The sequence below is a fragment of the Clupea harengus genome, chromosome 19 (genome assembly GCF_900700415.2).
Source record: "Clupea harengus chromosome 19, Ch_v2.0.2, whole genome shotgun sequence".
Lineage (NCBI taxonomy): Eukaryota > Metazoa > Chordata > Actinopteri > Clupeiformes > Clupeidae > Clupea > Clupea harengus.
In genome coordinates, this window is record NC_045170.1 from 26,154,094 (window position 1) to 26,266,593 (window position 112,500).

At 42.1% G+C, this 112,500-nt stretch overlaps 10 protein-coding genes across 15 annotated transcripts; 8 read left to right on the top strand and 2 right to left on the bottom strand.

Annotated features, from left to right (window-relative positions):
• The first annotated feature begins 4,492 nt into the window (after window positions 1–4,492).
• pard6gb (par-6 family cell polarity regulator gamma b) lies at window positions 4,493–33,965 on the top strand. The gene is made up of 3 exons (XM_012838975.3): window positions 4,493–4,846; window positions 9,090–9,312; window positions 29,982–33,965. Exons 1-3 carry the CDS (start codon window positions 4,772–4,774, stop codon window positions 31,034–31,036), a joined length of 1,353 nt encoding a protein of 450 aa, XP_012694429.1. The 5' UTR covers window positions 4,493–4,771; the 3' UTR covers window positions 31,037–33,965.
• Window positions 33,966–34,891: 926 nt separating this feature from the next.
• On the top strand, window positions 34,892–38,886 carry bloc1s4 (biogenesis of lysosomal organelles complex-1, subunit 4, cappuccino). Its single transcript, XM_012838976.3, has 5 exons — window positions 34,892–35,259; window positions 37,235–37,306; window positions 37,590–37,691; window positions 37,785–37,919; window positions 38,196–38,886. Exons 1-5 carry the CDS (start codon window positions 34,966–34,968, stop codon window positions 38,301–38,303), a joined length of 711 nt encoding a protein of 236 aa, XP_012694430.1. The 5' UTR covers window positions 34,892–34,965; the 3' UTR covers window positions 38,304–38,886.
• An 803-nt stretch (window positions 38,887–39,689) lies between these two features.
• Window positions 39,690–42,085, top strand: nutf2l (nuclear transport factor 2, like). Of its 4 annotated transcripts, none has more exons than XM_012838982.3 (5): window positions 39,690–39,844; window positions 40,797–40,912; window positions 41,000–41,071; window positions 41,359–41,457; window positions 41,712–42,085. In XM_012838982.3, the coding sequence occupies exons 2-5, from the start codon at window positions 40,814–40,816 to the stop codon at window positions 41,823–41,825; spliced, it is 384 nt and encodes a 127-aa protein (XP_012694436.1). In that variant the 5' UTR covers window positions 39,690–39,844; window positions 40,797–40,813; the 3' UTR covers window positions 41,826–42,085. The 4 variants fall into 4 exon arrangements, with proteins under 4 accessions (XP_012694436.1, XP_012694437.2, XP_031441826.1 ...); XM_012838983.3 differs by lacking the exon at window positions 39,690–39,844 and adding an exon at window positions 40,183–40,241; XM_031585966.2 differs by lacking the exon at window positions 39,690–39,844 and having other exon boundaries at window positions 40,384–40,912; window positions 41,359–41,471; window positions 41,712–41,854.
• A 120-nt stretch (window positions 42,086–42,205) lies between these two features.
• LOC105910265 (choline transporter-like protein 4) lies at window positions 42,206–57,871 on the top strand. 2 transcript variants are annotated; one of them, XM_031585963.2, is made up of 23 exons: window positions 42,206–45,690; window positions 46,217–46,286; window positions 46,679–46,727; window positions 46,812–46,885; window positions 46,988–47,066; window positions 47,216–47,315; window positions 48,019–48,150; window positions 48,812–48,872; window positions 48,977–49,088; window positions 49,264–49,347; window positions 49,660–49,772; window positions 50,016–50,138; window positions 50,270–50,369; window positions 50,571–50,663; window positions 50,803–50,902; window positions 51,536–51,783; window positions 52,123–52,217; window positions 52,334–52,428; window positions 52,826–52,899; window positions 53,194–53,264; window positions 53,430–53,527; window positions 55,058–55,142; window positions 55,720–57,871. In XM_031585963.2, the coding sequence occupies exons 2-23, from the start codon at window positions 46,250–46,252 to the stop codon at window positions 55,818–55,820; spliced, it is 2,124 nt and encodes a 707-aa protein (XP_031441823.1). In that variant the 5' UTR covers window positions 42,206–45,690; window positions 46,217–46,249; the 3' UTR covers window positions 55,821–57,871. The 2 variants fall into 2 exon arrangements, with proteins under 2 accessions (XP_031441823.1, XP_012694424.2); XM_012838970.3 differs by having other exon boundaries at window positions 42,206–46,286.
• A 6,375-nt stretch (window positions 57,872–64,246) lies between these two features.
• Window positions 64,247–81,508, top strand: adnp2b (ADNP homeobox 2b). The gene is made up of 4 exons (XM_012838981.3): window positions 64,247–64,513; window positions 73,370–73,486; window positions 75,788–75,880; window positions 78,103–81,508. The coding sequence occupies exons 2-4, from the start codon at window positions 73,379–73,381 to the stop codon at window positions 80,881–80,883; spliced, it is 2,982 nt and encodes a 993-aa protein (XP_012694435.2). The 5' UTR covers window positions 64,247–64,513; window positions 73,370–73,378; the 3' UTR covers window positions 80,884–81,508.
• A 3,196-nt stretch (window positions 81,509–84,704) lies between these two features.
• Window positions 84,705–92,559, top strand: txnl4a (thioredoxin-like 4A). The gene is made up of 5 exons (XM_012838978.2): window positions 84,705–84,777; window positions 85,296–85,470; window positions 86,069–86,172; window positions 86,282–86,686; window positions 92,436–92,559. The coding sequence occupies exons 2-4, from the start codon at window positions 85,318–85,320 to the stop codon at window positions 86,451–86,453; spliced, it is 429 nt and encodes a 142-aa protein (XP_012694432.1). The 5' UTR covers window positions 84,705–84,777; window positions 85,296–85,317; the 3' UTR covers window positions 86,454–86,686; window positions 92,436–92,559.
• LOC105910273 (thioredoxin-like protein 4A) lies at window positions 90,378–92,559 on the top strand. Its single transcript, XM_031585773.2, has 4 exons — window positions 90,378–90,484; window positions 91,045–91,219; window positions 91,818–91,921; window positions 92,031–92,559. Exons 2-4 carry the CDS (start codon window positions 91,067–91,069, stop codon window positions 92,200–92,202), a joined length of 429 nt encoding a protein of 142 aa, XP_031441633.1. The 5' UTR covers window positions 90,378–90,484; window positions 91,045–91,066; the 3' UTR covers window positions 92,203–92,559.
• On the bottom strand, window positions 92,501–96,021 carry LOC105910274 (heat shock factor-binding protein 1-like). The gene is made up of 5 exons (XM_012838980.3): window positions 95,940–96,021; window positions 94,948–95,054; window positions 94,797–94,863; window positions 94,442–94,548; window positions 92,501–92,667 (listed from the first exon to the last, which is right to left on the bottom strand). Exons 2-5 carry the CDS (start codon window positions 94,990–94,992, stop codon window positions 92,659–92,661), a joined length of 228 nt encoding a protein of 75 aa, XP_012694434.1. The 5' UTR covers window positions 94,993–95,054; window positions 95,940–96,021; the 3' UTR covers window positions 92,501–92,658.
• A 17-nt stretch (window positions 96,022–96,038) lies between these two features.
• On the top strand, window positions 96,039–103,305 carry neu1 (neuraminidase 1). The gene is made up of 6 exons (XM_012838977.3): window positions 96,039–96,275; window positions 96,452–96,644; window positions 96,831–97,093; window positions 97,278–97,460; window positions 101,315–101,534; window positions 101,754–103,305. The coding sequence occupies exons 1-6, from the start codon at window positions 96,183–96,185 to the stop codon at window positions 101,972–101,974; spliced, it is 1,173 nt and encodes a 390-aa protein (XP_012694431.2). The 5' UTR covers window positions 96,039–96,182; the 3' UTR covers window positions 101,975–103,305.
• Window positions 103,306–107,143: 3,838 nt separating this feature from the next.
• On the bottom strand, window positions 107,144–111,602 carry zbtb8b (zinc finger and BTB domain containing 8B). 2 transcript variants are annotated; one of them, XM_031586386.2, is made up of 4 exons: window positions 111,464–111,602; window positions 109,443–110,468; window positions 108,852–109,030; window positions 107,144–108,049 (listed from the first exon to the last, which is right to left on the bottom strand). In XM_031586386.2, exons 1-4 carry the CDS (start codon window positions 111,558–111,560, stop codon window positions 108,005–108,007), a joined length of 1,347 nt encoding a protein of 448 aa, XP_031442246.1. In that variant the 5' UTR covers window positions 111,561–111,602; the 3' UTR covers window positions 107,144–108,004. The 2 variants fall into 2 exon arrangements, with proteins under 2 accessions (XP_031442246.1, XP_012694423.1); XM_012838969.2 differs by lacking the exon at window positions 111,464–111,602 and adding an exon at window positions 111,136–111,238.
• Window positions 111,603–112,500: the final 898 nt, after the last annotated feature.

Genomic DNA, 112,500 nt, shown 5'->3' on the forward strand with positions numbered 1-112,500 from the left:
AGGTGCACAGGCTCTCACACACAATTACAAAGACAGTCATACACATATACGTACATTTATGCAATGTCAGGATATTCATAGACTGAATAATCACCAGAGAGGATGAGGGATTATAGAGCATAAAACATACTGAGGAATGCACATAAACTTCATTTGAATTCTTATGAATTAGCTTCACTTCTTCTCAGCAAGATGAGACTTGCTGGATTGGAAGCGTGACTCTTCAGATTAAGTCTGAAATGGGATTGAGAGTTTGGTGTTAACAGTTTTGTTCTTGTCTCAGATTAGAAGTGAGAACACAATAAAATCAAGTTTACACTCTTGGTGAATGTTTGTGTTCATGAGTATCTGTGTAGTAGCTTTGTGCATTCTAGTGTGTGCACCCAGATGTGTTGGGTGAATGAATGTGAATGTGAATGCGTGTGTGTTTGTAGGAGTGTGAATGCGTGTCTGTGTGTAAAAGTGTGAATGCGTCTGTGTGTAAGAGTGTGAATGCGTGTGTGTGTAACAGTGTGAATGCATGTGTGTAAGAGTGTGAATGCGTGTGTGTGTGTAAGAGTGTGAATGCGTGTGTGTGTGTGTGTGTGTGTGTGTGTGTGTGTGTAAGGGGCCATGCAGGAGGATCAGCATTTTTACTCTCAGTAATGGTGTTAAATCCTCTATTGTGGTGGCATGGCAGCCAAGCAGGGTTTCCTTTGATTGTCAGCTTGGCAAGAGAGTACATGTGCATTTGTGCAGGAAACGCTACCTCTGAGGGGACGTGCTAACATGCTGGAAACATGCTGGAGACCCTAGAGAAATGGCTCAAACCACAGAAGGTCAACATGTTCATTTTGGTTTATTTAGATTATGTACAAATCTGCTCTGCTTAACAAAGCCTAAAAAGCAACTAAGATGTAAAGTAGTTATAGCATTCAATGTTAATACATGGGTTTTGGACTTGGACAAGTTGTTGTGCGGTTCGGGCTCTTATTGTCATTTTTTTGGGAATGAAATCGTTAATCCCAATTCTTTGTATGGAAATGAATCTCATGATTAGGATGACGAGTCTTGGGACACACTAAGGCATATACACACAAGAGTCATACACAGTGGGGCTGGACATGCAACCTGACACCTTCATCTGTTGTCTGGGATGGTCTGCAAGCCATTCTTGTGGTTCCAGTGTGTTCAGGATGTCATGGTCAGTGTAATGGCATGATAGGATAGCGAGGTGCTGGGCAGCCTAAGAGAGGAAGACGGATGGGTGCCAGGAGGCGTCATTCCCTCTGCAAGGAAAGGACTGGGATGTGACCGATGTGGCTCTTAGCCAATCACCATGATATCATAGTTTTGATTAGATGATATGATCTAATGCCGCATACCAGACAACTCAGAAAATTGCAAATTAAACATCACTTAAAGTCGGAGCTCAGGAATTCTGAGAAAAAAAATGATCCCTGACTTCAGTGAGGTGCATCTTTTTAATATGGTGAAGAACATGCCTAGCAGAGAGCATGGTTATATCAAAGAAAAAAATCCTTTTTTCACTGCACGACTAGATTAATGAAAAGGCAGTATAATCTGTTTCAACAAGCCTATTTGCTTTATGTGTCACTGCTGGGAAACTGTTCTATCCAATGGGGTCTTTGTGCTCTCTACTGGCAAACTGAGATAGAACATGAATTATTTTTTGTTACAAAAAAAATCACCTATTGTTTTGTTATTGAAATATATCATTTTGTCTTTCCTGTGACTTCAATGATGGGAACAGACTGGATCTGTTTGCTGTGTCCACATATGACTCAACGTGGACAGACAAGAGATCCACTCTCTTCTCCAATGTAGTACTAAAGTAGCTAACATTCATACACATGCTGGTGCTGGATGTTAGTTTCTTGAGCTCTAAAGGAAGCATGACTGTTACAGTAGATGTTTTACACTATGATAACAAGAATGTGGAATAAAAGAAAAGTCCCAGTTTCAGCTCAGAGCAACGTGCAGTGTTACATCAGTATAACACATGTGCATCCATTTAGAAGCAGTGCAGATCATACCTTTTGTTCTTGAAGATACCCACACCCCTTTCAGAGCCAGAAGTGATTAGCTCCCTAATAAGGAGACGGCCATGCAACTCACACAGTGAAGCTAATGTTTATTAGTGACAACGCAGGCGCATGGCCTAATTGGTACTTCACCTTTGTTGTACATTGGGGGAGGCCGGGGCATTTTCTTGAGGAGAAATCAGGAGCCTGGTCTAAGTTTGGTGAACAAAGGGGGGATGCAGTGGTTTTGCTTAACCTATTCACTATACCAGGTTACCAGTTGATATTTTGCAGTGCTACCTTGATGTTTGTAAATGAATGTATTTTGTAGAGATTTTGTACTCATTGAACCTGGTCCTTTCTCCTCTGGTCTCTTCTGATTCTGGTCTGGTTTGATAGATTCCACCAGCGCCCCAGGGCCTATGGGGCCCCATCCAGGCCAGCAGGAGGCCTGATCCAGACACAGGAATGTGGGTTGAAGGTTTTTTCTTTCATTTCTTCCCCTTGCATCTGTTTCCCATCGTCTCAACATACCCAGACCTGAGAGGAGACGAGAGAGAGGCAGTGTGTGTGTGTGTGGGGGGGGGGATGTCACCGTACAGACCTGAGGAGACGAGAGAGAGGGAGTGGCCTAGTGGACTAGAGGGGGGGGGGTCACCCGGCTGGGAACGCTGAGGTGAGAGGGGTTGGGCTGTGATGCAGAGTTGGTCAGGCTAGGTGGGGACCCCCTAAAGGGCCCTCTAATCCCCTCATCACTTCTCTCTCTCACATACACACATAGAAACACAGCAAGAAGGCCTCCATCCAGTTAACACTAAAAAGACTACGGAAACAAGAACTCAAATAAAGAGTTTGTGCCACAACACCAACATCAACATGGGAGGAAACAGAAGTATCCCAATGTAATAATGATCATAAATGATTTTTGGCCAACAAACAACAATAAAAACATACTCTCTCTCTCTCTCTCTCTCTCTCTCTCCCCCCCCCCCCCCCCCCCCTCAAACACACACACAATTCTGTTATTTCTGCCTGTATAACCTTCACCCGTAAAATCTATTTCCTCTACTAAAATGCTTATTGGTGCATCTCTGTTTAACATTGGAGACTTTGTGATGAATGATGGCACGGTGTTACACTGCCATCTAGTGGTCAGGGAGAACGATGCCTGGTGTAGCCTATATCGAGGGCCTACAATTTGCTCGTGTGGGGGCACCACACCACATGACGGCAGCAGAGGTCTAATTATCTACGGAGTTTGAGCACTCTTTTTACATAAAATCGTGACGTTTTTAACTGCTCAATTAATTCTAAAAAGTTAGAGAAGCCTGGTCTAGGCCTATCATTTGTATTGATAATACAGCTAAGGGTACTTTGTGCAAGTTGGCAAACCTTTGCATTGCATTGTAATTATCACATGACGTCTTGCCCTTTAATAGATTCTGTACTATACACTGGCCTGTAGGCCTATTCATTTAAGCATAATGTTATGCTGCATTAATATTGTCTTGATATACAAATAATTTAATATAGAAAATCTTATATGCCTTATATGTGACAGGAATGCACCTAATAGGCTATTTATTGTGGTGAGGGAGTGGTTTGGGCTGCCCGAACTGACCATAACAGCAGGACGAAGCGGCTGCGGCTGCGGCTGTCCGCCTTGGCGCCACTAGGCTGCCAGATCGCAGTAAACCCGGGGCACGTTCAATCCGAAAATGGTCTGCACTGTTTTGCTACGGTTTCCGGATTGAACGACACGTTTCCTCGAAACAATGTGCAACGGGCTTTAAGGTGCGTTTTCTCTCGTTTGGTGGGTGTGTCAGAGGTGTTACCCAATCAGCAGCGACATGTAGATAAACCCCACCGTATTTAAAAGGTGGTCCGCATAATGGATGCAAGTCCATTACAAATGCAAGATAAGAATACAAAGTTAAAAAAGCACGTATTTCAACCGATTTCATTAGACTCCTCCATTAGACTCCCCCCCCCCCCCCCGAAAAGAACGCAAAAAATGGCCTTTGCAGCTGCTTGCTTAAGACAACAGGGTGTCCAACACATCACTGTTTTGATTTGCTAGTTTTTGTCGGGGCTGAACACAGCCTTGGAGACACCCAGGTGACCCGATCGTGTAACAGAATTTAGAATGGCATCTCTCAGCTAACCCATGCCTCGCGATTAGTAGGCTGCGTCATAGGCTGTAGCCCATGTTAAGGATTTCTTACCCTCATATACCCAGCTAGATTTTTATTTGATTTAAAAAATGTAACAAGAACTCTGAGGCTATAGGTTGATTTGACAAATAATGAAATGTATCTTACAGTTTATCCAAACAAAAGATTAGGTATATGTAGTCTAACACAATCAAAATTGTTATGCAGGCTGCTTGGGGGGGGGGGGAGTAGCTAAATAGCACATGTAAAAGCGCGTCCTCTGGTGTGTGGGAGTATAACCGCTCATGGTTTTCTTGACCATATTGTAGGAGGGCTGGTGCTTGTGGGGCGCAGCGATGATGTCATTTTAAAAGTTAACCCACTCCCCCAGTCCGAATAGCTGATTTCTTCATAACATTTAATTTTTCTGCTGAAGTTTCACTAACAGCCGAACGGATTCTACCACTCGTAGGTGGAATATAGGCGTCCAACACCTGCAGAGGGAAAACTTTTCCATTTACACGACGCGGGATTTTAACCGAGTAGCCCCGTGAAGCGGGCAAAAGTGTTGACTTTTAAAAAGAGAAATCAAAAATGAGTCGGATTATCGCTAACAAATCGCCGTCTTTACGACAATTGGACTGCAACGCCGTTGAAGTCAAAAGCAAGGTAGGTTAAGATTATTTTGCCACACGATAGACTGTAGAGAAACTATTTATCAGGGAAATTCTATCCGAAAGTGCAACACGAACTCACCGATGTCCACGACTGAAGGTGGAAAAGCTTTAATCGTTTTGATTTTTACAAATACGGTCTGTGAAACACTTATAGTACCATGCAACCAAGTTTTGAATAGTGGCGTTGGTGAAATAAGTTTGTTCCTTCTAGAATTCTTTGTTGCAAATCTGGAATGTCTGGTTAGATATGTTTGCCTAGCCCATGTGATGTGATGCTCCTGTTTTCCCTCAAAAACTCTCTTTGGCAATACTCCGCTACACTATTGTATAAAATTCGGATGCTTTAGATGGTGTAGTGAGCGTCATGTTTTCAGCTCCCCAATCTATCATGAAATGCTGGATTGTAATACGCTATATCAGATGGCCTCCTAATTTTTGAGTTTCTGGATATAAACGGGATCTGACGTGCTCGGTCCTAAAACATGTTCCCAGGAGTTTGCCCTGACATTTTATCACCCATTAAATGCCACCGAAATTGACAAGACCGAAACTTTTTCTTCCATGTAGACTACCCAAGGCTACTATGTTACCATTCCTAGCTGTGTCTGTCGGAATGGCCTCAAATACCTCGAGTTGATGACCCGGGCTTAGCGTTGCACGACGTTGTGTTATTGCTATGGAGAATAACTGGTCTGGTAACTAAATGAATGGCCTAACACGCGAACTCTTTGAAGGGCTTTTAGTTAGTGTACTTCGGTTACATCGTTTACCAAATCTGAACTAAAACTGACTTAAGACTGATACATTGCAGTGGGTCTTTAAGTTCCACCCGAACAGGACCATACCGGCCTCCCTTCTGCCTACAACCATGGGCAGATAATGACATCCCATCTTGATGTAAAGGAATCGCTCAATATCTGTCACAGAGATAAAGTGCTGCTGCTCTGCTTGTCTGGTGAATAAGTTCAGGCGTGATTCAGGGGTGACGCGGTGTCTTGGGATAGTGAAAAACACTTGAGCAACAGTGCAAGTACGACCTGTGACTTGGGCTACGTATGTCAGCTACATTTTAATTTTCACTTTATGTCCGTGATTTCTTATTTTTATTTAGTAGGCTAAATACGATACACCAGGACCTTCAGAGTCTTCAACTTCTTGAGCCTGGCCTTGGTACACAGCCTAGCTTTACCATGAGATCATGGTACAGGTGGTGATGTTGTACAAACCAGGTTTAGGATTGTAATTTGGTTTGGACAGGGTTCATAACAATGTGCCATGTCTGTGAAGGCCTTCATCAGAAGAGTGCCTGCCCTGGGCATAGTGCCCACCTCCTTGTCTATCTTTTGTTTGAGGCAGCCAGAGCTTCAGCAATCATTTGATTCATAGCAGGGACTGGAATGTTAGGTTCCCATCATCTATGAAAGGAGGCCTCTGAAGACCCCACAAAACCCCCAGCACACACACACACACACACACACACACACCCCTCTCTCCAATCTGGGGTTAGACTGCTCCCCTAAACTAGACAGATCCTCCAGTCTGAAAGAAGGGGAATGAGATGCAGATTGAGCCACTTTCTCACAGTCTGTAAGAACACAGGACGGGCACGAGAGTTCTTGGCCTGCGCTATGAAAAGAAGTTATCACAAAAGAACACTGTGAAAAAGCCTGATGGGTATTCAGAGCCAACCCACTCAACCTGTGATGGGAGTGCTGGTCAGTTGTACTAGGCTGAAGAGTAAGAGGGTATCAGGCCAGCCTTTATGTAGAAGGCCTCCTCATAATGTGTCATCACCTGTGTTCTATTCATTCTGGGTTGAGCAATACACACGGAGAAGAACTGGCACCCAACCAATATGACTTGAGAAGAGAAGAGCACCATGACTCACTAATCTTTTCACCCACATGACACAAGGAGTCTTTTTTCCACAGCTTTTCCTGGAAACTGACTGGAGTTTACCGCCGTGAGGTTGCGGGGGTCTTTGTTGTCATGGAGCTCATGTCCTCCGCTGGGCCAGGCGCTGATAGTGTTGTACAACAGGTGGCCCCGGAAAGATTAGCGGAGCTGGGACAGTCTGCTGTTTTTGTTTTTATTATCCCTCCTTATCAAGAAGGGGAGGCTCCCGTGTCTTAAGATGTATCTGCTGTTTGACGTCCAGCAGCGTAAGCCCGCCTCTCGGCCTCTGCTGGGTTGGCCTTAACACGTTCTCCTGCTTTTTTTGGAATGACACAATTTGGAACCTCCAAAACACAAGCTAATATGAGCGTAGCATACCTGAATGTAGCTGAGAAGGGTTAATCCCGTTTGTCATGAGGCCTGGAGTGTGTGTGTGTGTCAGACCTCAGTGGTGTGCGTGTTCCTGCCTGAACACGTAAGAGTTCTCTGAGGAGTGGAATAGACCGTTCTGTCATTGTTACTGATGTGTGGATCCGTTTCTGGAGAGTTCCATTCCGTGTCTGAGCATGCTCAGCGACAGCAGGAGGCCTAGGGGGAGAGCATGAAGCACATTTAGCAAACGGCTCGATCACATTAATCCCATTACAACATGGATGTTTTCTGAAGCTGTTACATATTTAGCCTTCAGTAGAAAACCAGATCTAATCCAACAACTCGCTCGCAGTATTGACCCCAGAATTAGTTCTATAGAATTCAGAGCCGTTCCTGACTGCAATGCATCTCTTGCGTAAATATTAGTCTTTGGGCCTCGGGCAGAATCCTATGACAGTGCTACCTCATACTCGTCCCCAGGGTGCAATGTGTTCTAATGTCTATTCATTATCTAACAAGTTAGTCCCCATCTCTGAAGAGTGGCTGCTAAACATAGCACTGTAGCTTTGCTAACTTCTATCTTGGCAAGAGAAGGATCTACATTCTCAAATATATGTGGAGTCTCTGTGAGGGAGAGAAACTGAGACTCTGTCTCTCTCTCTCTCCATAAATATATATATTCTGTGTGTGCACATGTGAGAGAGACGATGTGTGTGTCTGTTCTTTGGAACTTTGACTTGAGCACCTGCTCCTCAGCCCAAACCTCCAGCTCCTGCTCCCGCCCTGCTCCCCCTCTAGTCTGATGTTCACGTGATGATGTGCTGCTTTAATGGTTGCCTCCGTTTCTGAGTGCATAATTATACTTCTGCAGCACACTCACTCATTACTGCTGTGATGAAACAGAACGGCTACAGGGAGCGACTAAGCCCAGCCTGTGTGTATGATCCCAGCCTGTGTGTTTCTGTGTCTGTGCATACATCCACAAGTCATACAAGCCTTTGTATTCGTGTGTGTTTGTGTGTCATGCTGTCTGCGTGCGCGTGTGTGTGTGTGTGTGTGTGTGCGCGAGAGAGGGAGATGGCGCAGAAAGTGCTTAGTCGTGACAACTATTACCTCTGTTGTTCACTATTTCATTCTATGTTGCCTGGACGAGGCTCTATCCATGCACTCCCTCTCATTGACTCACACACACTCACACACACTCTCTCACACACACACACACACACACACACACACACACACACACACACACACATTGTTCTATTGTCAACAAGCCTATCCTCTTTTCACAACACTGAATCATAGGTTACCAAAAATTCACAAATAAAGCAAGATCTGTATTGATGGGCAAATTATTAGCAATAAGGCTATTCTCAGTCAAGCTTTCCATCACTCAAGTCTTAGCAGTTAGCACCCTAGATGGGAAGAGCGTTTCAAATGTTGCGTGACCGGCTGTGATTAAGAGTTGAATGTAGAATGAGTGTAATAATGTGGGTTTGAGTGCCAGGAGCTGGTGTGTCTGTGTCTGTGTCTGTGTGTGTCTGTGTGTGTCTGTGTGTGTGTGTGTGTGTGTGTGTGTGTGTGTGTGTGGCTGTGCCTGTTTAACCCCCCCAGTGTTGAGACGGCTCTCCTGAGGGCCCTAGAGTGAATCTGATAAATGAGCCTTGGCGCTTCTTAACACAGCAGTGTTCACATGATGAGCAGCCAAATCCAATGTCCTGCTGGTGTGGGTGTGTGTGTGTGTGTGTGCGCACGTGCAAGTATGGGCAAGTTTATACACGTGGGTGTGTTTGCATTTGTCTGCACGATGGGTTCAATAAATCATTTGTTCAAGTTTATTTAAATGTGTGTCATTTGATCATGTCATCTCATTCACTGCATAAGTTCGAGAAATGCTGTTTAGCTAATTGTGTGTGTGTGTGTGTGTCTGTGTGTGTCTGTGTCTGTGTGTCTGTAATTATGTGCAGTATGGAGCTGAGTTCCGCAGGTTCTCTGTGGACCGTGTGAAGCCAGGCAAGTTTGAGGAGTTTTACCATCTGATCATGCACATCCACCGCATTGCCAACATGGAGGTCATGATCGGCTACGCAGACGTGCACGGAGACCTGCTGCCCATCAACAATGACGACAACTTCTGCAAGGCTGTCACCTCTGCCCATCCCCTTCTCAGGGTCTTCATCCAGAGACAAGGTATGGTGCTGTGTCTCTGTGTCTCTCTCTCTCTCTCTCTCTCCATGTCTGTCTGTCTCTCTCTCTCTCTGTCTCTCCATGTCTCTCTCTCTCTCTCTCTGTCTATATATGTCTGTCTGTCTCCTGCTCCCATGCCCTCTGAACAGGTCTCATTTCCTGTCTTTTCTTTCTGTCTTATTCCTAAGCCCAGGACAGCGTTGGTCCTCCCCTTTTAAAGTGGTACAGAAAGGCTTCATTTTCACCACTAAACTAAAAACATTGACAGTCTCCTGGACGTTTGGTCTAAAGAGTTGAGTGTTGGCTGTTGTGAGGGAGTTTATGGGGCACTACTGTCCCCAGACTTGGGTTTTCTTTCTGCAGGAAGAGCTGCTACTGCTGATGGCAGCATTCACTGAACCACACTTCCTGTGGGAATGCTCTGCTGTGGCACATTATCATCGGAGACTCGCACTCTCTCACTCTCTCACTCATTCTGTCACACATGCACACACATCTGTAGTTTCACACTGATCTTCCTGTGGCTCATATTAATCAAGACATGTTCCAGACATAAGGTTTTGTTTTTCTAGTGGTTCCACAATATTAATTTCTAACAGATTTTTGATTAAAGACCCGGTCATGGGCAGCCTGCTGTTTTGTTTACCTCTTGGCAGGAGGAGCAGGTCAGCTCTGGTCTTAGGCCTGTGTCTGAGTATGTGTGTCTGTGTCTGATGGATAAGTCCTATCTGTTGTCAAAAGGAAAAGCCCCTGGTCTGTTGAAAGTAGGTCAGAGTTGGGGGTGGGGGGGTATGTCCACTGGCATACTGGTGCATTCACCACTAGAACAAAAGACATGTAGAGAGAGAAAAAAAAGAGAGAAAGAATGACAGCGACCAAGAGTAATACTTGCATCTGAGTCATTTGGTCTCATCCAAGCCCCTTCCCACCCAATCATGTTCAGCTAACCTCATTCTTCTGCATGCCTGAGCACACTGAGGCCCTGGCCTGGGGGCCATTTTGGAACCCCCCCTACACATCCGTTGGTGTGGTGACAAGTGAACATGACGGCAGTATGAAACCTGTGGAATACGCTAGAATAGTCAGCAGACAGCAGCCTGGCATCTCACACATATATACAGTAACTCTTTAACAGGCTTCTGTTTAGCCTAGGTTGTCAGCATGAAGTAGGCTACGGGTTTAATGCCTCTTTGATGTGCTCAGGAATGAGAGGGAAATACACAATATTGTAATGAACTAAAGCGCTGGTGTTTAGTTTTAGATTATGTGAGACCTGTTTAGTTTACCCGGTACCTGGACACGCTTTGGGTTTGGTGTTGTTGCACCGTTAGAGGAGGGCTTATCAGCTGTGCAGGAACAGTCCTTTTTGTCTTAGTCACAATAGACACTGTTATGGTCTGGATGGTCAGCAGTTTCTGTGTGTTTGGGAGTCAGACCTCAATCTTTTATTCTTTCTTTGTCTCTCTCTCTTTCTTTCTCCATTCACACACACTCTCGCTCACAGACACACAGACATGGGGTCAAAAGGTCAGCGTACACCAAGCCCATTACGTGTTCTGAGTCCCATATCCAGTGTCTCCCTCAGTGATGGCCTCCTCTCAAGACTGTTAAGCAAGAGAGGGAGAGAGGGCGAGGGAGAGAGGGCGAGATCAGGGGACTGCTCCTCTCGTGAACTCTTTGAAGGCCGGTTATGTGTACTGCATGGCGGGTCGTTTCCCCCAGGTTCTTCCTGTGGCTGTTCCCCCATAGCTGTGGAAGTCCGAGACAAGCAGCGCTTAAGAAATCAATAGAGTTCCATTCATTTATATAGCACCATGAAGAATTCCCATTGTTTGCTTTCTAGAGCCCAAGGCCATACTGTGTGTGTGTGTGTGTGTGTGTGTGTGTGTGTGTGTGTGTGTGTGTGTGTGTGTGTGTGTGTGTGTGTGTGTGTGTGTGTGTGTGTGTGTGTGTGTGTGTGTGTGTGTGTGTGTGTGTGTGTGTGTGTGTGGTGGCACACACAAGTGAATATTTGAGCCTAATGTGAGCTGAGGTTTCTGCTGATCAATATTCAGGGCAATGACTCTTTACCAGGCCTGTCTGGTGGCTTAGGACAGGAACATGTCCACACTCACACATCCACATCCACACTCACACATCAACTCTTACACATCCACTATGTGTAGTGTTTGACTGTATTGGCAGTGGTACAATCAGCAGCATAGCAGCTGGTTCTCTCACACGGTTCACAGACTATTGGAATATACAGTTTGCCTGGGTTTGGATGTGGAATATTCCATACTTTAAAGTAGAGGTGTAGATGGTATATAGAAATGTCTTCTCTAGTTTGAGCCCTGCTTTAGCGACTCTGTGTTGTTGATTCTGAGGTGACCCTATTATACCGTCCTCTGTCCTCCCCATACATGGGGCTTTCCAACTGGAAACCACAGAGAAAAAGTTCCCTTATAATTCCTGCAATTGTAAGACTTCATTAAAACTGCAATTCTGTTTGACAGACACAAATTCTGAGAGCCTAATGCATGAAAAGCCATACAAATCCAGCTAATGTGCTGTGTTAAAAAGGACAGGTGCATTTACAGTGACATAGATTACAGTGGTGAGCACAGACTGTCCTGGGCCCCCTGTGTTTAAGCAGGCTTAATGAATGCCAGCCCCCTGCCCACCCTCCATGGGAGAAAGCAACATTGTTATCAGGTTTAGACCATACACACAACCCCTTCAAAATAAACACACGTTTGGTTGGAGTAGAATTTAGGTCAAGGCTATATTGACATTGCCACCAGGGGTGGGTGTGTGTGTGTGTGTGTGCGTGTGCGTGTGTGTGTGTTTGTGTGTGTGTGTGTGTGTGTGTGTGTGTGTGTGTGTGTGTGTGTGTGTGTGTGTGTGTGTGTGTGTGTGTGTGTGTGTGTGTGTGTGTGTGTGTGTGTGTGTGTGTGTGTGTGTGTCCTTACACCATTAGTGTCCAACCTAAGCTAGAATCATTTGTACTGCTGCTTTGCGGTGTTGTGTTTTGGTGATGTTGCTACATTTGTGTTCAAGACCATGAGAGCGTGGAGGTGGATGGGTTTAGTTGGGAGTTCCAGGTGTTGAACTGATCTGTGTGAGTGGGGCAGTCTACACTTTCTCTACGCTCATTCCAACATCCTGCTTTTTCCACTTCTCATTTCTCTGTCATTATCTGCTTCTTAAAACTGTTATTGAGGGTCAAACGGCTGGCACAGACTGAATATAAAAGTGTCATTCCTTCACTCCGCACATTTAAAGTAGCTTTCTTCCTGGGCAGCTTCCTCTCAACTCAAAAGATTATTAAGTATGCTGTGTGTGTGTGTGTGTGTGTGTGTGTGTGTGTGTTGTAATTCTGTTATTTCTAAAGATGTGAACGGAGCTTTGGAACTCCAGCCAGAATGCTTCTCCCTGCGTGTGTTTCCACTTTGATCGCAGCATTGAGTTGTAAATGTGTTTTCAAAGCTCCAGTACACTCAAATTGGCCTTTCATTGTGCCAGGCTTCAGAGAATAGTGTGTCAGGCATTCCCTGGCAGCATTAGCCCCGACGACCGCCTCTACTCTTGGCTCTATTCTAGTCAATGGTCAAACATTCCTTCAAGTAGAAAAACACCCTTCTCTCTGTTTCTTCAGTGTAATTCCTCCTCACCACTGACGAACTGCTCCCGAGGCTCAATGTGACAGCAGGCCGGACTGGCTGGAGTCTGTGTTCCCAGAATGCATTTCAACTCTGCATGCTTGACGTTCCTCTGCCCTCTTTCTCTACGAGGCCCATTTGAAATGAAATGCGTAGGGTAGGAGATGGAGAAAGATTTGGGGGTGGGGGTTGCCTCTCAGCCTGTCTGTTGAAGAGGGGATGTATAGTCAAACTTTACGTTAGCGAGAGGCATACCCAGGTCAAGTGGTGAGTTGAGAAGTGGAGTCAAATTATCCGGTCCGACTTTTCATACTAAAAAAAATCAACACCGGTTTAACCCTGGTCGAATGCCAGTATGAAACATGTATTCATCACCCCCCACATGCACCTATTAGACCCAACTCTATGAAGAGCTCGTCTAAGACATGACACCCTTAGGAATGCTGCCCAAGAGGACTCGTGCAGTAGTGGTGTTTGTCCATTTGAAGCTTCAGAGTTTGAACAGACTGCAGGTGTAGCATCTGTCAACAAGCGTATTTGCCTAGTCTGTTCAAACATCCCTGTTTGTGCCCTGTTCCCCCCATCACCATGTGTAGAATGTGCTATGGGTACAGACCACAGGTTTAGGAGATTTAGGAGATTAGCTTGTTGACTCTCTTGTTGACTCTTTATGTGTATAAAGAGTGTACTGTATGTGTACTGTCTTCTTCTGAGACCCTATGGAGATAGGTGTTTTCTCACCGTAGTTGAAATTGGCCTTCAAACAATTAGCCTTGAACATGTTTCATACTCGCCACCTTCTATGTGACAATATTCCCATTGTTTCTCTCTCTCTCTCTCTCTCTCTCTCTCTCTCTGTGTGTGTGTGTGTGTGTGTGTGTGTGTGTGTGTGTGTGTGTGTGTGTGTGTGTGTGTGTGTGTGTGTGTGTGTTGGAGGAGTGCAATGGGATTTGGCCGACCATAACCTTGTCCTGTTTCTTTGGTCAGACATGTGCCTGAGTTATCTCGGGAGCCGTTTTTACTGCAGCAATGCTATTCTCCACCTTTCCCTGAACTCCTCAATAACATCTGACCAGTGATCTCCAGTGTTTTGATTCACATACACATAATGCATTAACACACAGCTCAGGACATGCGTCACACACAGAGAAACACACACATGCACTAGTGTTCGGCATGTGTAATGTGCACGTGCTTGTACACACATTCCTTGCTCTGCTTGCTATAGTTGTCAACTGTAGAGATGTGTCTGCACACATGTACACACACACACAGAAAGACGACAGTCTGCACACACACACACACACACACACACACACACAAAGACACAAAGAAAGACGACAGTCTGTACACACACACACACACACACAGAAAGACAGCAGTCTGCAAACATGCACACACACACGGCAGTCTGCACAGATGTACACACACACACACACACACACAGAAAGACAGCAGTCTGCACACATACACACACACACACACACACACGGCAGTCTGCACATCTGGTAGGTTGAGTCCAGAGCCCTGCGGCTTTTGGGGTCTTTGTAGCAGGAGAATGGCTTCCTGAACGCATGCAATCTGTCTCTCTCTGTCCCAATCCTGTCTCTCTCTCTCTGTCTGTCACAAAGAGACACACACACAAACACTGTCCAGTCCACACACCCATATAATCAATTGTACACTCACACACACATTGCAGATTAGCCGAGCAGATCGGATCTATTTGGTCGTTCAGAGATGCCCTCTTCCCATAGAGCCCTCTCTATGACATAAGCACCTCTCCTCTATGACATAGAGCCCTCTCCTCTATGACATAAGCACCTCTCCTCTATGACATAGAGCCCTCTCCTCTATGACATAAGCACCTCTCCTCTATGACATAGCCCTCTCCTCTATGACATAAGCACCTCACAGCTTTCAGGGCTCATGCTCGTCACGTGCCCCCATAGATCTTTACGATGTTTGACCATCATTTTTCTTGTCTGTTCTGTTGTGTTTCCTCCATCCATGCTCTTTAAAAAACTGGAGCTGCTCTTGTAGTCTTTTATTTGCCATTACGCCAACAGCCCTTTCCCTCTTTTCTTTCTTTCTTTCTTTCTTTCTTTCTTTCTTTCTTTCTTTCTTTCTCTTTCATTTATTTCATTCTCTCTCTCTCTCTCTCTCTCTGCTCCAGGCTTGGTGATGAAAGCACCATCTCTGAAAGCATGCATGTAACTTTACAGTGTGTTATTTATAGACCAGCCTTTCTTCATTTTTGTGAAGACAAGAAGGGTGAAGAAACAGCTGTCCACTACTTGAGGTTTCCTCTCTCTCTCTGTGTGTGTGTGTGTGTGTGTGTGTGTGTGTGTGTGTGTGTGTGTGTGTGTGTTTTCCTGCACTTGCATTTCATATTTCTTTGCATTGACTGTCCCTTGATGTTGTGAAGTGCAGTATCTGTGGAGAGCTGATGGGTGGGTGCTTGTTGTGAGCTCCTCTCTCCCACCTCCCCACTACGGCTGGCTGCTGGCTCTCCTCCACTGGAAGTAAGAGTGCAATCTTTTAGCAAGAGGGTGTGAAATAGTTGCTCCTCATATGCCAGCTGTTGAAGAATGAAGCCGAGCGGCCTCAGCCTTGTGATTAGAAGAGCATAGAATGGGCTGAGAACACACATCAGCCTTGTGCTTAACACATGGGCTCTCCTGTGTGTGTGTGTGTGTGTGTGTGTGTGTGTGTGTGTGGAAGGGGGTGGTTCTGGGCTATGGTTCTGTTTACTCTCTACTCCTTGTTATCGTTGTTAGTGTTAGTAGGTAGTGTCCTTTCTTGCCTCCACAGAAAGCTTAGCTGGAAAATCCCCCTGTTAAAATAGAAGTGTGTCTGAGTGTATGTGTGTGTGTGTGGTCTTCCTATTAAAAGAGTGCAGTAAAAGTGGTAGAGATGATGCTTCTGGCTGGAGAGAGGGATGGGGGAAGGGAGAGGAGAGGAGAGGAGGGAAAGAGAAAGGAATGAAAGTAGAGTATGGAGAAGGATGAAGACAGAGCTAGATAGGTGCAGATTGATGCAATGCTTCGTGTGTGTGTGTGTGTGTGTGTGTGTGTGTGTGTGTGTGTGTGTGTGTGTCTGTTGCTGAAGAGCCCGGCTGTAGTCCAACAAAGACAATAGTCTGCCTATGAACTTCTTATTTTGCTGTATTTCCACAAGTCTCAATGTTGCCCTAATTTGTCTTTACCTCGACCTCCATAGACACACGGCAGGATTAAGGCAACATTCACTTCATTGTGTGTTGTTATTGGAGTCCTTTGAACTCAGGCACACTGCGTCGCCGTAGGTCAGCCACCCTTCCTCCCACCGTTACTTTGTGTTTGAAGTGAGGGTTCATGAGTTTGTGTCCTTGTCCCTTTGTGTTCTTTCACTGTGGTTCATTTCCCTCCACGTACACACACACACACAGAGACACACACAGAGACACACACACAGAGACACACACACAGAGACACACACACAGAGACACACACACAGAGACACACACACACAGAGACACACACACAGAGACACACACACAGAGACACACACAGAGACACACACACACAGAGACACACACACACAGAGACACACACACACAGAGACACACACACACAGAGACACACACACACAGAGACACACACACACAGAGACACACACACACAGAGACACACACACACAGAGACACACACACACAGAGACACACACACACAGAGACACACACACAGAGACACACACACAGAGACACACACACAGAGAAGCATATATATATAAAGCCAGTCATGTTGTATTTGATGTATTCCTTGACTTAAAGGGCATAGTCAGACGTGTAGCCTCTTCCTCCTGCATCCTAAAGGAGACCTCTCCTGCTCTCTTGGCATTGAGCTGCTGCTCTCTCTCTCTCTCTCTCTCTCGGCATTGAGCTGCTGACTCCCTTCTGCTGGGTTTCTCCCTTTCTAATCTGGGCACTTGTGGCCTGGGCCAAGCCCTTGGTGAGCCCACAGATACATATGGATCCAGCATCATCCCCAAATTACACTGCTGAGAGACAAACAAGTCCTCAAGCTCCACCTCCCCGCAGCACTGCCAGCCTCTCAGGCTCGGGGGTAAGATGGCCCCCCTTAGGGAAGAACCTGTGGACAGACTAATGCCCCTCCTCCGCCCTCTGGCCACGACATGCAGGCTGCTTTCACCCAAAAGCTCCATATGCTGCAGTTGTTTATAGCCTGAAAGCCTCGGTCTGTGGGCTGAGGACTCGGCCCTGTGTGTGTGTAAGTGTGTGCGTGTGCGTGTGAGTGTGTGTGTGTGTGTGTGTGTGTGTGTGTGTGTGTGAGTGAGTGTTAGTGTGATGTGGCCAGCCAGAGACGTGCAGGCTCTGATTCTGTTTCTGTGAGCTCTCTGAGAGCAATGCCTCGTGGGTAATTAGTTGTTGAATGTGAAGCATAAGGAGCGGGAGGGGGAGGGGGAGGGGGAGGGGGAGTGGGTCTGGTAACTTCCATATTCAGACAGACAACTCTCTCTGATTCCCCTCTGATGGCACTCTGAGCGCAGGGCAAGGCCAGACATGTGCAGACTGATACAAACTTGCACTTGGCTTTCAGAGTGCCCGAGTTCAAAGATGGGCCTCAGAGCTGGGAACACAAGTGTGTTATTGTCTTTAGGATGATCTCTGACATTTGTGCCAGCAATCAGGTCACCTTTTTAGAGTGTGTCTGTCTATTCATGATCTCTCTGTACACAGCTCAGGACTCTTCCCCACTGATTTAGTATGGGGGCAGAAATGACATTCTCTTTGAGGTTAAACACAACCTGCTGTCTTTGGAATGATTGTTGACAGAAAACTGTGAGCCAGTAATAGAACTTTTGATATGTCTTGCTATTAAGGTGATTTGGGTAAACAGTAATATTGTTTGTGCGTTTTAGCAGGCTTTATGATCCTGTGGCCTCACTGTCTGCTTCAGGACGGCTCTCTGTCAACTTGCACCGAAGGGGGATAAGAAAATGGCACTTTTGGGATGTTTAGGTTCGACAATTTGTTTTTGATTAGCGTTGCTCCTCCCCTTTGTAATGCTTATTTAGCCCGTGTTTGTACACTGTTGTGTTGGCTCTTCCTGACACAGCCTCCGCAGGTCCTGGAAGGACACTTTGGACAGTCTATCTTTGAGCTTTAGGCCAAGGCCAGGACTGTTGCTTTTAGAACAGACAATGCTCCATTCAGATTTTTTTTTTTTTTTTGAAAACTGCCAAACATAATTCATTCCTTAAATTGCTTCAATTGTTGCCATTCTCCTCATATTTTCTGGCCAGACATGTAGCGATGTGATTTCCTGTGGCTCTGTCCTTCCAGCGCGATCTGATGAGCTCAGAGTGGGACTGGCAGAAACCTGCTTCTATATCCGTCACTAGCTTTTTCAGTTTCTGGTTAGGATTTATACTGGAGTTATTTAGTGTTCTTATCTCATTTAGACCTTCCCCAATGCATCTCTCTACGGTCATGTCTGTGTCTTGGTTACATATAATTACACCTTTTGCTACCTTTTTGTTTGTTTATACTTGTTTGGTCCTCCTTGCTTCCTAAAGTCTTCCTGCACTGTTGTAGAGGTTGTGTCTGGGCCATGTTGAGTCTGGGCCGTGTTGAGTCTGGGCCGTGTTGTGTCTGGGCCGTGTTGTGCCTGGGGCGTGTTGTGTCTGGGCCGTGTTGTGTCTGGGCCGTGTTGTGTCTGGGCCATGTTGAGTCTGGGCCATGTTTACTGGCCTGTCTAGGGTGAGACTGCTGCAGTGGTTCATTGTTTCACTGTTTTAGAAGCACGAATCAGGACGATTTAACGCTAATGTTCGGTCGCCACACCATACCCACAGACACCGGACCTTATACAGCGAGTGAGTGAGTGTGTGTGTGTGTGTCTGTGTCACAACCTCATTCTGTGTCTCACACTCAACAACGTGTCTTTGAGAATCTCTGGGAGCATGAAGTGGGTCCACACATGTGGAAGGGGGCTTATTATTGGGAAAGGGTTTCATTACACAGTGGGCCCTCTACTGTGGCCCCTCCCTGTTGTTATATAGCCAGCGTACATGTACAAGCGCGCATGCACGCGCACACACACAAACACGCACACAGGCACGCACGCACGCACGCACGCACGCACGCACGCACGCACCAAAGGCAAATGGTTAAGACTGCATGGGAAGCACATGTGTAATCAGTAAGTGATTTATTTACTGATGTGAGTGTATACTGTATATTCACTGTTGGTTCAAATATGTATATTTACTGATGTGAGTGTATATATTCACTGTTGGTTCAAATATGTATATTTCAGGAATATCTGTGGGCACTTGGGTGCAGTTTCTTTCTGATCTGTTGTCATTGTAACCTAACTGTCCATCATGTGCCCGTATCCTGTGGACACACAGACCGTAGGGCCCCATTGACACGGAGCTTCACTGCGGTCCTGTGGCACTAGCTAGCGCCGCATACGTTGGTGCCACACACACACACACACTCATTTGGTTCATTTGGCTACTCAAATGAGATGGGTTTGTGTGTTTTTCTTCTGTTAGATAGTGAACAGCTCAGCTGAGCTTCTATTGGTTATTCAAGTACCAGCTGCCCCTGACACATCCATACAAACACACGTGTACACACACACACACACACACACACACACACAGTCTACATGCTGCCGCTGACACATCCATACAAACACATGAACACACACACACACACACACACACACACACACACACACACACAGTCTACAGTCTACGTGCGTGGCAGCTGCTTGTGACTGCACATAAACACAACACAGAGCAGTAAGAAACAGATGTTGGACTGTTGCCCTGGTCATGAGTGCATGGACCCAGTTCATTTAAGAAGACATCTCCCAGGCTGCTGTTTTGTGTGTGTGTGTGTTTGCTTGCTTACTTGCTTGTTTGCTTGTTTGCTTGCTTGCTTGGTTGCATTGATGAGTGATCGGGGAGCGCCATAACAGTCAACTGGACTCGAACTATCAGCCACAGCGGAAACACACCCAAGCAGGCGGCCGCGTGTGGAGGCTGGGCTGGGCTGGGCTGGGCTGGGCTGAGTTGTGTTTGCATGCCTGTGACCAGGACTCCAAATGAATCCTGAACACACAGGCAATGATGCTGAGCCACTGGAGCAAAACCTTTTTTAATATTCTTAGATAGGGGGAGGGATAATATCTTAATCCTCTTGAGTTTTTATATTTTTAGCCTGGCATTGCAGACCTCTGCTAAAAACGATGATTCGTCCGATCATACTGAGTACTCCCTGTGGAGTGGAACTGTTGTGGTTGATGATGGAACAACAATAATAATGATGATGATTATTGTTGTTATTATTATTTACTACTACTATATTGATGAGCAAATGACTAAAAAGGGAAAGTCTATCCAATTAGTGAAACTGGCCTCCATGCCTGAAGACCATGTGAGACACCTGACTATATACCTGCAGGTATCTGACTGTGATGTGGTGGACAGTGGAACGTGATCAGCATCTGTGCATATGAGCCAATACAGCTGGCCATTCATTGCAGACTTGCCTGTCAGTTTTCAGTTTGCACACAGGATGCTCTTCTTGACTGCGTGGAGAGCACTGAGCTGGTGTGTGTGTGTGTGTGTGTGTGTGTGTGTGTGTGTGTGTGTGTGTGTGTGTGTGTGTGTGTGTGTGTGTGGCAAGGCATTTCACTGGCGTAGATGGGCTGTTGTGTGTGTATGAGGCAAGGCCTTTACTGGCGTAGATGGGCTGTTGAGGTGTGTGTGAGGCCTTTCAATGGCATAGATGGGCTGTTGTGTGAGGTGTGTGTGTGTGTGTGTGTGTGGCAAGGCCTTTCACTGGTGTAGATGGAAGGCAGTATGATGTGGTGATGATGGATAATGACGAGGCCCATTGAACTATTGTCACCACACTGAGCATGAAAAAGGGAGGAACAGTCGAGTACTCCTAGGTTCCTGCATCTTGATCCAAAGCACCCAACATCCACTGCTGACGCCTCTCTCTGCTGGGTTCACTGATAAACAGAAGGCATCATTGGTTGATGGGGCCGTCAGGTTCACTGATAAACAGAAGTCATCATTGGTTGGAGGGGCCGTCAGGTTCACTGATAAACAGAAGTCATCATTGGTTGATGGGGCCGTCAGGTTCACTGATAAACAGAAGTCATCATTGGTTGGAGGGGCCGTCAAGTTCACTGATAAACAGAAGTCATCATTGGTTGGAGGGGCCGTCAAGCGTAGCAGCGTCTCTTGAGCACACTTCATTAGGTCAGCCATGTTGGTTCCCACAGCAGACATTGAACGTGGCCAACTGACATCAGGCCAGCCACGCAGGTTAGTAGTAGTTCAGTGCAGGGAGAGGAGAGGAGAGGAGAGGAGAGGAGAGGAGAGGAGAGGAGAGGAGAGGAGAGGAGAGGAGAGGAGAGGAGAGTTTTAGGCTATGCGATCCAGCCTGGCTGAAAATTATGTTTCTCATCTTTGACAATCTGAGCACAAGTTAAATCTTGTTTTGCATATAGGGAAAAGCATGTGTTATAAAAAGCTGGTATGCTGTTTTCGACAGGGCCTCGCCCCCTGTAACATCGCTGTCTGGTTCATGTTCTAGACGCTCTTGGAGCCAGTGGGGATTGGAAGAATGGGGTGCTGATTGGAATGTCTCAGTGATGGGTTCTGGGTTGTGCTTGATTGCTAAAATAAGAAAGTATTTGTGTCATGTTGCCTGTGCCTGTGTTAATGCACGTGCAGTGCTGAAGTGATCCAATGAGGCCCAGCCCAAGGACACCGAACACCCCCTCATGAAGTCATGCGTTGGAGAAGACTTGTTTCTGCATGTTACCAAACAAAAGGTCTGTGTGGTTGCCTTGCCGTAGGAAGGTGTGTGTGAGTGTGTGAGTGTGAGTGTGAGTGTGAGTGTGAGTGTGAGTGTGTGTGTGTGAGTGTGAGTGTGTGTGTGTGTGTGTTGTTCAGGGTGCAAGACGTGTCTTTGTTGAGGTGGGAGGGATCATCTGGGCCTGCACACGCCTGGAGAATGGTTTCCAAGCAACAGATCTTTGCAGGGGCAGACGCAGCACAAGCACCCCCCCACGTGGCAGATAAAAACCTTTTTTTTGCCCTTTTGTAAGTCTCCAGGTTTGAACGTGACATCACATCAACCCGTCACAGTTTAGAGAGGTCACTATTCAGCAGGGGTGAAATCTGAAGCTGTTGCAGAGATGATGGTTTCTTGATATTTATACTAAGAAGAAAAAAAGGTAGCAGTTTTGGTCTTTTCTTCTTTTTTTTCTTCAGTTGACCACACATTCCTGTGTGGCTGAGTGAAGTGCTGTGGAGGCAGTTTCTGTGTGGTGGTTGAGCACAGGCTTCAAGGCTTCTTCAGCGCGACGCAGCGCAGTGCTGGGCTCGTATGAGGTATGCTCGTGCCGGCCTTGTGCATTGTCTGTTTCCAATGGAGGGTGAAACCACGAGGCTTCATTGCTATTAGTGTATAATTACCATCCAAATCATGCAGCGACGACGGCTCCTCCTCCTCCTCCTCCTCCTCCCCCTCCCCCTGAGCTCCCCCCACTCCTGTCTGCATCATTCACTTCAACATGCGGCCCACATGGAAACCTCAAGGTTGGAACATTTTGGAAGGCAGTTTTTGGAACGTTTAAGGAATGCTTCCCCATGTCTGTGTGTCTGTCTGTCTGTGACGGTTTTAACAGTCACAAGTCGCTACGCGCACACAAACACAATGCGTAATAGAACGGAACAGACCTTGGTCTGTCACCATAGCCATGATAACGTGCAAGGATGGGTTAGTCAAGAGAGATGTTTTGGGTTACATTGTGTGTGTGTGTGTGTGTGTGTGTGTGTGTGTGTGTGTGTGTGTGTGTGTGTGTGTGTGTGTGTGTGTGTGTGTGTGTGTGTGTGTGTGTGTGTGTGTGTGTGTGTGTGTGTGATATGGTAGATTGACTCTAAATGTTTGTGATATGGTAGATTGACTCTCTAAATTGAGATTGTATGACTTTGGGGGCATGTTGGAGGATCCATACTTGTACTGTGTGTGTGTGCATGCATGTAGCCCAAATAGGGGCTATGACCTCCCCTTCCCCAGTGGTGGAACATATAGTAGACCACATTCCCAATTCCTAAACGTTTCAAAGCTGTTCTATTCCTTCCCCCACATCTCTTGGCCTGGTTGGTGTCACCCATGAAGATGTCAGATAAAAGAGGAGGTCTGGTCCATCTCACTGACGGAGGTTGAGCGGGGTGCGGGGGTGGGTTGAGGGGCAGAGAGAGGTCATGTCCAGGGAGGGGTTAGGTCACTTCGGAGTCTCATCTGTTGCCTCTATCTCTCTGAGAGATAAATGCTGACCTTTTCAGAGCAAACACAGCCAACTACATGAGGATAAGACCAAGTCAAGCAGGATGATAATACAATTGTTCCCCTGCGAGATATTCACTGCACATACCGTAAATCCATTGTGAATATGTCCAACTCCTAGGTTGGTCTGTGTGTATCAGTAAGCAGGAGCAGTCTAGAGTCTGGAATTGATTCTCATGCATAAACCAAAATGAACAGAAAATGCATTCTGAGTGGCCAGTGTGTCTGCAGTGATGTCACACCACACGGCCTTGTTAAGTGTTCCTATTGGACTGGAGTAGGACTTTCTGTCTCCCTCCCTTTTCATTATTCATCAGTCTCTCTCTCTCTCTCTCTCCGTCCCTCTCGGATGAACAGAATGAATGTTAGGTTTTTGGGGACAGGTGGCAGAGGCCTGAGGGTCACTACAGTGTGTCACACCACCCACCAGAGCAGCAGGGTCGCCTCACTGCCCCCACCTCGTGTGTGTGTGTGTGTGTGTGTGTGTGTGTGTGTGTGTGTGTGTGTGTGTGTGTGTGAGCGCGAGAGAGAGAGACTCCCTGATGCCTTGTCCTAGTCCTGGTCGTCTCTAAATGTGTGCATTAGACTTGTTTGTTCTCAGCTGGATGTTATCATCTAGGCTCTGCTGGTCTTGTGTAGGCACTGAATGTCCCCTCACCCCTGACGTCTATGTCAAGGAACACTGACCTGACTCATTTAGCAAGGGACAACTCATTTATCAGAAGGTTCTGTGTTAGCCTGTATGTACATTACTGAACACTGACTTGACTGTCATTTATCAAGGGACAACTCCTTTATCAGAAGGTTCTTTGTTAGCCTGTATGTACATTACTGAACACTGACCTGACTCATTTAGCAAGGGACAACTCCTTTATCAGAAGGTTCTGTCTTAGCCTGTATGTACATTACTGAAGGTCTGTGATGACCTCACTCGTATGACTTCCTGTTCTGCTCATAATACACACACACACACACACACACACACACACCCTTAATCAGGAGGATCCAGACAAAGTGTGCACATATGTACACAATCTGCTGCTACCCCCTCCTCTACATTGCTAATCCTTAGCTGAATATAAATGATATAAACATATATGTTACAGTACAGGTCTAATTTACCTCACTGAATATAAATTATATAAACCTATATGTTACAGTACAGCTCTAATCTACCTCCCTCATAATGTTCTGCCTCCAGGATGTTCTACGTGTTTCTAGAAGACCCATGCTTGATGGGTTCATATTCCAGGTTTTAGAAGAAGACCTTTGTAGCTTTTTCCCTGCCAACCTGATCTATGGCCTAGGTGAAACTGTCTGTTCAGTATAGGTCTGTCTAAGGTTACAGGCCAGCAAAACAGACCACATGTTTTCTAGGATTTCTTCATGAGGTATTCTGTTCAAGAAATCCCAATAATGTGCTGGAGCTATTTTCTGTGGAGCTATTTTAGTTTAGTTTGATGTGGTGATTGAACAGGACCCAGGCCTCACCGCCGGCTTCACATACCAATGCGCCCCCATCCCCCACAGTCTGAACCCCATGCTGTGGAAAGAGGAGAGGAAGGCAGGGAAAGAACAAGAGATGGAAAGGTACGGCGAGACTGAGAAAGAGACCATCTGATCTGTCCACACAGGCCCTGATAGCCCCACCATCCACAGCACTGCTCTCTAACTCATCCCAGATGTGGAACGCCAGTGCACCGGAAAAACACAGGGAGTGCTGGGAGGGAGGGAGCGATGGGGGCGGGGGAAGAGGAAAGAGATGAGGGATAATGCTCACATATCGGAATATCTCTGCCCGTTTCAAAAAAATGCAAGCTTTTAAATTCCTATCCAGCTGATTTCATGCTGTATGAGTGAAATGGCTGGTTGCGAATGTTAATCAGTGTTAAATTCAGGACGCCTCCTGAAAAGCTCAGTCTTTCTTTTCTGGAGAGGAGTTGATCAACTGATTTTGCAAAGGAAGCTTCCTCTTGTGTTCTTTTAGCAAATCACTCATAGGAAACACCTGGGTCTGTTTGTAGAAGTCTTTAAAATAGGGTCAAAATTAGAGCGGTCAAACATGACGGAATCCATCTCCCGTGCGTGGTTGTATACACAGCACTCTCTCATTCACTGATCCCTTACTCTCCCTCATAATATTCGTCCGTTGCTCTCAGCTCTCACCCATGTGCTCATACCGATCACTCTGATTTGCACTCAGCTCTCCCCTGATCACCTACTTTCTGATCACCCTCTCAATATGGTCTCTCTGATTCCTCATTGACGCTCTCATGCATTTTCAGATCCCTCCTTAGATCACTAACTCTGACCAATCTCACTCATTCTCTGTGCCCTGGTCCACTGGGTGGAGACAGCCGGTACAGAGCTAGGTTTGTGGGTGATAGTTGTGTGTAGAAAAAATGCACTTGGAATTTAAAATGAAGTGGAGGTTTGATGTTTCATGTGTGGCCAGTGTCCTGCTAGCTTCATGTGGAAGATGATGTGAAGGCAGTCTCCTGTTGGCCTGGTCAGACTCATTCTGCTTGGTCCATTATAGGGACTGTCAATACTAGCCTTCGTTTAGCAGAAGACTGCTCACACGCGTTGCCTACAGGGGTAAAGCTAACCCCTTCACTAATTCCAAATCTTCATGCATCTGCATGTCATTGCAACGTGTACTAAGTAACAAAAACAGGTCTCTCTATTGCATGTCCTAGTTGTATGCAAATTATATCTTAAGAGTAACCACAGTGTGTTTTCAGCAAGGTGTCTAAATAGGCGATAAAGTGATTGACTGCTCTAGTGATTTTGCTTTTAAATCAATGTTACTGATTTTGTGAAACGCACAAAGGTAAACACTGAGTCTCAGACAGTGTGAGAATAAAGTGAGAGAAAGGGGCGCATGGCTAGCAGTAAAAGCTTTTAGATTCCTGCTTTTTATTGGAGTGTGTAAAAAAAACAACAAAAAAAAACCTGCAGTACTTGAAAGGCTCTTTCCAGCATAGAAGTTAATGAGTGGGTGAGACCTTCTCCCTCTCACAATCCTAGTCCCATACTTCGTACTTTCACCACATTTGTGCATATGCAGCGTTTTGTATGATCAATTCAGCTCCACACACACCATCTAAACCTGTCCTCTGCCGTCAGGTTGCAGGGCACATTGACCCCTAACATTCCATGTGCTGGTAGAGCAGAGAGTGGCAGCCTTACTGAGACGCAGCAGAGGAGACCCCCGACCCCTAACCCCCGACCCCCGACCCTCTCTCTCCCTCCCCACCTCCACCCCCTAGGAGGAATGTAGAACCTTACCACCCCTGTGACACCAACACACAGACACACACACACACACACACACACACACAGACACACACACACAGACACACACACACAGACACACACACACAGACACACACACAGACACACAGACACACACACAGACACACACACAGACACACACAGACACACACACAGACACACACACACACACAGACACACACACACACACAGACACACACAAACGGCCACCTTGACTTCTCAACCCTCACCTCTGACCCCTAGAGGGCTTTGTTCCACGTCCCTGACTAGGATTTCATAGCTTCAGTTCCAGTGGAGCCTCAAACATGAGCGAGCGAGCGATCAGCTGAAGTGGGCTAGATGGCAAGCATGTGGAAGGCACAACGGTTAACTCCCAACTGCCACCTTGTATTGGGATCTGATCGCTGTCAGACTGCTGGGACATGGACCCTGCGTTTACACTTGTTTATTCTGTATCTGTCGAAACATACTTAGCCTTCATGTTGGACTTCACATGACGAGATGATTTAAGACTGGGGCGGTGATCGTCTGAAACTGCTGGCGTCTGTCCGTCTGCTTCAGGTTGTTTGTCAAGCCTCCTCTTGGGACTGTGCCCAATGGCATTATGGGTAGTCAAGCATTAGGTCTATTTGTCTTGTGTCTGTGTTGACATGGTCATGCTCAGATAGCTTTGTTGTTGGTTGGAAGGACTTCAATATGAAGGCCTTTCACATGGACACACTGGGCATGGCTTGTAAACCTGAGCACCTCTCTCTGGCTGTCGAGCCTCAATCTACAGGCTCCGACATAGACTTTGTTTTTGTGTCTGGGAGCCTCTGGGGCATACCCCTGCCAAAGTCTGGACCGGGCCTGTGAACGAGCAGCCAGGCTTTGATCAGCACATGTTGGTTTGCTTTTCCCAGGATGTATTTCTCTAGCAGGGATTACCGCTGTCAGGGCTAGTTAGGGCTGGCCGGCCAAGTGGGCAGGGTCGGCAGCACTGCTGGCCTGGCACCTCATGATTGCAGGAGCATTCTGTCTGCATGTGACCTGGACCACCTCCTCACTCACTCACCTCCTCACTCACTCACCTCCTGAGGAGTATCCGCACTAACTTGACTTCACCTGCATGAGCAAGGAGATCAGTGTCTTCTGGGAAGCCGTGCCCAGCCTCAAGAAGGGGGGTGCAGCTATCAAGTGGCGTGATCGTTGGAGCGTTGGTGGAGGTTGGACTTCTGTGCTCTGTGTGGAGCTCTAGGCTCATTTGGGTTTGAAGTCTGGAAGATGTGTAAGGGTTTGTTGTGTGTGTGTGTGTGTGTGTGTGTGTGTGTGTGTGTGTGTGTGTGTGTGTGTGTGTGTGTGTGTGTGTGTTGTGTGAGCTACACCCACTGTTTCTCTTTTTTCATTAGTGTTGGGGGCAGGGTAGTGACTAATGAGGAAATAACTGCTCCCCTCCTCCCTCTCTCTCTGTCTTTCTCTCTCTCTTTCTCTCTCTCTTTTTCTCTTTTTTCTCTCGTGTGTGTGTGTGTGTGTTTTCCATCAGGAGTTGCACCAGTGGCTTAAATTCCAGAGCTGGGTAAAAAAGCCCTGGCTGGCTTGAATCAAACTAATCAGGCAGCAGTCTGGGCCCAGACTAAGACTATCTGTGGGCAGGCGGCTTTGATGAAATTCAGAAGCCTTTTAAAGCATGTACTGGAGCTGGCATGATGGAATGCGTGTGAGAATCAGTGGCATCGCCCCGGCACATGGCCAGTCGAGGAACACTCGCTTGAAGAAGTAGCTTATTAAAGCATCGGATGGTCTGCTAGTTAAAGCCCATAATTAGAGGGACACAGAAACAACAGTGAAGATTTAGCTGTGTCCCTTTAAGATGGACTTCCATGTGTGTACACTAGAAGAACTGGCCATTTAACCTGAGGAGTGGGCTCTGGGCTGGGTGCTCCTAGAGCATATCTACAGGCTGGTTCAGATGTGGCTCTGGATGCTTTTAGAAGTGGTGAAACACCTTAACTTGAACCGTAGAGAATCAGTGAGGATGGCCACTCTTTGGGGTGTTCCTTGAAGGAGCAAAATGAGCGCTACCGTTCTGATTAGTTGCCATGGCGAATGACCCCGCATTCAGTCTCCCGTGGTGCTACCACATCCTTCCCACCTCTTTCCAACAGAAAGAGCAAAAACAAAAGGACGAGTTTAGACAAGTCTTAATGACGAGCACACTTACCTTGAAAGCCAGCTGTTCTAGACGAGTTACATATGAGGTTTGGAGGTTTGTCAACTCCCCTTGAACTTCCAAATGCCACGAATGGACTACTTTGGGAGTAACTGGTCAGTCTTCAAAGCATGTTGTGGTTTGAACTCTAGTTGGCACATTCTAGTGCCCCCTTCTGAACTCCTGGGGCATGTGAATCACAACCAAAGAAGCCAGATGTTGGCATGTTGCTAGGCGCTCTAGCTCGGAGGACAAACTGCACAGTTGCTCCATGACAGATGGAGCTGTGTGTGTTCTCAGATGACCGCATTCAATCTACTGTGTGTCCGGTCTCTCAGTCTCTCTTCTGTCACTATCACTGCCCCTTTCTGTACATGGGTCTGGAGTTGGTCTTTATGTAGTGTGTGTGTGTGTGTGTGTGTGTGTGTGTGTGTGTGTGTGTGTGTGTGAGAGTAATATGAGTAATGACTTTATTGAATGCTTGGGTTTCAGCATCAAAATAAACGCATTCGTCCCATCTCGTGTTTAGTACCTATTTCTTCAAACACCAATTATTCTAAAGTGTTTTTACGGTTAAACTATTTAGCTATAGAACTAGCCATTCAGCACAGCAGCTTTTGAAGTCTCACAATCCACTGGCTAGTACTGCACCACAACCCGATTGCATAAGGATACAGGATACTCCATCTACGGGATCCCCGGGACTGAAAACAAATGGTGCACAGGGCTTTGTCATGGAGGTTATACAGGCTTCTAGAGATCCTAGTAGAAGTGGGAGGGTTAGGGTTAGTGCACTTAGCTGAAACTTAAGAAGGTTGTTTTGAGTAAAAGTCGTTTTTGCTGTAGTTTGAACTTCAGAAGAGTCTGTTTGCAGCTTGGTGGTAATCAGTTTCAAATCCAGTGGAGTTGTGCCCTAATGCTATGGGAAGCTTTAGTCTCGGTGTGATTTTGTTTGCACCAGGTTTAGCTTCAGTGGGCCGTTTCTTCTCGTTTTACGTTGACCTTTCTTCTTTCAAACGGTTTCCAAAGGTGGACAATAACTAGGGCTACTTGATGTGTGGACCTGAAGGAGATTGATCTTGATAGCTGGGTGCCACTTAAGGGTACAGTATATAATTTGAGCAGTGATTTGTGACACTTGTCTGTCTTCTCTTTGCAGAGGAAGTGGACTACAGCAGCTTTGGCAGCAGCACGCTGACGCGGAAGAAGAAAGCTGTGGTGACACTCCGCAACGACTTAAACCGAAAGCGTCCACACATCCGCATTGGAATGCCACAGGACTTCCGACCGGTGTCCTCCATCATCGATGTGGATATCCTGCCTGAGTCCCACCGCCGGGTCCGGCTCTATCGGCATGGATCTGACAAGCCACTTGGCTTCTATATACGGGATGGGACCAGCGTTCGTGTCACACCCCATGGCTTAGAGAAGGTTCCGGGCATCTTCATCTCACGGATGGTACCAGGGGGGTTAGCGGAGAGCACAGGGCTGCTAGCTGTCAATGATGAGGTACTGGAAGTTAATGGCATCGAGGTGACAGGGAAGACTCTGGATCAGGTGACGGATATGATGATCGCCAACAGCCACAACCTTATAGTCACGGTGAAGCCCGTCAACCAACGCAACAACGTGGTGCGTGCCAGCCGCATATCCGGCAGCTCGGGCCAGAGCTCGGACAGCAGTGCCGGCTCCTGCGGCTACCCTGCCCTTTTGCCCAGCAGCCATGCACCATCCTCCCCCATCCCCGGGGGCGCCCACAGCAACTACGGCGGTGATGACCTGGAGAGTGACGAGGAATCCGACATCGTGATCGAGAGCAGCATCAAGAGGCCATCGCGTCGCTCCAACGCCTCCGTGGCCTCCACCTCATCGCGCCTGCAGCCCCAGCTCCCCTACATCCCGCCTCATGCTATGCCCAACGCACCCCCCAGCCCCCCCACGCGCCCCCCCTCTATCATCTCCACGGCATCATTCCACTCACAGCCCAGCCTCAACGGGTCTGGCCCGAGCAGCTTGAGCTACCAGCTCCACAGAGACTTAAGCCTGCAAGGTCCCCACATCAACCCCCACTCCCACCACGGCAGTACTCCTGGTCTTCGCCACAGCAATGGCAGCCTGCACAAAATCCTCAGCTCACTGCGCACAGACCCACGCCACAGCCTCGCCCTTCCCAAAGGAGGGGTGGAGGAAGATGGCACTGTTATCACACTATAATGCCCCACACCATACCTCAGACTGATTGTCATTTTCTTTCTACTTTCTCTCTATCGTTCTCTCTATCTTTCCTTCACCTTCACGTTCACTGTCTCCACACACACAAACACCTAATTGCCCAGAGACTGAGTTGGAACATCACCAGAATGGAGACTTTAAACCTTCTAAATGCAATGATGTCAGAAAAAAAAGTATTTTTATATAAAAGGAATAATTTAACAGATACTTAATACGATCATGAAATGGCAACATCTTCTCGATGCTTATTTTTGTTTTGTATTTGTTTTTGCATTTGCCAGACCACTAAACAAACATAACTGTTGATTTTTGTCTTTTCTCTCTCCCTCTCCCTTTAAGCAAGGCTCTGTATCTCCTCATTAATGGGACCAAATTGGAGCTTTTGCATCTTCTAAGTTTAATTTTGTTTGTATTTGTGTTGATTGGAGTTGGTTTGTGTATCCGGGGACTGGCCAGTCCACACAAACATTTAAAGAAACAGTGACCAGAATTGAAATATTGTTTACCCTTGAGACAGATGAGTTTGAGGCAACTCCACTAAGAATTGTAGAATTTCCCACACTGTTCAATTTAATCTGCCACACAAATGGACCGTTGCCACTTTTTTTTGGACTTTTTTTTTCCCTTTTTGTGTACATTACAAAAGTGTTCCATACATTCAGGAATTTCTTATTGGGAGCTGTTACATTGAGTCTCTTAACTAATAATACTTTGTCATATGTTTGTCATGCTCTGTCTATGTTTTCAACCAAACATTTTCTTTTTTTTAAGTAACCTCTATTTGCCTAGTGCATTTTATTGTCCTCACGACATAAGCTGAGGAGATACACAAAGTGTTTTTCACCACACTGATGTTGGCTTTAATGGCGGCAGAGCCCCATCTGAAGGCCACGTGGTCAGTCTCCCTGTCACTCAACTCTCCATCCCAGAGTCCTGTCACATCTCTGCTAACACATCTCACTGTCCTGTCTGTTTGCTGTTTACCACTCTGAACAGCCTGGGCTGCCTGTGAGATACAAATGCATCACTGATCACCACTAATGCCTGGGTGAAGGGATGTCTATTAGGATAAGTGGTAGCCTACAGAAGTAGCCTACCCTATTTTTAATCGTTTTCAACCAATGTAACCATGGGAATAATGTCACATTTAAAGAGCAAGGGATTCCTGTCATTTAGAATCATGTACATGCCTGTGGAGTTTATCTTTCAGAATGAGGCCCAAGCTGCAGACCTTTCGAGTCAATAACATGTTAGATCCCTGGAAATATTTCTAAACTGCGCGCGTTATTTTTAATATATTTTTTTTTTTTGTTACCACTCCGGGACCGTAGACAGGTAATCATGCTGCTTTTCAGAGAACAATTCGGTACCATCCCGTGCGTTGTTGGCGTATTTTGTAATTTAGCACCATCTGCTGGCATATGCAAAGTTTTTGTGCGGCTCTATCAACATTGCCAGCTTCCATCATATGATACACAAATGTTGCGTTGGTATTATTTATTGCTAAGATTTCTTCAAATCTCTTTCTGGAATGTCAGGCTGTTGTCCATTTCTGTCCAATCTGTGTTCATATCCATTTTTATTGTGAATAAATTGTTTTAAAAAAAACCTCGAATCCTCTCCATTACACTATAAAGCACTGGTTGTTTCATTTTCATATTTCATCATTTAATAGTGGTGTGTATTGCATTCAGATAAGACATGATTGAGATTGCTTTGATGTATCTGTTCATTTTATAAAGCAAACTATTTTTCCATAAATAGATCAATATAATGCCTTGAGTCTTTGGTCAATGACGAGCTTACTCTCAGTAGTTACAATGAGCAAAACAAAATCAAAGCATATGTGTAGAATTCCTCATATTTGGAAGTTCCAATCATGACCATGATCACTTCTTAAGATATGGATATTCCTTTGGAAATCATCACAATTATGAGAATCGGTCATCATGACAGAACCTTCAGGATTTATTCTGCTTCCACATGTATTATGACCTCCTGCAGTATGTGTCTGCCTATGTCTAGTTGTAGATATGGTTTTCTAAACGTTGGTGCCCCCATCAGCTTTTTCTGCTCTCAAACTGCTTTTGAAGTTTTTCGTAGTTATCAAAGGCAATGATATCTCATCAAATTCCATTTATGAAAACATGATGCAAAGTTTGTCATTTTAGAAATCTGACATCCAAGTTTGTTTCCCAGAACCACAGTGCCTTGCAAAAGTATTCAACCCCAGAAGCATCACCATTTTCTGAATCTTTTTCTAAACAAATGAGTTAATGAGTTTTTTTTAACAAATGAGTATGTTGTGAAACATCTGTGCTGTATATTTCAGACATATTTTCAAAATCTCTACTAAAAATAAATGAATAAACAAATACAAAATACTGCTTGCAGAAGTATTCAACCCCCGTACATTAATACTGGGTGGAGATCCCTTTAGCTGTGATAATAGCCGTAAGTACCAGCTTGGCACATTGTTCTGCACTGACTCTCCACATTCTTCTAAACAGAATTCATTAAGATTGTCTAGGTTGGTGGGATGGCACGTCTGGACTGTGGTGTCCAAACAGTGTCATAGATTCTCAACATTCACTTATTTTCTTGAACACTCCAGTGTTGCTTTAGTCTTGTGCTTAGAGTCATTTTACCACTGGCATGTGAACCCTCTTTCGAACCTTAATTAAACAGCAGCCTACAACAGGCTCATCTTATTATGAATAATAATAATAATAATAATAATCTTTATTTGTATAGCTCTTTTCATAAAATCAGGTTGTAAAAGAAAACGGATCAAAACAATTAGGTAGGCTATATAAAAAAAAACAATACAGTGATACACCAATATAGTGAAAACTTATTTTTAGGGAAAATAAAAGACTATTCAAATTAAAACTAATGCAAAATCAGGAAAAGGCGCTCCTATAAAAGTGTAAAAAAGAAGGGACTTAAAGGAAGTCGACTGCACTGACTCTGTCCCCTTTAGTTTGCAGCTTGGCCTCTGGAACAGACAAAAGACCTCTGCCCGAGGATATTGAAGTAGGTAGCAGCACGTACAACACTAAGGTCAGAGTCAGTGTAGAGAGTTCAACACTAAGAGGTCAGAGAGTCGGTGTAGAGAGGCTAAAACAGGAGTGGTATGATCACGTCTCTTGGTTTTGGTTCGAAGCCTGGCAGCTCAGTTCTTAACACATCAGGTGGTGAGGTTGCGCACAAAGAGCCCAGCCATCCCCACAAAAGAAATCTATGAAGTTGAATGACTGGAATTAGAGTAGGAGTCAACAATCCATATCCAGATTTCCATCAAACTGGCTTTTATGGGAAGGGAGCAAAAATAAGAAATTGCTTAAGAGAATCCAAGTTAAGGTGCATGATCAGATGCCGATCTGCATATTTTCTTGGAACCTTTTTCTGACAATTGTATTTGAGTCACTGTCTCTTCAGTGATGTGGCCATTAGTCTTAATTTTCTCTGTGGTTTCACAACCTGGTTAATGACCGTTATTTTTATATAATAATCTATTTTTTTTGTTATTATACTGATTTTTCAAATGTAAATAAAGTAATCAATCAAATCAACCTACATCTAGGGAAGATGAAACATTGAAACAATAAACCTATATCATGGATTTCATCATGGGCAGCAACCTTGAGTTACAAAACATATACTTCGCCTCTACAAGTATTTCTTAACAGACTGTGAGGTTAAAGTTAATAAATGCAAAGAGAAATGTATTTTAACGTATGGTAAACTGGGTTTTAGCCTTTAGTTGTAAAAACAAACCGACGTTATTTCGAAACGCGGTTGTGAAAACGTTTTGACTCCTTTGAGCCACTGTCATCATGTGATCAGACCACAAAAAAAAACAACTACACAACCATTTTTCATAGTGAAAACAAAGCTGTAGTGTGAGTATGGCTCAAGCCCATCGTCCCGACAGGTTTGCTGTTCTGTCTCCTTTGGAAGAGTCTAGTGCGGAGGTCAGCAGAGATAGCGGCATCGTTTCCCAGAGCGCCAGCAGCTTGTCCATGGTCAGCGAGGCCCTCAGTAGCGGAACTGTCTCTCAAAGCCCCAGCTTCGGCGCTGCGGTGTCTCAGAGTCCCAGCTTCAGCTCCGGGGAGCCCGTGCTAGAGTGCGTGGACGATGAGATCCTGAGACACACCGCTCAAAGTTACTCTGCGTACATCAGAGCCAATGCAAGTGATGAGGTTAGAGTCAAAGAATGTTTATTAATTACGACTTTTTCTTCGATAGTGAAAAAAAGCTATCGCTCTCAACTGTGCACCCATAACGGTTAACGTTAGCTGTTTCTCCGCTAACTTGTACTGCGTGACAGTAGTCATGCAGAGACAGTGCCTCTTTTGTTTTTCTACTTAAGAATTTACCGGAGAATATGTGTTTGTCGCGTGCATTCTCAATAGCCTACTGGTATGTGTACATGTATTCTGTGAAGAATTTTCACCCGAAACGTTCGAGTTGTGAACAGACGGTAGGTACATCATTTCTTTATTTGTCAATCCTGTTCCTTCCTTCCTTTCGTTACGTCCTAAACCCTCCTTCTGATAAAAACGTGAAGGAATCGAGGAAGGAAGGCAATGCGGATGGAGGAATCAAGGACAGACACGCATGACAAATGAGTTGTTCTTGATCACTCACACATCACTTTACGCCAATTACCTCTTGCTAGACTTAACGGGTTTGTCGTTATATACAGCATAATAAACTAAGGATTTTAACACCAGTCTAAACACGTATTCTACAGTACCTAATTGATTTCACAGAGGCAGTAAATAATCATTAGGGTTGTTGCAATTATTTGTACCTGTATTGACACAGGTCTACATTTAATTTCACTATTCATAATCATTATTTTCTTTGTTTATAATGCCAAATTACACAATTGCTGAGGTCTCAATTCAAATTCACAAAGTAGGCTAAATGTGTTATTACATGAATTTGAACCTAAATAGAGTACAGTAGGATTGCAAGTTATTAAAGTGCAGAAGAAAGACCTGAAGGCACACCAGCAAGTATTCTTCATATAAAGACACCTTCTCTATTGAATTAGGCCTACTTTAACCAGCAAGTATTCTTCATATAAAGACACCTTCTCTATTGAATTAGGCCTACTTTAACAAGTTCAAGTTTGAACTTTATTTGTCCCAGGAGGGCAATTGGTTTTTCAGCAAGACATAGACAACGATAAAAAAAATACAACAGACAACAATACAACAATGAAACATAGAAGTGCAGGAATCAGGAGCCAGAAGGTGGGAGTGAAGGGGGTGGGCACGACCTGTCTATTGTGTAGGTCAGTCAGGGGTGGGCACGACCTGTCTATTGCGTAGGTCAGTGAGGGGGTGGGCATGACCTGTCTATTGCGTAGGTCAGTGAGGGGGTGGGCATGACCTGTCTATTGTGTAGGTCAGTGAAGAGATGGGCACGACCTGTCCATTGCATAGGTCAGTTAGGGGGTGGGCATGACCTGTCTATTGCGTAGGTCAGTGAGGGGGTGGGCATGACCTGTCTATTGTGTAGGTCAGTGAGGGGGTGGGCATGACCTGTCTATTGTGTACGTCAGTTAGGTTACTTTCCTGGGCACCTAGGATTTTACTGCTGCCCTTTACTATTTTGCCATACCAACAGATTACAGAAAATGTTAATGTAGACTCAATATAGGATCTGTAAAAAAGGGTTATGAGGGTCTTCAACATGAAACTTTACCAAGGCAAAATAATCGTTGCTGGCACTTTTTGCAAAGCATCTCTGTGGTGGAGTTAAAATTCAACTTTTGATCAATCAAGCTGCCTGGGTACCGATATGTTTCGACGACTTCTACCACCCGCACCTTCCTGGTTGTGCTCTGGGGAACAGAGGGCTTACGCCTCAAATCAATGAGCATGTCCTTTGAGACAACAGGACCATGATCTTTTTCATCTGTGTAGAGGAGGCAATAGCAGAGTCATCTGCAAATTCTAAGATGTCTCTGTTGTCTTGCCGGCTGCGGCAGTCGTCAGTATAAAACACTTAGAGGACTTCCAGGGCACAGGCTGGAGGACCGAGGACGTGTGAAGCATGCCAATGACGTAATGGAATGCACCTCTTGTGTACAGGATATGTAGTGGATTTAACACTTTTACCTCCTATAGCTTAATGTTCATGTACATTTTCTGTCATCCGCAGATCATTAATTTAGAGAAGAGTCTGGAGGAAATGCTCACAAGAGTAGATGAATTTGTAGGAATGCTTGATATGGTAAGTGATACCTGCCCTAACAAAATATGTATGCTTGGTGCTGTGTTCTATACTGTATTGTATTAGGCCCTACTCATGTTTTCAGATCGGTTTTGTTAAACAGATGGCAGTACTCTCTAATTTACGGATACATAGGTTTTCTTGGTAATCTTTAGGTAAATATAAACCCTGTGGAGACAGTCAGATCCAAACATGTGAAGTGTAGTCACATAACTGGTCAATGAAATTACATATTGAGATACCACCTTGGTGTTCTTTTTTATCTTTTATCTGTTTTATCTAGATCCGCAATGATACCTCACAAATCGTCAACGAGAATCTACCTCAAATCCACCGAAAATCGGAAGAGATGAGACAAATCTATAGAAAGATTGACAAGTTGGAAGTAAGGATGCACTGAGATGGTCATCCATCTGTCCCATACCCGCTTCTGTTTGGTAGTGTGCTTAATGCAGGTGCTTTGTTCTTCCCCTGAAAGGCTTTTGTGAAGATGGTTGGTGCCAATGTGAATGCAATGGACGAGCAGGTAACCCAGGCGGAAGGGGAAGTGGGGACCTTACCCGGAGCCTTCAAAAAGATCTTCCGCACCATGAGCGTTCCAGGATTCCTAAATGTAAGGCACAACACTGAAATATTGGCATAAGTATGATCAGTAGGCACATTAATGAATCACCTTAATGAGTAGCTGAGTTTAATGTTATACATTTTCTGTGACTGGTGACTAGTGTTCAAGAACTCATCATTTTGTTCTGAGGATATGTACAATAATGTAGACTCTTGTAGTGTGTAGTCAGCCTGCAAGTAATAAATGGTAGTTAGTTTAAGTCTGTAATGTTGTGCCCTCTAAGTGTCAGACTGTCACATGTTCGCTCTGTCATCACCCCTACAGAAACCCTCCAGCCCCAGAAGACCCCAGCATCACAGTCAAGAGCTCCCTGCTGTGTTCCGTACCCATGACTATTTCCCTCCTCACACAGATCACTCCGGCGGAGTGTAGACCAATGCCAACCATCTCATACCCTGAACATTTGTAATGGCTGTAGGGCTATAGAGAGGAATAGCAACTGCTGTGGAAAGACCCCACGGTGCTCCAGCTTCAAGAGCAATATGGACCCAGGCGCTAGGTGTAATCTGGATTTTTATCTTTTGTTTCAGTTGGCGTTTGAACCAGTACAACTTTGTAGCCAAATTATTATTATTATTTTTTTTAAAGATGGATGTCCAAGTGCCTCTTTCTGTTAAACTGTCCCATGTGTCTGCTGGGAGGTTGAAGTTGAAATGTCTGGCGTAATAGGTACTGCATATCAACTACTGTAAATAGATTTATACAATAATTCTATTGCATATATAGTACTTACCTTTTCTTGCATTAAGGGGATTTGCGTTAAAATGATGTGTTATAACATATACATTGTTTTTGTTCAATTTGCTATGCAGTCACAAATGACCAAATGCTACTGATTATATTTCTGTTCATTTTCCAGAATGGACAACATGACCTAACACATTATGTTTATACCTCTATTTGCCAACTGTAATAACATAACTGAATTTATTAAAGAAAAAAGTTTTTAAGTAAACAACATTATTATTTTGCCTTTAATTGCAGCACTGGGTCAGTATAATGCATTGTGAAAGTGTGTGCATCATTTGATTGAGGTCGTTGTAGCATGTACGCCCCCACCCCATGACTATAATATTCTCCAATGACCTTGGCCTTGTTCAGTCAGAGAATGTGCCCTGTCAAATTACACACATTGTTCAGGAATGGTTTGAAGATCATAACAAATAGTTCAAGGTGTTGTCCAGGCCTCCAGATCCTAAATAGCTAGACTAATGAAGTGTGTGTCAGGCACGTAGTGTATGACTCATTAAATACATGACTGCCCTTGTGCCACAGGTCATTCAGGCCTTATCATTTATACTGTTCCTAAAAAACTGATGTTATTAGGGTTTCATTTTACCCCCATATTGAGGGTCCACGCGACTGATTTTCTTCACTAAATTGAATTTTATGAGCGAGTATCTTTTGATGCTTCATCATGTTACTTGATATGTGTAAATTACAGGCTTTTGATAGGAAGTAATTATAGACATGAATATGTTATATATTACATATATAAATGGAAATAAATCTTTATTTTCATTTTTAGCTTAAAAAGATGTGTTATATTTTCATATTTAGCTTATGTTTTTAATTATCTTACATGTTACCCTATTTTGTTATTAATTGCATATCCAAAAATTTTATAATTATGAAATCTGAGACGAATCTGTTCGACTGTTTCATAAGTAATTTGTTGTAATATTCCGGGATTCTCCCTTTAAACTGTTGTGTTCTTGGGGACTTTTTTTTTTATTGTCAGGCGAACTTTTAGCCAACATTGAATATCCGGTTCTCTTCCTTATTGCCGCTATTGTGACACTGACACGGTAAATTATATTTTACCTTATTGCCGCTAGTGTGACACTTACCGGTCGCGGGAAATTTGGGGAGCAAACCGGCCCGGGCCGTCTTTCTGGATTTTGTGCTTGGCGGTGAGTTGCTTTTTTTTTATCTGGGGTACACGCCGTTTATTTAATCCTCCTTGTTTAGTTAGCATTAACTTGTCCATGCGCTGTGAGTGAAATGATTTTGTCCCACGTGATTCCCTGTTTCTGTGCTCACACACGCCCTGTTCGAATTGGCTTAAAATGCTCCCTTCCTTCCTTCCTATTAAGAGAGCAAGGACTGTTCGAATTGTCTTAAACCCTCTCTTCCTCTCTAGTAAGATACCTTGAAATACGTAATTTTTTAAGAGAGCATCTGAGCTGCCTTGCTGTCTTATGGCGGCAGGTATTACCCATAACTCTCTGCGCCATTCCCTAACCGGAGACAAATTTTAAAAAAGATGGCGGATGAAATCGTCGAAGTTCCACAAAAGTATTCACCGATGTACGTTTCTTTGCTTTTTTTGGTAATTTTTTAAAAAAGTTACCGAGAAATAAACAGTGTACTATGTACTTATGTCATGATTGATTAACAAAAATAGTCTGTTTCGTTAGCGATTTATCCGTTAGCCAGGTCGCTAACAGTAGCTGCTAGCTAGCAAATAAGCACACACAGGATGATGACACCGCGTCATGTTGCCGTACTTAATATAGTTAATAAGTTAATACAGTTATTAAGACTGTTAATACAGTCTTAATAGACTGTTCGAAATCAACGGTTTTTGAGATACCTTCCCCCGAAGGGACCTCTCTCGTCAGACACCTGTCCAACTAGAGATCAAGGATTAGACAGCTATCTAAGAATCCGAACACAGCAGTGTTTAAGTTAGAATGTCGTTTTCATTTCCTGCTAGCTGGCTAGCATACATCATAGTCTGATCAAATATCTTGCTAGTTTAGCTAATGACGTTATCGCTGAATGAAAAAGTCACAAGTGTGGGTTTATAGCTGAGCAGACACATGTTCAGAAGCAGTGACACGTGTTGTGTTGATGCTTTAGCTAGTGGACATCGAGTCATGGGAGACAAACCTTTGTGGGAACAGATAGGCGCTGGGTTTGTACAGCTATACTACCAACAGTTCGACACGGACCGCGTCAAGCTTGCGGACCTCTACGTGAGTAAACAAGCACTTTTTCTTAGTGAACTACTTGTATGAGCAGAACTTGGGCAACGCCAAAAACGATTTTTTTTTTTTTCTCAGTATGATGACTGCTTTATGACATTCGAAGGAACCACTGTGCGGGGGAAAAACGACGTCATGGCCAAGTTAAATGTAAGTCAACTTGATTGCATCAACATTTCCAACTGGATTTTTCATAACTTTCCATGTAACATTTGTCCTTATTCACCCCTGTTGCGCACGTGGTTACTTTCGTGATTAAAGTAAAACTACCGTCAGGTTGTGTGGATATACATTTGTCTCTAGGGCCACTGCCCAAAGTGTCAAGAGTAACAGCTGAATGTATACAGCTACACCTGTATTTGAGAGTGTCCTAGTGGTTTGTACATACAAGGCGATTTGTGATTCTGATGGAAGGCTCATTTCCTGCTTCTGTGTAGAGTCTGCCATTCCGATCTATCCAACACATTATCACAGCACAGGACCACCACCCTACACCCGACAACTGTGTCATGAGTATGGTGATGGGACAGCTCAAGGTGAGGTTGCTTATGTACGTTTGAGACGTTTGATTGTCTCCACATCATTTTAAGGTGATTTCAGGGGGAGCAAGAAAAACGATTCCCCCTCATAGGAAATTTCAAATGTAACCGTTAGTTTTCTCTTTGTCTGTTTGTATCCCAGAAACGTAGAGCTGTTTACATTGTACGTCTTGGTTCTGAGGAGGCCATATGTGTGTGGTCTGAGCTAGCTCATGAGCAAGTATATTTTAATATGTGTGTTCCCTTTTCAGGCCGATCAGGACCAAGTCATGGGATTCCAGCAAGTGTTCCTGCTAAAGAACATTGGGAACAAGTGGCTCTGCACTAATGAAATGTTTAGATTATCCCTACATAATTTTGCATAATGCAAATAAAGTTTCTTAAGAGAGCTCCAGACCTGGATTAGTTTCATATATTTTGAAGAATGATGTAGTGTGGCGTTAGAATACAAAGTTTCCATTTATATATCAAAATTACCCATTAATGATTCCATGTTCAGGAAATAGCTATAAAGCCTGGGCAACAAAAATGTTTTTAATCCCCCAACAGCTAGTTTGTTAAGTATCTTCCATTTGTATAACTCACAATTATGTATTTTTTTTCTCTTAACTAAATATTTACATTACCTTATGTCCATGTGTGTTTTCTTTTTAGCTTTTTTGAGTATACACGCACACTATTCCTTCGCAATGTAATCCACCTGAGGAGCATTGTCTTTCCCTTGCCTATCTACCTCCCTCCCCCTCTTCATCTCATTCCACCCTCCCTCTCATACACACTTTGATAAACCTTTATTGTGCTCCTTCTCTCTCCTACTTGCTCAAACCATTCTGTTGAAGGTACAAGCAGCAATTCTGGGGAAAAGTTGTTGATATTTGAGCTCAACAGCCAATCAGATGACACCCCTCCCTTCTGTGCTTATGTAGCACCGTGTTGCTAGGCAGCCACAGGAATAGTGTGTGGCTTGGTCCATTTACAGAGCCAGGACTACAAACACCTCGGGACACATTCAATCTGAAAACAGTGTGCACCATTTTGCTACGGTATCCAGATTGAACGACTCCCAATCCCAATGTCCACACTCATGGACTCCCAGACTTTGAGGGGCGTTCCTGCTAAATCCATGAGGGCTTAGGGCTGCTCCACTGTGGGGCTGTCAAGTGCACGAGGCTCCCCTCAGACATTATGAGCCCTTTATGCACAGGTTGGGATGTGAAACACAGGGGTTACCAGGGAAAGCCTGGAATCTTAAAGAAGGAACTATATGAACAGGGAGTTAAGATGCTTCATAGAAAAAACACATGGAAACAGAGGAATGCAAGCATATGCTATATTACATACCTATTTGATTCATCAACCATCTCTTTTCATTTTTGCTTAATGATGCCGTTTTAACAAAAAGAGTAGGCTGATTGATAATTTGACAATTCTATTTCATCCACTCTGTAAGGCAACCTTAACACTTGGGAGTCTTGGAGTCCTTTAGGTTAGGGTTCAAAGAAAAGGGATTAGGGGAAATATACAAAAACATCGAGGCATGTCAGTAGGGTTTCTGAGCATGCTAGCATACATGTGCTAAATGTACACAGCATACATGTGGTAAATTTACATAATACATACAATCATAATATGGTATTTACATGATACATACAATATTGGTTGTGGAAAAGATGGGCAGAGAGTATTCAAGTATTGTTGAACAGCTTAGTGGGTATACAGTGTGCTCGTAAGGTTACTATTACAAGGGTAAGTAGAGGAATGGAACCGAAAACTATGTCGATGGTGGCAAATATTTACATTGCCGGAAAATGCTAGAACAGAGAATGGGGTAGAATAAGTGTATGACAGTGTGGTGGGGGTGGGTATGTGTAGGCCGAGGGTTTCTACAAATAGATCAGATGGAGAGACTACAGCAGCATCCCACAGCGAGGGAAGTCTAGGCTAGAAGGGGAAGATATAAACAAAGTGAGGGGATGGAGTTCAGCTGCCAATACGTGTAGATGTGTACTTAATGGATATGGTGATGAACATTGTTTCAATCAGCATTAGAGAACATTTGGTTAGTAGACATCAATTTGCTAAATAGATAAGGAGATAAATGTAGGTAAGCAATTAACAGTAGGTAATATGGACACTTTATCAGTATTATAATTAGCAATATGATATAGAAGGAGAGGGAGAGAGACTGCCTGGCAAGGTGCATGGCAATTTGATTTATGTTTAGTTTTGATGAGGTATGTTTAGCGATGGTTTCTGACATGGTGCATGAGAACCAGGATTGCAAGGGTGGCAGGATACACAACAGTGCCCAACTGGCTGGCGATTGCTGCAACACGCGTCACATGCTGTACCCAGGCTCCGTAAAGGCACTCATTGAGGGGTACAACATGCGCTGTCTGTGTGTGCTAAACTATGTGTTTAGTTGTGATGAGATGTGTTTAGTAATGTTGTCTGGCCTGGTGCATGGGGAATTTTAGTTAGGAACAATAGTAGTGCACAACTGGCTGGCGACAGCCGCAATACGTGCCGTATGCTGTACCCGGGATTCGTCAAGGCACTCCGTTACGGTACAACCTGCGCTGTCTGTATCCCACTCCTGCTAAACATAAAAACATGGCCAGCAAGAAGAAGTGAAGAATGTTACGACAGGTGAAGGGTTTTTGATGCATTATTCATGACTATGGGATGCACTCAATGTATGTCTTTTGTCTCGATTTGGAAAGGATGTCTCCATCTCGGATTGAAGCAGGAATATTATTCCACAGGAGGGGGGCTCGATAGGTTAAGTCTCTGCCTCTTATTGTGCTTTTTGATATTCTTGGTAATACAAGGAGGCCCGCACTCTGGGAACAAAGAGATCTTGGTGGGGAATAGGGGACAACTAATTCCTTGAGGTAAATTGGAGCTAGGCCATTTAGGGCTTTGTATGTTAGAAGGAGAACTTCCTCATCATATTTCTGAAATCAGTTCTACTTTTGACAGGGAGCCAGGGCAGAGGCGAGTATAGGTGAGATATGTTTATATATTTTTTTGTTGTAGTGTGCGAACAGCAGCTGATTGTATAAGCACGAGGCTCTTTTTTAGAAATGTATTGAGTTGTTGCTACATCCGCACAGGAGAGCATTGCAGTAATCTAGGCGTGACGTAATAAAAGTTTGATGAAAACATTTCTTTGAGATCTGTTTTATGAGTGAGTCAAGTAGGAGGTCTTGGTTGATAATTACACCAAGATTTTTGATGCCATGTTTCCTAATGACAGCACCTAAGGGTAGCATGTACAAGGAGAAGAGCAGGGGTCCAGGGGCCGAGCCTTGGGGAACACCATAACTTACTCTGGTGTGATAGGATGACTTATTTTGGACATTAACTAATTATTGATGATCAGAAAGGTGGGATCTAAACCAGGATAGGGCACAGCCTTTGATGATGTTCAAGTTTCTGTCAAATATGATGGTCTATAGCGCATGGTCTATATACGACCTCCAGTCAAGGTAAGTTGACTTACTTGCATTGCAATTCATTCATTTGCAATTAATCTCAGGTAATCATAGTTACAATTTGGCGGCGTGATTGGTTGATCTGTCAATCTCACTATAAACATCTCCATTATCAAAACAACCCCATGCGGCAGACACACCCACTGTCATCCTCATGCAACGCATGCTGTCTGAATGTTCCATTAAGTTACACACAAAGGTGCGATTACATAATAGTGTCTGGTGGAAAATGAGTGGCTGGTAGATTTAAGAATTGCCACTTTGGCTGGTGAAAGAAAGCATTTATTTCAGTAAACAAGTAAAGCAGTAGAGTATGGGAGTCGACCAGAAGTATGTCGTTTTTAGAAATAGCATTTTAACACTTCCTGGTTCCAAAGAAAAAATCCCTATGGAAAAATAAATGGGTTTTCGCAAAATTTGTTAAAATAAGGTGTGAAGAAACAACGCCTGCAGAAAACCCAGAAAAACGGTTTGGTTAGTTAACATATAGTTATAACGTAACTGGTGTAGTAACGAACTGTTGTCTTGCCTCGTAAAGATGTTGCTACCAATATGCTGAAGCAGAAAAAGAATGGACTACAATAGTGTCACTAGCCTCAGGCAACGCCAGGGACTCTCGAGTGGTATCCATGGCTACAGACAACTCTAACTCACACCCCGAGGTTTCTGAAACTTAATGTCTTAAAACTCTAGTGCCAAAAAAATGCTATCAAATCCTTAGGTAATCGATGTGGTAAGTTAAGATGACTTCGTGGTTGTTGTGAGAACACTTGCAATCCCTGATTGGTAAAGCTAGATAGGGTTAGCCTCTGTTCACCTTGTGAAATTGGTGACACATTAAGCTAGTGATGGCTAAACTTAGCTCGTTAGCTTGCCGTTAGACGGCACAAAAAAAACACTATTATAACAAACGTATCAAAGATATATCTACAACATTCCAATGAAACATACACTACACGACAATTATGTTACAGATACATTTATATTCGCTGATGGAGCTCGAGTTTCAACTGTTGCTGTTCGCCATATTTTTTGAAGCCGAACCGGCTGTGGTAAAATTACGCATGCGCGACTCATATCCATCAGTTAATACACGTCACATCATAGACATATATATGTCTATGCGTCACATAACTATGTTGGTAAACCTATGACCTCACAATGAACTACCCAGGTGCATCAGTCGTGGTCATATAGTGATTGTATCTTATGCAGCAAGGTACTACCACCAGGCTGACAGAGCATTTTTGTTTCTCCAGTAGTCCTGTTAAAGAAACGGGCACATTAATTAGATGCTGTTACGAATGACGGACACAAAAATGGAAGAGGGTATGTAGAAGAAATGTGTGGCATTAGTTCTACAATGGCATTAATTCGATTTGACTATTCTTAGCCTAATGGACTTTCTTGATAGTACTAGATAAAGATAATAAGTTATGACAAAGGAAAACCGTTAAAGAAAATATGGTTGGTCATTTGATATTTTTAATCTCATAATTGGGCCATCTGACGGTAACTAGCAATAATCCTTCTAATACACTTATTAGACCTATATGTTCATGTTTTTGTGAAAGAGGCTTGTCTAAGCTGCAAAAGGAACTAACAATTATAAAACTATGAAACACAAATCTATGTTGGCTAGGCTAATTCATGACTAATTTGATTAGGGAGCCAGTACTAATAATCCTCTTTATCAATACAAATCTCTGCCATTGTTTTAGGGCATGTGGCTCCCTATGATCCTGATTTTGATGGACCAGTCCGTAAAAGGTGAGTGCTTCTGGGCCGTCCTTACTGTGTGTAATTCATTTTGCAGCAACTCCAGCCTGTTAATCACTTTGTCTCTTTTAAAAGAAATTGCACAGATCCTATTTGTTTCCTGTTGTTCCTGGCAGCCCTCGCTTGTTACATTGCCCTTGGTGTGACAGGTAAGCTTATAACCATAAGGATGGCCTTTCCAACTAAAAAAGGCCTACATTTGAATTGCCCATTAATGCAACAATTATGACTGGCCCATCTTTCCCTTCTAGCATGGCTCCTTGGAGATCCTCAAAGCATCCTGCATGCACGCAACTCCACAGGGATGTACTGTGGGGCTGGTGATAATAGGTGAAGAACTGTAGAATTTAGCCATTTCCTCTTTTGTCTGTATTCTTGATTTGTATATTTATTCATTTGACACACCCCAGATATATCACAGTACCTTCAAATACTTCATTGGAAGTGACAGGATGTTGATCTCTCTTCTTATGAACTAGACTGAAGCCCAGTGTGTTCTACGTTGACCTTCTGAAATGTGACAAATCGACTAACGCTCTGGCTGCTGCACTGGGAGGTGTCCAATGTCCCACCACTCAGGTACCAATCCAGCAGTGTCTCACATGATCCACTAACATCAAGCTCTACTTTTCTAATCATATAGCCAATTAGTGTGGACATTTTCACACATCTCTTAATTAGTGGTTGCACAAACAAATTTCATTGTGTATCTAATGCACAATGACAAATAATGTCTATTCTATTCTATTCTAATTGTTAAAAGCTGGGCCTTATTTTTAGATCTTTTTGGATACTTTTCTACAGTTTATTTACAGTTATTGAGATAAATAGACAGAGGTGTATCTCTGTAGGTATACTTTCATGGTGTCAGACCCTTATAATAACATTTACATCAATGGCCAAACATTGACATCAATGGCCAAAACAAGAGGTTTACTTTGACATGCTGGCTTGCCTCATAGGATTAACCCATTGTATGGCCGTTTTGCGGTTGCCGGTTTTAACATTCTAACTCAATACTGGACCGATTTCAATTGTTAATTGTCCTTAATAAAAGTTTGGACACCAAAAGAGCTAAAGATAAGGCCCAGGTTGAAAAATCCCAAATTTTCCCTTTAAATATTCACACATTGCTGCCTTGCTCCACATGCCATAGTTTCATCCATATGGTCTTGGAAATGATTATCAGTAGGCTGTTTTGGTTTCCATGTCATCAGGTGACATCACATTCTGTTTTTCTCTCTCCATGTTGCCCCCTCTTTGGTGTCTCTCTCATCTGTAGGTGTGTGTCGAAAAGTGTCCCTCTCAGTACTGGATGCTGCCAGCTGCTGCCTATGCCCCTGCCGCTCAGCCCAAAGACCATTTCCAGCAGGAATACTGTGATCCCCGCCTGGATTTGGAAACAACCAATCTGGTAATACAAAGGCTAGTGCAGTGGCTCCTAAAGTGGGTGGCGGGGCGGCCCCTACGGGCTACAGCAGGGGGGGGGGGGGGGCACATGTGGTGCTGGAGAGCGCTTCCCTTCCATAATCAACTAATCCGGACATGTAAAACACTGACTGTACAAACAGTCATTCTCTCCCGATTCTTTACAGTTACTGACGTAAACAGATGCAGGTGTATCTCTGTAGGGATCCTTTCCACGTTGTCAGACCCTTGTCATAACATGTGGTTTACTGTGATATGCTGCCTTGCCTCATAGAATTACATTGTATAGCCATTTTACGGATGCCAGTTTTTGCGTTGTAGTTCAGTATTGGACAGACATAGATCGTATTTGTCCCTAGTACAAATTTGGACACAAAAGGATCTAAAAATAGGCCCTGGGTTGAAAAATCCCTAAGTATCCCTTTAAAATCCCTAAATATCCCTTTAAAATCCCTAAGTATCCCTTTAAATTGCAGGTATTATGTGAATGTCGATATTTGTGGTGGTGGGGAGGGTGCATATTTTTTCATGTCAAAGGGGGGCCTGTCATTAAAGGTTTGGGCACCACTGGTGCAGGCATGCTGCTTTAAACCATTCTTCATTTGTGCTCTCTTCATTTCTCTTTTAATTATGTTTCCACAATGAAGACTGTCCAGAAGATCCTCGATGGAGACCTGTGTCCGTCTTTTTATACTCCAACAAAAGCAGGTAAGTTGTGTGTAAGATTGCATGGAGTATATGGGAATATGGGAATATTCCCTCCCTCACACACACACACATCTCTCTGTTTCTCTGTTTGTTTCTCTCCCCAGTATCTGGAAGGTGTTTCACAAACTCAGTTTTACTGGATAAGACCCCTAACTTCACCGTAACGAATCAACAGTCATTCAATGAGACCGCTCTTGGCATAATGAACGCCACCAGGTACAAATAGCCATTCACTCCACCACCACAAACACTACAATCAGTCAGTGCAAGTCAGCACAATGTCCTAAACAAAACGAGACTTTAAAGCACAGATGAAAATGTACAGCTCTGCCTAATATCTCTGCCATAATAGAAAAATCCCTCTCTTCTGTGTTTCCTTCTGTTCTCCCAGTGACATAATGACAGTCATCAATAACAGAGGTGTTTGGGTTCGGATCTATGAGGACTTTGCCATGTCCTTGCACTGGATCTTACTGTAAGTTCCCAGCCCCTGTTAATGTTAAGCTCTTCAGTTCAGATGTCCACGGGGCTTGTCACCTCAGATAAGCAACAGTGGTACAGGAGGTAGAGAAGTCGTTTAGTAAGCAGAAGGTTGCTAGTTTGATTCCCTGTCGAAGTGTCCTTGAGCAAGACTCTGAACCCCTAATTGCTCCTGATGTGCAGTGTGCCATCTGTGTAAATGTAAAATGTGTATACATTGTAAGTCGCACATATGTAAGTCGCTTTGGATAAAAGCGTCTGCTAAATGACTAAATGTAAATGTAAAGATAAGCTCTCTGTTTTTCAGATGTCTTGCTGTAGCCATGGTGGTCAGTGCTGTCTTCCTTCTGTTGCTGAGATACTTGGCATCTGTACTGATCTTCACTGTCATCCTCGGAGTGATGGGTGTCGGAGCGTACGGTATGAACTGTGCTGCTCCTGACAATATTTTTGATTATAGAGTAAGGACCTGATTACATGAATATAAAACCGAGGAATCGGTAGCAGAACCCTTAGCAATATGTGCAGTGCCAGTATTTGAATGAAAATACAGTACAGTATTATCTGTAAAAGCATTTTTGTCATTCTTCAATAAAGTCATTCTTCACTTTAACATAATGTATCATAATATAGACTATATGTGTATCATAACACTATTTTCAGGAATATACCAGTGCCATTCCGTGTACAAGCAATACCTCACCTCTGAAACGTCCCTCGGTAATCTGAACTTCAACTCATCTTTTGGTGTTTATCTTCAACTCAAAGAGACCTGGCTGGCTTTAAGTGAGTCATATAATGTATAAAATTGGAATATTTACAACTTTCATATACTGTTTTGTTTGCTTACAGAACAAATATCAGATATCCCAATACAGAGAATAAAATGAACTAAACAAACTTTTTTTCCATGACAGTGATCATCTTAATAGTGATGGAGGTCATAATTATTCTTGTGCTCATAAGCCTTGGGAAGAGTATCTACTTTGCTGTGGATCTTCTAGAGGAGTCCAACAAGTACGGTGGCTCTTTCCTCATGGGATATCAGTGATATGTCTACTAATCTAATCCTAATTCAAATGAGTGGGTTATGCTGTTAGAAGGGTCACAATTTGACTTTGATTGCGTTAACTAAGACTGATAGAGATACTACTGTAAATGATTCAAATGTTTCAATGTGTAATGTATTTAACTATCCTCTCGCTTTTTGAAATACAGGGTAGTTAGCTATGTGACCTCAACGGCATTCTATCCACTCATCACCTTCATGCTGCTGCTGGTCTGTCTGTCCTACTGGGGAATGACCTCCTTGTATCCTTTCACTGTGGAATTACTATATATATATATATATATATATATATACAGTATATATATTTTTTTGGTCAGTGCGCAGCATGACAGTCCACTATTGTGTTCTGCGTTTACGACCCTTGACCTTGACCTTGCTCAGATTTCTAGCCACTTCCGGGGTCCCTCTTTACAGGGTGGTGGCACTCAACACCGCTGGAAACTGCAGCTCTATTACAGGCCTCCAGAGTTGTTCTCCAAATGTGAGTCCCACTTCCTTTCTGAAACTATACTTCTAGCATGTGTATGTAAACTGATGACTACAGTTATGCACATGGCAAGGCCAGGGGGTTTATGGGGGTTTCATATTGTACACATTAATAGTTTAGCATGCTTATACATATCATGAAGTCAGGCCCCCTATTGTAGAGATGTGTGGTCCATGAACACTCAACGCCTCCAGGACTTAATGCACCTATTGTAGAGATGTGTGGTCCATGAACACTCAACGCCTCCAGGACTTAATGCACCTATTGTAGAGATGTGTGGTCCATGAACACTCAACGCCTCCAGGACTTAATGCACCTATTGTAGAGATGTGTGGTCCATGAACACTCAACGCCTCCAGGACTTATTTGCACCTATTGTAGAGATGTGTGGTCCATGAACACTTAATGCCTCCAGGACTTAATGCACCTATTGTAGAGATGTGTGGTCCATGAACACTCAACGCCTCCAGGACTTATTTGCACCTATTGTAGAGATGTGTGGTCCATGAACACTTAATGCCTCCAGGACTTAATGCACCTATTGTAGAGATGTGTGGTCCATGAACACTTAATGCAACCTAATGGAGTTCTTCTTGTTTTGCTTTTCCTCCAATCCTCTCTGTCCAGACGTTTGACTCTTCAAAGTTCTGTTCAATGGCAAACTGTATGTTCTACAAGTATGATGGCTTGTTCAAGACGACCATGGTCTACCTGCAACTAATCAATTTGCTGCTGTTCCTGTGGACTGTGAACTTCTTCCTCACACTGGGGCAGTGTACACTGGCGGGCACATTCTCCTCCTACTACTGGGCTTTTAACAAGCCTGCAGATATCCCGCCCAGCCCGCTGTCCCAGGCTTTTATCCGCAACTTACAGTAAGACCCTCAAAACTAACAAATGGGATGTTAAAAAGAGAATAAAACTGGACATTGACAAAGATACATAAGTCATTTAGAACAACATTAGTGAAGAATGTAACATAAATAAAATTACATAATTTCTACATGAGAACATATTGATTTTCAGCCCTGATGTAATAAATCCAATACTGTTGTTCAGTTATTCACTCACTCAGAGTCACTCAAATAAAGAAGTGTTACAGTGATAATTACTGAAGCTCAGAAGGATGGCTTATCAGGAAGAGCAATGTTATAGATCATTGTTGAGCCCTGATATAAATGGCTGATAATTCATCTTTTTTCTCCAATGTGAAGGTTCCATGTAGGAACCCTGGCGTTTGCTGCTGGTATTCTCCCATTGTTCCAGCCGCCTCGGATCTTTCTGGAATTCTTGTTTCGTAAAAGCATAGGTAACTACTTTTCTCACCCCACTGTAAAATGAACAGTAATACAGTATTTGCAAACTGTTAAGATATTAACATGATCATTAGGTTGTGGTGTTTATTGTTGATATGTCTTCCAACAGGATCTTCTAACCCGATCTCCAAATGCATCAAAAATTGCACATACTGCTTCCTGAATTCCTTTTTACAGATCATGAGCTCAAACGCCAATGTTATGGTCAGTTTTTCTGGTAACACTTCCGCCTACAGAAACTTTACAGATGAAATTGAAATTCAAGTTCAGTCTTTCTAATTGTTCATTGAACATCACCAAACCCAACCCCAACCCCAACCCTAACCATAACGATACATCGTCATTAACAGAGTTTCAACAGTTTGTTTATAATCTGAGCATCTGTAGATAGTCTGTAGGGGACCATCCAGATAAAGGATGAGGATTTGTCTTTGTCAGGCCACATTTCTGTTGTAGCGTCATGTCAGTGATATTATGTGTCAAGCCCTAGTCTGTAAATGTCAATGCTCTATAGCCTTTTAGAGAAATGCCCTGTGACAGTTACACAGAGAGCGAAGAGAGATTTATTTGGAAAAGTAATTGAACTTCGCTTGCTTCACAGGTTTCTGTGTATGGGTACAGCTTCTGGGTTTCAGCCAGGCAAGCACACAGGCTCGTGAAGAGAAATATCCTACGGTAGGGTTTCTTGTTTATGGTTTTTGAGCACCTAATGTTTATGCTGCTTGTTTAGGGGTCCCCCTGACTCTCTGGGACCATGCCTTGAAGTGTGATGGAGATGATATGAACCCAATATCTTCAATGAGGAATGTGTAGATACATCTCGCTGAAATAGTATTACTTGGCATCCAAGTTTCAAGCAAATGCTCAGAGGTTGACAGCACACTTAGATATTATATTATTATTATTATTATTATTATTATATTAGATATTATACTTAGACACTTAGATAACCTCCTATTCTATTCACAGTGTGGAGGCGTTGGATAGTGTAGCAGATGTGCTGCTTTTCTTTGGCAAACTGTTGGTCGTGGGTACAGTAGGTAAGAAAACATTATTCCCTTGTAAAGAGAAACTCTGCTGTTCTTTCAGCTTTTCTAAAGCAATCACAGCAAGTTTCAGTTACATAAAGCAAGGTTGGTGAGTAAACTTGGACTGGTAGATGATGGTTCCTGTTCAAAATACTGGAAATATCTACCTCTTTTTAGGTGTGCTGGCATTTTTGGTGACATTTGGCATCATCGCAATCCCAGGTGATACCATTTTCCAGGCGAGCAAACTCAACTACGCCTGTGTGCCAATCATTGTGAGTGTTGCTACTCTTACGGCTCGTTTCAAAATCATTCTTTTGTTTGTTTGTTTTGTTTGTTTGTTCTTGTGCTAATTCAATGAAAAAATACTGTAATATGTGAATAGGACATCAGATGAAGTTATAAATAACTCAAAATACAATGCATATCTAGTTGTAAATGAAAACGTGGTTCCTCACAGCTAAACCAACCAGGAATCTTTACAGGTTGTGAATAGAATAATTTACAAACAATGTACGAATGTTCTTCCCATGCTATTTGTTTTAGAGCTCATGTGATATAATGTGAGTTCTCCTAGATGCAGTCATAATTCTTATATATACCAGTCCAGTTATGAACACATTTAAAACTCTTATATATACTGTACCAGTTATGAACACTTTTAAAACTCTTATATATACTGTACCAGTTATGAACACATTTAAAACTCTTATATATACTGTACCAGTTATGAACACACTTAAAACTCTTATATATACTGTACCAGTTATGAACACATTTAAAACTCTTATATATACTGTACCAGTCCAGTTTTGAACACACTTAAAACTCTTATATATACTGTACCAGTTATGAACACATTTAAAACTCTTATATATACTGTACCAGTACAGTTATGAACACATTTAAAACTCTTATATATACTGTACCAGTTATGAACACACTTAAAACTCTTATATATACTGTACCAGTTATGAACACATTTAAAACTCTTATATATACTGTACCAGTACAGTTATGAACACATTTAAAACTCTTATATATACTGTACCAGTTATGAACACATTTAAAACTCTTATATATACTGTACCAGTTATGAACACATTTAAAACTCTTATATATACTGTACCAGTTATGAACACATTTAAAACTCTTATATATACGTACCAGTTATGAACACATTTCAAACTCTGTCACATATTGAGGGGGAGGTCCTCATCACTGATGTCCTCATCATTTTCCTGTCATGATCTGTTTGCATAAGTTCATCTTATACATTCAACAGCCTGGCTGGAAAATGGCCCTGTATCCCCATAGTCCATATCTGACCAATCACTATCATAATCCGTGGGGACAGCATCTTTCTCATTTGGAGTGACAACTGCAATGTTGCATGCCTCTTCTAGGCTGTGACCTAGATCCAACATATATATAGAACTTGACTAAATGTGAAACTAAAAGAAAGAACTGAGTAGAAAGTAAATTAGACCAAGAACTATGTATGTGTATAAATATGTGTATATCTAAATGCGCCTAACTGTCATATCGTCGGTCACTATTGTTGGAAAATAAAACAACTAAAATAAATAAAAAGGAATAAAAGTAAAACAAATAAAAACAAGATAAAACAAGAAAATAAGAGATAAAAAATATTACAAAAAAAATTAAAGTGATATTGATGCTTCAATATATATATATATATATATATTATGTATGTCTGTATAATTATACATGCCAAATCCAAAGTCTGCAGTTGAGGTTCATATTTCAAGTAAGTGGTTTTAATATGGGTTGTATGTTTTTAGGTTGTCTTTGTGGGAGCTTACCTCATTGCCCAGGCCTTCTTCAGTGTCTACACAACGAGTGTGGACACACTGTTCATCTGCTATAGTGAGTACCTGTTTCAGTATCGATTCATGTCTATTACGTTCCTCACCCTTTTGTCACCATAACAACCACATTTAGCACTAGCCACTCTGCCCACCCAACATTCAGTTTAATTGGGTGAAAATTGCCATCAACATCACAACAGGACAAACAAAGAGTCCAAATCTTCTTAGATTTCCATGACTTCCACTTTTTGCTTGGATAGTATAAAAACAAGTTTTCCTGAAGAACTTGTTTCCACAATATGGGTAAAACTAAAAGCTTGCTTACTCCACTTGTGACCTAACAGTTTCATTATCTCCTACTGATAACATGGTCATATATCCCTGAATTAAGCCTTTAATAGGAACTGGCATTAAAAGGGCATATCACAGAAGTGAGACACATGGTCTTATTACTGCAATACCTACTACTGCAGAAATGTTTTCCCTCTACGATTACTATACGGACATTTATGTATAGAGCTTTTATTATTGTTTTTATACAACTGTACATGTTGTTTCAATGCTCATGTGTTATTAGTTTATGTTGCACAGGTTGTGTACATACTATGTTATATGAATGTTTTTTTCCCACACAGTGGATGACCTGGAGCGTAATGACGGCACTGTACTGCGGCCATATTACACGACTCGGAACCTCATGAGGGTCCTCCACAAGACAGACTCCATCACCTTCTGAGCCTGCACAACACAGACAATCCCACGGCATGTCTGCCATATTCTTTTCCTTCTATATCATTAAAAATCATATGAACATAACTGAAAATCAGTTGGCTGTATTTGACAAGTTGATCCCATTATCTGTAGCTGCTGTGGCTAAGATGACTGATAGGAACAAGAGGACAGGAAGTGCAATTGCTGATGAATCTACCATTTTGTGTGTATAAACATAATGTATATAACATAAAAACTAAACTTTTGTATTTTTTTGTTATGGTAGTGTTTATCTCCGATGTCACAATAAATGCAGAGTCATATTTGTGTAAAAGCTTGTGATATTACTCCATCTTGTCAGTCTACATGCTGCACAATAATTTCACAACGGGATCTGCCGTTGTCTTTGCCGGTTCCATATCCTTCAGTGCGGTTTGTATTTACAACAGTGGTGTAAAAGTGAGTTCCACACCTCTACATTGTTCTGGAATGGGGCTTTAAGAGAGTGGAGCTACTTCGACAGAAAAAAAGAAAGAACCAGCTATGCTTGCATTCTACAAGTATCCATTGAAGCTTGTGAAGTCTTAATTCACTCGAGAGAAAACGGGAAGTTTGAGAATTAAAAGAAAGAACTTGGAGGAGTATCTTCAACAGCTACATACAGACAATCAGAGGCATGTGGATCTCGTGTTACTGGTAGATATTCCTCCAATTGGAGATATAGGTTCACCAATTAACAATGACCAACCCAGGTAGAGAGATGTGTTGCATTCTCTCGGCTCTAACCAGGTGTTGTGTCTAAAAGGAATTTTGGCATCAAATTCAAGCAGCAAAGACAGAGGGCAGAGACCTCCGTGTGGTATTTTTGTTGATCTCGTGAATGCCTTTGGATCGGTGCTACATAGTCTATTTCAGCATTAGACAGGGCATATTTTGAGGACATTCAGTTATGCTTTAACACAAGTAACTACACCACATCCTGGCAGAATTTGGAGACTGGTATCACGGCAGAATGTACCATTTCAAAATGGAGGTAATTATAAAGGCATCTAAAGGCAACAAGGTATCTTGTTGGTGGTGAAAGGCTGCAGGATGACTCCCATCTGAGCTTGTATGGATGACAACACTGACAACAACCGCTCCATTAACCATCGGCTGTTAGCCAAGTTGAATGACATTTTGAAATGGGCAAGGATGAAAGTGAAACCAGGCAAATGTAGAAGTGTTTCTATCAGTATGGGAAATCTGGTGGAAGAGAAGTTTTATATTGTTTGTGAGGTGATTCCTTCTATTGAAAAAATAACCTGTGAAGAGTTTAGACAGGTGGTACAATTCCACATTGAATGACCAAGGACAGATTTCAGAGCTTAGAGAGTTAATTGTTAAGGCTATCCATTATTGCTAGAGTATCGATATAACCTTCTTGCCTGGTAAACTGAAACGTGGTGCTTGCAGTTTGGGCTTTTGCTCTCCGTAAGGTTGCCTTATGACTATATGAAGTTGGTATTTCAGAGGTGGAGAAATTTTAGAAAGTCATGAATAAGGCAGTTAGGAAATGGCGTGGGGTGCCACATTGTGTAAGTGCTATAACCTTGTATGGAAAATTTATATTGGAGTTACCAATGACCGAATGACCAATGACCGAAGAGTTCAAATGTGCTAAGACCAGCCTGTAGAGTTTGTCACTGTCTAGGTATCCATTAGTCAAGACCCCTGCTCCAACGGTGAAAACAGGGAGGAAGTGGAATCCACTAGAAGCGGTTCAACATGCACAAGGCACATTACAGCGTAGGGATATTGGGCAGGTGGAAGAGCAGGGTTTGGACTATGGGGTAAAGTGCAATTTATACTCGGTTTTTACACAGAAACGTAACACGTAAGTTAAATAAACGCTGTTGTAAGCCCCTTTAAGCAGTCACGTAACACGTAAGTGCGTCCGCCAAAATTTCTCACTATGCAACAAAAACCACGGCGTGCCCACGCAGCCCGCAAAGACTGTGAATGGCTGCTAACCCCATCCTTTCAGGAGTCTCACATTTCCGGTTTCATAGCATAATACCGCCATTTTTAAAGGCCAAGGCAAGACTAGAATGTTTTTGAATCATGAATAGCCTGCAGACCGTCTCACAAGCCTCTTCTTGTTGATTATGAACAAACATAACAGAAGAGGTCCGAAGATATGAGCATCTTTACAAACCCTCTTTAAACACTTATAAGGACGCTCAAATGACCGCGAATTCATTCAGCGCTGTGGCAGTCATTAAAATATGTATCAATAAACAAACTTCTGCATCATGTGATCTGTCTTTTTTCGCCACTGGTACTGAATTGCCAACATTTGTATTTCGTGTAACAAATGTATTCATTTTCCTTTGTCTCGCTGCAATAAATACGCTTACTTTACTCAACATTCAGAAGGGAAAGGGAGATAACCCTGGAGTTAAGAATATAGATCACTTCGGCTCTGGAGCAGTAAACAAAAGTCTCCCCTGTAATCTCAGACTACGATTAGCAGGAAAGGTTAACAACAGGCAAATTAATAAAATACAATACTTAATAGACCGTTCATCTTTTCCATTCGCGTCATGGGGTAGGCAAAAAAACGTTACTCCATCTACTGTTTTGGCGTTGAATCGCTTTGCAACACGCACAACCCTAAAGGAACTATAAATCAAAACAACTGCGCTTATGTATCTTACGTGCGTACGTTTCCGCGTAAAAACCGAGTTTAAAAGACCCTTAAGGCTACATTTCTGCAGAGGAGGCAGATGATAACTAGCTTTGTTTGCGAGCAAGAACTACAAGAACTGTCTGAGAATAAACAAGTTGAATTAACTCTTTGCCGGTTTATGACGGGGACAGCACTGATTTCTTTTGTGCGAGAGAGGAAGAACGTGGGCACCAGGAACGGTCAAACAGGACTGGCAAATGGGGCAAAGGGCGGGACTGGAGATTGTTGACTTTAAGTTCCACAATGTATTGTTGTGACTGCTATGAGACGAGACATGGTGTTATATACTGTATATATATATTTATATATATACTTTATTGAGTTAACAATTCCCTTTGCAGATGTAATTTGAAAGGAAGAAGCTAAAGTATGCAGAACTGGTAGCGGAAGCTAGGCAACGAGGTTGGCAAGCCCACACAAAACACAAGAGATAGGATTTACAGGCTTTGAAGCTAAATCAACCACAACACTTCTGTTGGATTCTGGTTTTAGAGGACGGTCACTCAAAGGAACTTTAAAGGTGTTGTCTGAGGCTGCTGAAAATGCAAGCCAGTTTTTGGGGCTGAGGTGCTGGCAGACTACTTGGGGTAGTGAATTAAACTGAACTTAAACTGAAATACGTGAAATCTTGAGTTGTATCTGTATCATCTCTGGAAGTGACATTTATTCTAACCCATCATGAGTATGGTAGGGGTGTGTTAGGGACGCCGGACACCACTGTTGATTCTTGTGTCGTCGTCCTAATTCAACCAAGGACTGATGGAGGAAGGTCCCTGCTTGAAAACTCCAGTGAAATGCTCACAAAGACAGCTTTGTTGATGTTGTATCCTGCTGCTCAGGTTTTATAATTTGGCAGTCATGTTATAGTGTTTAGCACTTGTGGGCTAGAGACAGCGCCTGTTGTACTGTCAAGAAGTGCCTTTACGGATCCCGGAGACACCATGCGATGCGTGTTGCAGCTGTCTCCAGCCAGTTGCGCATTGTTGTATCTGTAGGTTGGGCAGTTGTTATATTGGTTAGATTGCTGGCTATGAGTACTTGCATGTGACAGTAAGAGGATTGGCCACTGTGGGAAGTCCTCAACCAAAAAGACAAAGAATTTTTATATAAAAAAAGCCATTGAACACCCAGATGTCTCTGCTATCAGGGTTTCTTTGCTGGGCCATTCAGATCCCCTTAAACTTGATTTATTTCCAAACGTACAGTCAGTGACGTGCGGTGAGGTTCGTGGCTGGTGAGGTACAGAAACCAGAAGTGATTTCGTCATTCACTCTAGTTGTTTAAAACATAGACATGTATACATACAAGTTATTGTCTAATACCAGGACTTTTAAACGATTGTTTTTTAAAAAAAATTGTGATAAGTTATACGGCTCAATACTCAACTGACTTGTTAACTTTTACGAAGCTATACGGTAGTGATGGGAAGTTCGGATCATTTTACTGACTCAAATCTTTGAATCTCGTTCAGTAAAATGAACGAATCTTTTTCCGAGTCATTCGTCCATTTCAAGGGGGGGGGGGGGGGGGGGGCGGTGTTGCTCAACATTCTATAGCCAAGTCCCTGGCCTAAATACGTCCACTGCAAGCACGTATCATATTCTCATGTAAGTGCATGTAAACCAGCGGATGCTAATTTAAAAGACATTCCTGCATTCAAATAATATATCATGAAAGTTTGGATGAAATGGTCATTTATTATCACACATTACGCTGCACTGAACTGTAAGTAAAGTACAAAAAAGTTCAAATAACGAAACCTGTAATTATTACTTGTGAACAAATATCATTCACGTCTTACTAAACCTAGTCACGCGAAAGTGAACGAGGTTAACAAATCCTTTCTGTTTCCTCTTCTGAGCCTATGCAGGTTATGTGAAAAATGATCCAAAGATCCGTATCCGAAGACCCAGTCAAAATGAACGAATCATTTCTGTTTGCTGAGCCTATGCAGGTCACGTGAAAAATGATCCAAAGACTCGTATCCGTGAGATGAACGATTCGTTCTTCTGACAACCGAGTCTTTGGATCAATGATTCGTTCTTCTGACAACCGAGTGTTTGGATTAATGATTCGTTCTTCTGCCAACCAAGTCTTTGGATCAATGATTCGTTCATCTGCCGGATACGGGTCTTTGGATCCTTTTCCACGTGACCTGCATAGGCTCAGTACTGGTAGCTAGAGGAAACAGAAATGATTTGTTCATTTCCTGACTCGGTCTTTGTACGAGTCTTTTAGATCCTTTTTCACGTGACCTGCATTCAACGAATCATTTCTGTTTCCTTGGCTGAGCCTATGCAAGTCCCGATGCGCGGCCACGAGAAAATGAACAAATCTTTTTTTGAGAGGACTCGTTACTCTCGAGTCCTTGTAAGGATTCGGTCAAAATGATCACTACTATCACTACTATACGGCTAGATTACCGGAGACGGTTGTGACGATGGTCAAACAGAGGACTGACGAACACTGCGATTGCTTTGTTCTTTAATTCCTGTATCATACACAAACAACAGTTGGCATAGGCAGCATTGCTGACAGGCAAACTTCTTCTGTCTCATTTAATACAACACATTAATCAAATAAAAGTAAACCAGTGCACAAACAATTCGAACAACCATGCACATATTACACACATATAACACACACATTTCGCTATTGGAGCAACATACCTGTATCATACACAAACAACAGTTGGCATACGCAGCATCTGCACAAGTAAAATAAAATGATAAAATACATCAGGTTCAGTATGGCAGCACGGTTAGCTAGCTAACGCTAACGCTAGCTAACTGAACGTGAGGAATGGGAAGTTCCCAGCGAACTATAGCTAATCACAGTGTATATATATAATGAACCTCGTAGTCAAGTGAAAAATACAATCAACTTTCTGCCCATTGACAAAACTGCTTTACAACCAACACAATACATACTAATCATAGAAAATACACGTTACACGTCGAAGTTGTCGACATTCACTGCATCTACCTATCTAAAAGTTTACAAATTGTGATGGTCATTTTGCATAGTGGACCTACCGCTGACAAGCAAACTTCTTCAGTCTCACTTACAGTCCAGACATTGTCACACGTTGAGAAGAGATGACAGGGAAAGCAGTAAAGGCGGTTTCTTGTAGCACAGCCACACAGCCAGTCTTTTCAGGAGTACCACTCCGTTTGAAAAGAGCGAATTATCTTCTGTCCCGTCATTTGAAGCAAACCTTTGAGCTCCGGCATTGGTCTCCCATCACGTTTGGACTGAAAGTCCAGTTTTGAGAACTGCTTCAGCTTAGCAATAAAATCTTCCATTTTCGCCGTCAAGTAGAAGTGTAGAAGAAGAGCAACGTTCCCCAGCATAAACCCGACAGGTGCGCTGTCGCACGCCCCCTTCATTGAGGCAGAGGTACTGTGTGCCTCACCTACATGATTTTTCAATGCGTTTTGAGCTCAGCTCAAAGGTTCTACGCATGCGCACGCATGCGCAAAACCCAGTTTGGAGCGATTGCACAATCCTAGGTGAGGCACTGCCTCCCCTGTCTCCCAGACAGATACGCTGCCTCCCCTGACCGCACGTCCCTCGCTTTCTCCCGTCTATTTGAATAGGACATGCGCAAATTCGGCGATTTTGATTATAAAAATGCTCGAAATGATTGGAATCATGCAGAAATTACACCTATACCACAGATTAGTAGAGAAATATGAATATTTATTTGATTTTATAATTTTTTATTTTATTTTTACTTTTCAAGATGACAGGAGGCACTGCCTCCCCTGCCTCCTCTGACCGCACGTCCCTGCGTACAGTATGTGTATAAGCACTACATCTGAGATTGTTTTAGACGTCAGTCAGATGCAAGAATAGAGGTAGTTCTTAAGCACATATTCTCTTTCCAGATGCTCGAGTCTTTCAAGGGGTTTAACCTTTAAAAAAAACTTTTATTCTTTTTTTAAAGCCTGCCAGGTTATGTGTTAACTTTGAGGATATCCAAAATAGATTCATTGCATTAACAGGTTTGCGTCACCATGCCTATACCCAAAATCCATGCCTTGGGCAGAAAAATTTGCATATTAAAATTCATTTTCAAAGAAACTTGTAATACAAAAAATGTTACTTTTCCTGGGTACTTTCATTGTGTAAAGTTTTATTTTGATAGGAGTAAAGGAAAAAAATACATTTTTGAGGTGTATTTTTGCCATGCATTATTAGCACACATCTCAGATTGATGAGAATTAAACATATTTTCTCAACTAGGATTTCTTAGGACTTTTAGTAGGTTGTTCTGGACACCTCATAGAAATGATCTATGCTGAAAAAAATTATTTTACAATTCATTCTATTTTTGGCTCCAAAATGGGTTACTTTGCCTGGCCTAAAAGGTATATGAGTAGAATAATAAGACATTAATATATACGAATCATAAAACTTTCGGTCTAACTAGAATCTCTCATTTGTCAAACTGCATATGACTTTTTATGGTTTTTCAGGAAAGTATTGCTCACGATTAAGTAGAAAACTCAAAAACTCATGTAGCAAATATGATACAACAGGCGTTAGTTAAAGGGTTAGGAAAAGGAGGGGGGACATATTGATGTCCCATTATTTCTCAGGATTGTTTAATGAGTATGTGGAGCCATTTATCATCATTGACAAGTGGTTGTAATCAAGACTGTAATTTATCGGTGAGCTGATTTTGTGAAATTTTGCTTTTCAGGCTTTGCAGTAACCTTGTAGTGACTGTCTGGCTGCTATAGTTGCCATGTTAACTGACATGAGACAGTAGCTATGACATAATTATGAATTATTTCTGTGACTTTATTGTATGTAATTGCTGGCAATGCTGACTGTTTGCGTACTTTACATGGCTTGGGAGTTCGCACTTACCTGTAAAGCTTGGTGATAGGTTGGAAGGACTATTCTGTCAATTTACCATGGACGACAGCTAAGTGGGAATGACAATAGATGGTGTTGTTTTTACCCAACAATGTCATGGCTTTCATGTGTGAAAGAGACTATACTAAAAACTCAACACGGGTTTAACCCTGGTCGAATGCCAACTGCCATTTGGTGTATTAGACAGTTGTGGGCTGGGCTATTTTCTAGCTAATGGATGTGTGGTCATTCACTCAGACCTGAATCACATCCAGACCTGAGTAAGTATGTATTGCTGTCAATGTGTTTGTTCAGGTAATCCGTATGATTATAATCGTTAGCTGTTCTAATGTAGGATGGTCTATTCGGCATTCTGTGCGGGCGCTAAAAAATACAGGTGAATTCGTAAACAGTCTTGGTTCTGTAAATAGGAAACAAAGAAAGTTGCTTGGACTGAGATATACATTATTCTAGCCAATCAGCATATTCAGGATCATGGAAGGGAAGGGTGGATTGGATTGGAATTGCAACTGTACCTTTAACTTTTCTTGCGCCATACCCATTTGCTGATAAGCTATGGGGTGAGATGATGTCACTGCAAAATTAATTCAGTCCCGCCCACTGGATCTTGTTGCCTAGCAACCTGGGCTAGCCAAGGGAAAGGACTAGCCTAATTTCCCCTTAAAGCGCTTCCTCAAAACTTTTGAATGTCATGTTACAACAATGATCAACACTATTTAGTCAGTATATATATCACCTCTATTCACTACTCACCTGAAATTTAAGAAGTTACAAAAGTTTCCATTCCCTTATTTTATTGGCTAGTCCAATATTATGTAAATTGAATGACCGACGTCATTTCCTTTGAAGGTAAACGCCATTTTCTCTTGTGCCGAAGAGGACTGTGTGTAAAATTTAGCTACACGGACGAATATAATGCATCTATATATAGATGCAATTTCCTGATATCATAGTTAGCATACATTTGAGCCAGCCAAGTACTGTGGGGAGTGCACCTCTGTACTGGCACCTACGCTCACTTTTGTGCAGCTTGTGTGCTGACTGGCGGATATACTTACAATTACGAAAAAGCGGGAGCTCCTTCGAAGACTCGCGTTAAGGTAATGGTTAGCGTTTTAAATGGCCGAATATTTGTAGCTAGCTGTTGTCGATAGCATGCATTCATGTTGGACCCCTTTATGCTATGTATGGTTGTAACAGCTAATTGTTAGCTCTGTATGTTAACGTTGTAAATAAAGAACATTATATCCTGTTAAAATAGCTAGCTAGCTGAGTGTAGTGACGATATTTGTGGGCGTTTAATGATAGGTCTCATGGAGTTTTCGATTCAGTATCAAGATTTTAACCATTTGAAACTGGTTAATGCGCACATGCAACATTCATTTAACATGCAACCAGTATCCAGAAAGTAAGATAACCACAAGCGTAAACCACTCAAAGAATTTGGGAGATGACCGGTTCAGTATAGTTATCCACGTCACTGCCTAGCAGCATCGCTGTTATTGCATCTGAAATACTTCTGAATACAAGATAGGACACTTTTGCGAATCAACAGTGTTCATCTGTAAATTCCGTAAACTGAATGAGGTAGACATGTTCTCTCTGAAATAAGGGCAGACATACGAGTTGCCGCAATGTATCAAAGCTAATTTTACCATAGTAACAATCGCGTGTCTTGACATCTATACCACGTGTTTTGACGTGATACCAAGTTATCAGCAAACGCAACTTTGAAGTGTAGGTGCGACCCTGTATTTGCACTAGTCTACAGTACTGCATTGCCTACTAGCGTACTGGTGAACTTTTGCATACAGGCCTTGCCCACCCGGAGAATATGCGACCGTATCCCTGTGTAAGCGAGGTTAGTGTTAGTTGGTGAAAGCAAATCTGCCCCTTCAAGATAAATTCGTTTTGCTTGTGGATACATTTGTAATTACACATGGATTGTATAATACAAGCCCTTTCTTTGGTTGGTATAATACAAGCCCTTTCTTTGGTTTGTCATTCATGTATTCTTGCCATTTCATTGAACCTGAAATTTTGTGGAAAGTTATGTAGCTGCTAGCCTATATATTTTACCATGACTCAGTGGGTTTTGTTTTTAGGTATAGATTCGTTTTTAAGGATACAGACACATTGCAGACAAGTGTATTCAGTACATTGTTGATACATATTTGTGAGTGCTAGGCTTATTCTGCAAGTAACTTGTCCTCTGTCCACTAATCTGAGCGTCCAATAACCAAATCCTGTATTTGTCCATCACATAGTGAGTTATAGTCCATGGCCCATGGATATACTGGAAGTATAGGGTTAGTATAGATAGCTATTCCATAATGTGCAAAAAAAAAAAAAAAAACGGCCAAAACTGTTCTCATGGATATATGTAAATGTACATTGTCTCTTAATAATTGCTTATTAATGTGACGATTGCTTAGACATGGCTTTGTTGGTTTGGGACAAAATTCTGTAAAATTCGTTCATGATTCAGTGTACGTTATGACATATTTCCTGTCAATATTATGGGGATATTAAAGAATTGAACATTATTGTGAAAGAAATAAAGCTGTAGGCATGGTAAACAACTGTCGGCAGGGGTTATGTTTCTGGTGAAGTAGGCTATGAGCATGAAGGTCTGCATTGTAGTATTGACTTTTTCAGGAAAAACACACTAACAGGAAGCAGTCATGTCAGATGTCAGCAAAGTAGGAACATGGCTAGGACTGGGCAATTGAGCTGAAGCCCTGTATATGTTTCCTCGAACCTGCCCTGCCGGCCGGTAGGTTACCTTCCCCTTGTTGCTTGGTGGAGCCATAGCGCAGCGGTTAGCATCGCTGTCCCAAACTGTCAACGTGCTAGGCCATTTGGGCAAGAGCAAGGTGAAAGAAATGAAGCAAGAATTACATGCAGGCAAGAAGCCTGTATGGGAACTGTTTAGACTCAACTTTAACACTTCCAGCACCAAGGCTGTTTTTTTACTCTGTTAGGTAATCTGCCATGCCTGATACTTTTGTATATTTCACCTAACTAAAAACCATGAGGCAAAAGTGTCATTTAATATTATATTCTAGAACACCCCAGCAATAGTCAAATGAGAGTAAAAGGAATGTAGTAAAAAAAGTTTTTTATTAAAATTGAATCTAAAGACACTAAAATTAAATCTAGTTTTAGAGGTGGTTCAGACTCAGTACAAAAACACATTGTAAATATTTTGGAAGTTTTCTTTTTTACTCTGAACCTTGTAAACGTAGGTGTTTTCTCCACAAAGGTGAGTTTAGCATTCAGAAAATGTGTGTGGTTTGAATAGTAATTATAAGTAAATTAAGAAGTGACACTTTTCTTCACCTTGACTACAATGCATATTGATGAGAGAGGTGTGAACCGCCCTGTTAGTGCCCCTCCCCATTATGGCCCACCTGTCAATGGTCCAGCTGTCAATGGCCCTGGAATGTCATTGTAGCTCTCTCCCCCACAACCATCAGTTTTGAAAGTGCATACAAGAAAGTGCAAACAAGCCAGGTGCATAGAAGTAGGTGCATTTAATTAGGTGCATAAAAGTAGGTGCATATTAAATAATGAGTAGAAAAAAGTATAAAAAATAGTATAAAAAAGTATAGTATGAAAAAGGCCACTATAAGTACTACACATAACATAAAAACACACATGAGAGAAGTACTTCAGATAAAACACAGTATATAGGATACAATATATATAAAAAAATGTATATAAGAAGTATGTCAGAGGTAAAATGCAAAAAGCAGGGCAGGAGTGCAAAAGTGAATGTGCAATGTGCATTGTGCAATGTTATGAAATGAGTGCAGGGTACAAAAATATGGCCTATGGATGCCAAGCATCATAACAATTTCTCTCAGGGAGAACGCAAAGGTAGACATCGCATACTTTGCACATCCACGGGGTTTTGACCTTCTTTCCCTGAGTCTTGCAATATACACATACCTTGCGGTAAGCACGAGGCCCACAAAATGGCTTGTGAATGGGAACATTGCTAACATTTTTTACAGGAGTCTTTTCTGTTTTCACTGTCACAGAACACAGCTGAGCAGTGAGCTCCTCAAGGAAAGTCTTGTGGGTCATGCTGTCCTTCTGCATGTTCTGCATGAGTTCTCTGTGCAGAAGGTAGGCATTTGTGGCAGCAATGTCCAGGAAGTGAAGAAAGAGTTTCCTGTACCACTTCACAGTTCTGTGCTGTGTGGTGTAGTACTGGATTAACTGGTCTGATAAATCCACACCTCCCATGAACTTGTTGTACTCTACAACAGGTGTGGGGCATGGAAAGGATTGTGAGGACCAGACACCCTGTTTGGATTTCACCCTTCTCTTGGCTGTATCCCCAGTGTGGGCTGGATGGATGGTGGAACAGACAGACACCTCTCGTGAATCCATCCATTTCACAAACACAAGATAGCCATCCCTGATCCAGCGGAACGTTCCCCTAGGGACTTCTTGCTCAGTGCATTGACTGCGGTGCGTGGGCACTCCTTTCGGAAGTCTCTGTATGTCCCACAAGCACCAAACTTATCAGCATACAAGTCATTGAAAAGCTTTGGGCTTGTGTAAAAATTGTCCATGTACACGTGGTATCCAGACCCCAAATAAGCTCTGTCAATCAGTGACATGACAGAGTTATAAGAGAGGCCTTGTCCTGTGGAGAAGTGGTTCTTTCCAGTGTATATAGAAAAGCCCAAAGTGTACCCATTGCTGGAGTCTGCAAGCACAAACAACTTGAACCCCCACTTGGTTGGTTTGTCCTTCATGTACTGCCTCATAGTATGTCCTTTAGAAGCCACCATACGCTCATCCACCGCAATGGCCCTGCGGGGATGATAGAATGCCTTGCAGGCATTCTGTATGGTGTACATGAGGGGTTTGAGTCTGAACAGTTTGTCATGTGCTGAGGTTCCCCTCTTGGCATCATTCACCCTGTCCTCGCTTGGGTCACTCATGTGCACATTCCATGATATTGTTTGGTATCTGTTTCTTGCCATCACCTCTGCCACGAAAGGGATGGAGAAGATGGTGTTTCTCCTCCAGTAGTCAGATATATGATCCAGCTTGATCATGCACATGTAGAATACCAGTCCAATGTATCGGTAGAATTCATCCACTCCAACATCCACCCATCTGTACTTTGCACCTCTGGCTATGTTCCTAGCAGCTTGCTTGTTAGTGTTCTGGCAGAGGGTTTTCACAGCATCCTCTGAAAAGAAGAGTTTGAAGAGGTCCAGAGGAGTGTGGTTGTCTGCTGCATTCAGCTGCACACCAGGCTCCCTTGCAGGAAAAAACCTCAGTGTTGACGGCGTGGCATCATTGTCACCCTCTGACTTCCATGACAACAGATCTGGTTTAGGCTGACACCGTGCTCTTTTCCTTGGCGGTGTAGGTGCAATGTTCTCCAAGTTTCTGTAATAGAGTAAATTAAAATTAACAGTTGCTCTTTCATTTTATGTTCAGGCATTGTAACACATATGATTTTAGCTCTGTAATTACACCAGTTTCGATCACTAACACCTGCCTAGTTTCGATTCACACCTACCATAAGCGTCATAATAACACTAACGACTAACGACAACAATCGTTGATATGTGTAGCCTAATATCATTAACGCAACTCTGAGAATTAAATATGTATTCTACTATACAATAGTTTTAGCGGCATAAAGTTATTGAATCGCTATGCAAACAGTATAGCACTAATAACACATAATAACACTAACGACTAACGACAACAATCGTTGATATGTGTAGCCTAATATCATTAACGCAACTCTGAGAATTAAATATGTATTCTACTACACAATAGTTTTAGCGGCATAAAGTTATTGAATCGCTATGCAAACAGTATAGCACTAATAACACATAATAACACTAACGACTAACGACAACAATCGTTGATATGTGTAGCCTAATATCAGTAACGCAACTCTGAGAATTAAATATGTATTCTACTATACAATAGTTTTAGCGGCATAAAGTTATTGAATCGCTATGCAAACAGTAGCACACTAAAATATTCCATTCAACTCAGAGCATAATGACATGCGTTTTACTCCTATAAGTTAATCAACAGCATTCTTTACAAGAGCTAGTCAAACGAATACAACTTACTCAACACGAATATCCTCAGCGGGGTCAAGACGAAGCTCAAAGTGCATGTGTTCATCTTCCATATCGTCACCACTTTCATCCGAGGACGTGGTTTCCTCCTCACTGACCAGGTCCTCCTGGATTTGGCGCAGAGCTTCGGCAGCAGAGATCCGTTTCGCCATGGTGTATCTCCTCAGTCCGTATGTAAACAATCTTACATGCTGCCTTGTTTATACGGAAAAACGGGGCGTTTTCTCACGTTTTCCTGCTTCGTCATTACCCTATAGCGATCGGCGATTTACCATGATCTTATCATATGAATAGCCCTAATTTGCTAATGGGAGGGCCATCACCGGTTGCTTTCACACTCAGAGAGAGAAATATGCAAGGCTTTAGCTCCATTCTCTTTACAAAGTGCTCATTTATTTATTTGTTCCAAACTGCATATATTTGAAAACTAGAAGATTCAGGGTTTCTCAGGGTGTTGGTTTTATGTTTGTAGGACAAAAACTCGCGGAGATTTTTAATTATATTTATAAAAAAACCAAAAAGTTCCCCACGGGGCACCTTGGGGCTTGAAGAGTTAATATCTTGCAGTTTAAAATTGATACGACAAATGCCTAAATAATAATAATAATAATAAAACTTAATTTATATAGCACCTTTCATGCAAAAGAATGCAGCTCAAAGTGCTTTACAGCAAATACATAACGTGCATGCACATGCACATATGATGTGTGACGTCAACACGCTGCAAGAACGTTACGGGCCGTTTACATGCCAGCAATGCGACGGAAGCAATTCATTTCTGTTGGAGGCAAGCGATTGTGACGTAGACGAGCGAAAAAAGTTAGGGAAAGTGTAATCCTATGCAAATGAGGAGTGAATTTCGCCAGCAGCGGCCAATCAGATTGTTTGGTGTTGTCTCTGACGGTTTGAAAATTGCAGGACTATGTTCGGTCATTTAATTTGCTAAAAATGAAAGCTTGGATAGCCCTGTAAGGGGTTGTTGTTGTTCCTGGTACATTAAATATTCAATCATGTGCTTACTTTAACGGTGTCGCTACCGGATGGTAGTCCTCTACCGGATGGTAGTCCCGCACATCGCGCATGCTCAGACACAAACGGTTTACGGCAGAAGGCTCAACGTCAACATATGGGGTTGTCTTAACGCATAATGTGGGTATATTTATAATGTAATATTTAATTATTAAAAGTGTGGAGACGGAGTAAGGGTAAGGGTTTGTATTATGAAGAAGTGAGAAAATATAGCAGTAGGTAAAACAAATAAAGCATTGATGTGCTAGCCAATAGAACTTGACAGGGAGAACAAAAGAGGATATCCAGTATATCTTTAACTTCTTTATTATATAAACGTTAAGAACTTACAGCTGTATGACCAAACTTCTTAAAGTATACCGTCTTTCGCAAACTTCCATCAGCTTTAGCCAGCGATTGTATTCCGCTGTCTACAGTGTCGCAAAGTGGCGACTGATCGGGTAGTGCGCATGCGCGACTTCCATCCGGTAGAGGACTACCATCCGGTAGCGACAAACGGAATGCCAGTTCTGATAAAGACAAGTGACTAGATAGCCTACTAGCTTGCTAACTAGCTCGCTAGTCCTGTCTGTTACGCTATTTCCACACGCCACGCCATGCCATGCCACGCCCACTCAAAGCGAAGCAAGTGTTTTGCGTCGCTGGCATGTATCCCTATCGTTAGGCTATCTAACGTAAGCCATTTCAAACATACCCAAAATGTCTTTCTTGTTGTTAATGTTACGTTAATGCTGCTGGAAAACTGTAGATGACAGCGAATTACACTTGTGGTCGAGCAGTCAGTGTATTTAATAGCTAGTGTTTAATTTAAAGTCACACTAGGACAAAGATTAAACATTACAAACACATAATCAATGGGTCACTCCTGTCATTGGATCTGTTTTGTTTTGCCATCCTGATGTGTCGTTGTCCATAAAGCAGCTGTGTTATAGCAAATCAAATCTCAGTCTATGAATTAGGGATGGGCATAATTCATCGACGATCGATTAATTGATCATTAAGAATTTCCTTGATGAAATAATTTTTTCATCGATTAAAACATGTTCTCCTGCGTAGTGTGCGTGTAATTTATTTATTTTAGGGTTGTCAAAGTTAACGCGTTATTCTATGAGATTATTGTGGCGGAGATTAATGCAATCAAATATTTGAACGCAGTTAACGCAACTTTGTTTACTTCCGGTGCGCGTTGACCCATGGCACGAAACCGCCCCTTGTCTGCAGTCAGTTAGATAGAAGAGACCGAGACGGTAGTTGAAAATGGAGAGAGCTGAGGGATTGTTGGGCGGAAAGTTTCTGTTTAAGAGGCAAAATGACAGAACAATCGACAAAACTAAAGTTGTATGTAGCATTTGTCAAGCTGAATGTAGCTATCACAGAAGCAGCTCGTGTTTAAGTTATCACCTTAATGCAAAGCACCCGACAGAAAGCAGTCCCAGGTTAGATGGTCGCCAACCCACACTCCACGACTTCTCTAGGAAATTAACTAGACCAGTCCGTGAAAAGGTTACCAACGCTGTAGCAGTTTAGGTTGCCGGTGACTGTCGGCCCATCAACATAGTTGAAGACGGTGGGCTGACTGAGGTGATTCGAATTGCTTTAGGGGACAATTCTTACGATTTACCGTCGAGGGGCACCATTGTGTCTCGCATACATTCCTTGGCTGATGGCGAGAGAGCACGAAAAAAATACAATTAAACTACAGTGTCTAAAATACACGCTGTTTGAAGTGATTACTCGTTAATTTATAAGATTTAGTCTTTAGAAGAAAACAAACTTTTAATCACGATGAATCTAGATGAATGAATTTCAAAATGTGAGATTAATTAGTTAGAGAGAAAAAAAAAACGAAGGTCAGTTGTGTTTATGAGCACCGGCTTCTAGCTGTCGGCTCCGCTGCTTAAGAGTACAGCAGCGCATATTTTCAAGTGTAACCATTGAACGGATCCCGTTTAACTGCCACAAGAGTTGTCCATCTTGTAAGTTTAACTGCCACAAGAGTTGTTCATCTGGTAATAAAGATCTCAATGAGGAAACACGCTGTGTTTTTTCTATTTTCACTGCATTTTAATATAGCCTATAAATAGTGAATTTTAATATAAAAATATTAATGATTAATCGAAAATCGATCGTTAATTCTCCCGACGATCGATTAAGACAATTTAATCGAATGCCCATCCCTACTATGAATATTACGGAACTGAGCTATGTCTGATTAATCTGGTAAATTGGCGAGTCTGTGAGCGATCTAGAAAACATTTTGGATGACATTTTTATTGGATGAAATTTTATTTAGATATACAGTGATTGTAATATCTTGTAGCCTATGTAAAGATTGAGCAATACAGTCAAAATCAATACTGAAACCATCTTTATGATCTTCATGATGGTTTACAGTGGAGATTACATTTTGTTTCATGTGATACAATAGCACTGTGTTTATTGTAGTCAGATAGCGTGCCATTTGCACTTACTGACTGCTGTTGGTATTGCTGGTTGTAAATACTAAAACTTGTATCTCTAGCCTAGAGCTAGACGATATGTCGCATATGGCCCTAGTCACTAGGGAACAGTATATAACTATTTTTGAATCATGTTTGTCTTGTTCATGTAGACAGAAAAAAGTAATTATTAAATTCGTAAATCCATCACACTTAAAAAAAATCGAGGTAACAATTTGTGGTCATACCGCCCAGCCCTAGGATGGGGTAATGTGAACATTAGACTTTTTGTTTTTGTCTTTGTTTGTTTTTCTGTGTTTTTTTTTTTTTAAAGACATGAAAATATTGTTCTTTTCAGGTGCAAGAGATGTATCAAGTTCCTGTTTCAGGCTTGGACAAAATCAGAAGATCAAGGAAGAATGTGAAGAGTTTTTTAAGCGAATTTGGACTTGAGCAATGTCAGGTCTTTTCCCAGGTAAGATGTGTTTTTCACTGTAATGTACTCTTGCAGTCTAATACTTGATTACCGGTTAATGGCTTCATGGCAGCAGCGTCAAGCTAAACGACATTTTTTGGAAGTGCAATTTTTATGTTTACAGTGTCCAAGTCCATTGACTTTAATTTACTCCATTTATGTCACGCCATTGAGATAATGCACACGCCATTGAGATAATGCACACGCCATTGCACTTTTATATCACACTACCACACCTCCAAGATGTGTACCCAAAGAAAGACGTTCACACGAATAGGGGAATTGAAGTCAATGGACACTGTACACCTAAGAATAGCTGTTCAAAAAAAAAGAAAATAGCTTTACGCCTGTCTCATGCTGCTGTAATTACTTGATAAATGAATATACCAACACCACTATGATTAATTAAATTATGAAACAATTATAATTAATGAATGAAACCATTATGATCTGACATACCTTAACCATAACCACAATCATTATTAAAGCCTATATTTCATCTGACATTTTGCTTGTGTTCATTCAGTGACTAACCTCAACAATAAGCTATACTTTGTTTTGCTTTATTCACCACATAACCTCTGGTAAATATTGCTGGTCCTTGTTTCTCTCTCTCTCTCGTGTGTGTGTGTGTGTGTGTGTGTGTGTGTGTGTGTGTGTGTGTGTGTGTGTGTGTGTGTGTGTGTGTGTGTGTGTGTGTGTGTGTGTGTGTGTGTGTGTGTGTGTGTGTGTGTGTGTGTGTGTGTGTGTGTGTGTGTATATGTATTTAGTTTTAACATGACATAATGTTGAATAAACCATGGTTAATACATGAGTGTGGTTAATGCACATGTTTGTTTTTATAAAATGACATAAAACACTGTCATGCTTTATATACAGTGCAGTTAATAGTTGGGAATTTATGGTAATCATTTCCACCAATACTTAACTCAAATTTCCTCCAAAGTAGTGTTAATGTCGTTAACTATTAGAAAACTATTACTAAATATGTTGTCAACGAGACTGCACCAACTTCATTAAACACTGACTGTGACTATATCAGCATGCAATGTTGTTGACAGAAAAAAGACCAGATTAAAATGTAGTTAAAGGAAATCCAAAATCTCTCTTTATTTTTGATGACAAAAAAGGAGACTGTGTGTGTGTGTGTGTGTGTGTGTGTGTGTGTGTGTGTGTATATATATATATGATGCATAACTTGCACTGAAACACATCTGTCAATAAATATGGCAGAATGTGCTAGTTGGCCGTTGGTGGTAGTCTTTGCAGTGTTTTCAAGTGCAACTTTTTGGTCCAGACGTAGGTGACACAAGTTACGCTTAGCTGGCTAACCTGTTGCTTAAATCCATGTTATGTAGACTGCTTTCAGTATGTGTTTTTGTAGGTTACTAGATTGAATACCATTGTTGGTCCTAAAAACAGATTTCACAGCACATTTATCACCAAAAGACATCAATTAACAAGCTAGCTAACTTTTATCAGTGCTAACAGTGATCCCCCAAACCCCAAAGATACATAGATAGATAGATTGATTGATTGATAGTTTGTAGATGGACATATAGTGGTTAATTTATTAGTAGTAATACAAGTGGTGGTGGTTGTTGTTGTTCCTACAAAGCCTACATTAATGCAAAGACTCCACTCAATGTGAAACATGAGCCTGCATTGTTTTACAAAGCTCTTGAATTCGTGGCTTAATTTTAGATAGCTTTGTCATCCAATCTCAGCACAATTGTGGTATTTTGTTTTGAGCACCATCAGTTTGGAAAAGCCTGCCTCATATAAGTATGTAGATAGATAGATAGATAGATTGATTGATTGATTGATTGATTGATTGGTAGGTTGTAGATGGACATATAGTGGTTCATTTATTAGTAGTAATACAAGTGGTGGTGGTTGTTTTTGTTCCTACAAAGCCTACATTAATGCAAAGACCGCTCAATGTGAAACATGAGCCTCCATTGTTTTACAAAGCTCTTGAATTTATGGCTTAATTTTAGATAGCTTTGTCATCCAATCGAAGTGAAAGGGAGAAGTTCTAAGGACGCTTCTGAGAGTTGGGGGTATTCCCAAAGCCCTTATAGGCAAGTCTCTCCACTCGTAAGATTGGAGGTATCCAAAAGAAATGACCTTACAGATACCTACAGTGGAGTCGAACATTTGACATAGAGTAAGAATAAATAAAAAAAATAGCTGACAAAATTAACACTACTCAAAAGGTATAATATACTTCTGATGTGTTGGTATATTTTGTGTGTTTTGGCTGTTGAAAATAAATGCATATTTGTGTTTCTTTGGTAGGAGCTGCAGGAAGATGATCCAGTGGAAATAGCCTTCAATGACACTGAATGGAGTGATCTCACAGTAGGATACCATGGCAGGAGGAAGAAAAAGGTGATGCTTGTGGACAAGTACAGAACAAAATAGAACGCATAAAGACATTCATAATGAAACCAACATCAACTGTAGGGTGAATTTAGTGAGCATATATGCACTCAGATTTTGAATCAAACGTTTGGTTTGTGTATGTGTTTGGACTCTGGGGATTGAAGGACCATAGGTAAGGAGTTATTCATTTTATTGATAATCAGAATGACCAATCCACCAAGAAAGGTTGTCCCCCAAGTCCACAACTGTTTATGCTGTATACAGTATCTGTTACTAAAAGTATGTGAGTTTATGTTTGCAAATTGTATCGTTTCATAAAAATTGGAATTAAAATGACTTGGTAATGTCAAATGACTTACAACGTTTGGCTTGCCAAAATTAAGCTGAATTTGTGTACTAATCGATACATAAAGATTTGTTAATTCCGTATGCATATTGATGGTCCCCTGTTGCACTTCATGATCAAGGTTATTGGACAGGCAATACTTTTCATTTGTTGGTTGTAGATCTATTGTGCACACATTTGTGTATATGTACATTAAGGTGTAGACAGTAGTAATGTCACTGTAGCCGGTGCCATTCCACTGTAAAAATAGAATACAGAAGTCAAGCATTTCCTCACTAGTATTTTGTTAGTACACATCATTACATCGGTGAATGTGTCATACATTCAAAAGAATCTTCATTGGCAATTACTGTCAAGGCAACACAACCTGACGGTGCCAGTATTTTGGCTTATCATGACAATATATGCTATCTTGCTCAGTTGACAGATTCCACCAGACTGCTTCTTTATCCCTCATAGCTCTCCCTCAGTGTAGTCTGCTACAAAGCATGTTCCTATCCTCTGATGGGTAGCATCCCTACAGATATCTCAGCAGTGAAATTCATAGGAAGTTAATACAAGATTAAAGCTTCCCAGTGAAGTCTTTCTGCATTTGAACTGTTCTAATTCATCAGTTGTTAAACTGTCTTCGGATAGTTTCTGGGTGATTGAAAGGATCACTGGAAAGACATTTCTTAGAAAAACATAATGGGACTAAATCAGAATCAGAATCACAATAGTATTTATTGCCAAGTAGGTTTACACCTACCTGGAATTTGTTCTGGTGTATAGGTGGTGTAAATAAACCTGGAAGCTTTCTTTATGAAGGAACTAAAGCTAAATATGTACAGTTCACTTCAAACAAAAAGCTTTCTTTATGAAGGAACTAAAGCTAAATATGTACAGTTCACTTCAAACAAAATTCTTCTTTATGAAGGAACTAAAGCTAAATATGTACAGTTCACTTCAAACAAAAAGCTTTCTTTATGAAGGAACTAAAGCTAAATATGTACAGTTCACTTCAAACAAAAAGCTTTCTTTATGAAGGAACTAAAGCTAAATATGTACAGTTCACTTCAAACAAAAAGCTTTCTTTATGAAGGAACTAAAGCTAAATATGTACAGTTCACTTCAAACAAAAAGCTGTGGGTTACTAACAAGGTCTATACAAAAATGTTATTCCGTTTAAATCTAGCTAAAAGTAAATCACATATTAGGTTGTAAAGCAGAGGACGTTGAATAGTTCAATTAGTTAGTTTCAATATACCGTACATACTTTTTATTGAATTGTTCTGAATTTTTAGAACAAATGTAAAAGGGAATAAAAAGGAAAACTCAATCTGGGAAAAATCCAAAAAATTCTGGAGACAATGAAAACTAAAATGGATTGAACACTGTACATATTGACATAGATATAGACAGAATTTCGCAAAACTCATTTTATTCAACCATTTTTAGTGTGATTGTTGTAGAAGATTTCCAGTTGAAGCTCAATTGATAATGCTGATGGCCATGTGAAGGATTGAACCCGTGCCTTACTTGAGTAGTCATTCCCAGCAGTTCCAGACTTTCTCTTGGACAGCCTTAGTCAGAATCTTTTCACTAGGCACTTAAAAGAGCTTTTTTCAGATTTCTGGCACAAGCCTACAAGTAATTTCAACATTTATAACCTGAAAATTGGAAATTGTGGGGTTTAGGCTTTAATTGTTCAGGTGTTATTTAATTTCTTGGTCTATGCGTCAGCATATGGTTAGTTAAGATTTTGTATGCATAAGAAATGACATGTTATGTATAAAGTAATGGCAGGCAGAATGAGGCAGGAGGTGTTCATTCTAATGCGTTATGCTTTAAAAATTCCAACCTATCATTAAAACCTGTCCCCCTTTTTTCTCCCCCTATCCAGTGGAGGTATCGGACAGGGGCACTGTGCTGTAGCCTGTGTAAGTACTCCGCACGCTCTTGGAACTCGTTCCATGGCCACATCAAGTGCTACCATCCAGAGGGGAAGAAACTGGCTTTCCTGAGTGCTTGTTCTGCCTGTTCATTTATTGGTCACCCCAGATCCCTAAAGAAACATTTTTCATTATTTCATTCGGACCTTCCCAAACCCCAGCCGCTGGACTCTGGATTTTCGGCATTGAGGAACACATCGGCTGTTGATAAATACATCTGTAGGAAGTGTCCATATGAGGACTCCTTGCTTTACTGCATAAAGAAACATGTTCTCTTCAGACACTGCCTCAGTCTGTGGCAGCAATATGCTGGTCAGAAAACGGAGAGTGAGCAGAAAGCTGAGGGAGGTCCTGATAAATTCTACTGTAAGAGCTGTGGCACGTCTGCTGAGACAACTGAACATCTAGTGTATCACATTTTGACCTCTGAGAAACACAAAGATCTAGATGGCCACATCCATGGCTTGATCTGGCAAAAATTTAAGCACAAAAAATCCTACCCTGTTCTTGCTCCAAAAGCCCAGCTAGCGCTCGCTCCAAAGCCAGTTCCAACTAATCCAGCCCTGTTAAATCCTGTCCCTGTAGTTGCATCACCCAGCAACCGGCTGCCAGTGAGCGGTGGGCCTACACCTGGTATGGTTGTGCAGGGGTTATCCAATAGCAGTAACGCACTGCTGTATGGACAGGGGGGCACACAGCTCCTTCCTGCTCAGGCTGCAGCCCTGGTTCAGCTGGCCAGTGCAGAGGCGAAGGGTTTACTTCGACCTGATGTTCCAGTGCCCCTTCCCAGCGCACAGCCTGCTAAAGTCATCTCTGACCCTTTGTCTACACTTGGAAGTGTACCCCCAGTCTTGCCTGCAATGCCAACAGGTCCTAATAAGCTAGCGCCCATGGCTGTTGGATCTTTTGGACCACCGACGGTTAAACAGCAGCTGATGTCTCAGCAGAGAGCAGCCTCACTGACCATTTCTAGACAAGGCCTCTCAGGTCTCGCACCTCAGCCTGCTTTAATAACCAAAAGTCAAACTGCTCCCATGGCTACGATGCTAACATCCCAGTCCCTGCTGAGTCACCTCATTCCTACAGGCAACAAGGTCAACGGCCTGCCAACCTACACTTTAGCCCCGCTGCAGGTCAACGTATCTGTTCACTCAAGTAAGGGACCAGTGGTCAGTAAAGTGCCAATTCCAGTATCCCAGAACAACTCTGCATCCCAACCAAACAAGCCATCTGGCACATCACTGGAATCTGGTAAAACCAAAAAGTGGACAACCTGTCGTTTCTGCAAGGAGCTTTTCCCGTCTACTGTCTACCATGTACACATGGAGATTCACAAACTTAAGTCAAAAACTGGTTTGGCTGCAAGGGCACCATTCTTAAGGAAAATGCCTGACAAAACTGTTAAGTGTTTGATGTGCAAAGTCCTACTTTCTGAAAAGGGACTTTTTGAGCATATGCAACATGGAATGACATGCCTGTATTGCCCAGGGATGTTTTATTCTATCAAACACCTCATCGAGCACATAACGTCGGACCACAGCCCTTTGCAAAAGGAAAACAGTGATTTCGTGAGAAGAGAATATAGACTTTATTCAGATGAATGTGGCAATCTGCTCTTCCCTTATTTTGACATCAACACAACTGCCCCAAAAGAAATATTGGGGGAACATGAGGTGAATCTGGCATTAGTGACAAATTCCCTTGACCTCATTTTTGTGAAGATGTCACCGAGTGCTGCAAAACCATTATGTCAAACATCCACAAAGACAAACTTCAAGCTCTGTCCCTTCTGTTCAGACGAACTGATGAGTGCAGAGGACCACCGCATACACCTCAGAGAAAAGCACTTTATTACTCCCACAATCCATGCCATTCTCAAGACCCCAGCCTACAAGTGTGTGTACTGTGGTGGAGTGTACACTGGCAAAACTACCACAAAGGCCATCACTGTTCACCTCCAGCGGTGCAAGTGTGCCCCCAAGACCACATTCGATGCCGAGAGGCTCCTACACATTAATGCACATGGACGTATGGGCACTCCGAGTAATGGAATCAACCAGCTTCTCAAGCCAACACAGCCCCTGCAGGTGCCCACAAAACCTAGCGTTGCCAAACCTGTCAAACTGAATGAGTCTGATGTGGAGATTCAGAGGAAGATGAGGCTCGAGATGGCCGTGAAGGAGGCTATGGATGCAAACAAGCGGGAGCGGGAGGCCCGGGCTGCCAGGAAAAAGCTTGAAAGGGAAAAACCTGCTGTCGCTTCTCCCTCTGTTGCACCAGCAGTTCAGTTAGATCCCTCTGTGCAGTTAGCCTTGGATCCCACAGGCATGTGGAAGCGCTCCTTTGAAGACAGACGGGAATTTCTCACTAAGTACTTTCACACAAAACCTTATTTGAACAAGGCTGAATCAACCGCCCTTGCCAGTCAACTACTGCTTAACAAGTCAGATGTGGCCTGCCACTTTGGAACGAAGCGCACCAAGTGCATGAGGGCCATGCAGAGACACAAGTCCAAGGTTCTTCTGGGTTTCAACATGGCTGAACTGCGAAAGGTCAAGCATAACCTGTATGTCCCTGAGATAGAGCCGGAGCGAGAAACGGAGAAAAGTGATAGTGAAGCTCAGAGCGAAGAAAATGACGCTCAAGTTGAAGAGATGGAGGCACAGGACACAGACTATGTGGGTGGGCAGGAGATCAGAAGAGATGAAGTACAGAAGCTAAATGACGTGTGATTCACCCTTCTCTCTAAAACTGATTTGGAATTTGGTTGCTGCTGATTTTTGTTTAAAGTTTTGGTTCAAATTAATCATTTTAAGTTACCCAAGAATCTTGATCAATTTGATTCATCCAAGTATATTGTGATTGTTCTGGGTACATGTAATCAATCTTTGCTTTAGTTACAATGTGTATAAACTGCTTTTCATAATTGGAATGAAAGTGTTCTTTACCAAGGCAAGTGAGTTTCTTTTTTAAGTTCTTTGAAATAAATTGTTGTACAGTGATTTTGTGCTTTCTATGTTTTCTTACTCTATTAATTTATTTAATGAAAATTCATAAACCATACTTCAAGGCAACCTGTGAGCTAAAACACTGGTGTGGTTTATAAAACAGAATGGGACAAAGACCTTGCGATATGTACTTTTTTTTACATCAATTTTCATAATTCATGCTATGTCCTTAGACAGCATTGTTGCATTGGATTTTCTTTCCATAGAAACTTTGTCCTGAAAATGTGCTCTTGTTTGTAGAACTAAAGACCTTTATCGTGTGTTCTTGAAAAACCCAACAAAAAAAACTGAGCAGCTTATTGCCACTGAGTGTCTGTATTGTCGACCTATTAAAATGTATGTCTTCATGCCCCTGGATTTATTTTGTTTTTATTTTTACTGCTTTTTAATCTAATGTTTAGTTAGTCACTATAGATAAAAAGTGTGTGCTAAATACCTTAACAATAATAATAATAATAATAATGCATCACCGGTATTTGAGAGTTTACTGTAACCTATGTGACTCTTTTTGTACACCCACATAATATTTGGTAACTGTTTTTGGAATATATAGGGCTACATAGACGTTACATTAATTCTGCAATGTTGAGTTATATTCGGAACACCATCATAACTTTGTTAGGATTATTTATCGGATTGCTAACATTAGCTCTACAGGTTTTTTGTGGAGAGCCATATCTTATGGCTCTGTTTCTGAACAGAAATCTTCATCACAGTCTTCTGGGTTGGATGTTACTATTGCTCCCTGAGAGTGGATGGTAAGCAGGTGAAGTGACTATTGCTCCCTGAGACTGGATGGTAAGCAGGTGAAGTGACTATTGCTCCCTGAGACTGGATGGTAAGCAGGTGAAGTGACTATTGCTCCCTGAGACTGTGGATGGTAAGCAGGTGAAGTGACTATTGCTCCCTGAGACTGTGGATGGTAAGCAGGTGAAGTGACTATTGCGCCCTGAGACTGTGGATGGTAAGCAGGTGAAGTGACTATTGCGCCCTGAGACTGGATGGTAAGCAGGTGAAGTGACTATTGCTCCCTGAGACTGTGGATGGTAAGCAGGTGAAGTGATTATTGCTCCCTGAGACTGTGGATGGTAAGCAGGTGAAGTGACTATTGCTCCCTGAGACTGTGGATGGTAAGCAGGTGAAGTGACTATTGCGCCCTGAGACTGGATGGTAAGCAGGTGAAGTGACTATTGCGCCCTGAGACTGTGGATGGTAAGCAGGTGAAGTGACTATTGCTCCCTGAGACTGTGGATGGTAAGCAGGTGAAGTGACTATTGCGCCCTGAGACTGTGGATGGTAAGCAGGTGAAGTGACTATTGCGCCCTGAGACTGTGGATGGTAAGCAGGTGAAGTGACTATTGCGCCCTGAGACTGTGCAGGTGAAGTGACTATTGCTCCCTGAGACTGGATTGTAAGCAGGTGAAGTGACTATTGCGCCCTGAGACTGTGCAGGTGAAGTGTCTTGGTCAGAAACTAAATTGGTGCCACAATCAGACTGCAGCTGCCTTGGAAAGCCAAAACGAGAGAAGAAACTAATAAGAGCCTTTAGAACTGTTTTTGCCTTGATATATTTCTCAGAGGCACAGCCAGGTTTCTTGCAATGAGGGCAAATCGCTTCACTGGGCTGACCAGAGGGGCGCAAAGGCTTTGTCCCATGTAAGGGTTTAAAGTTAGCGCTGGCCTTAGACTAACTGGGCACTTCACCATCTTTTTTTTTTCTCTTCCTGACCCTTTCCTCCCCAGTACCGAGGATCTGCAGGGCTCCAGGTGAACAAACACATCATTATCAGCCATTTCAGCTGCTTTCCACTGCTCTGGCACTAGCTTCTCATTCAAATGAGCCTCAATATATTGACATGGCTCACTGGATTTAAACTGCTCTAGAAGTCCTGTCCTCAAGTATGGACATCACAAGCATGCAGCCATTTATCAAATAACAGCTCCTGCTGTCTAGGGAGATCCACATATGACTGCTCAGATTTCCATTTCAAAGTGCAGAACTGTTGCCTGTAGGCCTTAGGTACTAACTTGTAAGCCCTACGCACTTAACCACTTCATATTAGATATATGTCTGTTTTACCCATAAGACTGGATTTTGATCATTGACCCTTTCCATACCATGGAAAGTTCAGAAAATGTGGACCAGAGGATATTTCAGAGATGCCTTAGTCCAAATATCACAATACTATACTTTATGACAATATAGTATAGCCTCTGAATTTCCTGTTATGTCAGATGGACCTTTTTTTTAATAGCAGCATCACTAATGTAGCATTTTTTTTCCAAGTCGTCTCAGTTCAGTTGATTGTTCTTTGAGGTCTCCTCACTGCAGACACACATAGATAGGTGTCACAACAGCCTCACAGTTGGATTGCCATATTACAGTTTCAGCCACCTCATTTTATGCTGTAGTACACTCAGTGCATTTGCTGCAGAAAGCAGCACTTTAAATTATACAAACTGACATTATTGGAAAAGGGTATGCTATGCACATCCACTGTTGCTATTTTAAAGACCCATCTCTTCAGAGCTCATGTTGTCTCATATGCTCCCCTCATGTTTATTATTATAACGTCCACTATCACTAATGTTGCTGCATTTATTTATTTTTTTTTCAGTCAATTCGGATGAACTGCCTGCTAAATAACTAAACCTACCTATGATCAGCCAGTGTAGGGCTGGTTAGAGGTCAACTTTAGTTCTACCAGGATAGCAAGGGTGACAGCAGGATACAACAGTGCACAACTGGCTGATGACAGCCACGACACCCGGGATCCGTAAAGGCCCTCCTTACAGTAACACCGGTATGCACAGTGCAAGTGCCAATTCCGTTCTTCAATATTCCTGTAAATAGACCTTAAAGTATGGACATCGTGAACCCACTTAAAAGGTGAAGCCACCACAGGTCAGAGCCATCTGCATGGTTGACTGCAGCACAGTAATTATAACTACACATTTCCATGTCATTAAATGGCAAAATTAACAAATTCCTTGATTGTTTTTTTTTTCAGTCATATTTCCAAATATCCCTTTGGTATAAGGAGGAGAGATACAAACCGTAATCCTACCATAATTAATTTAAAAACCGCATCCTCCTTTGGATACCTCTCATCTTATAGACCACTGCCTTTTTGTTGGAAGTGGTTTTACACATAACAAAAAAGATGCTAGCCATCTAAACTATAAATGAACCAAATCAAATCACTATATGCACTCTGATGTGTTTTATTGAGAGGAGTGATCATGTTTAGGTGTGTGTATTCTAAGGGTTAGGGTTTCTAAAGTATTGTGGAACGAGTTTTAAACTTTGTTAAAATACTACATTTTAGACTAGATTTTAAACTTCAGTTATGTTTCTGTATTATAAGTTGCCCAAAAGTAAAAAAGAGGAGCTTTGTCATGAAAAACGTCATGTAAACCAGAGCTCTGTGTAAACCCATTTCTCCTTTTACCGTCTGTAGTTGAGGCCAAATATCGATTACTTTTATTCTGATAGGGTTTTTTTATTATTTTAAATAAGCGGAAACCGGAAATGTTCCGACTTGTTGTGGCTTGAGAGGAGTTAGCAGCATAGCTAACGTTAGTCGTCGGTTTTTAAACGCAGAAGTGTCTTAAAAGGTATGTTCCTGTAATAGATGTGGAGTATTTCCAATAACCGTATTACACGAATGTCAGTAGACTACCTTATGGTAACTCGAGCTACGATCGGGATAAGGGGTCTAAAACTAGCCAAGATAACATGTTCTTTGGCTATGCTAGCTATTTACCTGGCAAGCATTGAGGTTTACTGCACCAGACACCAAAAGTCATGCCTTCTTCCAGAAAATTTGTTCCATTCTAATTTATATTTTAATCTGATGTATCATCTGAAACACTGGCAACTTTGTTTCCTATGCGCTTAGCTTAATAGGTAACTGCAATATCGCAAACCATCGTTTCTTGGACATCAAATGAAATGCTTTTGTTATATAGTCGATGCATTGTAGACTTTACTTAGCTATGAATACGTAGTGAGTAATATCAAGGTCCTAAAGTCTCTGGCAATATCTGTTAAGTTCGTGTGCTTGGTATGTTATGCATGTGGTAAATTATCCTTTGGCTAATCGTTTTGAAATATGGGTGTTTACTGTATACAGAGCGTCTCCTACCTTGGTGAAGATGTCTTACATGCTCCAACATCTACACAATGGCTGGCAAGTGGACCAGGCCATTCTCTCAGAGGAGGACCGTGCGCTGGTCATTAGGTTCGGACACGACTGGGACCCAACTTGTATGAAAATGGATGAAGTGCTGTACAGTATTGCTGAAAAGGTAGATATTGCTCCTTCTTTGAAATATTGTTGTTCCCCCACTGTACAAGATATGCACAGACCTTCTTTATCGCCCATGCCATTTGCTTGCAGTCTCAATTGAATAAATGTGCGAGTCAAAAACAGCGACAATTCAATTTGTTCATGATTGACGTTCAAAAATAAGTGTACACGTCACTGTCTCATTTTGTGCTTCACCCGAGCAACTTGTATAATGCTAGACTTTATTACTAAGGTAATAGTAATTAGTTGTTTTATTCGCTTTCTTTACAGTTATTGAGGTAAACAAACAGGTGTATCTCTGTCGGGATCCCTTCCATATTGTTTGACACTTAAAATAACATTTATGAGCTGGTCAGTGGGGAAAAGAAGTGGTTTACTTTGACGTGCACGCTTGTCCCATAGTATTCCATTGTATAGCCGTTTTGCGGTTACTGGTTTTAGTGTTCTAACTCAAAACTGGACCGATTTCGTTCATTTTTGTCCCTTGTAAAAAGTTGGACACAAAGATCAAAGAATAAGGTCCAGGTTGAGAAATCCCGACGTTTTTCTTTTAAGGAGCTGCTACTGAATGTCCCTTTTGTGGTGTCTCTCTTTAGGTGAAAAACTTTGCCGTCATATACCTGGTCGACATCACAGAGGTGCCAGATTTTAACAAGATGTACGAGTTGTACGATCCTTGTACAGTCATGTTCTTCTTCAGGTGAGTGACTTGCTGCTAAAGACAATCTGAATGTTGGTTGATTAAAATGCACCATATAGCTATATACATCATGTCTTGACATACAGTTTGTTCCCCTATTGCTTTGTAGGACCAAGCACATCATGATTGATTTGGGCACAGGCAACAACAATAAGATCAACTGGACTATGGAGGACAAGCAGGAGATGATAGACATTGTTGAAACGGTATACAGAGGAGCAAGAAAAGGAAGAGGTCTTGTTGTCTCTCCCAAAGACTATTCCACTAAATACAGATACTGACCTTTCTTCTTCATCATCATCATCATCAGGAACAGGAGAGTCTGGACTTTTTTCACCCATTTTCAGTTGTCATTTTATTACCATTTCTGACCATTATTGTATTTGACTCTTATCTAAATAAACGTCTTTGTTTTACAAATGGTGGATCAGTATACGCCATAATAATTTCACTGCTGTGAACCTTGAAGAGTAAGTTGGAGTGTATAACTGGGGAATGCTGATATGTTATTTAGGTGTGAGCAGATATTTGGATAGATGTCTAATCATGGGACTTTTAAGACACAGCCATATTTGGTTCTTTCTGCCAGTATTTATTTCATTCGATACAAAATCAAATGGAAAAATAGTGGACAACCTGTCTTTTCTGCAAGGAGCTTTTCCCATCTACTGTCTACCATGCACACATGGAGATTCACAAACTTAAGTCAAAAACTGGTCTGGTTGCAAGGGCACCATTCTTAAGGAAAATGCCTGACAAAACTGTTAAGTGTTTGATGTGCAAAGTCCTTTCCAAAAAGGGACTTTTTGAGCATATGCCACATGGAATGACATGCCTGTATTGCCCAGGGATGTTTTATTCTATCAAACACCTCATAAAGCACATTAGGTCGGACCACAGCCCTGGGCTGGTTAGAGGTCATGGCCAGAAACATTTGTCTTTCTTTCAGTTGGTAATAATGAATTAAATGTGTCGACCCAGAACATGATTTAATCATTACATTAGGTATTCATATTATTGCAGTGTATTTCACCATATAAGCCTATATTAACTGTATAATGCATATTGTGTTCATGGTATGGCTTGGAATGTTAACTAGCCTGTTCCTGAATACATTGACAACAACTCCAATAAATGATTCAAATGGAATGAGAAAATCTGAGATCGGGTCACATCGTCAACAGTGACATGCAGCTAGAGTCCATGTATCCTATTTCGATAGAACAGAGGCTTCTGGTAAGAGCCGTGGAGGACTATGTGCATATGTAAAAAAGGACTGGTGTACAAACTCCACTGTCATTGATAAGCATTGTTCACCCGATCTAAAGATGCTAGCAGTCAAATGTAGACCATTTTATTTACTACGCGAATTCTCCGTTACCGTGGTAACAGCAGTATACATCCCACCAGATGCCAACGCTAATAAGGCACTTGGCTATCTACTAGCAGCTATAAACAAACAGCAGACCACTTATCCAGAGGGCGTTTTTATCGTGGCTGGTGACTTTAACCATGTCAACCTCAAGACGGTGCTGCCTAGCTTTGATCAACACGTAAAGTGTGCAACTCGAGGAAAACAATTCTGGACTGTGTGTATTCTAATATCAAAAAGGGATACAGGGCCTCACCCCTTGCAAACCTGGGCCAGTCTGATCACCTGTCACTATCCCTGATTCCAGCATATCGCCCCATCATTAAAAAACGAGAAGCTACCATCAAAACTGTTAGGAAGTGGCCTGAAGGGGCATCTCTACAGCTCCAGGACTGCTTTGAACAAACAAACTGGACCTTGTTTTTTAATCAGGATGTGAATGAGTATGCCTTTGCTGTCCTTTGTTACATCAGGACCTGCGTTGAAAATATCACCACCAACACCCGCATCAGGATTCCCCCTAACAGGAAACCCTGGATGACTGGGGAGGTCCAGACCGTTCTGAGGGAGCGCAACACAGCTTTCAAATCAGGTGACAGAGCACAGTACAGCATAGCCAGGCACAACTTGAAAAAAGGCATCAAGCAGGCCAAAGCCATGTACAGGGAGAAGATTGAGGGCCACTTCACCAACAGAGACCCAACACAAGTGTGGCAAGGCATACAACAGATCACCAACTACAGGGGAAGCCGCAACCCACCCACAAACACCAATGCCTCCTTAGCAGAGGAGCTCAACCACTTCTATGCCCGCTTCGAGACATCTGGGCTAGATAATGGAGCTGCTCCCCCACCTGCTGGCACAGACCACACAGCCATAGTAACAACAGAGGAGGTAAGACGCATCCTCAGGTCTGTGAACACAAGGAAGGCAGAGGGACCAGATGCCATTCCAGGAAGAGTGCTCAAAGAATGCGCATACCAGCTCGCAGATGTCTTTACGGACATTTTCAATATGTCTTTAGCCAAAGCGGCCGTACCAACCTGTTTTAAAACAGCAATTATTATTCCAGTGCCCAAGCAAAGCAACATCAGCACTTTAAATGATTATAGACCTGTGGCGTTCACTCCCATCATCGCCAAGTGCTTTGAGAGGCTGGTGGCGAAGCGCGTTAAGGCTGCCCTCCCTCGCTCCCTGGACCAGCATCAGTATGCTTACAGGGAAAAGAGGTCCACTGAGGATGCTATCGTCACAGCCCTCCATACAACGCTGACACACCTGGACAAGAAGGAGACATATGTGAGACTATTCTTCATAGATTACAGCTCGGCTTTTAATACCATCCTCCCCAACCGGCTGATCACCAAACTCCTTGATCTGGGCCTCAGCTACAACCTGTGTATGTGGATGAAGGATTTCATAACAGATCGCCCGCAGACAGTGAGACTGGGTCCTCACCAATCCTCGAGCCTGTCACTCAGCACTGGAGCTCCACAAGGCTGTGTATTGAGTCCCCTGCTCTACTCCGTCTACACATATGACTGCACCAACTGCACCAACACCCATCCTTCAAATACTGTTATCAAATTTGCAGATGACACGTCTGTGGTAGGACAAATCACCAACGAAAATGAAAGTGCCTACAGAGACGAAGTTGACAGACTGACAGGATGGTGTAAAGAAAACAACCTGACCCTGAATGTCAAAAAGACAAAAGAAATCATAGTCGACTTCAGACGGCAAAAGGCGAACCCTCAACCCCTCATCATCAATGGTGAGGAAGTGGAGAGGACCTCCTGCTTTAAGTTCCTGGGGGTTATGCTCTCAGACCTGAAATGGGTGATGAACACAACCGCCAGTCAAGAAAGCACAGCAGCGGCTCTACTTCTTGAGAATACTGAAGAGAAACAACCTGTCTCCCGAGATGCTTAAGTCTTTTTACCACTGTTGCATTGAAAGTGTCCTCACATACTGTATCACTGCATGGTACTTAATGGTATTTAATTCAATTCAATTCAATTCAATTCAATTTTACTTATATAGCGCCAAAACAATACAACTGTCTTCAAAAGGTGCTTCACAGGCCCAGGGCCTGAACCCCCCTGGAGCAAGCACAAAGGCAACAGGGGCAAGGGAGACAGGAAGAAACCTTGAGCAGAGCCTCGCTCATAACGGCGAGGGCCCATCTGCTTGGAGCGGCCGGGTAGAGAGGTAGAGGCATAGACATATATACCTATATAATATATGTCTATGGGTAGAGGTAGGAAAGGGGGGGTGGCACAGAAGGGAAGGGGCGCAGATGGCAGATCAATTCATACATGTATCAGGATAAGCATGTTGACAAGTGGCAAATGTACATGATACATACAAACATAAGATGGTACATACATGATGCGTACAAAATGAACGGTGGTTAGGATGGGGAGACTGTAGAACTGCTTAGTGGGTATACAGTGTGCTCATAAGGTTACTATTACAAGTGTAAGTAGAGCAATGAAACAGAAAACTATGTTGATGGTGGCAATCATTTACATTATGGGTAAATAGGCTAGCACAGAGTGTGTAGATGTATCATGAGCAGGGTAGGATTAATGCATGACAGTATGGTTGGGATGGGTAGGTGTAGGCAGAGGGTTTCTGCACATAGATCAAGTGGAGAGATTACAGAAGCATCCGACAGCAGAGACAGCTGCCCAAAAGTAAATAAGAGGAGATTTGACATGAAAAACGTCATGTAAACTAGAGCTATGTGTAAACCAACTTCTCATTTTACTGTCTGTAGTTGTGGTATCGACTACTTTTATTCTGATAGAGTTTGTTTTTATTCTAAAGTAGCGGAAACCGGAAGTTTCCCGACTTGTTGTGGCCAATAGGTTGAGAGGAGTTAGCAGCATAGCTAACGTTAGTCGCCGGTTTTTAAACGCAGAAGTGTCTTAAAAGGTATGTTCCTGTAATAGATTTGGAGTATTTCGAATAATTGTTATCACACGAATGTCATTGTTTATTGTGTAACATTTATTTGACCATCCATAGAGTAGACTACCTTATGGTAACTCAAGCTGCGAGCGGGATAAGGGATAAGGGATAAACTAGCCAAGATAACATTTTCTTTGGCTATGCTAGCTATTTACTTGGCAAGCATTGTGGTTGGCTGCACCAGAGACCAGAAGTCATGCCTTCTTCCAAAAAATGTGTTCCATTCTAATTCATATTTCAATCTGAGGTTTCATCTGAAACACTGGCAACTTTGTTTCCTAGGAGCTAAGCTTAATAGGTAACTAGAGTATCGTAAACCATCGTTTCTTGGACATCAAATAAAATGCTATTGTTATATAGTCGATGCATTGTTGATTTTACTTAGCTATAGATACGTAGTGAGTAATATCAAAGTCCTAAAGTCTCTGGCAATATCTGTTAAGTTCGTGTGCTTGGTATGTTATGCATGTTGTAAATGATCCCTTGGCTAATCGGTTTGAAATATGGGTGTTTACTGTATACAGAGCGTCTCCTACCTTGGTGAAGATGTCTTACATGCTCCAACATCTACACAATGGCTGGCAAGTGGACCAGGCCATTCTCTCAGAGGAGGACCGTGCGTTGGTAATTAGGTTCGGACACGACTGGGACCCAACTTGTATGAAAATGGATGAAGTGCTGTACAGTATTGCTGAAAAGGTAGATATTGCTCCTTCTTTGAAATATTGTTGTTCCCCCACTGTACAAGATATGCACAGACCTTCTTTATCGCCCATGCCATTTGCTTGCAGTCTCAATTGAATAAATGTGCGAGTCAAAAACAGCGACAATTCAATTTGTTCATGATTGACGTTCAAAAATAAGTGTACACGTCACTGTCTCATTTTGTGCTTCACCCCAGCAACTTGTATAATGCTAGACTTTATTACTAAGGTAATAGTAATTAGTCGTTTTATTCGCTTTCTTTACAGTTATTGAGGTAAACAAACAGGTGTATCTCTGTCGGGATCCCTTCCATATTGTTTGACACTTAAAATAACATTTATGAGCTGGTCACTGGGGAAAAGAAGTGGTTTACTTTGACGTGCACGCTTGTCCCATAGTATTCCATTGTATAGCCGTTTTGCGGTTACTGGTTTTAGTGTTCTAACTCAAAACTGGACCGATTTCGTTCATTTTTGTCCCTTGTAAAAAGTTGGACACAAAGATCAAAGAATAAGGTCCAGATTGAGAAATCCCGACGTTTTTCTTTTAAGGAGCTGCTACTGAATGTCCCTTTTGTGGTGTCCCTCTTTAGGTGAAAAACTTTGCCGTCATATACCTGGTCGACATCACAGAGGTGCCAGATTTTAACAAGATGTACGAGTTGTACGATCCTTGTACAGTCATGTTCTTCTTCAGGTGAGTGACTTGCTGCTAAAGACAATCTGAATGTTGGTTGATTAAAATGCACCATATAGCTATATACATCATGTCTTGACATACAGTTTGTTCCCCTATTGCTTTGTAGGACCAAGCACATCATGATTGATTTGGGCACAGGCAACAACAATAAGATCAACTGGACTATGGAGGACAAGCAGGAGATGATAGACATTGTTGAAACGGTATACAGAGGAGCAAGAAAAGGAAGAGGTCTTGTTGTCTCTCCCAAAGACTATTCCACTAAATACAGATACTGACCTTTCTTCTTCATCATCATCATCATCAGGAACAGGAGAGTCTGGACTTTTTTCACCCATTTTCAGTTGTCATTTTATTACCATTTCTGACCATTATTGTATTTGACTTTTATCTAAATAAACGTCTTTGTTTTACAAATGGTGGATCAGTATACACCATAATAATTTCACTGCTGTGAACCTTGAAGAGTAAGTTGGAGTGTATAACTGGGGAATGCTGATATGTTATTTAGGTGTGAGCAGATGTCTTTATTTGGGGATAGATGTCTAATCATGGGACTTTTTAGACACAGCCATATTTGGTTCTTTCTGCCAGTATTTATTTCATTCGATACAAAATAAAATGTAAAAAATGAACGAAAAATAATATGGATGTCTTTTCTGATAATGCACTTATGTTTGGTATTGCATGAGAGGTAGAGTTCTTTTCCGGGTTGTCTGCTGGTGAGTATTCCATCACTGTCTCTGCAAACAAGAATGTAAAGATAGACCTCTTAAACATTGTTAAATGTCCAAACATCGTTATGTTATGTTATGCTGTTGAACTCATTTCAAAGAGGATTTCGGTTTGGTTACAGTTCAATACAAAAGTTTGGGCCCGCTAAAGCACTTTTAAGTGAAAAGAAGTACCTACAACAGCTGTAGCAAACAGGTATTTCAAATTTAGAATTTCTTCAAATGTGTATGCATTGTTAGATTTTTTTGTTTATTATAGAAACCAAACACTAGCACATGCAAAAGCACTCTTCTCAGCACTTCTTAGGTCTTAAATGAACTTCAATTTCCATTCAGAATCAATTCTGTTGACTCTTAAAATGTTGTAGTAATACTCAACAAAAACTTTAAATGAAGCTATTTTATACCCAAAAGCAGCAGAAGGTCAAAAGCATTTCCAGCTCGCAATTTCTAATAACTGTTGTGGGTAACTGGAAGTAAAGGAGAGGTTTGTAAGATTAAGAAGTCTTTCCTCTGATAAACCTACATGAACGTCTAGCTGGCACAGGTGTGGGGGTGCACCATTTCCCTGTGGAGTGTTGCCTGCACCAATGGTCTACTAGGGTTATGGGAGGGACACTACCCACAACCTAATCAGAAAAGGGAATGAGTGAATTGTTCACCTGGTAACACCTAGTCAAGTCAGGGTCATTTTGGAAATGTAGACAGATGGGACCACGACCACAAAAGTGATGTTTGGAGAAAAACATCAGCATTTTAACCTCTTGCCAACTGCTAAGCATACAGAAAACCGATTACACTAATTACCAGGAATTCCATATGCGAATGTCATACAGTCAGTCAAGAAACTGAAGCCTTAAAGCGGTTGACTTTGACAACAGGGCAATGGGCATACAGAATGAACTACTCAAGTAAGCCTACAAGAATCTCAGAACTTGAAGTGGTCTGCAAGGAAGAGAGTGAAAACGCATGAATCAAGAATAAAGACACTTAGCTGTGCGGTGATGTCTGCCAAAGGTAGGGTGCCCAAACTTTTGCACAAATACTGTTTAAAAAGTACCACTTTATTTGCACAATTGCTGACTTTTCAACCACTTGAATGCAATAAAAAGTAACACTGCATTTGCAACATCACGTTTGCACAGCATGTATTCATGGCCCTGAGCAATTTAGGCAAATCTAGTTAACTTCAAGAAATTCAAAGCTATATTCAAATCTAGCATGTTCAGTGCCTTGCAAAAGCATTCAACCCTTCAATTCAGATGGGAAGTGTCATGTAGATGAGAAGAAGCATGTACACACTTGGGATATTGGGTAACACTTGATTAGTCCGCCTACAGAAACCCAACAAATAGTTGGTTTATAATCTGAGCATCTGTAGATAGTCTCTAGGGGCTCGTCCAAATAAAGTGTGACCTGATATTTTCTGTGTTTTTTCCCGAACTTAAGCATTTGAATTGCCTTGAAGATCTCTATTTTAACCACTCAAATAATGATCACTTATGGTTAAATAAGTGGCACCTCTCTTATCATTTGTGCACAGGTATTTAAATACTTATGCAAGAAGTAGATTTCAGTTTAGCAGACAACTAACTTATATTGCCTTGAAAACTGAAAATATGCCACAACATAGATGTTTTCAATAAAAATACTGATTGGGAAAGTATGTCAAAGTATCTTTTGTAGTTAAGAAAATGGTGATAAGGGTTGAATACTTGAATAAGGCACTGTAAAATAACATGGATGGCACTGCTTACAAATTGGTGTAGCGTTTTACAAGTACCTTGGGAGGCGTCTCCTCTGCTGTTTGACATTCATCCATTCCTGATTGTCTCATTAGGTCAGCCACATTGTCTTCCAAGTCATCGATGCGCGATCCCATTTCTTCCAGTTTTGGTGTTAAGAATTTTTTTTATAGAAAGTGTGATGCAGATAGTTGCTTAAAGATACACAACTTTAAAATGAATTAACAATTGTGCACCTCTTCAGAAATAGTTGAATATGGGCTTCCCCTCAACATTATACACAAACTGTACACTGAATAATTTGTTTGAAGACAGGAAGTAGATGTGAAGCTTTCCTCACATTATTTTTCTGGTGGCGGGATGGATCTATGTATATTCAAACTGAAAGGATATTTCTTGACAAAATTTTATCAGACATAGCTTGGAACTTCTCATTTAGTTTCTGCATAGTGGTTTCCATCTGTAAATATGACTTAACATCATTAGGAGTTACACTGGAAGCATATCATTTGCCAAAGAAATGCAAGAGGTCAGGTCCACTCACCACTGGTGTTAAGTCTTGTGCTGCTTGTGGTTTAGGTTTATCCATAGTGTTTGCATGTGGGTCCTTTGTTATGTCTGTATCTTAGGAGAGCTCTTTGCAACATTAAACTGAAACAAAGAGTGGATACATTTGTATGGACAAATCTACGACAAAACCAACTAGTTATTGGGCAAAATAAAGACATTCATCAAGCAAATCTTTGTTTGAGGATGTTCCGGATGTTTTGTGCCTCAAAGTCTAACAGATCTTCTCAGTAAAGTACATTCACACATTTTTCATAGTTTTATCAGCCTTTGTTGTTTACAGAATACCTAAAAGAAATGTTTGTGGTGTGTGGTGTCTCACATAGAACTAGCCCACTCAATGATATGAGCACACAAACCAGACAGCCTATTTAAGCCTTAAGATATGGATACAGGCTACCTAACTATATTTTCAAGAAAATATGAATAAATAGTAATAAATGTGTATGTGCTATATCTATATGACATTCTGCATCAAAACAATGTTGGCTTATCAGCACCATTGTATAAAGAAAAACATTATCATTGATATCATGTGCATTTAAGTGGAGACACAGTGCGTCGCATGAACATTGTTTTTTTGATTAAGTTAAAATGCAGCCTGTGCTGCCAGTATAATTAAGTTGTATTCTGAGTTTGGAATTATTGCCTGCCTAAACTTTTACTATGTCACCGGATAACTGAAACTCCGCCCATAATGTTTTTTGTTGGTTGTTGTAAAACCACATCGCTAGCTTATTTGTTATTTTAAACTTATTTGGCATTTATTTTGTATTCATATTCTGCTTTAAATCGATTGTTCTACTACTGTTATTAAGACCTTAAAAGCCACTAATGTGCTCGAACATAATATGTGAAGAACTATCATACACAGACCAAGCCCTGTGCATATTATATACATTAATCGTAAATACAAGTATGATGCATTAATTCGCGGCATAATTGAAATGTTTAAGTTATCATTTTTACCAGTTTTGACCTGAGGAAGAAACAGGAACTTCTCGCTTCTCGTGTTCACACCCACACAGGTCCCAAACGTCTTTTGATCATGTGACATAATAAGGTCATATGACAAACTGCGCTCGGACTGTCTACAGCTTGAATGATAAAGTTTTGTGGGCTTCATAATCCTAACACAGCTCGTTTTATCTCAAACACCAGTACAGCCTACGTAGCCTCTTTTACAAATATATTCGTTGCGTGAACAGCAGCATGCTTGGAGCGGTCATTTCCAGAGGACTGTATAGCCTTATTGTGATCTTACTCTCGGTTGATCTACTTCCGTGTTTGTGTGCAGATGGAGAGGTAAACTCGACTAAATGTTACTCTGATATTACATATCAGGGGCAAGTTTTTTAATGATTTATCATGATAACCTAGTTGAGAATCTGTTACCCTAACATATAGAGAAATCTGCCTGTGACGCATCACAGAGCTTCCCCGATCTTCATCCCCGGTTTTATGTTTTCCAATTTTGCTAGCAAATAAATCCGCTAGTGCTGGAGGAGTTGCTGCTATGGGTAGGTGGAGGAGCTGGATCGGTAAATACCTACCGGATTCCGTTACTGACTTTCACGAGGCATGGCAGCCTGCTGGCGTTCTCTGAAGCAAGGAAACAAAGTGAAGTCGATATTGGAGCCAAGTTCATTGCTATGCGCCGTTCCACTGACAAAGGTAAAAAACACTAACTTCAAATGAATATGAAATATAGCTAACTACAAAATATATGGCCTAGATTGAATTTGTTTCATGATTAGAATGTAATTATTGTAGGAAATTGTATTGCCTGCATGTCAGGGTAGGACATTCATTTGAATGATTCTCTACATCGTCTTTTTATGGCAATCCCTCCCTCTCCAGGAGCGACCTGGGCCCCCACTTCCTTCATTGTGGATGATGGCTCTCTGGCTGATGGTTTGAATCTGGGGTCAGTGGTCATAGATGAGGAGACGGGCTCTGTGCTGCTCATCTACTCGCTCTGCTTCCACCGGTACCACTGTAGTCCTTCCAGCACCATGCTAGTGGAGAGCCTGGATGATGGCCTCAGTTGGAGTGCTCCACGCAACCTGTCTGTCATGCTGGGGGTCAAGAGCTTTGCCCCTGGCCCAGGATTTGGCATACAGGTGCTTAAATCAAGCACATGATATGATCAAGCATTCTACATCTCTAAATAATACATGCTTGTTTGTGATTCAAGGTGGGACACCACCATAAATGTATAGCATTTCAGGAAGAAACAGACACCTTAGCCTACTGTACATGTTCAGTATCATCCATCTTAAAAGGCCCATCTTGTGTCTATTACAGAAGCGCATCCCCCCAGCTGTAGGCCGTCTGGTGGTTTGTGGTCATGGTTCAATTGCTGGGGACGGGGTCTTCTGCATTCTGAGTGATGATCACGGCCTCTCCTGGAGGTATGGGGCTGCGCTGAAGAGCATCCCTTACAACCAGCCCAAACAGTCCCTGGATTTCAACCCTGATGAGTGCCAGGTGAGGACACACGTCTCCGACAGCCTGTGCCAAACTGATTCAGATGTAGAATGTCAGAATAGATATGTTCACATGTCCAGTTCCTGTCCTTAACATCAAAAGGACAGTTTTGTAAGTTCAGTTGTGTTTAGTGAGCACAAATCAGTACGTTTGCGAAAGCTTTGGGCTGGGAAGAACTTAGATAAGGAAGAAGATTATTGCAGAGATTTAACCCCATGATTCTGGTTAATCAAAAACTTCGGAGCCCTTTTGATTACATTACTCACTGTAAAGCCATTCAGCCCACGAGAAAGTAATGTGACGCTAGTAAATATTTGACAAAACTAGGTTAAGTTTGGGCAAAACAATTCAACCACCCTGTGCTCACATGACATTACGCGACTGTTATCATTATGTGGTTCGAGGCAACATACCTTCTCTTGTGGTGTTTCCGAAGTTTTGATTTAAGGGGTCCTCTGTTCAGATGTCATGCAGCTGTACCTGTCTCTAGGCCCCAGACCTATAAACATTTTGCTGAACTGCACTGACGACATTAATCTATGCATTTCACTATACTTTTGTATAGGCAAAGACAAAAAAAAACATCAGATTTTCTGTGTTGTGATTTATGGCTGCACCAGGTTGTGACTCAGGTAGCCTCGGATCATCCCTGGAGTTGGGGCTGAAGAATGGAATTAAGACAGGCAGTGTTAGCATAGGCTGCTGGAATGACTTAGCTAGCTTTTGAAAATAGAAAGTGTTTACTGCTAAATTCCAGGAGCAGTTTACGTATTGAATGACATTTTTAATTTCAAGGTGGCCTTATTGCCAGCTCTGACTTTTTCTACACCACTACTGCTAAGTGCTATTTACAAGTGTCCAGTTTTGATGTTCTCTCTTTGCCAATGTCCTCAATGTTAGAATTCCCAATAGAAACAGAAGACCAAGGTTATTCACCAGGTCCTAAGCCTGTGGAGAAGCCTCAGGCTGTTATTCACCAGGTCCTCAGGCTGACCTCTTTTCACTGGTGCTTCAACCAAAGAAAAAGCACTGGCTTGGCCTTGGTCTTTTTACAGTTGTGTTTCATGAAGTATTCTTTTTTTTGTCCATTTTCCCCCCCCATTCCTTTCCTAAATTTGGTGATTTTATAGCAGTATGTCTTTTTAAAAAAAAAAATTTTACTTTCGGAAAAACCTTTACACCCTGTGTGTGTGTGTGTGTGTCTCTGTCTCTCTCTCTCTCTCTCTCTCTCTCTCTCTCTCTCTCTCTCTCTCTCTCTCTCTCTCTCTCTCTCTCTCTCTCTCTATATATATATATATATATATATATATATATATATATATATATATATGTATATATATATATGAGATATATATATACCAGTGTGTGTGTGTGTATATATATATATATATATTAGTGCTGTCAGTTTAACGCGTTATTAACGGCGTTAACGCAAACCCATTTTAACGCCGTTCATTTTTTTATCGCGAGATTAACGCGAATTTTTTTTATAATTTTTTTTTTTTTTTTTTTTAGATAAACATTCTTTTTGGCCTCGCAAACTGTGTAGTAGGCGAACGTTACGGTTTGAGTGAATGGTGAGCGCGATACCGCGAAATGGATGATAAAAAGCTTCTGAATGGAAAGTTTACTTTTAAAAGTTGTGTTGTGCAAAAGAAGCGAGCTTCACTGTTGTCTGAAAATGTCAACAGGCAGCTGGCTGAAAGCAAAGAAGTAGTAGGCTTACCTTTTATTGGTAACCTAACTGTTACGGTTCAATGTTTCTGAAATAAGAGGCCTGACTGCTATGTTCCCAGCAAACTTGAAAAAAAGAAAATATTAAGCCATGGTTTAACTGCACTATAGGCTGAGTCCTTGTGCACTTTATAATTTTATTTTGTACCGCCCTGTTTGGCAATATTGGTTTTCAATAAAATAAAACATTTGCATAAAGCAAGCCAATCAACTTTTCCATGTTAATAAGGGCATTCAAATAAAAATAAAAAGATGGAAAAAATAAATAAACGAAGGGACATTTAGAATAGATAAAAATTTGCGATTAATCGCGATTAATTTTGAGTTAACTATGACATAAATGCGATTAATCGCGATTAAATATTTTAATCGTTTGACAGCACTAATATATATATATATATGACACACACAGGGTGTAAAGGTTTTTTCAAAAGTAAAAAACCGGTATATATATACAGTTGCAATCAAAATTATTCACAGTTTAATGAAACTAATATTACAAGGGTTTTATCCAAATTCAACACAAAATGATACTTTTAATGACTTTAATGAATTTACTGCAGTCTCAAAATTATTCAACCCCTTCATGACAAGCATCTTCAGTACTTAGTAGAGCACCCTTTGAAATGATTCAACTCCCTGTATCAAGCACACCTGGTGCAACTAATCAAGGGCTTCATTAGTTCAGGTGTGCTTGAGATAGAACACATAAATACCTGGACTGGCTAGGGGCTTGTTGAGAGTGACGTTTGATTGCGTGTTAGAAATATGGCTAAGTCAAAAGAATTGTCCAAAAAGTTCAGAGAAGATCATTGCCTTGAACAAACAAGGAAAAGGATACAAAAAGATAGCAAAAGCACTGAATGTCCCTAGAGATACAGTTGGAAGCATAGTTCGCAAGTTCAAGGTTGAAGGAACAGTGGCTACACTACCTGGACGTGGCAGAAAGGGGAAGCTATCAGCGGCTGCCACCAGATTCCTGAGGAGGCAAGTGGTCAAAAACCCTCGAGTGACTGCAAAACACCGGCAGCAAGACTTGGTGGCAGCAGGCACTGAGGTTTCAGTTTGCACAGTAAGGCGCACACTAAACACTGAAGGGTTCCATGCCCGGACTCCAAGACGCACACCACTACTGACCCAAAAGCACAAGAAAAGTCGGCTCCAATATGCTGAAAACCATATAAATAAGCCACCAAAGTTTTGGAATTATGTTCTGTGGAGTGATGAGGCAAAACTGGAACTTTTCGGGCCTATGGATCAGCGGTATGTCTGGAGGAAGAAGAATGAACCATATGCTGAAAAGAACACCCTGCCTACAGTGAAGCATGGCGGTGGCTCAGTGATGCTCTGGGGCTGCTTTGCTGCCTCTGGCACTGGAAACCTGCAGCGTGTGGAGGGCACGATGGATTCAGTCAAGTATCAGGAAATCTTAGGAAAAAACGTCATGCCGTCTGTGATGAAGCTGAAGCTTGGGCGTCATTGGACCTTCCAACAGGACAATGATTCCAAGCATACCTCAAAGTCCACCAAGGCTTGGTTTCAGAAGAAGAAATGGAAGATTCTAGAGTGGCCGTCACAGTCGCCTGACTTGAACCCCATCGAAAATCTGGTGGGATTTGAAGAAGGCGGTTGCAAAACGCACACCAAAGAATATTACTGAACTGGAGGCCATTGCCCATGAGGAATGGACTAAAATTCCTCAGGAACGCTGTCAGAAGCTGGTGTCTGGCTATGTATGACGTTTACAGCAGGTCATAACAGCAAAAGGGTGCTCTACTAAGTACTGAAGATGCTTGTCATGAAGGGGTTGAATAATTTTGAGACTGCAGTAAATTCATTAAAGTCATTAAAAGTATAATTTTGTGTTGAATTTGGATAAAACTCTTGTAATATTAGTTTCATTAAACTACTTAAACAATTCTTGTGTAATTGGTTTATTGCAAACAGCTGAGAAATTGCATATTTTGCCAATAAACCTAATGTGCAATGGGGGGTTGAATAATTTTGATTGCAACTGTATATACACACACGCACATATACACAATAATCCTCCCGTAAAGTTGTAATATACCATATATATGGTTGCGACAGAAGCCTATCTAATATCTTCTCCTTCATAGCCAGTAGAGATGGAAGACGGCAGTATTGTAGTTAACGTCCGCAACAACAACAACTACCACTGTCGGTGCCGCATAGTGGTGAGGAGTCTGGATGGAGGGGAGTCCCTGCCTGTGGACGAGCTGGTGTTTGACCACACACTCGTGGACCCTGCGGTGGCTGCCGGGGCCCTGCAGAAAGAGGGGATCCTCTTCTTCACCAACCCATCCAATGAGCAGCACAGTAAGACAGCAAACACATGGGGTCCAGGCTTCTCTCTTTCCAGCCTGGCTGAACAATGCATTGTACATGTGTTTCTCTCTAATACGTCTCTAATATGTCATTCTCTCTCTCTCTCTCTCTCTCTCTCTCTCTCTCTCTCTCTGTCTCTCTCTCTCTCTCTCTCTGTCTGTCTGTGTCTGTCTGTCTGTCTGTCTGTGTCTGTCTGTCTCTCTCTCTCAGGAGTGAACCTGACTCTGCGTTGGTCTTTGACTGATGGTCAATCCTGGGAGAAGAAGGCTGTTCAGATATGGGCTGGGCCAAGTGGCTACTCCTCCATGACATCATTTCGAAGTGACTCCCCAGTGGATAAGAAGTTCATCTATGTCATCTATGAAAAAGGACACAAGGACTATGATGAGTCCATCTCCTTCGTGAAGGTTCACCTGTACGGCGGGCGATAGGACGGAGGGATCGCAGAGGGAAAGGGGTAAAGGGATTCCAAAGTTATTTGACTTTGCAGAATTTTATGAAAGATTACTCCCCAAAGTAATGCACCTGAGCCTGCTACGAGACCTGTGTCTCTATTGGAAGTAGTAAACCTGTTCTTTTGGGAGTTCAAGTTATGTTGCCCGATCTCTTCCTGCCCAGTGCTTGCAGTGGATTCAGTCTGGTACACCTGAGACTGTGATTGGTTGGTTTATTAGCACAGGATTTAGCTAAATCCCCTGACCATAATGTGAGTCGGTTGATGCATTGAAGTTGTCACTTTACCTGATCTTTTCACTGTTTTCACATTGTTTTATCACTTGATGAGTGATGTTGTGTTCATAACATAGACTTCTGTCTGTGCCTAGGGTTAATGTTTTTATACCTCATGACCAGGAGTCCTCACGTGCACAACAATTTGAGTGAACTTTATATAGGGTGATCTAAATAACCTCTTTATATAAGGTGATCTGAATAACCTCTTTATATAAGGTGATCTAAATAACCTCTTTATATAAGGTGATCTAAATAGAGGTGATGAGTGAGTTTGGAATTAGAGCCTTTTTCCATTTGAGTTGTTGCATGCATTTATGACCCATTCTCTCGTCAAATGAACAATGGAGTAGATAGATATTTTCAGTAACGATCTGTTTATATTGTGGCTGCAGTCATCAGAGACTCTGCCTAGTATGATTAGTCAAGTTTGAAAAGTGGTGTTTTGAAAGTGGCGTTAACATGACTTTAAAACAATCTTTGGGTAATGATATGGTAACTGTCCTGAAGATTTTAGCACTGTTTCTTTTTTTTGGTCTTGTGACACAAATTTGTTTAAAACAGATTTAAACATTGATCAGTATAAGTTGAAGTGTGGTGTAAATGCTAAAGGCAACTTGTGTGTATTGTGCCATTTTATTAGAAAAATCTGCCTGCATATTGACAAAGGAAAAAAGGGATGTATTTGTTGTTTACCTAAAAGTGTAAAGAATGGATTGTCATTTTGCAAACATCTCATAAAAGCTTTCCCTTTATTTCTGTATATTTTTAGTAAATTTTATCATGAAATTGTCCAGCTTGATGGAAATCTTATAAGTGTATTAATGTTTCATTTAAAATGTTTTAAGAATATGCTGTTATACAACCTAATTCAAAGAGATAAAATGACCTGGAGAATGGAATGCAAGGCTTTCAGTAACGGGCATCACCTGTGAACACCTCAGATGGCTTTTGATGTAATAACTTTTTGTATATACTGTACATTATCTTATTTTGCTATAAACAACCGGATTAAAACCAATTTTTTCCTGTACAAGTTTGTAGTTTATTATGGAAATATTAAGTTATAGCAGTTGCTGTTATTGGAAATACAATATTGTAACTGAGCTTTATTGAATATGAAAAGGGCTAAGCTGATTAAAGGCATCTCCTGCAAACAGCCTAAGCACCCAGCACACTTTCATCCAGCAGTGTTTCAGAACTAACAGCCTAAGCAGCACCCAGCACACTTTGATCCAGCAGTGTTTCAGAACTAACAGCCTAAGCACCCAGCACACTTTGATCCAGCAGTGTTTCAGAGCTAACAGCCTAAGCACCCAGCACACTTTGATCCAGCAGTGTTTCAGAGCTAACAGCCTAAGCAGCAGATGTGTAAAAAGTACTGAAATGTTGTACTCAAGTAAAAGTACAATTACTTTGATGAAATTTTACTTAAGTACAAGTAAAATTACCCATCTAAAAATCTACTCAAGTAAAAGTAAAAAGTAGTTCATTTAAAATGTACTTTAAGTAAAAGTTACTTAGTTACTTTCAACAACTTGATGGGGGCCGCTCCTATATAGTGCAAAAAAGAACAAGGGGTCATAAATCCAATACAAAAACTAGTTATTTTTTATTAAAGGAGAATCTTTAGAAATATAAGTGCAATGACATTAAACATGTCAAACATTAAACATGTCAACACAACATTTAAGAACTTTTGGGAGGACATGTCAAGACATGACAGCTAAAATAAAAAGTTAAAATACCGCTGCCCCACTTAAACTTTGGTTACTTTACTTGTGTCCACCTTTAGAGCATTAGTCTACAAAATTCTTGTTGAGTTTGAGCAGCAGCTGATTTTCAAGATGAGTAGAGTTCATCCGGGCTAGCTTTGCATTGAACAGCAATCCAGCACAGCTTAAGAGTCGCTCGCAGGCGGCCGAGGCAGGTAGGCAAGTATTGAGTTTCAGGGACAGTTTTTTGATATTCTGAAAGGCGTTCAGCAGATCCATATTGACTGAGACACAGGCTAGGTACCCTTCTTACTCCCCTGTGCCTTCTGACCTTCTGGACTTCATTGAGGAAAATAAATCATCTTCATCTGATGAATGTTGTCCAACTTGCTCCAGCCTCCAACATCCGGTCAAGGTGTTGTCTGACATAGACTAGACCTGTAGAATGACAAACAACATTTCTGACAATTAAGTATTGAGCTGCTATCAAGATTCAAGAGTGCATCATAACACAGAAATAGCTATAAATAGCTACTTGAGATGACAGACCTACAGTATACAGAATTATAGCATTATTTTCTATTTCTACATGCATCACAATTCATAATCCTCAATTCTTGCTAACCGGGACCCCTTAGCATGAACATGAAAGACGTGCACGTTGCAAAGCCACCACTTATCGTTATCAATATCTGACTAAACATCGTGATAAATTGCAGATAACGACATACACATTGACTTGTCCAACTGTCTGAAAACGATGGTGTGCGCATTCACATTGTTCTGTTTCAAGGCATGGGAGGCAGCCAAATGATTAGCCTAATATCAGTTTATGTGGTGTATTTCATTGCTGATGACTGATCTGCAGTTTTTAACACAATATGAGAGACTGAACATAATAATTCTATGACCTGAAACGAATGGAAGACAGGAATGGTATTATTAGTCTATTGGATGACCGCTGTCGACGTTAGCATACTCAGGTCGGTTGCAAGTGCTAGCCAAAATTAGGCTACTACCTACTAGTGCCATGAAACGCATATTTTGCTTAATGGAGCAAAGCTAACTAAATGACAAAAACGCTGTCTGAACTACTAATGGAAAGGGACAAATACTGTACTTACCAACACATGCTTGCGCAGATTTGAAGATGAATTTGTATAAGCAGAAAGTTCTGACTGACGGATTAGGCACAGTTTACAAAGCATATAGCTGTTGCCTCTTTTAGTTGGAAGGCAAACTGCTTGCTGAGATGTGGCCACGGGTTTTCTTCATCTTCTCTAATTTCAACTGGCGGAAAGTTCGGTGCTTCAGCTTGTTGGTGGTCCGCAGCTTGTTGGTAGTCCGCACTATCATCTTCCTCCATATCTATCTCTCGTGACTCGGCACCGTACTGGCGCCTTGCATCGACTCCATCATCCACTCTATGCAGCATCCACCACTGCAGTGAGCATTGTGGTGCACGATTCCTGCCTTGAACTATGTTTTTTTTTTTACTCAGTAATGGATGTAATTTCCAATGTAGCGAAGTACAATACTTCAGTCAAAATCTACTTAAGTAAAAGTAAAATTACCGATTTAAAAAACTACTTAAAAATTACAAAGTACACAAAAAAACTACTCAATTACAGTAACGTGAGTAAAAGTAATTCGTTACTTTACACCTCTGCTAAGCAGCACCCAGTTCACTATGATTCAGCAGTGTTTCAGAACTAACAGCCTAAGCACCCAGCACACTTTCATCCAGCAGTGTTTCAGAGCTAACAGCCCCATGCTAAGGGATTACCATGGCAACATTCCAAATGATAAAGATGACTGATTATTCTGTTAACATGTTTGCAAACAAGGAGTTTTAAAGAAATCAGAGGCACAAATGCCCTCTCCACTGTACGCCATGACAGCGCCTGAGGCTGCCTACTCTGCATATCCTGAGGTGGAGGTCCTGTGTGAACAAATGACCCATGGTTTGCAACCATCCATCAAAGATGTGTCTGGACATGACGTCCTTCTACAAGGTGAGAGACGAACTCTTGTTTGAGGACAATATTGCTAGTAATCTTTTCCACACCACACAGATTAATTTGGCCCCTGAGGGTCAGCATCAAGAGTTGTGCACACACAATAGAACTCACACGACCTCTACTGGTGGCCATTTGCTATGCTGACTGTGCTGCTGGGAAAACAAACTTTTGGTCTTGAGCTTTGTTCTGGCCTTCGCTACTGCTCCAAATACTGTGTCATATTCATCAATCCAGCCAGTCACTTCGAGCTTATGTCATAGGCTGTTATGATTACATATATTTTAGTCTTCTGATTACAACCATCAAATTATTGTTTAAATCTTGTGCATTGCTACACAAGTATTGAGTGCCAGCGTTCGATTCATAGCTACACTTAACTTTATGAGTACAATAAGCGTTGGATTCATTGCTATACTTAACTTTATGAGTACATAAGCCACCTCTATGTTATAACTGTGGTATTTTGAATGCCTTGTAGGAAAAACAGATGTTTCTTGTGGTTGATACAGCAATCTGTCTTTATTCCCATAAAGAGCTGTAACAAAGCACGTGAAACATATGGCGGATTCAGTGGTGTTAGTCTGAACCACAAACTTCCCCATTAGGGAGATTATGGTGACCATGTTTGGTGCTCACTGAAGCTGCTTTGTCGCATGCCTCATATTCTCAGGCGGGATAAACTGTAATTCCTTACAGCTGGCTACTCACTCTCCCCTATATATATACCTACTGGTCATTTTTCTATGGATGCTCGAGTACATATTTGCTGCATGTATGCTAATGTATTTACTCCTTTACTGATGTGTGTAGAAGTGATCTGGTTTCCTGGTTCTCTGTTCCTCTTCTGTCCTCAAGCAGATGGGTAGCCCCTTTGAGCGGGGTTTTGCTCACATTGGACTTAATTGCCATTGTTTGTTCCTCACTCACTTACCCATAAGTCACTATAGATAAAAGTGTCGAATGAAATGTAAAATGTATATGGTTGAGGTATAGGTTAAGCCGATGAGTTTGTTTGTTCATTTTAGGCAGATGAACGCCTCTCTGCTTTAAGACGAGTCAAACAAGGCTAAAATATAACAAAACCCTTCAACATGGCATTTACAATGATAGATTTTTTTTAAAGAAAAGAGTCAAATGTCATTAAATGTACTGCTTATAATTGAAAAGATGGAATGGCATCATCCATCCAGTGATGAATACTGATGCAACTGAATGAAAGAAGAAAACAGAGATCACCAGATCCAACTACAATTTACACGCTTGCTTTGCACATCTTTGGTCTCAGTGATCTTAGGCAAATGACACATGAATGGAACATACTGTACATAGTCTTTATATCTCTATACAGGATTGAGGTAGCTTCGGCTTTTTCTGTACAAATATACAAAAGGTGCAATACGTCATTTCTTTGTGAAACATACAATGCAGTGTTTTCAAAACTATACTGCTCCCTAAATATACTGTTCAACCAAGAATAATGAACCTCATCTTACACAGACCCCTTTCCAAGGGACACTTTGCTTTGAGATCTGTTCACAGGACATGATGGGCCAGAGTGATTGGTCTGTCACTTGACTAAGCAGATAGTCTAATGGGTGACAATGTTCTAAATGATGATGTTAAACTTGAGTTGATCAGATGAGTGTCTCTCATTGACTCTTGTGTCTGTGTCTTATTATGGGTTATCTCCATCCTAATGGATGTAATGGTGGTGGGGGGGGAGGTTCTCATCCGTTCCCCCTTCTGCCTCCTTGGCATCATCCATAAAGACTAGCCGACGATCCGAGCCCTCTGACTGGCTGCTGGGATTGGTGGAACCCGGGTCCTGTTGTGTGGTGGTGCAGCCTTCACAGGCCAGACCTTTTCAGACTGTGAGAAATGAACCCGGGTCCTGTTGTGTGGTGGTGCAGCCTTCACAGGCCAGACCTTTTCAGACTGTGAGAAATGAACCCGGGTCCTGTTGTGTGGTGGTGCAGCCTTCACAGGCCAGACCTTTTCAGACTGTGAGAAATGCCATATGTGAACTGCAGGCCCGATGTACCTGCCACCCAAACAATCACAGACAAGGAAAACAGACAGAGACAACACACCAAACACAAATAAGGTTAGAGAGCCTTTACACACCATGTTCCTTTACCTCAAAGGCCCTTAAAGGCCTCAACAGTCTAATTAAAAAACAATTAGGCGTTGACCCTAATTGTCAACGGCGTTATGGAAGTTTATGTTGGACTTTATTATTTGCAACCCACTGAAGACAATCCACAAATGGACACCATTATCCACAAATATTTCACTATCCACAAACATGCATTTTAAAATTTGTGTTGTGTAAAATCATATCCGCAAAAATACGGAGCGATTTTGTACATATGAATTGGGTTTTGTACATTTGTGGATTGCTTCCTGTGAATTTGTGGGCCGCGTGACTTCCCTTCTATTTGTAGATTTTTGTCCAGTTTGTTCCACAGAAAAAGCTAATATCTCACTATCCACAAAAATGTATATTATTATGTGTGTTGTGTAAAATCATATCCACCAAAATACAGTGATTTGCAAATGCGCATAACTTGCGTATTCAAATATTTAAATTTAACATGTACAGTGATATTAACGCATTTGTGGATCAATTTCTACACTTCCCCTCTATTTATTTGTGGATTTTTGTCCAATTATTTCTCCTTAGTCCAACAAATCTAAATAGACTTCTATCTTCAGGAATCTAGAAAGTTATTTAAAATGGTCATGCTCAGCTATTTTTTAATAGTAAGTACATCTTTGTGTGCAATGAATGGGAGATATGTGGTAGGTCATTGTAATGCACACATAAGCACATGTGCTCTTACGCTGAGGACATGACTGCGAAGGTGCTCCTGGCGTGTGAAGCGCTTGCCACATGTATGGCAGGGGTAAGGGCGCTCCCCCGTGTGGCAGCGGATGTGGCGCTTCAGGATGCCCCTCTGCTTGGCAGTGTAGGGGCAGTATGGGCATTTGTGCAGTTTCACAGACGCCACCAGACCATCCCCTAAAGCACAAACACAGCAGCTTTGATTAAAAAGATTAACACACAAAAACTAGGTATCAAAAACAAGGATGTCGTTTGTTTAAGCTTGGTTTACCTGTTGTTAGATGACAGCAATGGAGATACAAAGATGCCAATGTAGGTTTAAAAGTTATTAACTACAGTGTTTAATGCAACAGAATGCAGCAATTTGCCACTTTTTAAAATATGTCTCTATTGGCAAAACGTTTTGCGATCATCTTCAAATTAATTTTGATGTTATATGGTCATGTGAAGGACAGATAGCCAGTAGTCCAGTGCAGCACTGGTAAAATGCAGATGTATGTATCTGACTCTGACTATGCCATACTATGCCATACTATGCCGTACGTACATGATCTGAGTGCTAGACAAGAACCATTAGGCACCCTCTCACCTGTGTCCTCCCCAAACCAGTCACTGTGCATCTCCATACTGGCTGCGCTTCCAGGCCCCATGCTTTCATCTCCACGCCCTGGTGCTGCGCTGCCTCCTAGGCCTTGACCGTAGTACTGCATCAGTTTGAGCTGATAACTGTCGTACTCCTGTGCGTTTGCTGCTTCAGTACTAGTGGATGGGCTTGCCTCCAGTGTCCGGCTGTCAAAGTGATTGGACCTGGGATAGAGCCCTCCTTCTTTAGATTCTGGGGACTCCTCAGTCTCCTCATCTGGGTCATACTCTACCTTGGGATGCACCAGACCAAACAGCAAGTTCCCCGAGGAGCAGCTCTCTGGGTTCTCCGGGTCCCTCTTAAGGGGGGGGCCCACAGGGTGAACAGCAGGGAACTCCCCCCGTGAGCTCTCACTCTCCTCTGAGTTCCTGCTGCTTAAAGCAGCGGAGGTGGTGGTGTTGGAGGGAGTATTGCGAGAACATTGAGAATCAGTGTTGGGCTGTGTCAGAGTCCTTCCATCTTGAGAGGTGGGAGACACAGTTACGCTAGAGCCCTCAGCGGGTGTCCTCCTCTCTGCAGGCCCCTGCGCCTCCTTGTCCGTCTCTCCCCTTGTCTGCATGTCCTGCTCCTTGCCCCGGGTGCAGATCTCAAGTGAGGTGTGGATGTAGTTCTTGCAGAAGTTCACCACATCAGTCATCTGAAGATAGCTGGCAGCTGACATCACCTCAATGACGTTGCCACTGCACAAATCCAGTTGGCCCGAGTACAGGAAGTCCAAGATTAGCGAGAAGGCTGTTGCCGTGACGATATCCAGTGAGGCTGTGCTGTGTTGCTGCCCACCGTCCTGCAGATAGTGGACCAGTAGTGCACGGAAGTAGCCGCTCCCTGCAAACAGTATGTTCCTGTGTGCCTTGAAGACTTGACCCTCCACTATGACACTGCAGTCACAGAAGAAGTTCCGCTTGCGCTGTTCGTTTAGTTCACAGAGCAGCTTAGACATGTAGCTTTGGATCTCCATCTCCCCACACACGGCTGAGATTTACAAAGAAGAGAAAACAACCAAGATAGCTACATACATTTCCAGAGTTCTTACAAAAAAAGGAAGAAAACAGAACAAAATTGAAAAATATACATTATCTTAATAATTGTAGTATTTGAGTCCTTTAAACATGTCATGGTATTTGCCAAATGCTTATTGTCTCGAAGGCATTTATTAAAGTGACATGTTTAAAACTAGCAAATACAAATTAAATGAAATATCATGACCAAGGTAAATCTGTGAAATTATTGTTATTTCTATTTTTGGTCAGATCACCTAGCCCTACCACACGTTTTCTTGTATGTCTTTTAATGGATAATGTCATCGACTGTATGACATGAGTGTAGACATACTAAACAGTCATTGGGTAGGCTAATGCTTGAGCATGGATAATGTATCTGCTTTTCTTTCTCTTTATCCTCTTGACAATTGAACCACATAATCACCAGCAAAGGACCATACATAACAGAATTACACTCAAACTTCATTATAAAATTAAAATGTATCCACGCATCGTTTAACATACGCTTGCTGACAGTAGGAGTTAACTTAAACCGTGGCAATAGCAACATATGTTTAAAGGATCCATCGTGGCATATCACACTTTGAATGAAGAACAATCTATGATCCTGTACAGCCTAATCTGTAGGAGCTACCTACCTGAAATAGGTGAAGTCGTTAACAGTCGTTAACTACCTTTTTATATTGTTTTTAGCATTATCTATTGGCTTTGTTTTCAACCATTACACAAGAAACACTTCCGGGTTATGGTCGAACAGACAACAAGGTTTCCGGTCGTTCATAACTCAGGGAAAATTTCGTCAGGATAAAAGTCCTGAGATTCATTGAGCAAGAGATCAAAACATTATGACCACCTGCCTAATACGCTGATGGTATTGTATGTGCTGTTAAAAGAGCTCCAGCCTGTCAATGCATAGTCTACTAGACTTATGAAAATTGTGATGGACTTGTTCCACAATTCGCCTACCATCCACAGATGCCGAACTCAGGATTTCCCAGTGGAACATTGCCAAAGGGCATGCTCCACTGGCTTGTCTTTTTTTCACAGTGCACCCTGGTGCCATCACTTGAACAGTTAAAGAGCAGTAGCCTACATGAATCCAGCCATTCACCCAATGTAAAAGAAAATGTGATCTGTTATGTTGCCTCTAATGTTAGCTATATGCAACCATTTCACATGCACACACACAGAGCAACACGGAAACACTTGTAGCTTGTTCTATCACTTCAGCTAGTCTGGTTTATTACGAACGAGAACATTATACATGACACAGGTGCCACCTAGTGGTCACCATAAATGAAGCAACATTCAGCTTCGTACATAAAAATTCCTCCCCGCTAAGATATGTTGTCAATTAACACAAAGGATATTTTCTTTAACACAACATAAAAGATTACAGCTTTATTTTTGTTTTGTTTTACATCAAATAATAATGGGGGGTTGTCTTCTTATAGTGGAAACAATATGTCTCAGAACTCACAGTCTTACATCATTATATTAACTATGCAGTGTGCTCACTAAGCACTGTAACATACTGGTGGTTAAGTGATCCTCACAGGATAGCGTCTTACTGTCTCTGTTACCAGAGTACCGGTATGCCCAGTCTGTGGTGGTTCAGTGGACTGGTGTGTTTTTGGAGATTCGGTGGTCTGAGGAACTTGGGTGTAGAGGTGCTAGCCCAGGTTCTTTCCCAAGGACTGGAGGGCCACATCCAAGGGTGTAGAGGTGCTAGCCCAGGTTCTTTTTGTATGCTCTGATAGGGTGGGTATGATTTAGCGTGAAGCTCAATTTGAGAGTCAATGCCGGGCCACCACACATAACTGCGTGCCAAGCTCTTCATCCTCACTACACCTGGATGTGCTGTGTGGAGCTCTTTCAGAACCCAGGGGCGCAGTTTAGGTGGCACAATCACTCTCATACCCCACATGAGGCATCCCTGTTGTATGGTGAGATCATGCCGGCGCAACAGAAGGGGCGACAGTTCTTCGCCTGCGTCCTTTGTA

Coding starts and splice junctions, on each gene's coding strand:
- pard6gb (XM_012838975.3), top strand. CDS start 4,772: ATGAGTCGGATTATCGCTAACAAATCGCCGTCTTTACGACAATTGGAC. Junction 4,847..9,089: donor CCGTTGAAGTCAAAAGCAAG/GTAGGTTAAGAT, acceptor AATTATGTGCAG/TATGGAGCTGAGTTCCGCAG. Junction 9,313..29,981: donor GGTCTTCATCCAGAGACAAG/GTATGGTGCTGT, acceptor TTCTCTTTGCAG/AGGAAGTGGACTACAGCAGC.
- nutf2l (XM_031585965.2), top strand. CDS start 40,757: ATGTTCAGAAGCAGTGACACGTGTTGTGTTGATGCTTTAGCTAGTGGA. Junction 40,913..40,999: donor TCAAGCTTGCGGACCTCTAC/GTGAGTAAACAA, acceptor TTTTTTTCTCAG/TATGATGACTGCTTTATGAC. Junction 41,458..41,711: donor TGGTGATGGGACAGCTCAAG/GTGAGGTTGCTT, acceptor TTCCCTTTTCAG/GCCGATCAGGACCAAGTCAT.
- LOC105910273 (XM_031585773.2), top strand. CDS start 91,067: ATGTCTTACATGCTCCAACATCTACACAATGGCTGGCAAGTGGACCAG. Junction 91,220..91,817: donor TGTACAGTATTGCTGAAAAG/GTAGATATTGCT, acceptor GTCCCTCTTTAG/GTGAAAAACTTTGCCGTCAT. Junction 91,922..92,030: donor ACAGTCATGTTCTTCTTCAG/GTGAGTGACTTG, acceptor ATTGCTTTGTAG/GACCAAGCACATCATGATTG.
- bloc1s4 (XM_012838976.3), top strand. CDS start 34,966: ATGGCTCAAGCCCATCGTCCCGACAGGTTTGCTGTTCTGTCTCCTTTG. Junction 35,260..37,234: donor GAGCCAATGCAAGTGATGAG/GTTAGAGTCAAA, acceptor TGTCATCCGCAG/ATCATTAATTTAGAGAAGAG. Junction 37,920..38,195: donor GCGTTCCAGGATTCCTAAAT/GTAAGGCACAAC, acceptor TCACCCCTACAG/AAACCCTCCAGCCCCAGAAG.
- txnl4a (XM_012838978.2), top strand. CDS start 85,318: ATGTCTTACATGCTCCAACATCTACACAATGGCTGGCAAGTGGACCAG. Junction 85,471..86,068: donor TGTACAGTATTGCTGAAAAG/GTAGATATTGCT, acceptor GTCTCTCTTTAG/GTGAAAAACTTTGCCGTCAT. Junction 86,173..86,281: donor ACAGTCATGTTCTTCTTCAG/GTGAGTGACTTG, acceptor ATTGCTTTGTAG/GACCAAGCACATCATGATTG.
- LOC105910265 (XM_012838970.3), top strand. CDS start 46,250: ATGCTGTTACGAATGACGGACACAAAAATGGAAGAGG. Junction 48,151..48,811: donor ATTTGGAAACAACCAATCTG/GTAATACAAAGG, acceptor TCCACAATGAAG/ACTGTCCAGAAGATCCTCGA. Junction 50,664..50,802: donor TACTGGGGAATGACCTCCTT/GTATCCTTTCAC, acceptor GACCTTGCTCAG/ATTTCTAGCCACTTCCGGGG.
- zbtb8b (XM_031586386.2), bottom strand. CDS start 111,560: ATGGCACCAGGGTGCACTGTGAAAAAAAGACAAGCCAGTGGAGCATGC. Junction 110,469..111,463: donor GAGTTCGGCATCTGTGGATG/GTAGGCGAATTG, acceptor TGTAAATCTCAG/CCGTGTGTGGGGAGATGGAG. Junction 108,050..108,851: donor TTCGCAGTCATGTCCTCAGC/GTAAGAGCACAT, acceptor TTTGGGTGGCAG/GTACATCGGGCCTGCAGTTC.
- neu1 (XM_012838977.3), top strand. CDS start 96,183: ATGCTTGGAGCGGTCATTTCCAGAGGACTGTATAGCCTTATTGTGATC. Junction 96,276..96,451: donor GTTTGTGTGCAGATGGAGAG/GTAAACTCGACT, acceptor CAATTTTGCTAG/CAAATAAATCCGCTAGTGCT. Junction 101,535..101,753: donor CCCATCCAATGAGCAGCACA/GTAAGACAGCAA, acceptor TCTCTCTCTCAG/GAGTGAACCTGACTCTGCGT.
- LOC105910274 (XM_012838980.3), bottom strand. CDS start 94,992: ATGGATAAACCTAAACCACAAGCAGCACAAGACTTAACACCAGTG. Junction 94,864..94,947: donor CACAAGACTTAACACCAGTG/GTGAGTGGACCT, acceptor TCATATTTACAG/ATGGAAACCACTATGCAGAA. Junction 94,549..94,796: donor TGATAAAATTTTGTCAAGAA/ATATCCTTTCAG, acceptor TAACACCAAAAC/TGGAAGAAATGGGATCGCGC.
- adnp2b (XM_012838981.3), top strand. CDS start 73,379: ATGTATCAAGTTCCTGTTTCAGGCTTGGACAAAATCAGAAGATCAAGG. Junction 73,487..75,787: donor AATGTCAGGTCTTTTCCCAG/GTAAGATGTGTT, acceptor TTTCTTTGGTAG/GAGCTGCAGGAAGATGATCC. Junction 75,881..78,102: donor ATGGCAGGAGGAAGAAAAAG/GTGATGCTTGTG, acceptor CCCCCTATCCAG/TGGAGGTATCGGACAGGGGC.